We start from the raw sequence: 140,672 nt of genomic DNA, 5'->3' as shown, positions 1-140,672 counted from the left end.
TGGAGATTGCAGTGTCCCTGCCATGTGCCAGGCACAGTGTCAGATGCAAAGGATTCAACAGTAAGTCAAAACAGTCCCGACTCGCATGGGGTTTACAGTCAGTCAGGGAATCCCAACATTCACCTCCTAATCACACACAACAAGGTGAGGCTGAAGCTGAGACCAGCATTATGAACATCACACGAAATAGTATAATGGTGGTGGCGTGGGGGTGTGACCCAAGAAAGTTGGTCAGGAAAGGCCTTCCGAAGGAAGTGGCAGCTGGGTTGTGTTTTTCAGCCAGGAGCAGGCTAAGAAGGAGAGGGAAGTGAGCACAGCCTATGCAAAGGCCCTGTGGTGGGAGGGAACAAGTCGGATACAAGTGCCTGAAGAAAGATGGCCAAAGAGCAAGAACACAGAGAAGAGGAAAGTGGTTTGGGGAGGTGGCTGGAGGTGTGGGTCAAGGCCAGAGGACCTTGGGGTCCCGTAAGAGGTGAAAAGACTTCCCTAAGAGTTGTAGGATGTCACCGAAGGGCAAGACCGCAATACCCCTCTTGCTTCTAGAATGCACATTTCACCTTTAACATCCCTGAAATTGAGATGAATTTTGTAATCTATTGTTTGTCTTAGTTTAGCTGGCAAGACTTTTCCTTGAGGTACATAAAACCATGGTATGTCTTAAAATCAATTGAAGACGTCTTCCACCGGGGGAGATATGGTACATAGCATAGATAAGAATGACCTCACCCCAGTTGAAGAGATAAAAAGCCTGGGGTCCCGCCCCTGTCCCCTCACCCCTGCGGGAAAGCCTCTGCCATTCCCAAGACTCCAGAGAACACAATTAGGTTAGAAATTCAAGGTCATGGGCATGAAAGCTTTTTCTGGATACACGTGCTGAGGCTCCACCCCAGACCCGCTGAATCAGACTCTCCAGGGTGACTCCGGAATCTATTTCTCAGAGCCAGCTTGACTGCTGTTGGTCTGTTTACTCTCCACAGCCTTGGCCTTGACCATCCAGGACTCTGTTTCTAGAACATGAGCTTTAACGTGGTTAAAATGCTGTACGCTTTAAGGAGTACCCTGGCCCTACACACAGTAGGCTGGTTGCCAGGACAGTAGACAAGGCACAAAAATGGCCTGAGGTCATTTCGCCACATCCCGTGGGAACAAAGGTCCCAGGGGTTTCCCACAGCTGCCCTCTTCTGACTGCTTTTTGCCTGCCGGGTGATCTTTTCCCTGCAAACTTTTCTGGGGGCGAAGGAGAGGTCACCTGTCGTCCTACGTGGGCCCCCACCCCTCTGCGTTTATCTTCGCGGCTTTACACCTCCCCCCCACCTGTCCCCTACCACACATACTCCTTGTTTTGAGGGCAGTGGCTGTTGCCTGGGTTGTGGCTAATGTGGGTCACAAAAGCCACCCAAGTGACAAGGATCAATAGTGGATCCAATTTTCCTGTCGGTGCCCCAGAGACCATGCCTGGGAGCCCCCTTCTCCAACTGGCCTTCGAGACCTGCCAGGGCTACAGAGGGGGCCTGTCCCAGGTGTCCACACTGCCGGAGGAAGAATGGCGAGGCTGGCCGGGGCAAGGGGATGTGGGAGGAACAGTATGGAGGCCGCTTCTCAGTCTCACCCCAAACCAGGGCTGTGGTCACTGTGGGCAATGCAATTCTGGAACGTGCTTGCTAAATGCGGGCAGAGGAGCCCATCTGTTTATTTTTAGCCCCTGGAGGCTTGGTGAGTGCCTGGCAAGCTAACAGTTGTGTGCCCAGAGGAGGCAGGGTGATGGGTACGGGTGGGCCCTCAGGAGGCAGGCACAGGGACATATTTAGAAGGCTGTTCATTTGAGCAATGGCAAAGGGCTGGCACTGACTGAAAGGTCCATCAAAGGGGGGATGGTGGGTAGGTTATGGTATGTCCAGGCAATGGAGTAAGATTCAGCGGTGGAACAGAATCAGGGAACATCAAGATGCATTCAGACCGCTAAATGGAAAAGCGGGTGGATGAGGGTAGACCTTCTATACAGTTCTGTCTCGATAATCTTAGGAAAAGAATACGAAAGACACACACCGTGTTGGGAGCTTTTACTTCTTAACTTAGGCAGCTAAGAAAAGAATAAAGCTATTGCATACGGATAATTTAGCCTTTCTGTTTTGTTTTGTGTTCAGTACAAAATCTGCATTGGTTAATAATTATGACGGATCTGTATATACAAATATGGAAAGACATTCACACTACTTTAAAAAGAGGGCAATTTAGAGAAAACTAGCTGTAGTAGGGTCCTATTTACGTAAAGTAAACCTTGCACGTGAAGACCGAAAAGTATCTATGTAGTTTTTTTAATGTTTATTTATTTTTGAGAGAGAGCGTGTGTGTGTGTGTGTGTGTGTGCGTGCACGTGCAGGGGAGGGGCAGAGAGAGAGGGAGACAGAGGATCTGAAGTGGACTTCGGGCTGAGAGCACAGAGCCCCATGTGGGGCTCAAACTTGCGAACTGCAAGATCGTGACCTAATCCGAAGGCGGATGCTTAACCGACTGACTCACCCAGGCGCCCCTCTATGTAGATTTTTTTTTTAAATGCCCAGAAAAGAATCTGTAGAGTAGATATCGAGCAGGTAACAGGGCTCACCTCTGAGGAAGAGCAAGAAATTATAGGGAGAGGGTGAAGGGAGCAGTCACGGAGACCTCAAGAAGGGTGACGAGTGGCAAATAGGCAGCAAGGAGGAGCGTGGGTGCCCATGGGCTTCAGTGACAGTCACGGTAATTGGGGGAGGGATGCTTGGGTCTGCCTGTTCATATTTGAACTTCATACCTGGGGTCCTTCTGCTGCCCCTTCTGCTGCCTCCACCACCTAGGGGCCAGTAAATGAGGAATGAAAGGAAACCATGTGGATGTGGGAGGATTGGGGGACAATGCGAAAGCTCCTGTCCCTGTGGTTGCTGCATAACCAGGGGACCCCCAACAGGCCTACCTGCTCCCAGTTCTTTTTCTCCTCCCAGCCGTCTCTGGCAAGCGGGGGCTGGTGCCAGGGTTAGTTAGGCTTGGCCTTGGACACTGGCTCCTGCCCCAGCACTGACCACAGCAGCCACATGCAGCAGCCTGAGGCCTCCATGATGCTGACCCTTCCAGAGCTGTGATAAGGCATTAGTGTCCACACAGAGGCTGGGCCTGGCCCTCGGCCGATCTGGTCACTCCTGAGTCCCTAGGGCCTCCTGATTGCCCCTAAACCCACTGAATAAATGAATAATAGAAATGAGATGAGTAATGGATCTGCTGGTGGCCTGGGGAGTTGGAAGCAAAGAGAATCCCGAGGGGAGCGTTGGGCTGACGGCCCAGCTCTGAATGGCGGGGTGGGTGCCGGGGATGGGAGGGTCAAGAGGGGACCCGAATAGCCCTACTCTAGGCCTGAGGAGTCCTGGTCTGAGCAGGGCAAGGGGAGTGAGGAGGGGCTCGCGGGGCTGAGTGGAGCGATGGCAGAACACGCTCCTGCCACGTGCCCGGTCTAGTGCGGCCACTTTGCTGCTCAGGACAGTGTCTCCCTGGGGTACGATGGGCTGTGTCCAGGGAAACGTCAGAGATGGTCCAGCAGGGAGTGTGGGAGTGTGGAGGGTATGGGGGGGGGCAATGTCTTATAGAAAGTGGGTTCTGATCCTGGCCCCTCCACTTTCTAGCTGGGTGACATTGGGTTAGTCTCTTAACCTTTCTGAGCCTCAATCTCCATTGTCTCCAAAATGGGGATAATCACAGTACCTCTCTCATAGGCTTGTTTGGGATTAAAATGCGATGATGCTTTAGTGCAGCACCTGACAATTATTAGGGGTTGAATAGATAGCAACTGTCCCCCCCATCCCCTTATTCACATTGGTATTATGGGTTCAGGAGCTCAGAAATGCATGGCCACACAGGGGGCTAGGCTGGGATGACAGAGTTTTTCACGCTGGGAGGAGAATAGATGAGGACTTTGAAAATGTCCTCAAAAGAGCCCGTGCCCAGTACACATTGCCTCCCCCAGGAAGCCCGCGCTACCGGGGGTTTGGGTCTGGGCACCGCCGGCCTCACCCTGGACGCGGTATGGGGGTGTGCACAGGAGCGGGTGTGCAGGAAGCAGCTGGATGAGAGGGTGAGGCCATCCTTGCTCTGGACCGAGGCTGCGACGTTCACAGCCCCTGCTCCAGCCCGGGCAGAGGGGCTCGGCAGCCCCTTCCCCAAAGAATCTTCAGGGGGTGGAGAGTTCACTGAGATGCCACTGCCCTGAACGATGACCAACCCGGGCAAAGGTTTCTATAAATACCCCCTGGCACCATGGCAGGGGCTGGGCAGAGCAGAGCAGATCCGGGCTAGTGGTGGAGGCCGACATTCTCCAGGGAAGGTCCAGGGTTAGGCTTGAAAAACAGGAAGTGAAAAAAATTAGTCCCCACGCTGACTTCCAGGTGAACAAAGGACCTGTGGGGGAGGGCGTGGGGCAAGGTCTTTGCTCACCTTGGGGCTGGGAAGAAACTAGTTTTTTCTTGAACCTGGACTTGGGCTCCTTCAAGAAGCCTCTAGGATGGACTGGTTACTTCCTTGAGCCTCAGCGTCCCCATTTGTGAAACGAGCTGCATGGTGAAACTGACCTCCCCGAAGACAAAGCTCTTAGGCACAAGGAAGCCTCAGGGTCCCCATTGGCAAGGTGTGGTGAGACCAGTCTGGACCCTGGGCAGCAGCTCTAGGGTGCCTGGGAACCTGGCTCACTGTGGTCTGGGCCAGCCGGACTCCCGTGGCTGGTGGTTGAGACCCCAACGCCACAATCAGCTGGGCCTATTGATTGAGGGCCTGGCCGCGGCCCCCTGGTGGGCAGGGCTCTGAGATGGGGCCGGAGGGGTTGGGCCGGCCCTTCTAGGAAAGTAGTTAGTCTCTGCTCAGCCCTGCAGGTCACGGTCACCGGGGTAGGGGGTGGGGCCTTCGGAAGCAGCTCCAACGATCGCAAAGGCCAATATTCTCTAGGCCTACGCTCTGCTCCGGGCATCTTCCTCAGGTTCGCTTATTGGATCGTCACAACTCTTGGAGTCCGCAATCCCACTGTCCCTACTTTACAGGAGAGGAAACTGAGGCATGGGCTGTGTACCCTACCCAAGGTCACACAGGCAACGGCAGAGCCAGCGTTTGAACTCAGGCTGGTGGACTCCAGAGCCCGGAGTACTTTGTACTTCGATACCTGCTTTGAGGGGAAATGAGGACCAGCTAGAGGCCTATCCTGGGGTGGACAGAGGCTGCCGCGGGACCGAGGCTGACATGGGTGAGCGTCCACCGGAGGGCCTGTCTCTGCAGGTGGAGGCCTGAACTCAGCCCCGGAAGGCGGGGGGACCCCTCTGGGGGCAGTTCGTGTGCTAATTAAACAGCTGGACTTTGGGGCCAAATGGTATGAGGCCAGACTGTGGTTCTCCCCTCTGCTGTGGGACCTGGGACATGCTCACTACCCTTAGTTGGCTTAGGGACACGATGAGCATAACACGAGCGGCTTGCACTGATGGAGAATGTACTATGCACACCAGACACTGTTTGAGTTAGGCATGGCAGTAAGCAGAACAGCCTAAAATCCCTGCCCTCAAGAGGACACCCAGGCACCAGGCACAGCAAGGAGGGAAGGGCTTGCTAAGGGGCACGATGGCCTGGTGGGAGAAATCCAGGGGTCCTGATCGCTTTTCTGTTCTGGAAAGGTGGGGGCAGGAGATGCTTTCCCCAGAGGTCTGGGGGCTGGAACTCCAGTAGACCTGTCCGGGGGTCTAGCAGCCTGAGGTCTGCCTCCGCAGGACCCTCCAGGCTGACAGAGGCCACCTCCCACCCCAGGCCTGCTAGACTTGACTCTTCCTTCCTTCATTTACCCCTTCCTCCCTCGCTGTCTCCCTCCTTCTCTCCCTCCCCTGTTCCCTTCTTTCTTTCCGTCTTTACTTCTTTCCACAGTTGTAAACCACAATGAAGACACAGAACGTTCCATCACCCCCCAAAATGTGCCTCACATTCTTTGTGGTCAGGCAGACCCTTCCTCCCACTCCCTGGCCATTGGCAATCATTGGTCTGCTTTCCGTCACCGTAACTTGGGTTTTTCCTAGAATCTCATATATGTTCAATTATACACTACGTGCTCTTTTGTGTCTGGCCTTTTCACTTAATATAGTGCTTGTTTAGGTCTCTGATTCATTTTGAGTTTACATTTATATATGGTGTGAGGGAAGGCTGGCAGTTTTGTAGTTGTGTTGTTTTGTATATGGAGTGCAGACCTCAAACCATAGACACCTTTTCCCAGGCCTTGAAACATAGCGGGGTTTGCCCTGTTGGATTTTGAAATTGCTTTGGACTGGTGACTGCTTTTTCTTCTTTCATTTTCTCCCCTTTTTGAGTGGGAATGTCTCTAACCTGAACCCCATGCCTGTCTCACCTTTGTACTTGGGAAGCAGAGAACCTGTCTTCTAGTTTCAGAGGCCCAAGGTTGGAGAGGGATGGCACACGTAGAGATGGAGAAAGATGTTCAAGGTCAAGGAACACAGGTGGCCACTAGACTCCAAAAAAGGCGAGGAAATGGATTCTCCTTCAGAACCTCCAGGAAGGAACACAGCTTTGCTGCCATCTTGACTTTGGCCCAGTGAAACCGATTCCAGACTTCTGACCTCCAAAACCATAGGAGAAGAAATTTGTGTTGTTTACAGACACTACATTTATGGTAGCTTGTTACATCAGCAATAGGAAACTAATACACCAGCCCAATTTTGAAGAATAAAGAATTTGCCTTTTCAGATACCATGATTTATTATAAAGCGATAGTAATTAAGGGAGAGTAGTTACATGGTGAAAGAGAGAGCCCATAAATATATCCACTTATAAATGGGACATAGCATACGGCAGAAATCAGCATTTATAGAGCGACCTAGTGATTAAAGACATGGTGCTAGGTCAACTGGTTACCCAGATAGAAGAGGTCAAATGAGATCCCTACCTCACACCGAACATCAACATAAATTTCAGATGATTTAAAGCTGTACATGAGAAAGAACAAAATTTTTATTTTTTTATTTTCATTTTTTAAAATTTATTTATTTATTTTTGAGAGACAGAGAGAGTTCAAGTGAGCAGGGAAGAGGTGCAAAGAGAGAGGGAGAGAGAGAATCTTAAACAAGCTCCGTGCTCAGCAGGATGCGAGGTTTAATTCCATGACCCTGGCATCACGACCTCAGCTAAAATCAAGAGTGGAACACCCAACCAACAGAGCCACCCAGGTGCCCAGAATTTGAACTTTTTAGAAGAGAATACTTGTTCATTACGTTGGGGTAAAGGCATTCAGGACAATATGCAAAAGCTCAAATCATAAAATAAAGGATTAGTAGCTAAGACTTAACACACATGTGTTGAACCTATACTATGCATCAAACACTATCCCCTCCACATTGCCACCAGGGCCACCCCATCCGACCACATCGTGCTCCTGACTCAAGCCTCTGCTGGCCTTCCAGTGCCTCCTGAGCCCCATGGCCCCCAGGTCACCCCCTGTCATGCATCGCCCAACACTTCAGCAAAGGTTCCCACCACTCCCCTGAATGCATCACATTGCATGTGGCCCCATTGCCTTTCGACATTGGGTAGACATGACATCCACTCACGTGTCTCTGAACCTTTATACATGCTCTTCCTTCTGCCTGGAGGGCATTCTCCTTTCACCACCTGGACAACTATGCATCCGTCAACACACAGGTCAAGTCTCATGTCCCCATCGAAGCGTTCTTAGCTTGCTGAGAGACCGTTCGTTGCCCATATGACAACACTGTCACCAGCACTTATCTCCTTCCACACTCAGTCCTGGCTTCTGCTTCCACTCTCAGGGAGGTCCCTGAGAGGGGCTACATAACATCATAGTCGGGGGTGTTGGCTCTGGAGACAGACAGTCCTGGAAAGGAATCCTGGATCTGCCATTTACTTGCTGTGTGACCCCCCGTCTTCAACATTCTGAATCTTGGTTCTGTGGAATGGGGCAGTGAGACCTACCTCTCAGGGTCGTTGCAAAGACTGAATGAAATGAGGTATATGAGGTACTCGTGCCTTGGGCTGGGCTGATCCAAAGGCAGACTCTAGGGGCTCCTGGGTGGCTCAGTCGGTTGGGCGTCTGACCTCGGCTCAGGTCATGATCTCACGGTTCATGGGTTCGAGCCCCGCGTCAGGCTCTGTGTTGACAGCTCGGAGCCTGGACCCCAGTTCAGATTCTGTGTGTGTGTGTGTGTGTCTCTCTCTGTCCCTCCCTCATTTGCACTCTCTCTCTCTCTCTCAAAAAAAAAAAAAATTAAAAAGGCAGACTCTAACACTGGGATGTGAGTTGCGGGCCACCCATTTGAGCCAGGACCCCAGGGAGCTCCTGCAGGGGGATTGGGGAAGTGAGAGGGCGGGAAGTGCCAGGAGTGTGACCTCGAGTAAGTTACTGCTGTGGGAAGGGGACAGGCAGAGCCCTCGGGTCCATCCAGCTGACCCTCCAGATCATTCCAGATCATTCCAGATTTATTCCCCAGCTCCTGCCAGTCCTTGGCTGAGCACCCCTTCCTGGCAAGTGCCAACTCCTAGGCACTCTGGCTTGGTCCACACCTGTGGCCAGGGAGAGCTGTCAGGTGGGGGTTGCAGGTGCCACGGCTGGAACGTGCCCAGCTGGCCTGTGTGGAGACGGGCGAGTGTGAGTGGGTGGGCGGGGCACAGACGGCATCGGCCACAGCCACGCACACACACTGTGTGCTCAGGAGCCATGAGTTGCCCACCGGTTTTCTCCTGTGACTCCCACAGCAGTCCTGGGAAGGGCATTCTGCCCACTTTACAGGTGAGGAGACTGAGGTCTAGAGGAGTTACCCAGGAAGGCATTTGTTGAATAAACAAATCAGCGAACAAACAGGCCTCTCTTGAGTCTTGAACTGAGTCAGTCAATAAGGACCAGAACCAACAGCCCCTGATTCCCACTTGAGGTTTTGTTTTCCCTTTTACGGCCAGTCACCTCCCCACAGGGCCTTGGCCCCCTCGAAACTCTCCCCCCCACCCCCCCAAGCAGTGGCTGAGCAGGTGGGGGCCTATCTCTAGGCTCAAACCAGGAGACTATGGGTCAGGAGTGTTGTGCTCTGCGGGAGCCTGGGTGGCTCAGCTGGTTGAGTGTCTGACTTTGGCTCAGGTCGTGATCTCGCATTTGTGAGTTCGAGCCCCACATCAGGCTCCTGGCTGACAGCTCAGAGCCTGGAGCCTGCTTTGGATTCTGTGTTTCTCTCTGCCCCTCCCCCGCTTGCACTCTGCTTCTCAAAAAATAAAATAAGAACATTAAAAAAGATATTTTTTAAAAAAGGAGTGTCGTGCTCTGGTTCTTGCTGTGGCCTCATCTTTAGTATGACATTGGGCAATCCTGACCCCCTCTGGGCTCAGTTTCTACATCTGTTGAATGGGAGTAGGTGGGTGCTAGATCAACTCAGTCCCCCAGGCTGTTGGAAACATGGGGAGTGTTGGGCTGGGTTGCCCCGATTTTTTAAGGCTGACATGGGGGACGGAGGGAACGAACTGGTTTGTCCCCTCTGTCCAGCACTCTGCTTGGCCCTGTGGGGAGGTGGCTGGGCATAAAAAGGAAAACAAGAGCCTCAAGTAGGAATCAGGGCCTCTTGGATCCTGGTCTTTATCGTCTGACTTAGTTTGAGACTCTAGAGAGGCTTGTTTGTTTGCTGATTAGTTTATTAGGCCTAGATAATTTCTCTAGACCTCAGTCTCCTCATCTGTAAAGTGGGCAGAATGCCCTTTCCGGGACTGCTGTGGGAGTCACAGGAGAAAACCTGCAGGCAACTCATGGTTCCTGAGCACACAGCGTGTGTGCGGCTGTGGCCTGTGCTGTCCGGGCCCTGCCCGCCCCCTCACACGTGGCTGATGCTCAGTGGCTAGGACACCTGATGATTTGTCCTGGCCTGGCTCTGAGGTCACAGTTGGGCCCGATGCAGCTTAGCTGGCAGTCTTTATTGCAAAGACATACACCCCCAACTCTGGCCATGACTGAGGTCTGACCTTGGCCTGGCCCATCTGGCCTTTGACCCTAATGACAGGCAGCGTCCTGATTTGAATACAGGCTGGTTGCTCTTCCTGGTCGCAGACCAGACTGACCCCTGAACCAAATCATACACAGGCTCTTGACTTGGCCGCAGACTGACTTTTGATCCCAGCCACAGATTGACCCCAGATCCAGCCACAAACCTTAGACTAAGGCTGACCTCTGACCCCAACCACAGACTGACCTCTGGTTCCTGGGCAGTGGCTGGTCAGGCTAAGATTAGTCACCGATGTTCCTCCACCAGCCTGCCTGGCAGTGGGTTGAGGTACAAGTCCCTCTAAGGAGGAGAACCCCTTTACTCTAATGGGGGCTCTCATAGGCTTTCTGGGCCTCAGTTTCTCCATCTGCCCCGTCTCTTCCCTACCAGACACGGAAAGGGCTTAACCTGGAGGATCATTGAAATGGGGACAATGGTAGTTCTAACTCAAGGCTGACTGTTATTTGGCTCATGATCTATCTCCTTTGTCCAGAATACAAGTTTCAGGAAGGCAGGAAACTCCGTTTTGTTCACTGTTGTGGCCCCCACACCTAAAACATAGGAGCAAAGGAGACGTTTGATGAATATTTGCTAAGTGGGCGAGCAACTAAAGGACCCTATGGGAAGTACTTAAACCACCGCACGCAGCACCGAAGACCGACTAGATGGTATTTGCTGCGTGGGGACTGTCATCATCATCAGTGGGTGATGTCACCGTAAGGAGCTGGCTTGGCCTTTGACATAGTGCAGCCCCCTTCCCCACAGCCTTCCAGGACCAAGCTGACCACACTCGCTCAGAGCTGCAGCAGTGATCACACAGGGCAGTTGAGCAAGCCCAGACCCGGAATCTGCTAGATTGGGGTTCAATTCCCAGCTCCTTCATTTCCTAACTATGTGACTTTGAGCAAAATTATGACTCATTTCTGAGCCTCAGTTTCCTAACAGCCAATGGGGAAAGTCTGAGTAGCTGCCCCACAGAATGACGTGAGCCTGAGAGATATGGGGCGTCCACAGTGCTGAACAAGGTACAGATGGACAGGGCGGCCACCGGCTGTGGTCCTTGGGGCCCAGGCACACCAGCTCTCTGTCCCGTTCCAGGGGCCATCCTGCCTCATCCATTGGACTGCATGTCCTGGGAGGGACTGGAACCTGATCCTCTTGGTCCTTTGTCTTTCCAACAGCCAGAGGCCAAACTGGGACTAGTAAGGAAGCAATGCATCCCATTGGCTGATACATTGGCAAAATCTTGACTGTGGTTCCGGGTACCTGCCGGTTATAGCCGCCAGGGGGCAACCTGGCTATGTGCACAGAGGGTAACTTGTAACACCTGCCATTTCAGGGCCCACCTTGTCCTGGCAGACAAGGGGCGGTCTGGTCCATATTCTAACCTTTCAGCTATTTGTACCACTCTGGTGAGGAAAGAGCCCAGGAGACCTGGATGCCATGCCTGGCCCTGCTACTCACTTGTGTGACCTTGGGCAAGAACCTCCCCACCTCTGGATCTCCAACCCTTTAGTTGTCAGATTAAGAACACCAGTCATGCTACCCTATCATGGTGGGAGCCCGGGCTTATTTCAAGTTGTTTTTAATCGATAACTGTTCATGCCTGCCACAAAGTATTTCCTCCTTTTTCTCCTAATTCCTTCTTCCTGGCTGCTAGAGGAGGTCTCACCTTATTATACATGCTGCCCCCTGTTGGCTGGAAGAAGAACTATGACTTCAGTTGGATTGTCCTCAAGTGTGGCTCAGGCCAGTGTCATCAGCTGATTCATTTACTCAGCCAACATTTATTGAGCTCCTTCTGTGTACCAGGCCCGGTGCTAGGCCCTGAGAACACAGCAGTGGGAATGGTACAGCCCACGCCTTCCAAGAGCTCACAATCATTTGCAGGGGTTGTGCCTCTGGGGTTCCCCTGGGGCTCCTCCAAACTCCTCCAATCCGACTGCATAGTGCAATGGGTTCCAATCTTTGCCTACCCATTTACTAGGCTACGGGTTCTAATCTTGACCCAGCCGCTTACTAAGTGTGTGACCTTGGACAAGTTATTTGACTTCTGTGCTTTTGTTTCCCCAACTATCAGATGGGGAGAATAACATGGCCTGTCTCGAGGTGCTGCAAGGGCTAAATTAGTTCATTGTCTCCAAAGCACTTAGAACCGTGTTCCATCGGTGCTGGAGAGGTGTCAGCTAAAATAATAACAAATGCACATTTGTACAAAGATGAAAGGGACAACGCATATGTTTTCCCAATCTCCGTTGGGTGAGGGCTTACACGTCTTACGGATCTTTAAGGGGATCTTCTACGAGGGTCAGGTCAGTTGAGCTCACTTTCAGTTCAGAAGACCCTACCCACCTTAGAAGCAGAGGCTGGTTTTCATCCCACCCTTGGGCCAGCCCCACAGGGTTCCAGATGAGACCTGAGCTGGGCCTCCCAGCTTCTACTTTGGTGGTGACAGACTGGTCCGGCCTGTAAGTAAGGCAGATCCCATGATACTGGCGGTGCTGGTGGTGGTCATGGTCATGGTAAGAGCTCTGGGGATTGGTGCAGGGATCTAACCTAACCTTCCACTTCCCTGGGTAAAGCCCAATCTCCCCCAGCCCCAGACACCCTCAAAGTCCTCGGACAGGGGGGATGGGATAGAGACTTCCTTTCAGCTTCTCAGGGCCTATTTTTAAGCCAAAAAAAAAAAAAAAAAGGAGGTCATAATTGGAGCACCAGCTACCCCACTTCGTCCTGCCTGTAAGGGCTGGGAGTCACTTCATCGCTCTGTGCCTCAGTTTCTTCATTTGCAAAATGGGAACATGGGGGAAGCACACTGATCCTGAACTTGTAAGTTTTGCTTTGAAAATGTAATGAGATCTGGACACCTCCCTCAGGAAGGGTAGACGCTCACACACACAGTCACACATACGCACAACCGCACAGGCACACAACTACACACATCACACATAACCACAAGCCGGTATGTGGTCTGGGGGTTTCCAGCTCTCCTTCAGACCCGCGGACCCCAGCTCTGCCCCCTGGATGGGCTAATCTCCAACTCCTCTGCCAGCGCCACCAGCCGGGGACTCCCTGCCCTGAGGCCCCCTCTCCTGAAGCCCAAGGCCTGGGCGGCCTGGGCCAGGTGACATCGGGGAGGTCTGGTGTGGAGGGGGCTGGTCCTGCCTCTTCACTCCTCTAACCCGCACCACCAAGGCTGTTTGGGCTCCAGTGTCCTGGGAGGGCCCTGGGAGCCTGCAGGAAAGGTGGCATCAGTGGGTAAATTCAGCTATGGGCTGGGTGGCGGTGATGATAAGCATCTCTGGCTACTGATGTGGGTAAGGTGACTTCTTCGCATCCAGCCCCTCCAGCAGCACAGCCTCCAGTGACTCAGTGGAATCAAGGAAAAGAGAGTTTTCACCTCTCACCCAAGAGGCTGGAGAAAAGCAGGAGAAGCCCTACCTCCCTCCCTGTACGTGGAGTCTCGGCTACGGGGGGCAGCAAAGAGCAGGCCCCATGAGGTCTGTATTCCAGTCCGGCTCCACGGTCAAGCACATGACTGTTTGCAAGGCACCCCCACATGCATCATTTTAGGTGAGCCCCACAAGAACCCTGGGAGATAAGGCTTGGTCTCCTGTGGCCGAAGAAGGCTCAGAAAGGCTGCTTGACTCGACCAAGATCCCGCTGCAGACAAGACTCCCAATCCAGTGCTCTCCCCCGAATCTCAAATGCCGCTGCTACATGAGATCCCTTGTGATTGCTCATGTGAGCGATCTCCTTCCCTCTCGGGCCGCGGTCTCCTCATCCATAAGAAGACATCGGACCAGAGGAGCCCTTGGGTACTTTCCAGCTCTGACCTTTCAGGACTCAATTTTCATGATCTCTCTGAGGTAGCAGGTGGGAGATTATCACCCCGCATGGCAGATGGGGAACAGGTCCAGACAGGGAAGGAACTTGGCAAGGGCCTCAGTCCAAGGAAGTGGCAGAGCTGGGATAAGAACCCAGGTCTGCAGACCCCCAGCCACAAAGCCGGGGGCCCCAGCCAGAGCTGGGTTTCTAAGAATAAAGCATTGCTCCCAGAGCAGACCAGAGAAAGGGACTTTCGGGCCCAGCTGTTTCCCAGTGTGAGCTCAGGCGGGGCCCGGCTTAGCGTGGGGGGCGGGAAGGGGCCGACCACTTCCTGCTCGGGCTGGCGCGGTCCCCGTGAGGTGGTCATCAGAAGTCGACCACTTCCCGGTCTGGGCCGCCTTCCCCTTTCTGAGCCTGGGAGGTGGCTGAGTGAAGCGCCCCTTGCGTGCTGTGGCCTGGACAGCGTCTGGCCTCTTTTCATTGCCCCCATTCACCGTGTCCCTCTCCACAGCCACCAACTGTCGGAAGCCGCTCGGGGCTGGCTGCCTGCTCGGTCCCCTGACCGCAGCTGAGCGCCTCCTGGCCAGCGGGCCTGCTCATCCCAGAGGCTCCCGGGAGCTTCTCCTTCCTGGCCCTACTGTGTGCCGGGCACTTGCGGATGTCTGTCCACGGAGGGCCTGTAATGAGAAGTTATCATTCCCACTGAGGCTCAGAGAGGTCGCCGTTGGCCCAGGGTCACACAGCCAGTAAGCGGCAGAACCAAAATTGGAACTCGGATCTATCTGACCCCCAAATCTGCATCCTTTGTACGTTCGCTGTCCCCCGTGTCCCCCCCCCCACCCCCCCACCCCAGGGGGAGTCTGAGCCAGAGGAGGCTTGGATGTGAGAGACACTGGAAGGATCCCACCAGACGCCGAGCTCAACGAAGGCGGCAATCGCATCTGTCTCTCCTCCCTGTTATATCCCAGCACCCAGGCCAGTGTCGGCTCCGAGCAGGTACTCGGGACACTTACAAAAAGATTCGAGGCAACCTAACCACTCCCATCGTAAGCCCTGGGCTTGGGGACACAGACCTGGGGGAATCACGGCCGTACCCCAAGAGCAGCAATCATCATCCATGGATGTGCACAGTGCGTGAATTTTTTTAATGAGCAGAGAAGCCAGGGGCTCACGGGGTCTCAGAGTGTTAAAGGGGCAGCAGAACATAAGGAATAAAGAACGTGGAGTCGGACGACAGGACTGGGTTCAGATCCTAGCTCTGCCAAGCCTAGGGTGGTCCTGGGGAAATGACTTCATGTACCTTGGTTTCCTTATTTGTAAAATGGGGACAAAACACCGCAGACTGCCTGAACTGGCCTCCAGCCAACGGATTCTCTAGATTTAGAAACGTTCTCCATTCCTTTGAAGGGCCGATTCGTGGATGCCACGGCGTTCTGAACGTTCCAGGCTGGGCACCATCACGGTGCTCGTGCGGGCTCGGGGAGGTCTTTCCCCAAAACCTGAAGCTGCCAGCTGGGATTGCTAAACCGTCGAGCAGGCCTTGAATGAGAGCCGGACAGAGAATTCTTGTCTCTGGAAACTAAGAAAAAAGCCTTGGAAAGATCCAATAAAGGGGAGTTGTCCAAAAAAGAAAAAAAAAAACAAAAAACAAAAAAAAAACGTGCTGCTGAATTAAGTGTGGGCAAGACAAACTTCAAAAGACTGGGAATACAATTGTTAAAATCCACCAAAACCTTTGGTTGAATTAGGTGGAAATTAAAACTGGGGAGAAGTTATTAAAAATCCAGAAATCTTCTGCTTCCAGGTCACTTCACAAGCATCTCTAAGGTCTCCCCTGGCTTTAAAGAAACCCAGATGGGAACCATGGCTGCTGCTGTACAGGTTTGTTTTATGCAAGAAAAACAAGGTAGGACTTTGGCCAGAGGCCTCGGTCTCAAAGAGGTTTGGCCCTGCATCAAAAGATCGTCTAATAAATGTACATGCACACGTGTTACGTTCAATAAATGCTTATTTTATGTATCATAAGATATCCTGCTTTAAATATTTTTTCTATTAGCCAACCACTGGCTTTGCTCTCATTGGGTGCGAGACTTCTTCTATTAATAGTATTTACCTCACAGGGCGGATGTAAGGACTGAACAAGGTAACGTATGCAAAGCATTTGGCCCAGTGCCTGGTACACAGCAAATATTCAGCCAAGTATTGGCTATTAGAATTCTATTCCAATCCAGGGCCCCACTTGGCAGATGAGAAAACTAAGGCTTAGCAGATGAGTAATGGGCACAGGACCACGGAGTAAGTGGGTTGCAGATCAAGGCCTAGAAATGGAATCTTCGGATCTCAATCCGATTCCTGCATTCTGGAAGGCCTTTCTTTCCCTGGTCCCGAATTTTAGAGGGCTAACACTTCCCGGAAGGGCACTGGAATGCAGGCGGGGTGGGAAGATGGCTCGCAGTGCGTGGGGCCTTCGGTACCCCTGAAGAGCTCAGCCCCCACCCTGGCCTCCCACCCCCTAGGGGCTGCTACATGAGCTCTCCCTCCAGTGAAATTTGCGTAAAACACTAAGTTTATCATCTCAGTGGCCCCTCTGTGTTCACAGATCCCGTGTATTTTTATCTCAAAGAGTTTCATTCATGTCTTTAATGATTTGTTTCCATGTCTGTCTCCTCCAGCAGACTGGGACCCCCCCCACCCCCACCCCCGCCGGGGAGCGGGCACTGGGTCTGATTCATCTCCTACCCCAGGGCCCAGCCCCGCGCCTGGCACCGAGTGGGCGCTTCACAAATGTTTGTTGGACAACTGAGCCACGGAGCAAGTGCGAATACTGGGGAGCCCTGGATTTCTCGCTATCTCCACACTCGACTTCCTGGCTGGGGCTGTAGCGGAGAGAGGTCTGGAACACTCGGCCTGGCCTGGTGCCCAGCCCCCTCCTGCTCCTTTTCCTCCTTCTTTATCCCTCCATTCCTCCACCCTCCAGCCCCTTCTTCCGAGGGAGGCCGAGAGACGTAGGTGGGGCAGGGCAGGGCAGGGCAGGCTCTGGGAAACCCGGCCCTGGGGTGAAGCTCCCCTCTCCAGGGATAGATGGGGTGTGGTTTGGGGCCTTGTCTCCCCTGAGTCACCTGCGTGGTGCGGTGGGGCTGACTCAGAAGGAGAGCAAGGAGGAGAACTTTGTTGGTCCTCAGATCCCAAACCCAGCCTGGGCAGGGCTCGGGGAGGCAGGGGGGTGGGGAGGGGAGATAGCCATCACAAGGAAGGTGTTTGGACCGCACATAAGGAGCAGTGACGCAGAGCTCGGATCTCCCGGAGTAGCCGAGCCCCACACTTTCCGTGTAGCTGCACTGAGCCTTGGGAGAGGCAGCTGGGTGTGGTGGAGGGTGGAGGTCCCACCTTCTCCCCTCCCCGAGCCTCAGATTCTGCATCTTAAGCAAAGGGTTTAGACCCAATTCCCCTCCAGCCAGTTCCCAACCTGAGTGCCAGGGCTTGGCCCAAAGGCCCCTGGGGCCCAGAAGCAGAGACCAAGGAGTAAGAGTCGCCGTTGTGTGACGCCTCCCTCCTACGTGTCAGGGACTGCGTGAGCTCATGTAGTCCTCCTGACAGCCCTCTCGAGCCCTGTTTTGCCGATGAGGAAACTGAGGCTCAAAGGGCCGACGACTTGTTCCAGGTTGTCCTCCGAGTTAAAGGGGGAGCAGGCCCCCTCAGGTCTGCCTGACCTCACAGTCCTCACCCTTGACCACAAGCCCCCGAAGCTACTCGGTCTACCCCACCTACCTGTGCCCCAAGATGCTCAAAGTGGTGTCTTCTGGCCCCGAGAGAGAACGTTGGAGGCCTCCAGGGCCACTGGTCCTTGCCCTCTCTTGTGTCCGGAGCCCAATGACCACTCCCCTCGCTGGGAGACCTGTCCTGCCAACCACAGCCATGTTGAGCCACCCATCCCCGAAACCCCCTGAGCTCCGGCTTGGGTGGAGGGCTCTGGGGTGAGCATCTGATTTCCCTTTTATTGTTTTTTCCCCTCCTTCCTTCCTTCCCTCTTTCTTTCTTTCTTTCTTTCTTTCTTCCCTCCCTCCTTCCTTTCTTCCTTCCTTCCTTTCTTTCTTTCTTCCTTCCTTCCTTTCTTCCCTTTCTTTCTTTCTTTCTTTCTTCCCTCCTTTCTTTCTTTCTTTCTTTCTTTCTTCCCTCCCTTCTTTCTTTCTTCCCTTCTTTCTTTCTTTCTTTTTTCCCTCCCTTCCTCCTTTCTCTCTCTCTTTCTTTCTTTCTTCCGTCCCTCCCTCCTTCCTTTCTTCCTTTCTTTCTTTCTTTCTTTCTTCCCTCCCTCCTTTCTTTCTTCCTTCCTTTCTTTCTTTCTTCCCTCCCTCCCTCCTTTCTTTCTTCCTTCCTTCCTTCCTTCCTTCCTTCCTTCCTTTCTTTCTTTCTTCCTTCCTTCCTTTCTTCCCTTCTTTCTTTCTTCCCTTCTTTCTTTCTTTCTTTCTTTCTTCCCTCCCTCCCTCCTTTCTTTCTTCCTTCCTTTCTTTCTTTCTTCCCTCCCTCCCTCCCTCCTTCCTTTCTTCCTTCCTTCCTTTCTTTCTTTCTTCCTTCCTTCCTTTCTTTCTTTCTTCCTTCCTTCCTTTCTTCCCTTCTTTCTTTTTTTCTTTCTTTCTTCCCTCCTTTCTTTCTTTCTTCCTTTCTTTCTTTCTTTCTTTCTTTCTTCCCTCCCTTCTTTCTTTCTTCCCTTCTTTCTTTCTTTCTTTCTTTCTTCCCTCCCTCCCTCCTTTCTTTCTTCCTTCCTTTCTTTCTTCCTTCCTTTCTTTCTTCCCTCCCTCCTTCCTTTCTTCCTTCCTTCCTTTCTTCCCTTCTTTCTTTCTTTCTTTCTTTCTTCCCTCCCTCCTTTCTTTCTTTCTTTCTTTTTTTCTTTCTTTCTTCCCTCCCTCCTTCCTTTCTTCCTTTCTTTCTTTCTTTCTTTTTTCCCTCCCTTCCTCCTTTCTCTTTCTTTCTTTCTTTCTTCCCTCCCTCCCTCCTTTCTTTCTTCCTTCCTTTCTTTCTTTCTTCCCTCCCTCCCTCCTTTCTTCCTTCCTTCCTTCCTTCCTTCCTTCCTTTCTTTCTTCCTTCCTTCCTTTCTTACCTTCTTTCTTTCTTCCCTTTTTCTTTCTTTCTTTCTTTCTTTCTTCCCTCCCTCCCTCCTTTCTTTCTTCCTTCCTTTCTTTCTTTCTTCCCTCCCTCCCTCCTTTCTTTCTTCCTTCCTTTCTTTCTTCCCTCCCTCCTTCCTTTCTTCCTTCCTTCCTTTCTTCCTTTCTTTCTTTCTTTCTTTCTTTCTTTCTTTCTTCCCTCCCTCCCTCCTTTCTTTCTTCCTTCCTTTCTTTCTTTCTTCCCTCCCTCCCTCCTTTCTTCCTTCCTTCCTTCCTTCCTTCCTTCCTTCCTTTCTTTCTTTCTTCCTTCCTTCCTTTCTTCCCTTCTTTCTTTCTTTCTTTCTTTCTTCCCTCCCTCCTTTCTTTCTTTCTTTCTTTTTTTCTTTCTTTCTTCCCTCCCTCCTTCCTTTCTTCCTTTCTTTCTTTCTTTCTTTTTTCCCTCCCTTCCTCCTTTCTCTTTCTTTCTTTCTTTCTTTCTTCCCTCCCTCCCTCCTTTCTTTCTTTCTTCCCTCCCTCCTTTCTTTCTTCCTTCCTTCCTTTCTTTCTTTCTTCCCTCCCTCCCTCCTTTCTTCCTTCCTTCCTTCCTTCCTTCCTTTCTTTCTTTCTTCCTTCCTTCCTTTCTTCCCTTCTTTCTTTCTTCCCTTCTTTCTTTCTTTCTTCCCTCCCTCCCTCCTTTCTTTCTTCCTTCCTTTCTTTCTTCCTTCCTTTCTTTCTTCCCTCCCTCCTTCCTTTCTTCCTTCCTTCCTTTCTTTCTTTCTTTCTTTCTTCCTTCCTTCCTTTCTTCCCTTCTTTCTTTCTTTCTTCCCTCCCTCCTTTCTTTCTTTCTTTTTTTCTTTCTTTCTTCCCTCCTTCCTTCCTTTCTTCCTTTCTTTTTTTTTTCCCTCCCTTCCTCCTTTCTCTTTCTTTCTTTCTTTCTTTCGATCTTTCTTTCTTTCTTTTAAAGTACCCATTTTGTGCACATTTAGCCACAGTTTTGTTTTTATGAAAATAGGATCATCTGTCAACAGAGAATTTCCTGAGCAGGGGCCGAGCGTGGTCCTCCTGGCCCACAGGCTCCTCTCCCTGGCTTATCACCAGGTGCTGCCAGGCCATGCAGTGCTCCTGGGCCACTGCAGGTGTGGAATCAGGTGGGCACCAGGAACACAGGACTTTGTGGCCTAGCAACTCAGAAATTGAGCTTTGGAGGGGGCAGATCTGAGTTACTGGCTGTGTGGCCATAGTGTGTCCCTTGACAGCTCTGAGCCTTGGCTCTCCCGTCTGTTAAGTGAGAATCACACCTGTCACGGGACAGGTTTGAGAACTAAATGGGCAAATGCACGGAAAGTGTTTGGCACAGCCAGCGTCCCACACACGTTCTGCTGTGCTCTCTGTAAGTGGCGGGGGCCTCCGTGCCGAGGGCGTTTCTCCTCCTGGTGTCCCCAAGTTGTGAAGCCGGATCCAGGTCACAGGAGACACCTGATGACCGTTCAGTGATTAAAATCTTGCCAGTTTGGCTTGAGGTTAGGGCCTGGAAAACCTTTCACCACCCTGTGGTGTTTCCAGAAAACACAGAATCTGGCCCCAGTCACCTTCCTTCCCACAGGTTGCAAGTGTGGGTGTGATTCTCAACCGAAAAACCAAAGCCGACTTCACAGCTGAAGACCACCAGCCAGTCTCCCTCTTGGTGACAACCGCGACCCTCTGAGTTCCACCCCGGCTCCCCCACCCCCCCCGGCCTGATGGAGGAGGAACAGGAGAGTCGAGGAGAGGGGGGCAGAGCAGGGACATCGACGGGGCAGGCTCAGCTGGGTGACATGCCAGGATTCAGGTGGGCTCATGGGTGCCAGCAGTCAGTAGGTGCTCAATAAATGCTTGCTGCCTGAACAAATGAACGAACAAGCAAACAAGCCGGCTGAGGGAGCGGGTACAGGGAAGAATCTCGGTGGGGGGCCGGGGGTGGGGAAAAAAACCTTAATTTTCTCTGTCTAAATTTCAAACCCCAGTACTCAACATAGAGCCGAGGGGTACCTCAAGGACTCAGCAGATAGGTGAGGATGCAAACCCTCCCAGCCAGTGGGTCCTCTGCAACCCTGCCTTGAACTCTCGCTGCCCCATTCCCCACACCTGCTTACGTTTCCAGTGCACTCCTGGATGTACTTGACCCCAAAGGATGGCTGGCGGCTCCATGGGCTGAGAGCCGCTGTGCGGTCTGGGGCAAGTGGCCTGTCCTCCAGCCAGCCTCCCCAGCCCCCTGCCCCATGAGGGGGCACAGCCCTGTGGGCTGGAGGGCAGAGAGGGCGGCGCGAGTCTCCCAGATCGGGGGCAGGCGGGCACTCCAGAGAGAAGCTGTAGACGGTCACTTGATCTCAGGAAGCAGGGTCACAGCATTAATCAGGAAAAGCAGAGCGAGATGAACAGAAATAATAAGATGATAGTCACTTCCACTGCTGAGCACAGTGAGTGAGGCACGTGGCTCAAATGCTGTCCATTCATCTTCACAATGACCCCCCTTGCGTAGCAGGCGCTAAAGACCCTGGAATTTGGAGTCAGACGGTCGGGGTTCAGATCCCGGTCCGCCAAGATTTGCTCCCTCGTCTCCTACAAGGGGTAGTAAGATCCCCTACCCCGCTGGCGGCTGGGGTTGTCTGTGAGGGACGGCTTGGAAAAGTGGCAGAGAGATAGGGCCTAAATCACGTGATTATCAGTGTCACGGGTGCAGAGATGGGGGCTCAGAGAGGCCAAGTCACTTGCCCAAGGCCACACAGCAAGTACCTGGCAGAGCCAGAATTTGATCTTAGATCTCTGTGGCCCAAAGCCCCACGCCTTCCCAACACCTACTGCCTCCGTCTCCCTTGTGTCTCTTCTATTTGCTGAGAGAGTCAAGTATTCAGAGCCACAGATGCCCTGACAGGAAGAGCCATGAGGCAACATTCGTTTTAGATGAACAGAGAGGAGAGGAACTGCTGGAAGTCACACAGTGAATCTGTAGCCCGGCCAGGATTAGACCCTCATGCCAATGCCTGTGTCCAGACTCTCATGCCAGTGCCCCCCCCAACTCATGTCCCTGTGAGCCTGATGGTGGGGTCACCCCTTTTCCAGTCCCCTGCCTGACCCTCACCTCCCCTTGGGTCCAGGAAGTGATGACCATGGTCTATTCCAAACCGCGAGGGAAATTTTTTGACTGGGCCGGACTAGAATCCGGCCAGGGCTCCAGGCCAGACGTTCCCAGTCTTATGCAAAAGGGCAGAGGGTGTGTAAGTGGGGTGGGGAGGGGGCCTTTCATTCCCACAACTGTCTGCCTTTGGGATTTCCCTGGGGCTGGGGGTGCTCTGAACCTGATGGGCTTCCGAGCTGTGGATGGAGACTCCCAGCCTCGCCTGCATGGACCACCCTGGGGTCATGCACCAGCCGGGCCTTGGGTCAGCCCAGCTGTCTGATCAGAGCCAGGTTCTGGGTCGGGGACAGCAGATAGATCTCCCCTACCAGCCCTGCCCAAACTCACTATGTGACCTTGGATGGGTGTCTCACCCCGACTGGCCCCCAGCTCCCCAGTGCCTCAGAGTCCTTTGCAAACTCCCCTTCTGGGATCCACAGGGCACTTTCTCTGGAGCATTTCTGCCCTTAAATAACGCAGCCCCCTGAACCCAGTGCCCAAGAGGAGAGGAGCTGAGGCCAGTCATGGTGTTTTAGCCAAGCAGGTGCCTCTGGCTTCTTGTCTGTCCAGGGGCTGCTGTGAGGCTGTAAGCTCAGGGAGGATAAGTTCGGGCTCTGCAAACGTAAAGGGACAACTGTGGACGCGTCCTCCTTAGGCTGATCTCAGAAGGCAGCTGCTGGCCTCGCTAAGGCCTGGCGGAGCTTTGGCGCTCAGCTCCGGCCTGGCCTCTCCAGGGCTTTCCAGGAAGCTGTTCAGGTAACAGAAGAGCGGGGCAGCCCCCTGGGACCCTAGGGCTGGCAAGGCTGAACCCTAAGGCAAGGGTGGGGTTGCAGCGAAGGAGTCCGACCTGGCTGGGCACATATCTGAGCAGGCCCCAGATGGACTAGAGCTAATTTCTGGAGCCCTTGATAAATCTTTAGTTTTAGAGGTAGTGGTGATGGTGGTCGGGGGCGGGGAACCAGGCCAGAGAATCACAAGTTAAGATACCTCGATTCTAGTCCCTGCTCAGACATGGTCTCCTGGGGGGAGCGGGGGGCGGGGGCTCAGACAAGTCCTTTGCCCTTGCTGGCCTCAGCCTTCCCTTCTGCGCAGTGGAGAGACACCTTCGATTTTGAGGCCGGCACAGGGAGTCGGAAATGGACAGGGCAGGGACCTGGGTTTTCGGTGAATCTGTGGCTTTCTACATGAGGTAGGCAGCTGCGGCCCCGGGAGAAGACTGCTCTTCCTGTGTCTGAGAGTTTCAGCAAGAAGGGACGCCGGGGTGGGGGTGAGGGGCTCAGCTGCACAGCCTTCTGTCCATCCCCAAGTGCCTGAGCCCCCAGGACTCGTCTCTACCCCCTGTCAAGTGAAGTTCCCCTCCCCCACCCTCCCGAGTCGCCGTGTGACCTTGGCCACGTAGCTCCACATCTCCGGCCTCCACGTGGGGTAATGGAGCTGCAAAGGTCTCATCCCTCCTATTCTCGAGCCACCAGCTGGGAGAGTGCTCGGGACGGTGAGGCCAAGCGTCTGTCTAGTGTTACAGACAGAAACCGAGGCCCTGAGAGACGAGGGGCCCGCTCAGGCCAGCTATCTCCACTCCCCGTGCCCTGTTTCTCTTTGCAGCTACTCACTGCATTGCGCCCTTCCTCCCCCTTCTTCCAAGAGCATCCGAGGGATGGGGAAGATCTCACCCAAGTGACAAGCCTGTGGCTGGGGCTTCAGGTTCCGGGATCTTCAGCTTTCCAGTCTGCCGGCTTCCCAAGGCCCTGAGCTCTCATCTGAGTTCGGGGCAAGGGGAGGACCAGACGGAGGAGGCGGTGACGCCAATGCCCAAGCCGGCCCTGCGCTCCCCACCCCCCCTCCCCCTCCCCCACCCTGTCCAGTAGCCCGGGCTTGTCCCCTGCCACCCCCAGCTCCCCGGCCGCGGTTTCCCCTCGTGCCCACGATCCTCCTGCCTCCGTGGGCCCGCATTGCCTCTTGCAAGGCCTGCAAGGCAGCCAGAGCCCCAGGAAGGAGGGAACGGCGGTGGCCAAAGCCCCAGCATCCGCACGCAACATAGAGCATTTGGTGTCAAAGGGGGAACATTTGCTTCTGTGGTCAGTTGGGCTACTCTTGCTGGTGTGGCCGCTCTGGGCCTCTGCACGGTCCCTACCTGGCGGGTTGCTGGTGCAGTGACACCCACTGGTGGCTGCTGTGGCTACGGCCCCTTCCGTGGACAGAAAGGCGGCCCCTTGGCTGACACAGCTGCTCCCGTGGTCAGATGGGCTGCGCCCCCCCACCGCCGGCCCCCCACTGGTTTGGGTTCTACGCAGCCTCTGCTCCCCCGGTCCACGTCTGAGTCCCCAACTTTCTGCGTTCATGGCAGTTCTCCACGCACTCACCAGAGATCAGCAGACAGTAGCGGCTGCTCCTTCAGCCGGGGCAGCCCAGCCTCCCTCTTGGCTCCATCACTCAGGGCGCCCGGCTCCCCTCACACCCTGGAGACCCAAGACCCTGTGCTCGCCTCTTCCCTGGAACGTCTCTCGGACCCCAACCCCACCTCTGATGTGCACCATTTGCCCCGACCCTGGTGACCTCTGGACCTCCAGGAGGGAGTGGTGGGGGCACAAGAGGGGGTGTCCCTCCCTCTTACCTCCACGATGCTCCAGGGCCATAAGCAAATGGCCTGGGAGGCCCAGATCCACGGAGGGGTGGCCACCGGCTGTCCTGAGAAACTGGGTCTCCTGCAAAACCCCCCTGGGACCCTCCTGTCTCCCCCCAAACCTTATGGAGTGGCAGGTCTAAGGGACTGCTTTCCCCAGAGGTTACCAAAGGGGTTTCTGTATTACGAGAGAAAAGACAAGTCCCTGGAAAACTTTCCCGGTGAATGCCCCTCTATGCCCCGCCCAGCCACTGGACACCTTGGTGGCACTCATTCAGTCCGCAACCTTGAGAACCCATCACGTGCTAGGAACTGTGCTCGCCCTGGGGAGGTAGCCATGGGAGTCCAGACTCACCCCTACACTAGGGCTGCTCGCAGTCTGGGGAGGGACCCGGGCAGAAAATTGCACTGATCTTGATTCGATGGCAGTTACGATAAGCAGGCAGGGAGGTGTCGTGTGCCACGAGGGCACCTAACAGGCAATCCTGGAAGGTTCCAGGAGGAAGTGACCTTCCAGCTGAGGTCTCGAGCTGGAGGAGAATACGGTCAGGCAAGTAGAATGGGTTCAGCCTCCAAGCAGAGGGAACAGCACGGACAAGGCTCTGGGCAGAAGGGCACTTCGTGGTTCTTAGAATCTAGACCTTTATCAGCTACCACGTGCCACGCTCCTGGGGGAAGCTGGCACGGGGTTAATGGCTCGTGCTCTGGGGTCTCATCACCTGGGTTTGCATCTCACTTTGCCCTTACCGGGTATGAGATAATGCGTAAGTGACTTGACTCCCTGGGCCTCAGTTCGCTCATCTGTTAAATGGGAGTGATACCAGTAAGCACTTCCCAGAAGTAAATGGGATCATTCATACAAAGGGCTTGGCGCAAAGTAAGCGCCCAGGAAATGCTGGCAACTCTCACTGGTGATCCGCCACACCCACTGAGCACCTACTGTGTGTCAGATACCGTGCTACGCGTTCTGCAGTTAACCTTCGTGCAGGTCTGTGAGTTTGGCCTCACCGCCCCACTTCACAGATGAGAAGACTGAGGGCAGAGGACTGAGTCGCTCAGGTGGAGATTGGCTGAGGTTTGGGAGGAACCAGGGGCACCTTCTCGGAGGAAGCGGTGGCTGCGATGAGTTTCGAAGACAGGCGCCCTCCCAGCCAGGCAGGCCCTGACCCCGGCCCGACGTGTCAGCCCCTGGCCTCCCTGGGTCCGCTGATGGGACCGAAGGGCCGCTCCGGGCACTTCCAAGTTCTTCCAGAAGTCCCAGTGAGGGAAGGCCCCATCAGGCCAGGTTCTCAGACCACAGAGCCTCGAGCGAGCGTCAAGCAACAAAAAGGCTTTTCTCACTCTGGATGAGTCACCAGACCGAGAGAGAGAAGACGCCCTGTCCCTGTGCCGAAGAAGACGAAACCACACATCTGAAGAAGTTTCCCACGGCCACCAGTTGCTTTAAATAGCTGCAGAGAGGTGGGGGGAGGGAGGGGGGCTGCTGGGGGGAGACAGGGCTCTCCCCACCAGGCCCTGGCTGGGGTCTGCACCCCACCGCATGCAGGACTCTCACCTGAAGGCCCCGGGAGGCCCCTGTTGAAGGGAACTCAGGCCTCACAGGCACCAGGGGGGCCCAGCAGAGGTCCTGAGCCTATGGGGGGCTGGAGGACAGAGGACAGACAGACAGACAGCTGAAGAGACATCCAGGCGGGTGTAGGGGTACAAGCCAAGGAAGGGGGAAGTTGACCTCACTCTACACCCCGCTGCAGCCTCCAGGCCCCCAGCCAAGCTTCCTTGCAGGTCACCTGACTCCCCTCAATGCTCCGGCTGCCCCCCCCCCCCCCCCCCCCGCCGCCTGCCTGGGTTCGTGACTGAGCCCTGGGCGGCGTTTCCGGAGGCAGGCCGGGGCCCAGGGCTGCTGACGCACTTGCTGCCCCCCAGGAGGGCCAGGTGAGAAAAGCAAGCCCCCATCCCCCTTTCCCGTAAATGAGCTCACCCACCCGGTCCTCTCAGGGATTCTAAGAAGCGGAGGACTGAGCACCTGCTCCTTGCCCACCATCTCGGCCTCCCCGTGGGGATGGGGGAGGGGGCGGGGAGGGGGCGGGGGGGGGCCCTCGCTTCTCTCAAGCTCAGCCCCCCCCCGGGGCCCAGGCTGGTGTTCAGGGACCGGCCAAGGTTACTCCCCTCAGGTGTGGAATAACACCCTCTGTGTCCAGGTCGTGCCCAGTATAGCTCAGGGGGACTCGATGGCCTAGGCCCATTTTTCATCGGGTAACCTGGGGAAACCCCAGAGATGCCTGGGAAAGCAGTCCCATCCCAGGCTGGGACTAAGATCACTTCCCAGTGTTTAAGCAGCCTTTGGTAGCCAGGAGGGGCTCCCCGTCAGCCCTTAGAAACTATCAGAGCGAAGGCCCAGAGCGGGCGGCAGCTTGCCCCCAAGGTCACGCAGCAGGCCGGTGGCAAAACAGCTGCACGACCTTGGCCAGCCCACTGGTGTCACTCTCAGACATTTCTCCAGCACCACTAGATCATTTGGGGGTTGACCCCGGATTAAATAAGACTAAACATTTTGATTAATAAGTCAGAAACATAACGACTAGCAGTCATCAGGGCCCTGGGCCAGGGGTTCTTGGTGCTGGCTCTCTAGGTTCTCTAGATCTCTGGGCTTTGGGGAAAAAGTGCGGATTGTAAGACTCCAGCCCTGAGACTACGATTTAGTAGATTGGGATGGGGCCTAGGGAGGTGAGCTTTTTAAGATTCCTCCAGTTGATCGGGTGACTAAGAAACTCTGGGACAGGTTGTGAGTGGCTAGAGGGCAGGTATTGCCCCCACAAGAGGGTGATGGCCAAGAGGCCCCCAGAAATGACGCATCACTTACAAGGGGCCTGGGTGAATGATGCCCCCGTACCTCCCGGCTGCAGGGAAAAAGGGATCAGGACTTGCGGGGCCAAATGTTTGTCCCCTCGTGCCCTGGCGCTCAAGGAGCGTGGCTCTCTCAGCCTGGCAGCGCTTGGTGGTGACTCTTCAGGTGACATGGGAAGCAACGCGGAGCCCACAGGCTGGGCCGGCTGGATTTTAGGGGCGGAGCCTGGAGCCCTTGGAGCTGGCTGGCCCCTGCTGAGGTCCACCACTCAGCCCAGCACCATGTGCAGCTGGAACCAGGGTCACAGAGGTTTCCTGGACTGATTGATTGAGGGGTCTGGGGGCGGGGCGGGAGCCGGAAATGCTCCCCTCTCTCTCTGACCCTCCGGCTGAGGGAGCCCTTGGTCCTGCACGCAGTGCCCAGCTCTGCCCCCTCATAAGGCCACCTGTCCTCTCGGGGACTCCACGTCCTCTACTGCATGACGGGCAGAAGGACTTCTCCCAGTGGATGAGGACTTAGCGGAAGGACAGTGGCTAGGCCAGCGTCACAGGTGAGGTATGGTCACATCTCCGGGTGGGGTATGTCCCCAGGACTGCGTGGAGGTCGCTGCGGGTGGCAGAGAGCCCGGTCCCAAGTCCTCCGAGGGAGAGGCTGCTGCTTGTCAGCTCTGGGACCACCCCTCTAGGCCCTCCCCCCCCCCCCCCCAGTTTCCTCATCTGTCAGGCAGATACCCCCAACTCCACAAGGTCATTGTGAGGATTAAAGGAATCAAATCACATGACCACGCGAAGAAGAAGAATTTCAACAAGCATTATTGATTTTTTTGTCTCACTAGAATGTAAATTCCAGGGGTGGGGACCGTGTCTGTTCTGTATCCTGGCTCTTGGGAGGTGCCGTTTGTGTTTGTGGAGAGAATAAGGGGTGGGGGGGGGGGGCGGGAGAGGCTCTCCTCTCCGAGCTGTGCCGTACGAGGCCTCCGTGGCTCTCGTTTTGCACGAGGGTGCGAGCACGCACGCACATGCGCGTGCACATGTGTGCGTTTCCATGCGCGCACAGCCCTGGACGTGGCTTGGACCCAGTGTGGAATGTGCTTCTGTGCCTCGGCCTGTCTGGGTCTGTATTTTGCATATGAGTCTAGTGTGTGTCCATTTGCATGTTTGTCTCAGTCTGTGTGCCTGGGCGCAGGGACCTGTGTGTATGAGTGTGCTCACCCAACAGGTGTCCAGGCCTTCTGTAGACATACGCCTGGGGGCAGGTGGTTAACTCTTTGTGTGTGGGGGGGTGGGAGGGTGCCCCCTGCTCTCCTGACCTCGCCCTTCCCCAGGGGCTCCAAGCTATGGGCACACCTGGGGGTGCTAGACTATGCAAAGCAGAGGCCGGGCCTGGGGAAGCCCCTGGAGCTCGGTCCCTGGGGATTGGCCAGGACTCCTCCCCGCTCCCCGAGGCCCCTCCCCACCCCCGTACCCCTCCCCCCTCCACTCCCCGAAGTAGAGCCGCCTGCCCCTTTCAAAGGGCTGTGACCCTCCACCCCTCTCCACAACCCTGTGCCTAGACTTCCCTGCCTCCCCCTCCCCGCCCCTCCCGCTCCCTAGCTTCTGTCCTGGGACTGTGCCCGGCATCTCCCTCCTTTCCTCTCCGAGACCCCCTCACTTCTGCACCTTCCTGAGCTGCTTCTGTGAGCTGCCCCGCGCAGCAGGCGTGCTCCGGCGACCCCGTGCCGGCCTCAGTTAGCCTAGATCATTCTCCCCACAGCCCCGAAGAGAGAGGCCTGGCAAAAGCTCCATTTTACTGAAGCTCCGAGAAGTTAAGGAGCTTGTCCAGAGTCACACGGCAAGTGAGCGAGAGGCAGACACAAACCAGGCTCCCAGTCCAGACGTCTTACCCACCAGACCACATTGCTGCCATGCTTCAAGTCTCCTGAACGGCCAAGCCCTGCTGGGCTGACCTTGTGAACCCACCCACGCCTTGTGCTCAGGGGTCTGGGCACCATCCCATATGCCCATGGCAGAGACCCCAGGCTCAGGAAAGGGGCTTTTGCCTGCCCTCCCAATGAAGGAACTGTGGCCCATCCTCTGTCCCTGGTCTGAGCCACATTTGGGCCTGGAAACTTCTAAGCCCACTCCAGTCCGGCCAACTCAAAGCCCCCCAAGTCTTCCCATTGCCTGGTGATCCCCACAGAGAGATCAGAGTCCCCTTCAACAGGGTCGCTATTGTTTCCCCAGAACACGCTTCCATTTGGCAAGGGTGTGTGTGTTGGGGAAACCATGTGGCTTTGATTTAAATTTCACCCTGGAAAAACAATGGTTTGGATTAAGGGAAGAAACAGTTGGTGAAAAGTCATGAAAAGAAAGGAGGGGAGGGGGGGGCCCTTGTAGCAAAAACGGGCCCCAAACTTTCAAACCCACATTCCAGAGGTTTCTCGAGGCCTGCCATCCAGCCGTAACCTCCCACCCCAGCACGCTCCTGTCCTCTTCAGTAGCTGAGCTGGGGAAGCTCTGGGAGCCCAAGGGGGACGTCCCACCGGCCCACACCCTTCTCTCACCGAGGAGGAAACTGAGGCTCAGAGAGAGGCGGCGGCCTGCCCAGGGTTGTGATGGTTTCCATGGAGTGCAGCAAAGAGGCTTTGGGGGTGGACCATGGGATCATGCTGATCCCACTCTGTCAGCGAGGAGCTTGACCTCTCTAGGCCTCAGCTTCCCCACTGGGAAAGGGAAGAAAAAGGTGTTACAGGATCTTAAGTCACCATTGGACCCGAGTAAAGCCCAGAAACCCCATGCAAGGATGGAACGTTTGGCTCTGACTCTCACTGACTCTTTGCTCATGCCAGGCTCTGTGCCGGCTTCTCATCACCTGCACGAGATTTCCCAGCATTCAAAATCCCCATTTCACAGATGAGCAGACTGAGGCTCTGAGAGGCTAAGAAACTTGCTGAGGTCCCCCTAGGTCTCGAGGCCAGGTCTGTGTGGCCCCAGGGGCTGTTTCTAAGCACTGTGCTGTGAGCCTGAGGCCAGGAGAGCAGAGTGGAGGGGATTCAGACAGGAAAATAAGAGCCAGGAAAAGTCTGGAAACACGCCCACAAGAGCATTTCATGTTTCCTGCCTTCCCGAATCACCAACTGTCAGAACGGGGAAGGTCCTCAAAGGTCATCCATTCATCCCTCAGAGGGCAAAAGGGAAACTGAGGCCAAGAAGCGTGGGACGTGTCCAGGGTCACAAGGGGGTGGTGCAGGACCCGTGTGTCCCGAGGGTCAGCCGAGGGCTTTACGAAGTTGTGTGTCCAGGTTGTCCTGGAGCCGTGTGGATGGCCTCCACGTCCGGGAGTGACACTGCTGGCCCGGCAGTTCAGCCCCAGGGAGTGAGTGGCCTGGGTCCTTCCAGGACCCACAAATACATCTCCGACATGGCTGCTTAGGGCCTGGATGCTGGGGCTGTGGTTATGGGTCCATGTGAGACCAGGGTCGGGGCTCCGTGTGGCCCAGGCTATGTGCCCAGATGCATCAGGGCTTGGTCTGTGGCTGGTGTCAAGGCCAAGGCCTCCGAGGCAATGAACTGGTTCCAGATGACCAAATGGACTTCAAGCTCCGAGACCAGGGCTGCAGTGGTGTGGCTGCAGGAGCTGGGACAGGCTAGGACAGAGATGGGGCTGTGAGCCTCTGGACCGGGGCCCTGGAGCCTCTGGAGGCAGGAGATGGGGCTCTCCACCCCACGTAGTCCTCCTTCACACCCCACTGCCTGGCTCCAGGTGTGCCCAGACAGGGGCAGCGTCTGGCTACCCTCCCCCTCCCCCGGGATGGCCCCACCAAGGGGTGGGTGCTTATCCCACGGAGGTGGCTTATCCTCTGTGGATAAGCAGCTGGCGGCCAGGCCCCTCTTCTCTCCTGACTTGCCTCCTATGGGACCAGAAGAGCCAACTGCCCCCCAGTTCCGGGTCCACCTGTGCTCAGAGCCCAATCTGGCCTCACATGGGCAGGAGAGGAACCAAAAGGAGGCCGGGGGAAGGGTCGTTCTGCAGGGTGGGGGATGGGGATGCCGATCAATGGACGGTCCTGAGCATCGTTCTAATCCAGGGCACTTTTCGAAACGCTAAACCCACCCTGCCCTGCCCAAAACTATTCCTTTTACTGAGTACTTACCCCAACGCCAGGCCATATGAGGCTGAGGCAAATACCCCCACTTTCTGAACGAGAAGGGGAGGCCCAGACCGGTGCCTTCACTTCCTCTAGGTCACCAGCTGGCTGGGATCGGGCCAGGCTCACCCCAGACTCGCCGGCTCTGAGACTGGGGCTGTACCCACCCCCACACACCCCACTGGGGCCCGCTCCTCTCCTCTGCCCGTCCTGGCCCCAGGGGAGCACACACGGGCTGACTGGGACAGGGTGGGCGATTAAACCCAGCCGGGGATGCGCCAGTCCAGCCTTCCCAGAATCGCAGGAAAAAACGCTTTCCCCGACAGTAGGGAGTGAACCTTGGCTGCCATCATGTGACCTGCTGACCTACTTGCCCCCCCCCCACCCTGGGCGTGTGTGCCCACCCCAAAACAATGATAATAATGACTGCGAGCAGTTCTGAGGGCTTTATATGCACCAGGTTCTATTCAAAGCAATTTCCATGCATTCGCTCATTTTATCCTTCCAATGACCCTAGGAGGTGAGAACTATCATTATTCCCATTAAAAAAAAAAAAAAGCTTTGGGGCGCCTGGGTGGCTCGGTTGGTTAAGCGTCCGACCCTTTGTTTTGGCTCAGGTCACAATCTCATGGTTTGTGGGTTCAAGCCCCACACCGGGCTCTGCACTGCTTGGGATTCTCTCTCTCCCTCTCTCTCTCTGCCCCCGCCTCCTCTCACTCTCTCTCTGTCTCAAAAATAAATAAATAAGCTTCAAAAACTTAAAAAAAAAAAAAAAGCTTTAGCTTTTAGAAGTTTCAGATTTAGAGAAAAAATTGAGAAGATAATACAGAGTTCCCATAACCCCCACACACATACCCAGTCCTCTCACTATCAATATCTGACATTAATACGGAGCATTTGTTACAACTAATGAATTGATGTTAACTAACATCCACACGTTATTCAGATTTCCATAGTTTTCACCTGATGTCCTTTTCCCGGTCCGGGACCCCACCCAGGACACCACATTGCATTTAGTTGTCATGTTTCCTTAGGCACCTCTTGGCCCTGGCAGATTCTTAGGCCTTCCTTTTCTTAAATGACTTTGACAGTCAAGTATTTTGTAGAATGTCCTTCTGTTGGAATTTCTCTGATGTTTTTCTCATGATTAGCCTGGAGTTACAGGATTTGAGGAGGAAGACCACAAGGTAAAATGCCATTTTCATCACATCATATAAAAAGCACACACTATCCACATGACCACATGGTGATGTTGACCTTGATGGCAAGCTGAGGTGGTGTTTATCAGGCTTCTCCGCTGTCAAGTTACTCTCCCCACCCTCAGACCCCTCCCTCTCTACGCTGTTCTCCTTGGAAGGAAGTCAGTAAGCCATTTTACAGGTGTAAAAACTGAGGCACAGAGAGGTTAAGTAACTTGCCCCAGGCCACACAGCAAAGGTTAGAGCCAGGATTTGAACCCTGGCAGTTTGGCTTCTGGGGCCACGCTTCTAACCAACTGCCGTAAACTCCCAAGAGCATAGTGAGGCATTTATAAAAGGTAGGATTAGCACTATTTTCGCAAAGTAAGGCAGTGTGGGACGAAGTGCAGAAACCCAGGGCCACACAGGCCTCCGTGTCAGGCTTGTTCTTGCCACTGAGACTCTGAACAAGTCACATCACATCACAGGGCTGACACGTAGCAGGTGGTTAACAGACGGGAGCTTCAGAAGGTCTGGACAAATGGTAGGTTTTAGAACTAGGCTCCGGATCGGGAAAACACTGCACAGTTGAGGCAGGAGAAGCCAGCCTCGGTGTCCTAGTTGTGTCCCCAGGGAATGTGCCCCTCCAGCCCGTCCTGCATGGAGGATAGTCAGCAGTGCCTGCCTTGACTGTGCTGAAAGAATCAGGGTCAGATTCCAGGTGTTGCTCTTGACCTTGTCTGCTCTAAACTTGTGACTACACCGCACTCTGAAAGCAGTAAAAAAAATCGACCCTGAACAGCTGGGCAGGAAGGGACCCCAGAAATCATCTTCTTCCCATTTTACAGAAGAGACAGTTGAGGCTTCCGGGGAAGAAGGGACTTAGCCAGGGTCATACAGTGAGGTTCCAGCTCACACTCGGCCCTGACACAGATGCCTTGTGATGACAGCAGGTGCTTAGACTTGCCTGCAGGGAGACCCCGACGTGGCTCATCTCATCTAATCCTGCCAGGGCCACACAACCACTGGCAGCAGCTTGTTGAGGGGTGTCCACTCGCGGGGGCGGTTTCGGGCTACATTCACTCGACCAGCAAATGGAAGGGGTGAGATGACCCCGGTTGCTGGACACTATCCCAGGTGTCTCGCTTGCTGCAGTCCTGGCCAGGGGGTGCCCCAGAGGGGCCCCCCCCTCCTGCCCAGCCCCCTTGCCCTAGCATCTATGAAGAGATACAGGCCCTCTCCATTCCACAAAGAACACTGCTCTGTTTACCCTCCAGCCCATCTCGCGAGAGGTAAGGGGAAGACAAGCCCGCAGATATAGGCAAAAGGACCCCATACCTGCCAGTTTCCCTGGTGGATTTTCCCTCTGCTTCTGAATGCAGAGGACCCAGCCAATCCGGAGGAGAAATCAGGCTGGGGGCTGGGCAGCTGCAGCCAGGGATGGGTGTGGGCAGCACATTGACCAATGAAATGCGATCAGTTTATTTAGCATCAACTTTGAAAAGTGTCAGAGTCCTGCCGGGTTGAGGGACCCCAAGACCCAGTTCTCGTGCCATGGATTTGCTGTGCGACCTTGGACAGGTGACTTGGCCTCTCTGGGCCTTTGTTGCCTCACCTAAAAAATGACGGGGCTTGGATCCATTAGTGATTCTCGATCCTGGCTTCCCTGGGGATCCTTTAAAACATATACTTAATTAAGTTTGGGGTAGGCGCCCCTTAAACCCACCCCCGGGGATTCGGCTGAGTGGCCAGTTGAAGTTCCCTGAACAGATCCTGGGTCTGGGGCCTGCTGGCTCTGACATCTCACCCGAGCGTAGGGATCAGTGTCCAGCTCTGTCACTTACTGCCATGGGTGCTTGGGCATGCCATTTCACTGCTCTGTGCCTCAGTTTCTCCATCAGTGGACAGCGCTAGCTTTCCCCACATGAGTGTGGGGAGCATTACCTAACCCGGTTGTGTGAAGATCCGCTCCGTGCAGAGGAAGGACTGGACAAGCTGGTGTGGAAAGAGTGGGGTTGACAGTCCCGGGAAGGGGGCCTCAGCTGGTCAATTGTCCCTGGGCACGAAGGGAGGGTGCGGTGGGCTTTGCCCCAGGCCTTTCTCGGAACCGATGCTTTTCCACCCAACTGTCGGAGCCCCTGTGGTTGTGTTCTCGTGCGCTCCCGCCAGCTGGGTGCAGCCCCAGGCGCAGTGGGTGCCTCAGGAGACAGCAAGCTCTGTGCTGGCAGGGGTGCGAGCAGAGGCTGGATGACTGCTTGGCAGACCAGGGGGCAGGCTGGTTCGGGCGTATTCGAAGACGGTTGGACAGAAATGGGGGCCCAACCATCTCAAGAAGGTCTGCTTCTCTCACTCCAAGATCTGGGGAGTCTAGAATTCCTTTGGCCAGTCCTTGGCCTCTCCCTCTTGGCAACGGCAGCCTCTGGCTCCCCTTCCCATCCCCACTGTCCCCAGCGGCCCTGTGGGTCAGGGGCGTCATAGAAGTGGCAAGGGGTACCTGGTGTGACGGGAGGAGGGGGACCGGAGCAGGGGCTGCGGGCCCATCCTGGGGCCAGAGAAGGCTGCTGGCTTCTGTGGGGCTGGGCGTGGCCACCTCAGAGCCATCAGAGCTCCGGAAATGCCAGAGATATGACTTTGGACAAGTGACTGCCTTCAGGAAGCCTCAGTTTCCTCACTGGTAAGTTCTACCTCTGAGGCTATAGTGGAGAGAAAAGGAGGTCACGCTGGCATCTCGTAGATCACAAGGTGTGTGTAGGGCCGAGCACCGGCACCTATCACATCAGTTCGTCTGCTCAATACCCCCAGGCTGGTGCTCACCGCACGCCCTTCACGGATGAGAAAGTGAGACCCGTTTCACTCACGACGCACCTGCTCTGAGCTCCCCGCAAGGCTGAATGGCAAAGCCTCTCGTCCACAGCGCAGCGGTGGGAAGCGCCCAAGTACAGATTTGAACTCAGGACCGTCAGGTTCCCAAGCTCTCAACCACGACAGCCCTAGTCCACTGGGCAGAAAGGCCCTCGCGGGGCTCCGGGCTTGCAGCGGTCGCCACAAGGGTGACAGCCATTGTGCTCTTGTGAATGTCTGCCAGAACTCAGAAAGCCTGGGCTCGGGCCCTGGGCTGCCAGTAAAGGGAAGGAGGTGGGAGGTCATTGCCGGCTTGGGACAGCGGCTCGCTGCAGGTGGGGGGAGCGAGAAGTGTGCATCCTGGTGCCCGGAGAACAGCTCACGCCTGGAGCAGGTGGCAGTGACACCAGCACCATACCCACCACTGTGCCAAACTGTGCTGCAGTCACTGTCCTTCCCCTGACTCACAACCATCCAAAAGTGGAACCGCCCTGCCGTCATCCATTTCACAGATGAAGAAGCCGGGGCACGGAGGGGTTTGGTAAGCTGTCCAAGGTCACGGAGCTAGGAAGGGGCAGTCAAGGCTTAAGTCCAGACTCCAGCCTTGAACGACCGTGCTCTAAGATGGGAAGTGTCTGACACTTGCATAAAAGGAGGAAGTCTCTAGAAAAGCTCCTAGACTCTCCAGCCTGTTCCCTGCATTCCAGTCCCCGGGTCCCACCACGTTGGGCCACTTACTCAAGCTCTTTGCAAATTTCAGTTTCTCCATCGATGAAACGGGGATGAAAATCAGGCACCCACCATCTGGGCTTTTGTGACGCTCCATATGTAAAGTAGCCTGAGAGTGAGCCCCATGTCAGCGTTAGCTGTTATCATTGTTATGGTTATTTTACACGTGTGGACGCTGTTACAGTGGTTATTTCTGGGAGTGCGACCCGGCAGGAGGCCTTCCACATTTTCTCACCACACTTCAGTAGCATTTTACGTTTGTTTTTTTTTGTTTTTTTTTTCAATGAGCATTTACGTCTTGTTCTATACAAGTTTTTTTCAAATAAAGAAAACCCTCTGGCTGAGCTGAGGCGTGAGTAGGCGTCAGGAGGTCTCTTGTGGCTAGTAAGCTGCTGTCTTTAGAGAAAAAAAAAAAGAGGGAGCATTTGATTGTTCTTCATATAACCTGAGTCACGGCTTGTGGGTATGCGAAAGGCCAAGGCACTTCCATCCAGCTCAACAAGCAACGAGTTCGCCCCCACGGCGCACGGGGCTGCAGAGGGAGCCTGGGACCCCAAACCCAGCAACTTAGGTGTTAACCTCCCATTCCGCCACCACTCGCCACGAAACCTTTACGTATTTGCTCAGCAAACCCTGCCGGATGCCTCTTCGCTGCCAGGCCCTGCGCCCCATGGGCTCTGAATGTCCACTGCTCACCAAGCCCACTGTGAGCCCTGGCGGGGCGGGGGGTGGAGGGCAAAATCTAGGACAAGGCAGAGGAGGTTCCCATCCTTCTGTGACCTGCAGTCCAACGGGGAAGGCCAGCATTATCAAGTCATTCCACAGGGAAATATTAAATTGCCACCTAATGAGTGCAGGGGGAGGAGCAGGGTACAGGGGCTCCGAGAGCCTCCATGAGAGCGGGAAATGGTCAAGGCAGGGAGGATGAAGCCTGCGTCACAGGGAGAGAGGACAGCATGACAAAAGGCCAGGGGGTGCAAGGGATCATGGTGAGCTTAAGGGGGTGAAAATGTGGGGGAGGTTGGCATGAGACAAAGGGGTGAGGTGTGCAGGGACGGGCCACACAGAGAGGGGCATAGTAGGGATTTGGCCTTCGTCCCCAAAGCCACAGGGCCAGAATGGGAACCAGTGAGATCTTGCCTAGTGAGAGCCCTCCAAATCCTAGAGAAGAGAGTAGGCAGAGGGTCAGAGTAGACCGCTGCCAATAAATGGCTCTTCCCCCCATATCCGTTCTCCATCAACTCACAGATGCAAAATTTAGATAGCATTCTTTTTTTTTTTTTTTTTTTTTTTTGGCTTAATTTAATAACTTATTTTTCTGGTTACAAAATAGGTACTCTATAGTGAAAAGCCCTTGGGGCTGGAATGTAAGCCTGGGAGAAAGCTTCCACAGAAAGCTAACTGGCCTTGTAGAAGCCTCTCCTTCTCTCTGCATCCAGTAATAGAGCTCTGAGTGGTGAGTTGATGCCATGGGAGTTAGGGATTCAGCTCACTTCCTGAGGTTCTCCTCCAGTGAAGAATCAGAGCCTGGGGATGTAGCTAGAAGGATAAGGAAGAGCTCCTAAGCCTGTTCTCAGAGCCGTCCTAAGATTCCTGGGGTCCTTAATAGGTAGTGAGCTCCCCATTCCCAGAGGTGTGTAAGCTGTCAAAGTATATATAGATATATATTTTTTAAAACTTTATTTTCCTTAATGTTTATTTATTTTGAGAGAGAGAGAGAGAGAGAGAGAGCATGAACGGGGGAGGGGCAGAGAGAGAGGGAGACACAGACTCCGAAGCAGACTCCAGGCTCTGAGCTGTCGGCATAGAGCCCGATGCGGGGGTCGAACCCATAAACCGTGAGATCCTGACCTGAGCCAAAGACAGGACACTTAACGGACTGAACCACCCAGGTGCCCCTAAGGGGGAAGGGGAAGAGAGAGAGAGAGGGAGACACAGAATCTGAAGCAGGCTCCAGGCTCTGAGCTGTCGGCACAGAGCCCGACGTGGGGCTCGAACCCACAAGCTGTGAGATCATGACCTGAGCCGAAGTCAGACGCTTAACTGTCTGAGCCACCCTGGCGCCCCTAGATATATATGTTTTTAAAGTGTGACTCCCACTCAAATGTAGATTGAACAAATGTTAAAAATGTGTTTAATTCAGCTACGAGAGCAGCCGTAAGATGGTAATGCTGTTTCGAAGGAGGACTGGGGGAATAGTTCCTGGATACTAGAGAAAGTATGTTAGAATAAAATGGCTCAGTTAGATACAAGACTAGTTAATGTCCTAAAGGGCCAACAATCCACAACTTTTTGGGGTTTTCTATTAGACAGAGATCTGTAAGTTAACATACAACTTCCAAAGTCAAGACTTTTAAAAAAATTTTTTTAATGTTTTTATTTATTTATTTATTTATTTTTGAGAGACAGAGTGTGAGCTGGGGAGGGGCAGAGAGAGGGAGACACAGAATGTGAAGCAGGCTCCAGGCTCCGAGCTGTCAGCACAGAGCCCGACGCGGGGCTCGAACTCACAAACAATTGTGACCTGAGCCAAAGTCAGACGCTTAACTGACCGAGCCACCCAGGCGCCACTAAAGTTAGGTCTTTTAACAGCATACGCTAAGTCAAAGGTGCACCCCCTCTAGATGATTAAGTCCGCGTGGCAAGCCTGGTAAATGGTGCCCCACTGTGACACTGAAAAGACATGTTGCCTTCTCTTTGCCTATTTCCAAGAGTTAGACGATTTTCTTAACAAAGCTGGGCAAATGGCTGTAGCGAGAAGTGGCAGGAAGTTCTGCAGGCAGAGGGCTTGGCTGGTATATTATCTTTTGCTTTGTAAAAGATTACCCCAAAACTTAGTGGCTTAAAGCAATAAACATTTATTATGTTGCAATTTCTGCGGGTCAGGAACTGGGGAGCATTTCACTGCCCACTTACTTCTGGCTCAGGGTCTTTCGTGACGTTGCAGTCATGCACCCTCCCTGGGGCTCAGCCGGTGGAGCCGGCTCAGGGAGTTTCCACCAGGGGCTTAGTCCCTGCCTTGGCCGGGCTTGAGGGACAGACAGACCATCTCCTCCCTCCTCGCCTGCTGGACCAGTCCTCACTGAAAGAGGAGGTGAGAAATCAGGAGGGAGGGCGGTGACCTCCGGAGACCCCTTGCCCAGCTGATGCCCAGGATCTGATCTGGGAGGACGACGTCAGGGGGAAGCAAGGGGCAAATCCAGCTGGGAGGGAGTCTGCCAGTTTGGGGGGTAATTATTTTGCAAAACTTTATGAAGTTTTGGAAAATCTTCTTTCTCCCTCCTCTGAAACCATTGTTTTTCAAGGGAAATTGAATTAGAAGGTGGTGGCTGGAGGACCCAGAGAGGGAAGGGTAAGCCACATGTTTTTCTCACTAACTGGGCATCTGTCCTGTGCCAAGTCTAGGAGCTCCTTGCACTCCGTGTCTAGGACCACCAGGGCCACGGCCGGGGCTGGGAGAGAGCCCTGGAAGGGACAGTGGCAAGGCTGGAGGTACCCCCTAAATCGGCCTCCTTTGTCTGGGCTTGGGGGGGGGGGGGCGGGATTGGTGGGATTTAGCCGAGAGGTGGGGTCAAGCCCTTGGTTCCCGGATGTGAGCCTTTTTGCAAAAAGGCCTTGTTGAGCCTCTCCGTCTCTCTGCAGCCGGAAATAGTGACCCCAGTGGTGAGTTGACCAGAGACGAGACAAAGGCTCTTCTGTGAGGCGTCTTCACTGCGATCAGCATCACCGGCATCACCTTTTTGAGAAATGGCCAGTCAGCACCACCCTTCAGGCCAATTCCGTGTGATGGTAGAGACTGGCCCGTGTCCGGTGGAGCCTAAACCGAGCTCAGGGGAAGAAAGTGCAGGGATCGACTAGTGATGCCTGCTATGGATACGGTTTGGGAATCAGTGATATGTATGCCAGGTATTTGCTATCTGTAACCTCGTCCAATTCCCTCAACCTACTGATAAAGAAGCTAAACCCTGGAGGGGCATCTGGGTGCCTCGGTCATTGAGCATCTGACTTCCGCTCAGGTCATGATCTCGCGGTTCGTGGGTTCGAGCCCTGCGTCAGGCTCTGTGCTAACAAACAGCTCAGAGCCTGGAGCCTGCTTCGGATTCTGTGTCTTCCTCTCCCTCTGCCCCTCCCCTACTCTCACTCTGTCTCCCTCTCTCTCTCAAAAATAAATAAACGTTAACAAGATAAAATTTTTTTTAAAAAAAGAAGCTAAGCCCTGGAGAGGTAAGAGGGCATTACACTTTCAAGAGGTGACTCTTCCTGCTTTACATGCTTGGTGACATGTCTTGCCTCAAAAACCTTCAAGAGCTCCTGCTGCCTAAAGTCCCAAATCTTTCCCCGGTCATTCAAGAACCACTCTGGCCTGGTTCCAAGCACACTTTCCAGATGTTAACTCCCTCCCGAGGGCTGTCCCAGCTGAGCAGGGCCACACCCGTCCTGCACTCCCCGCCTCCAGGCTTCCGTCCATGCTGTGCCACGCCGGGATGCCCTTCCACACCTCCCCTGATCAGCTTCCTCTCCCACCGCTTCTATCCCAACCCCCACAACCCGCCCTCTCCATTTTCCCTCCTGGTCCTGGTCAGACTCTACACCGTAACAGTACTCCCATCTGTTGTTCTCTCCCCTGCTGGTCAGTGAGCTCCTGGAACTACCCACGTTGGCTCCGTCTCCCCCCTTGCCTTTCCCTTGCCCAGAGCCAGGCAAATGGATCCTCAGCGAATATTCCCTGAGTAGATTCAACGAATGTCTGCGCTCGCAGAGAGGCACAGCGGCCTCCCCACACTAGACCCTGGGCCTCTGACTCCCCGTGCACGCTCCTCCCAGAGCCTCAGATGTCCCCCGGAAAGGCTGACTTTTTCACCTCGGCTTTCTCCTGGCTTTCCCGTGGCCAGCTAAGATTCCTTTCATCCTCCCACCCCTGAGAGGCATCACCAGGACCCCACTTAAGGCTCACCTGATCTAGACTACCGCCCAGTGGTATGGCCAAGAACGGAGAGAGCCATGTCTAAAACCCCACCATTACCTCCCCAGCCCTTTGGCTCAGGACACTGATCTCCCCACACATGTATCTCTCCTGCCAATGGGGTGGAAATGAGGACCGAGGACATTCTAAAGCACTGATGATCCTTTATCGCTAAGCATGAATGAGCCCAGTGCAGAGGAGAGAGCCCTGCATTAGGGGTCTGGCTTGTGGTCTGACTGCACAACCTTGGACAAGTCTGATACCCTTCCTGGGGCTCGCCTGCACAGGAAGTAGAAGGACCCCTCCGTCCTCCGGCTCTAGAAGACAATGCTCATCTGTGCCTCCCGGGAGAGCGGGAGGCCTAGGACTGTCTCAGGAGGGGTGGAGAAGGGGCCCCACCGTGCTGTGCCCTGAGGGCCTGGCCTCTTGGCCGGCGCTCGAGCCCCTCCTCCTGGGCCACGTGTCTCAGGCCGCCAGGGAGACTGTTTCTCATAAACCCAGCTGTCACAAAGCCCTTCCTGGGCCAAAATGACCCGTGGGCTGGGAACCAGAAGATGGTTCCAGCTTCTCTATACGTTTGGCACACCGAAATACCTTTGAGGGGGGCCAGCTTTGATTAAAGACATTTACCTTGTGAAGAAAAAAATGTGCACACACACATACACACACACACTCACGTGTATGTATTTAGACATTTACAGTGTAAAAAAAAAAAGACATTCCTGCAAGGAAAAGGAGGCTCTGGTCGAAAGAGCCAGAAACGTCGCAACTGCATGCAGACATCCTGAGCGGGCATTCATACCCTGCCCCGTCTCCCACTCCTGTTCGCCTCCCCTCCCCCAGGCTCCAGCAAGCAGGTTCCAGCCTCCAAGCCTTTGCTGCTGCAGTTTCCCCACCTGGAGTGTCCTCTCTGCCGCCTCAGTCTTCCTGTGCACCCGGGAAGCAGGACAGGTGCTGGATTCGGGCTCGGGGCTCAGAAAGGTGTGGGTGCCAGCCTCTCCTCTGCCTCCTTCCTGTAAGTCACTTCACCTCTCTGAGCCTCTGTGTCCTATCTGAAAATAGAGATGGTAGGAATATCATCCGTTGGCCTTAAATAGATTTCAATGCTCTAACATGTTTAGAACGGTTGTCTGGTGGGAGCACCTGGGTGGCTCAGTTGGTTGAGCATCCGACTTCGGCTCAGGTCATGATCTCGCGGTCCGTGAGTTCGAGCCCCGCGTCGGGCTCTGTGCTGACAGCTCGGAGCCTGGAGCCTGCTTCAGCTTCTGTGTCTCCCTCTCTCTGCCCCTCTCCCACTCATGCTCTGTCTCTCTCTCTCTGTGTCAAAAATAAATAAAAACATTTTTAAAAAATTAAAAAAACCAAATTACCTTGAAGTGCAACAGCTCAAAACAGCCATTTGATGTTGTTCATGATGTTGTGGTCAGGAATTCAGGAAGTGCCTGGAAAGGTGTTTCTTGTTTGGGGCCTCGTAGGCAAGGCTAGGGCTGCATTCATCTGAAGGCTCGACTGGGCTGGACGTCCGAGCTGGCTCACTCCCATGGCTGGTGGCTGATGTTGGCTGGCAGCTGGGAGCACAGCTGCGCTGGTGACCAGAGCACCGACTCGTGGGTCTCCGGCATGGTGGCCCCAAGATAGTCAGAGGTCTTCTATGAAAGCTGGCTTCTCAAGCATGAGTGTCCCCAAAGAACCAAGGAGAAGCTGCATGTTCTTTGATGACCTAACACAAAAGTCACATCCTGTCACTTGTGTCTTACTCTGTTGGTGGAAGCAGACACAGCCACCCCCACCCAGCCCCTGGATTCAGGGAGAGGGGACATAATATACCTCTTCGTGGTATAAATGTCAAAGAATTTTAATTTGCCACACTGATTTCAAAAATTGAATGAACGGAGGGCGGGGGAGAGGGGAAAGTGGGTGATGGGCATTGAGGAGGACACCTGTTGGGATGAGCACTGGGTGTTGTATGGAAACCAGTTTGACAATTAGTTATATTTAATAACAAAATAATAATGATATATAAACGGGAAAAAATTAAAAAATAAAAACAAAAATCAAATGAATTTAAATGTTTTGGAAACATTATATGTCCACACTAAATAGAAAACCAATAATATATGGGGCACCTGGGTGGCTCAGTCGGTGAAGCATCCGACTTCGGCTCAGGTCACGGTCTCACGCTCTGTGAGTTCGAGCCCCGCGTCGGGCCCTGTGCCGACAGCTCGGAGCCCGGAGCCTGTGTCGGAGTCTGTGTCTCCCTCTCTCTCTGCCCCTCCCCCACTCACGCTCTGTCTCTCTCTCTCTCAAAAATAAATAAACATGAAAAAAAAATTAAAAAAAAAGAAAACCAATAATATCAAGTACCTGCCCAAATACGTGTAAGGGAAGCAAAAACCTGATATCACTTTCCTATTGCTGTGTAACAGATTTATCAGCTTCAAGCAACACAAATGTATTCTCTCTCAGTTCCCACAGGCCAGGAGTCAGGCAGGGGTGAGTGGGTTCCTCCGCTCAGGGTCTCACCAGGCTGAAAGCCAGGTGTTGGCAGAGCTGAAACCTCACTGGGGCTGAGGCTCCTCTTCCAGACTCGCGGGTGGTGGCAGAATTCAGTCCGCGGTGGCTGTGTGGCTTCATCTGTTTTCTCGCTAGCTGTCAGCCAAGGACCACCCTCACCTCCCAGCGTTCCGAACTGCCCACAGTTCCTTCCTATGTGGCCGCCCACAGGCAGTTCACAAGAGGGCTGTCCGGTGTCTTCCAGCCCAGCAGGAGCCCACCCCTCGACACTTCGCTTTCTTGTAAGGTTTCCTCTGATTAGTCACGGCCCACCCAGGACACACGCCCTTTGATGAACTAAGTCACATTCTCCGGGTCCTGTCCCCACGCAAGAGGAACGATTCATGTTGGGAGTCCCGGGGCCATTGGAAAATGCTGTCGGCCCCAAATGTCATAAAGCTCCAGCTAGAGACTCTTGGGCCGAAGCCTCTAGCTCTCCGGGGGGGGGGGGGGGGGGGGGGAGGCCACCAAGTAGAAGAGGGGTCTTAAACACCAGCACCCAACTGAGGCTTCCACCCTGAGGGTGACTGAAGCGTGAGCAAGGACGGGAAGCACACTCCTTTGCAAGCGAGTCGATGCCCCTTGGACGGCCCCTCAGACCACTTCAGAGACCAGCCTAGGGGACACCGGAGACAGACAGCGTGCGGGCTTGCCAGCAGCTGCATGCTGGGACTTGGACCGTCAGTCTCAGCATCGTCCTCTTTGACCATGTGAGCTTAGGCTGGTCGTGGTGAGCTCCACAAACTGTAAAGTGCCGTGCTAATACGTGGGGTTATCATCGCTAGGCCTGCCTCCTGAGCCGAGCCAGGCAAGACTTCAGAACTCCTCTGGCCTCACGTAGCAGCTGGGTCGGACGGCCTTCGGCTCCCACGCAGCTCCTGTGACATCAGGTAGCTTTCAGGGCTCCTGATGTTGGGGGTGGCTCAGAAGGCACCAGGCTGTGTCATCTCAGGGGTCTGAGAAGAAATGGGCCCGGGGGCTCATCCACTGCTCCCAAGCGACCGCCTTATAGACGGTATGCTGACCGACGTGTACCTGTCTTGTGGTTTCTGTAGTGAGTCAAATCTATGATTCCACAGATAAGATTTGTAAGGACGAGACTAAGTTTCTTTAAGCAGAAAGGATTCGGGGGCATAAAAATGTACATTAAATGAGGAATCTTATGTGTGATATGAATTTACAGTAAGAAAAGTCATAAGGTTGTTACCGGAAAGACTGAAATTTGGGGAAAAAAAAAAAAAGAGCATCTTTGGGAGGACGGCTCACCACAGAGTGGCCTTCCCGCCCAAGATTGTGGGGTGCGGCTCTGTTTCTTCCTGAGTCATCGAGCCCAAAGTCAAGGAGTTTAAGCCGGGTCTCTGCCCCCACAACCACCAAGTTCAGGATGCTCTTGTCTAACAATGGGCAGAGGTAGAGAAGCAGAAAGCGTCTCTCTGTAGGCCCAGTTGCCTGGCTGGACCCCGGCGGGACAGTGGCTCGGCTGTGTTCCGTGGGGCTGACCAGTGTGTTGTCTGCGGCCACCCCAACCGGGGCCAAAGGGCGAGCTGGCCCGAGCCCGCTGCCCGCGGGGACCAACTTCCTGCTTAGAAAGACCCGAGGGGCCCCAGAGGCTCCTGGGTCTGACTTCCGGTGGCCAGGGAGGGGACGTGGAGGGAGAGCTTGCGGCAAGGGTGGAGGGGGCCCGGGTGGGGTGGCTGGAAGACAAGTCAGTCCAGCACCAGGCAGGGAACACCCAGGCAGGAAACATGGGCAACCGGCGGGCCTCCACCTCAGGGACAGACAAACCAGCATCGGCAAAGAGTAAATAAATCCGCCCTTCCCAGCCTGTGCCCGTGCAGAGAGGCTCGCCTTGTTCCTGGTGGGCAGGCGCGCAGTGGCCATAGTGGGGTGTGCGGCAGGGGCCGCCTGGGGGAACCAGAGCAGATGCTGTGGGGGTTCTGGTGTGGCCTCTCCAAGGTGCCGGGGGGCAGGCCCACAGCTTCCTGTCCTGGTCCAGGGGACCACGGGTGCTCAGAGCCGGCTCTCCACCGGGATGTGGCTGCAGGAGCCTCAGTGTTATCTGCCGTCTGTTGTTGTGGGGTCCTGGCATAACGGGGCTGGAGGCGGGATGAGAGGCAGGACGGAAAGGGAAAGCAGAGAGGAGTTCAGGGCCACTAAGCCTCTCCTCCGAGTTGTGATAATCGGAGCAGAGCCTAATGATCCACTGAGCACTGACCGTGCGGAAGGCCCTTTACGGTATTATCTCATCGGACCCTCCCAGCTCCCCTGGAAGGGAGGCAGGAGTATCATCCCTAGTTTACAGATATGGAAACTGAGGCCCAGAGAGGTTAAAAAAAAACTTGCCCAAGGCTACACAGCAGGGAAGCACCAGGCCAGGGCTGTCACCTCTGCCCTTGAGGGTCGAAGTGCATTTTTATGCCGAGAAAACCCATCCTTCGTCTGGATGTAATTTACCAAGATGCGCTCACACCCACAGACCTATTTGTGATCAGCCTTTTGCTCTGTGTACCGCGAACTTCTTGCCACCTTACTGACTCCGATCCTGACATTTATCAAGGCTGCAAAAACCCAGGTCCGGGTGGAGCCTCTGCTGGGTGCCCTGTCCCATGACATGCCTGATGGGAGCAGGGGAGGGGCCGGCGGAGAAGACGGTGTCTCCAGCACCTGTAGAGTGCAGCACCCGGCGCCCGGCGAGGGCTCAGGAAATGTATCCAGCGGATGCTTGCTCTTGTCTGTGCCAGGCCCTGGGCTGGGCATCAGGGCACCTATACCTGACGGGTCTCCTGCACTTGGGGCGCCCCCAGTCAGGCTGGGGCACGGGCAGGAGGTCAGACAACACCGGGACAAAGAGCTGAACTACCTGGGAAGAAAGAAGCAAGACCCTTAACCCCCAGCATACCTGATGGCTAACAGGGACAGGGGATGGGACAAACAAGGGGATGGCAGGAAGCCCCAGGAGGGAGAGGTGGCTGCAGATGGGCCGGCCAGTCCAAGATAGCTTCCTGGTGGAGCTCCATCCGGGAGTTTTGGGAGGAGGGCCAGGTGTAAAGGAGGGAAAATTCGAAGCAAGGACCTCAGGAAGGGGGAGTCTGAGAAGCACCGTGCAGTGAATGTGATGTGCACTTGGTCTGGAGTGCTGAGCCCTCCACATGCAGAATCTCACAGGAACGTCCTGGCGGCCTGGTGAGGGAAGATGATGAAGGGCCCCTTTTCCAGCGAAGGAGGCCCTGCTTTCCTAGGACTGTCTCCGTTTTAGCGCAGGAAGTCCTATGTCCCAGGAACCCCCTCGGTTCTGGGAACACTGGGACACTTGGTCATCACAGACCAGACACGCTCAACCTCAGCGCTACTGACACTTGGGACCCGCTCATCTTGGTGGTAAGGAGCTGTCCTGTGCTCGGTGGCTTGTTTGTAAGCACCTCTGACCTCTACCCCCTGACGCCTGACTTGTGACAACCAACAGTGTCTCTAGATGTTTCCCAACGTTCCCCTGAGGGGCGAGACTGTCCAGTGTCAGAACCGCCACCCTGAAGGAAACTGAGGCTGCGTGGCACTCTTCCAAGCCCACGGAGGTGTAAACAGCGAGCCTAGGACTATTTGAATCACAAATACATGGACTTTTCCCTGAGCCGTGTGGCCGCTCCCGGCGTGGGGATCAGGACCTCTGCGTGCAGCCCGGCCTCCGATGTGCTGTGTGTCCCAGGCAAGGCACTCTTCAACTCTGGGCCCCATTGCCTCGTCTCTAAAGGACAGGCATTGATCTGACTGTCCATGAGGACCCTTGGGTTTAGATGCTCTGCCTTTCCGGGGACCAGGCCAGGGGCAGCTCAGCCGGGGTGAGGGGGAAGGTGGGCTGTGGCACAAGGTCAGAGGCAGGGAAGCTGTGGGTGGGGAGCAGGTAGTGGTGAGTGCCAGGCCCTACGGTCTGGGCTTGGCCAAGGGGGTGGCTCTGCACACGGGGCATATGTCGTCTGGGAACAGGAGGGCTTCGAGCTGTTCACACAGCAGGTGCCTTCAGAGGAGAGCAGAGGGGTCTAAGCAGTGGGAGCAAGAAAACAGGGGCCTGGCTGGGCCACACAGGTCTTCGGGAAGCCTCAGTCTGTCTCTATAGCCATGAGTATCACTCCTTCCTGTGACTCCTGCCTGCCAACTCTTTGCACTCGATGAGCGCTCAGGAAATAGTGTTATGAATGAATGAATAGATGAATGAATGAGTGAATGAATGAGTGAGTGAATGAATGAATGAATGAATCAATGAATGAGTGTCCAGCCCAGCTCCCACCACAACTACGTAGAAACCAAAGTCCCCGGGACCCCTGAGCTCTCCCAGGCCTGTTGTCTAACCATTGCCCCCTCTCTGCTCCTGCCTCCCACTGTCCTTCCTGGTCTCACCCTCCCCTTCCAGGCCTGGCACAGGGGGGCCACTGCAGGGTTAGCTCCCCACCATGGGGTCACTCGTTCTTACCCTGGCAGAGAGCACCTGGCATCTAAGCTGGGGGATGCCTGACAAGGAGGGGCTCAGAGCCCTCATGTTTCCCACCTCTCCCGCCCCCCACATTGTGGTTTGCTTGCAGAGGAAGCAGCAGCTGGGCCCAAACACGAGGCTCAGAGATGTGCTTACTGGGGCCGTGTGGAAAGTTACAGCCACCACCGCTGAGGTCTTTCAAGACCCAACTGTTTGTGTTCCCCACAGCTATTTGTGGCCAAGGCGCCCACCACCCCCCACACGCCCTGGCTTAGAGCTGGAGACTGAGCAGAGCTCAGAGCACTGTGGCTATCCCCCAGCCAGCCCGGAACCCAGGCCAAACCAAGCCAGCCCAGGACGCAGCCCACCGAGCCAGCTTGTCCCAAGCCCGACAAGCCAACCAACCCAACCTATTTAAGCTAGCCCAGTTCTAGAAACCCAAGTGACCGATCCCATCCCACTAGCTCTACCCAACTAACCCTGCCCACGCCAACCCAAACCGAGCACCCGACCAACTCACCCAACCCAAGTAATGAGCTCGACCCATCTAACCAAACCTCACTCAACCAACCAGACCATCTCAAGTGGCCCTGCCTCGCCCCCCTAACCCAGCTCACTTGACTGGTTAGCCAAACTCAGCTAATCCATCCCAAGTCAGCCAACCCAACTTGCTACGGACTGAATGTTTGTGTCTCCTCTAAATCCACATGTTGAAGCCTAAACCATCACTGTGGTGGTATTTAGAGGTGGGGTCTTTGGGACATAATTAGGTCATGAGGGTGGGGCCCTTATGATGGCATTAGTGCCCTTATAACGGGATGAAGACAACAGAGCTTTCTCTCTCCACCTTGTGAGGATCTAACAAGAAGATGGCCATCTGCACACCAGGAAGAGGGTCTTCACCAAGCACCTCAACGTGCTGGCACCCTGATCTTGGACTTCCAGTGTCCCCCACTATAAGAATTACGTGTTTGTTGTTTAAGCCCCTCCGTCTACGGTATTCTGTGGTTTTCTGTTCTGCAGCCTAAGACCCAACTCAACGGTTTAACCCAACTAACCTAATCGAATCCAATTAACCAGGCAATTCCATCTAAACCAGCCCAAACCAATCCTACTCACTCAACCCAGCTGAACTCACCTAAATAAAGCCAGCCCAATATCCTGGTTCAACTATCACAATCCAACTCAGTTTACCCAGCTCAAACCAATCCAGCTCTCCCAATCCAAGTAATCCAATTTGACTCAACTCAACAAGCTCTTTCCCCTGGCCAGCCCAATCTAACTCAGCCAACTTTACTAACTAGCCCAATCCAGTGCACTCAGGTGAACTAATCCAACTGAGCCCAGATAAGCCAGCCTAACCCAACCTGGGTGGCCAGGCCCATCTAACTCAAATCCACCTGGTTTAGGATAAATCCTTCCAAGCCAGCTTGATCCCGTTCATCCCAGCCCCATTCTAGACAGACTACCCATGCTCTCAATCGAAGGGCAACTCAGCTCCGTGAAGCAGGTGATTCCTTCCATATAAACAAGGCCCTGAGGGGTATCATGAAGAAGACCAAGGCCCTGTTCTCAGGGACCTCACAGTGTCCTGGAATTCAGGAGGAGTCGATGGCCTCCATGCTGTTGAATCCTCCCAGGCCTGTAGCACGGGGGAGGCTGCAGCCAGGGCTGGGGGAGCTCTGAACATGAGGGACTATGGCTGACACACCCCTATGTGTGGGTCGTGAAGAAGGAGCAGGGTTTGACAGAAGGGAAAACGAGGGAAGGGCCAGAGCAAAGGCCAAGAGGTAGGGAGGCCGTGTACCCTGCTTGATTAGTGGGAGCAGCCTGCTGTGGCTGGGGAGCTGGAGGCACACGGGGAGGGTGGGGACAGAAATGGAAGTGTGGGCTGGGAGCAGAGCACAGAAGGTCACAGAAGGTCGTGAAGGTCTGGGGGACTGGATCTCTAGGTCTTGGGCAACGGGGAGCCAGGGAGGTTGCTGGGCAGATTAGGGTCTGGTCAGGCAGGTGCTTTTGAAAGTTCTTCTTAAAGGGTAGAGGGGAAGACAGTGGGGGGAAGGGCTAGTCTGGGTCAGGAGGCCATGAGGGTGCCACAGGTGGAGCGGAGGAGGAGATCCCAAGAGGGGAGTAGCAGAGAAGGGAGAGAGGAGGAGAGGAGGGCAGGAAGTCAAGGAAATGTAGAGAGGACCGAGAGTGATAGTGATGTGAGGACTTCAGTCTAGAAGGGCCCTTCAAGCTGTCCCAGCTCAGCATACTCCTTTTGCAGAGGGGGACACTGAGGGCCAGAAACTGGGGTGGGTCCAGGGCTTGGGACCCAGTGTAGACCATCAACCCAGTGTTGGCTGCCCAACAAATACTGGAGCCCAGCTGCGGAGAGCATCGTAAGGATCCTATCTGAAGGCCCAGCTCCTGAGATCCCCTTTCTGGGCACCAGCCTCGTCACCACAGAAATAGCCAATGACCCAGAGCCCAGTCCCCAACCCCATGGGGAGCTACAGCCTTCTTGGGAGACAGCGGTAGGCCCCAAGGATGGGGGTTGGATATCATGAGGCTTTTTGAAGGGAAGTCGCCAAGAGGGGGTAGGAACGTGTGACTAGGGGACAGGAATCGACACTCTGGGATGGCAGGATCCAGAGTGTGAGACAGACCAGTTATGCCCCCACAAGGGCCATGTCCATTTCCGTGAGCCCTCCCTGGGGAGTACAGCGCGCCCAGACAGGAGGGAACAGTGCCGCCACCATCACTGAGGACAAAGCTGGACTATCGTGACTGATCGTTGTTCTGACCTCCTCTTTTGGCAGCTGGGGAAACTGAGGCCCGGAGAGGGACAGAGACTTGCCCAAGGCCACACAGCAGGTCAGTGTCAGAGGGAGGCTAGAACCAGATTGATGACCCCAGCCCAGTACCATCAGACCTGCATCACCAACCCACCAGAGGGAGACAGCAGTGAGTTGAAGCACAAAGTTGCCAAAGCGCGGGGGTCGGACCCAAGCCCAGAAGGTGCCCCCTAGCCCTGGCCCCTTCCTCCCCACAGGCCAGGGCTTCCCAGCATGCTCTGCGGTCCTGCCGCACCAGCTGACCCTCCCAGTGTTTCTGAAACTCAAGGGGTACTATTCCTGGCTCCAAATCCTCCGCCCATATCTGCTGGGTCGAGCCCCATCGATTTTAGATTTGGAAGAAAACAGCTGCTCTCCCCGTGCTGACAGCTCCAATCAATAGAAACAGCCCTGCCCCTCGCCAGGCCAGACAGGCTCGTGTGGCTGGGGGCAGTGGATCCGTCCCAACCCAGGACCTTGGCATCTCACCTGGCCCAGCTGTCTGCCCCCGCCCCCGTTAAGGAAGGGAGACCAGGAGATATACAGCCTACTGGTTCTAAGACTGAGTCCCCAGAGGAGCAGCCAGACTTTGGGGATGAGATGAATGGACAGCCTGGGACAGGGGTAGAGTGTGGAGGGGTGCTAAGAGCCCAGCTGTCGCCAGAAGGTGGGAAGAACGTAAAGCATCTTTTTTTTTTTTGTTAATGTTTATTTATTTTTGAGACAGAGAGAGACAGAGCATGAACGGGGGAGGGGCAGAGAGAGAGGGAGACACAGAATCGGAAGCAGGCTCCAGGCTCTGAGCCATCAGCCCAGAGCCCGACGCGGGGCTCGAACTCACGGACCGTGAGATCGTGACCTGAGCTGAAGTCAGTCGCTCAACCGACTGAGCCACCCAGGCGCCCCGTGAAGCATCTTTGAGAACGTATCTCATTAATAGAGGAAAACAGTCTCAGAGAGGAGCCGAGACCTGCCCAGGGCCACGCGTCAGTGAGGTCAGAGCTGGGACACCCAGATCTGGGACACAGCCTGTTCTTCCTCCTTGAAACTAGAGCCTACCGGGAAACCATAGAGAGGGGGTGGGAGCTACCACGGGAGCTCCATGAGGACAGAGATGCTGGGCGTCCGGCTCTGTAGAGATGGGACAGCCAGCAGTTTGGGGGCCTCAACGAGGAACCGGACACGGGTTCAAATCGCAGCTCAACCACTTACTCTGAACTTGGGGAGTCTCCACTCACAGGTACCCGTGACATGGGAACGTTAGCATTTCTCTCAGATGCCAAGTGTTTAGGGCTCAACGAGGGCTCAGTAAACGTTCGAGGGTATTATCGCTCCTCGGCACTTGACACGGAGGTAACTGTTGAGTCAGTAAATGAGAGGACCTCCCCAAGATCACAGAGGGAGTCAGTGGTGGGACCCGGACCAAAATCAGGCCCCCTGACTCCTGTTTCCACCTGTAAAAGGCACAGAAAGAGGCCGAGAAGGGTCGACGAATTCACGCACAAACTGGCATGGGATGGTGACAAGCCCCTAACAGAGGGCGGACATCACACTTGCTGGGACCCCTCTGCCCGGATGGGGTTCTCCTTGGCCCGGCTTGGGTCACGTGCCCAGCCGCAAACCCATCAGAGGGGCCCTGGGTGGCTGGGTCTGGGTCAGACCTGGTCTAGGCCCTGGTGGCTGCGGGGGCAGGGGGGCCCGAGGGGACGGCCAGGTCGGTCCACCTGAGCCCCTGGGACCGGTCCACGCAGGTCATGTGATGCAGCACAGGGAGGCAGTAGCCTCCTGTCCGTGGCTCGTGGAATCCAAGCCGCCGGGAAAAGAAGAACAATAATCCTTCCACGGTGTCCGAGCACTGCTCAAGGGGGGCGCCCACTCCCATCCTGTCAGGTGGGGACTGTTACCACCCCAAGTCACAGCTGAGGACCCGGGGGCAGCACGGAGAGGTTAAGAGCCTCTTACTGATGATGTCTGGGAGGAAAATGCATGGAGATTGTCCCGATCAGGAGGCTCCTTGAATTTAACCGAGAAACGTCACCATGTTCTGTCCAGTGGCCCTTAGAGATGTGTAAATCGATCCTAACAGCAGACACTAATTAAGCACTTACTATATACCACGCATTGTGTCAAGCACTTTTTACCTATGAACTCATTTGACCCACGCAACACTCCTACACGGTAGGTCCTATTATAAGCTCCACGTTACGGATTGGGAAACTGAGGCACGAATGGGTTAAGTAACGTGTTTAAGGCCCGACAGCCAGTTATTGGAAGTTTTAAGAGAATTCAACTGACCATGGTCTTGCCAGCTAACAGGGTAGACTCCGGCTCGTATTTATACAGAACACCTCCTTTCCGCCTCGTCCCCGCTGGACAGATAACTACCATCGCCCTGGCCCCACCGGCTTGCCAGGCATGCTGCTGGGTGTGTTACGTACATCGAGGCTCACCAGCCTGGCCCCGACATCAGGCTCATCACCCCATTTCACAGATGAAGACACTGAGGCTTGGGGAGGCAGTGACTCACCCTGGGCCACACCCGCAGCGGGAAGAGGTGGGGGGGGCCCTCCTGCCCCGTGGTGAGGGCCTGGATGAATCGGGGCACAACTGCGGCGTGTGGTGGAATGTTCTGTGCCCGTCCCGGCTCCCCGCCAGCCCACGTCCAGAAAACCTGGCCCCCAGGGAGGGCGGCAGTGGCCTGGGCACCCCGTGGGCTGCCCTGTCTGAGGCTTGATTCCAGCTGACCTTGGCATCGGTCCCTCCGGGTCCAACAGCCTGACCCTTGTTTTGCTCAGAAACCCCCCCACATCATTTCACACAGGAAGTTCAACCTGGCCTTCTCACGTCCTGTTCTCAAGAAGAGGGGAAAAAAAAAACCTGTAAAGTCAGTCGCGGTGTTGTTTTTTAAACAGACTTTGAAATGTTTCCTGAGAGGGAGGGAGAGCTCGAGAGAAGGAGAGATAGAGAGCCCCGCAGAGCAAAGTGGGAGGGAAATTCGTCAGAAGGACAAAGAGTGAGAAAGACAGGCGGAGGGTGGGGTTCTGGGAGGGAGGCTGGAGTGGGGACACCTCCCTCCAGAGCCACCTGCAGAGTGGGATGAGGGGAGCCAGCGAGAAGGAGAGAAGTGGGGTGGGGGAACCTGAGGCTGGTGGGGTCGCCTCCCCCCGCCAGCTGCCTTCCACCGGCCCGTCCCCCCCACCCCCCCTGCTGCCTCTGCCTTGGCCCAGTCTGGGCGGTGGGAGGAGACCCGGCTGGGTGGTTACACAGACCTTTCCGGGTGGCGGCCGGCCGGGGCCACCCTGGGCTGCGGCTCCCTTGCCAGAGGCAACCGTGACATATTTGGGAATTTCGCAGGCCCGCGGTTGGTAGCTGGGAATTGGCCTTGGTGGGAGTATTTACACCACGGAAACTGGCCCACACTACAGATCAGGGCTCCTTTCCTTTCGTGTCCTTCTTTCTTCTCTTAAGAGCCGGGTTACCACCCACACACCCCTGGGGTTAATCCCAGCCATGTCTCCTGATAGCGGAGTGACCTTGGTCTTATGGCACTCTGCGATCCTCAGTTTCCCCACCTGTGCACTTAGGAGACGAAGAGCCATCCCACAGGCGGCCGGGGAAATAAACTCGGAGTCTGCATGAAGCATCGGTACCTGGGCACCAACGCATATGCCCTTGTTCCCTTAGAGAACTCCGAAGCCGGCCCCCCTCTACCCTCTTTACCTCCCCTCCACGGCTGAGGTCTCCCTGCCGGAACAAAATGGGTGTAAGCCTCACCCGCATTCAGCAGAAGAGCACTGGTCTTCCTGGAAGGGGAGGACACTCGGAGGTTTCTAAGGCCTTTCGTCATTTTAATTCAGCGTGTAGTTATTAAATTCTTTGTAAACGCAGTACGTCAGCGAGGGCATGGAAAAGGGACGGGGAGGCAAGAGGAAAAGAGAGAGATGATTAAGACGTATTTCATGGAGTCACAAGAAAGGGAGTTGAGGTGGCACATCCAGAAATGACTGGTGCTAAGAAACACATGACACGTGATTTTGAAACATGGAAATCAGGGGAGGCTCCCGAGAAAGGTCACATTTGAACTGGGTGGTCCTCCCTCCCTCCCTCCCTCCCTCCTTCCTTCCTTCCTCCCCTTCTTCCCTCCCTCCTTCCTTCCTTCCTCCCCTCCTTCCTCCCCTGCTTCCCTCCTTCCTTCCTTCCTTCCTTCCTTCCTTCCTTCCTTCCTTCCCTGCTTCCCTGCTTCCTTCTTTCCTCCCCACCCTCCCTCCTTCCTTCCTTCCTCCCCTCCTTCCTCCCCTCCCTGCCTCCTTCCTTCCTTCCTGCCTCCCTCCTTCCTCCCCTCCCTCCTTCCTTCCTTCCTTCCCTCGCTCCCTTATTCAGCCAACGTTTACTGCCCACCTGCCCAGGCAAGGTGATGAGGACACAGAAAAACAACACGTTCTCCTGCCCTCCAGGAGCTCTCAAGCAAGTGGGGAAGACAAACCCACCAGCAGCCAATTGTAGTGCAGCGTGGTCCCCCTTACAGGCTGGTGGCATGGCAACCCATGGGGATGGCGAGGAGGGCATTCCGGGCAGAGGAGGCAGCGCGGGCAAAGGCTGGGAAGTTGGACTGGACAGAGCACGTTCAGGAGCAGTGAGGAGGCTGCAGGGGGGCACAGGGAAGCTGGAAAGACAGTCAGGCCCTTGAGTGCCTGAGACGGGACCCTTCTACGCCATCCGGCAGGAGCACGCCCACAGCCTGGCAGGATAAAGAGAGAAAGTGGGGGGCGGAGGGTCACTGGAGGCCAGGCTCCCGCATATCACGCCTGCGGGCTGGGCAGCCCCGGGTCCTACGTGCCAGCCTTCCTCTGCAGTGGGTGCCTGGGGTTCGAGTGCCCTCAGCATCTGTCCTTCCTTCCTTTGAAAACAGTATCTGGGTTGTCTTGTGAGGGGCTGCCCCTCCTCCGTGCCCCCTGGGTGCAGCTCTGTGTCACCCCCTCATGAGTCAGACCAGGTCACCCCTCTGCTCAGATGTTTCCCGTCAGGGAAGACTTCCTGACCCCCATGTAACTTTCAGTCCTCTTATCCTGCAGGGTTTTTTTTTTTTCTCTCTCTCTCTCTTTTATTGATTTTTATTTTTTTTTATTTTTTTCTCTTTTATTGATTTTTAAATTTTATTTAAGTCCGAGTTACTTAACATCTAGTGTCATAATGATTTCAGGAGTAGAATTTAGTGGTTCATCGCTTACATCTAACACCCAGTGCCCATCCCAACCGGTGCCCTCCTTAAGGCCCATCACCCATTTAGCCCATCCCCCCACCCACCTCGCCTCCGTCAACCCTCAGTTTGTTCTCGGTATTTACGAGTCTCTGACGGTTTGTCTCCCTCTCTGTTTTTATCTTATTTTCCCTTTCTTTCCCCTATGTTCATCTGTCTTACCTCTTTTTTTTTTATTTAAAAAAAAAAATTTTTTTAACGTTTATTTATTTTTGAGACAGAGAGAGACAGAGCATGAACAGGGGAGGGGCAGAGACAGAGGGAGACACAGAATCTGAAACAGGCTGCAGGCTCTGAGCTGTCAGCACAGAGCCCGACGAGGGGCTCGAACTCACGGACCGTGAGATCATGACCTGAGCCGAAGTCGGACGCTTCACCGACCGAGCCACCCAGGCGGCCCTCATCTGTCTGATCTCTTAAATTCCACAGATGAGTGAAATCATACACTTATGTTTCTCTGACGGACTTACTTCGCTTAGCAGAATACCATCCAGGTCCATCCACGTAGTGGCAAATGGCAAGATTCTGTTCCTTACACGTGGGGTCTCCCCCATGCTTTGGCTCTCGTCGATAGCGCTGCTCGAGACATGGGGGTGCACGTGCCCCTTCGAATCGGCAGTTTTGTATCCTTTTGGATCAATGCCTAGTAGTGCAATTGCTGGGTCGTAGGGTGGTTCTATTTTTAATGTTTTGAGGAACCTCCGCTCTGTCCTCTTACCCTACACGTTGCTTCCTTTCCAGTGCTCTTTGTGTCCCATGTTTCTTTTTGCTTTGTGCCTTACGATTTCTCTCTGATGCCTCCACCAGAGTGTTGGCTGGGAGGTCAGGAGCCTTCGTCCATTCTGCATGTCTGTATCTCTAGTGCCTGACACAGTCATCAGACGAGGGTGAGCCGGGAGCGGGTCACTGCTGGGCGAGGCGGCCCTGGCCGGCTGTGAAGAACCCAGAATGAAACCCCAGCTCAGCCACTTACTAGTGTCTGACTTCGATATGTCACCGTATGTCTCTGCACCTCGGTTTCCTCCGCAGTTAAATACGATCTAACAGCGTCCACCCTGCGGGGTTGCCGTGAAGACGAGATAAAATGCCGGGAGACGTGCAAAACCCTTAGTAGGATGCTTAATGCATAATGAGTGCTCAGTATGTGTTTCCATGATTCCTCCTGGCAGCTGCGTGGGATGGGGCTCCAGCCTTGCCCTCCTGCGCGGGTTTGGATCTCAGCTCCGCACACCCTGGATGTGTGGCCTTGGGCGAGTCACGTGACCCCTCCGAGCCCCTTCCTCACCCGCCAGAGAAGCAAGCAGCACCTGCCTCCCAGGGCTCTGGTCGGGAGCTAGCTGTGGTGTCTCGGCCGGCTGGAGGCCTGGCCGGTCTCATGCATTCATTCGACAAATGTTCGTTGAGCATCCACACGGGCCGGGCACTGTTCTGGGTGTGGGGACACAACAGAGGACAAGACAAACCAAGACCCCGGCCTCTGCAGAACTTCCACTTGCACGTTACAAGACACGTGGAAATGCTGACTCGGACCCAAAGTACAGCAGGAAGAGGCGGGTCTGAGCTGCGATGCGCGGGGCAGCGCCCCAGCCTCGGAGATTCATCGACTGGGCAACATGGCTGCTGACACTGACACTGACACTGGGATTCTTAGCTGCATTACTAAAGGTAGGGCACCCAGATGAAGGAGATGAGAATCACCTTCTCCCCTATCCCCAGCCCCCGGCAATCGGGGAGGTCTGGCTCACGAGTGGACCTCTGGGTCCCACTTGCTTCTTCTTAAACGCCACCTTTAGGGGCGCCTAGGTGGCTCAGTTGGTTGTGCGGCCGACTTCGGCTCAGGTCACGATCTCGCAGTCCGTGAGTTCGAGCCCCGCATCGGGCTCTGTGCTGACAGCTCGGACCCTGGAGCCTGTTTCGGATTCTGTGTCTCCCTCTCTCTGACCCTCCCCCATTCATGATGTCTCTGTCTGTCTCAAAAATAAATAAACATTAAAAAAAATTTTTTTAAACGCCACCTTTATTCTCTTTTGAGGAACTTGCCAACACCCGCTCCCCCAACAAATACACACATACTTTCAGTCCATGTGATTTGGATGGAAATGACACCATTCCCCAGCTCCAGAGATGAGCCTGCGACCCAAGCCTGACCAGTCGGAGCACTAGCTCCCACATGCAGCCATTGGCTTAAGGAAGAGCACATTACCCACGCCAAGCCAATGAGAATCAGTCCTGGGACTTTGCTCTTTTCCCTGGGCTTGCTAAGCTGATAAAATATAAAACTTTGGTTGCTGAAGGTCACGAAGGGAAAGGGCAGCCTGAAATTGAGGCTAAGACAGAGAATGGCATTATGGGGAACCGCAGAAGGAGAGTAAGAGAGCCTGAGTCCTGATAATATTGTTTGAGCTTCTGGATCCAGCCATGCCTGAAGCCATACCCCCTGAAATTTTTCAGTTATACGGGCCAATAATTAAGCCGCTTTGAGAGAGAGTTCCATAATATGGAGTCTTTACCCATACAATTCAGTCCCAGACAACCCACCTGGAGAACTTTTGATCTACTGGATCACGACCAGAAAAAGGCAAGGGTATCTCTCAGGGGGTTCTTCTCGAAACCATGTCATTTGAGGCACGGTCGAAGGTGGGGGAATACGACGGCAAAGAACATGGGCTTTGGGGGTCAGAGCAGGCCTCCTGCTCAGTTCATATTCATCAGGTAACCTTAGGCAAGCCCCCTCACGCCTCTGAGGCTCAGTGTCCTCCTCAGTAAAACGGGAACAATACCGGCATCCACCTCAAAGAGGCAGATGTAAGATAATACGAATAATGTGCTTGGCTCAGCATCTGGAGAACAGCTGAATAGAAGAGCTGACTTAGAGGCCTGGAGAGCCTTGGCGTGGATGAGGGATTAGCATCGTGCTGGCCTGGAACGGGAAGGGGTGGGGGTGGCTACAGGGTGGAATGGGAACTGATGAGTGAAAGTAGGGAGGCAGATTTCAGCTCGGCACGATGAAGAACTTTCTCCTAGTCAGAGCTTGACAAATTTAGCACGCACTGCCCCGATAGGTAATGAGCTCCCCGTCACTAGAGGTATGCAACCACTTGGAAAGGCCACAGAAGGGGTTCAAGCATCGGGCAGAGGACTTCTGAGCTCCGTGAGGGGTGAGGGGGAGCCATGAGCCAGACTTCAGTTGTGGCCAAACTGCTTCCCAAGAGAATGTTTAAAGTTCGGTGGTGCCCCCAACCCCCTTCGATGAATCCTTAGGCTCCGTCGCGCTAGCTTGCTTTTTCTCCAGATCTGCAACTCCAGGCAGGGTGCGAACAAATATGTGGGAACCCAGGTCAGGCCCCAGAAAGGAGGGACCGCGGGCCCCCTGGCCCAGACAGAGTCTCAGCTCTTGGCTCAGGGATAATCACACCACGTGAGCCAAGCCAGCGAGTGTCAACCCCAGGACTTTTGCTGGAATTATTAAAAACGCAGCCCTCCCTTTCTGTGGTTTGCTAAGCTTAGACGATGTCGGAACCGCTGGCATCTTTCTTTGCGCCTCCTGAGGAGAGCCTGCTCGTGAATGAAGCCAACACAGACGAAAGCGGAACAGAGAGAGAGAGAGAGAGAGCACACGGGAGAGGTTTTAAACAACTGGCTCGTTCTATCGTGAAGGCTGGCAAGTCCCAAATCTGCGGGGTGGGCCAGCAGGCTGGAGACCCAGGGAAGAGTTGATGTTGTAGCTCCAAGTCCAGAGGCAGACTGCTGGCAGGATTCTCCCTTCCTTGGGGCAGTCCATCTTTCTCTCTTTAGGCCTTCAACTGATTGGATGAGGCCCACCCACATGATGGAAGGCGATCTGCTCTACCCAAAGGCTACTGATTTAAATGTCAGTGTCATCTGAAAACGACCTCCCCAGCAACATCTAGGCAGGCATTTGACCAAATGTCTGGGTCCTATGTCCTAGCCAAGTTGCCACCTAGTATTAGCCGCCACAGTTGGGGTTCTTTCACTTGAAATGACCAAGGGTCCTGACCGGAGGCAGGGGGATGGACCAGGTGAGCTTTCTGTTCCTCTGTAGCTCGGGCACTCCACCTGGAAGAGAAGCAGTGAATGGAGTGTCTTGGAAAGAGCACTGGATTAAAGAGCCAGGCCTGAACATAGATTTCTTTTGTTATAAGAAAAAAAAAATAATAATAAAGAAGAAAGAGCAGGTTGAAAGCAAAGTCAGTAGGGAACCAACAGCAAACCTCTCTCCTCTCTGCTCCCTCCAAGACCCCTTTGGATAGAAGAGCCATGGAGTGATCCCACTGGAAGGACAAGGCGCGGAGTAGAAACACCCAGATTCTGAACTCAGGAGGGGCTCAGAGTAATCCCAACTCTGATACTTGCTGGCTGTGTGACCATGGATCATTCCCTTCGCCTCTCTGAGCCTCTGTTTCCTGACATGGAAAATGGACCCGGTGACACCGATGCCACCACCTTCTCACGCAAATATTAAAGAAGACTGGGTATGTGAAATTTAAGGCCTGTATGTAATAGGCGCTTAATATTTGCGAGCCAAATCCGAACAAGGTAGAAAAGCCTCTGAATGCACTCATTGACGCCCACGCTACCTACCACGCTGTGCTGGGGCTCAAGGGGAGACACAGACGTGGAGGCTGACTTCTCGGCTGCTAAGAGCACAGCAGAATAAAAGAATCAGGTTGGCAGCTGGGGGACTTCCTGGAGGAGGGGCGTCGAAGCGGAGCCACGAAGGATGAACGGGATTCAGACAATGCAGAAGCAAGGAAGAAACCTACAGGAGGAAAAATCCCTGCGAACCCTGAGCTCCAGAGTGAAAAGTGCAGAGTATTCCGTCCTCCCAGTGCAACATGGGTGATGAGACATAGCAAGGGGGTTACCGGGAAGGCCTCCACTTCCAGGCTGAAGAGCGTGGGGGTGATGCTACTGGTCCTAGGGAGCCACGGGAGACTGTGGACCAAGAGACGGCCGGGCAGTTTGCATCCTCTGGGCCTGCAACGGGGCCCAGGAGTCCACTCCGGCCCTGGCTCCAAGAGCGAGTGGCCTCGGCCCACACCGTCCCCGGGCTTCCCGGAGGCCCAGCTGAGCCGTGAGAACCACGGAGGGAAGCAGACAGCAGCCAGCCCGTCTGACACCTCGACCACATACAAGACAAGAAGCTTATCTGATGTGCCTCCATGTGCAGAGCTGATGGGGCAGGCGAGGGGAGTGTCTCGATTTCTCTCTCGCTGCTCTCAAGGCTGTTCTGCCTTGGAAATACTCCTGTCGCCCCACTGGCCGGGATGGAGAGGGGGCTGTCATTAGGTGACCCAAAGTGGCCAGCCCCGGGATTACAGGAGGCCCAGTCCCCTAACACCGTTAGAGTGGCTGGTTCTGAGACGCTGGGAAGACCGGCCTCTCGCCTCTGCAACCCCTGCCCGAAATCCCACCATCTCGGCTGCCTCCCCTCGGCTTGCTTTGTCCACTCACCAGAATGCGGGGTAGGGTGCCATGGGTGGGGGCTGAGGCCGGGAAGGTAGTTCTGTGGTCAAACCTCAGAGGAAGTCATTTCTACCGCCTACTGGGTGCAGATTCTGCTGGGGAGAGGGCGAGAGAGCAGAGGGATTTGGGAGGATGGGGGAGGCGGGGTCAGGAAGAATCTGGCAGGGTAAGGGGCAGACTGGGGCTCTGGGACTCGTGAAGCCAGTCTCTGCCTTCTTTGGGGCAGACTTCCCCTGCTGGTCACCGGAACTTCCTGGGCCTGCAACCCCTCTCTCCCCGCCACACCAAACCTTGCCACAGCGTCCTGGGTCTCCCAGGCCACGGTTCACCAGCTCTCTGAAGAGTCAAGAGCTTCAGGAAATTTCTTTTCCCACCTACCCTGAATCTGGGTATCCCCAAAGGACACCGCCTCCCTGCAGCCCTCCAGGAGAGCCTGCCCCTCCGTCCACTCCCCGCTATCCAGGCTGCTTCCAGATGCCGCCCCAGACAACTCCCACCTGGTTTCCCATTGAACCCTCTGTTCCTCTAGGCCATCCCCCTCCTGGTCCCCCTTCCCCCCATCCCCTGGTCACACCCCTCCGGCCCTCTGGCCCTTGGCTCCCGGAGGGCTATTTTCCTCTGTGCGCCAAGCCCGAAAGGATGAATGAGTCCATGAATGAATGAGTGAGTGCATCTGGTCTGGCTTCTGCTGCCTCTCCTGCCCTTCCTGCACCCCACTCCCCTGAAATTGTAGCTGATGAGTCCCCAGCATCCCCGGCCCCACAACCCAACGGTCCTATCTCAGGTTCTCCCTGCAGCATTTGCCGGCATTGATGGGACCTCCCCTCCAGACCCTGCCCTGGACCCCCTCCGCATTCCCAGTCACTTTCTCATCTCCCCTCCCCACCCCTCCCCGTCCCTCAGGCCGGTGCACCCAGCTTCCTGCCCTCGGTCTGGATCTCTTCACACCCGGCATTTCCATGGCCATGTGCGGGCAGCTGATGACCACACGCCTCCTCGGTCTTCTGTGGGCTCCAGAGCTGTATGCCCACCTGCCTGCTGGACACTTCCTCTGCTCAGACATGGCGGGACCAGCCTGGACCGTCACAAATCTGGACTCGATGAGCTCCGCCGCATGATCCTACTGCCATCCCACCCCCTCCCCCAGGCTCCAGGCCACAAGCCCCCTCCCCCAGGCTCCAGGCCACAATCTCCCAGCTTCCTAAATGCCTCTTTTTTTTTTTTTAATTTTTTTTTTTTTCAACGTTTATTTTTATTTTTGGGACAGAGAGAGACAGAGCATGAATGGGAGAGGGGCAGAGAGAGAGGGAGACACAGAATCGGAAACAGGCTCCAGGCTCTGAGCCATCAGCCCAGAGCCTGACGCGGGGCTCGAACTCACGGACCACGAGATCGTGACCTGGCTGAAGTCGGACGCTCAACCGACTGCGCCACCCAGGCGCCCCATTGCCTCTTGACTTCATCTCTAGCCCCCACTTTCTCACAGCATTGTCCTGTTTCCGGCCTCGGCACCCCCTCTGGGACATCTCCCTGCCTCCAAGTGTCCCCTTACCTCTCCCACCCAAACCCTCCTCCCACCCAAGTAACTCTCTGCTCAAGTGCAAATCGGAGCCTCTGGGGCCCCCTGCTCAATACCCTGCATGGCTCCCCATTGCCCACCCAAAGACTAAGTGCAAATGCTTGTGCAGGGGACATCAGCTGTGTCTTTAGAACTGCCCCTTTCTGCTGCAAGGACCACCTGTCCCCGGTCCAGGCCCAGAAAAGATTGCCAAATAAAATACAGGATGCCCATTTGAATTTCAGATAAGCAAGGAATCATTTTTTTAGTATGTCCCATGCAACATCTTGCATCTTGTACTTTTATTTTCATTTATATTCTAATTTACTTATTTAATTTTAATTTCTTTCTTTTTTTTTTTTTTTTTGAGAGAGAGAGAGAGAGAGAGCATGAGTGGTGGAGGGAGAAAGAGAGAATCTCAAGCAGCCTCCTGGTCCAGGTGGAGCCCGAGGCCGGGCTCCAGCCCCCAACCCTGAGATCGTGACCTGAGCCAACATCAAGAGTCAGATGCTTAACCGACTGAGCCACTAGGCATCCCACATCCTGTCATTTTACTTGTCAAATCTGGCAACACGTGGGTCCAGAGCCAGCCCAAGCTGTGCCCCCTGCCTACAAATGGCCTCGACCGAGGGTTGCCTAGATTGTTCCTTGGGCACGCCAGAGCCAGCCTACTGCGTCGGGAAGGCAGGGAGACGGGAGCCTCCTTACTGTTCCTCTGCACGGCCTTGTCCCTGCTGCTGCCTCAGCCCGAGCACATTTCCCTGTGCCCACGTGCATTTGGCACCCCTTCATCATCTCCACCACTCCCCACTCTCCGCCCCTGTCTCTGCGTGTCCCCTGCCGCGTGATCTCCCTGAACACCTACCTAAGCTAGCCCGCCCCTTATTCTCAGCGCCTTTTCCTGCAATAGCTTCCCGGAAGCAGGACTCCACCGGGCCCAGCACACGTTTACATTAGCTCTTTTAAAAAAACAAAAACAAAAACAAAACGTTTATTTATTACTGAGAGGGAGACACAGAATCCGAAGCAGGCTCCAGGCTCCGAGCTGTCAGCACAGAGCCCGACGTGGGGCTCGAACTCACGAACCACGAGATCCTGACCTGAGCCGAAGTCGGACGCTCAACCGACTGAGCCACCCAGGTGCCCCTTCCCTTGTTAATGTAAAAATGACCATAATTTTGGGGGTGCCTGGGTGGCTCGGTTGGCTAACCATCTGTCTCCCCGATGAGAACCCAGCTCCCGGAGGACAGACCTTGTTTTGTTCACTGTGGCTCTTAGAACGGAGATTTGCGCCTGGTACATCGTAGGTCTAGACAAATCTCTGTGAGGAAGCAAGCGGTCCATCCTGCCCTCCGGCTCACTGCCCCCCCACCCTAGGAGCCACATGGCAGGGGGCAGGATGTGCCTCCTGGGCTCCTCAAAGCTAAAGGGCGCCTCAGAGAGCGGTGGGCACTTTCCAAACATTCCCAGGCACAGGAGGCTGCAGCTGGAGGGCCCTTTGGAGGCTTCTCACACCAGGGCGGGTAGAAGCCGGGCTGGGAATTTGGGAATCTGTTTTCACAAACGCCAGACACACGTGGGTCACAGACCTCTGCCCCCAAAACACCCGAGTAATCGAGGCCCTTATTGCAGAGGCGCCTCTAGCACAAATGAGACCAGATTTCTGGGGTGGTCATCCCCCAATGTGGGCTCAAATGGTTAGCCTTTCACAGGACAGCTCCTGTCTGTGAGCTGAGCCTTCTTCCTCTTAATCTTTCCTTGGGACCCAGGCTCCTTGGGGAATTTTATGGAAGCGAGGGACCCTTCTACACATTTCCCATGATTTCGTGTGTGGATCTCAGGGCTCCCCAGACCCCCCTGAAGCCTGTGCAACCGGGGAAAGAATGCCAGCTGAACAGCAGTATCTACCCATACGGGAGAAGATTCATGAACATTTAGACATGATGACGACATTTGGGGAAAGGAAGGAGAGAACAAGACAGACATTGACTCGAGAGGAAGCTGTGTCCCCAAATACTGACAGGGCTTATTGTGGGTAATAGGACTGGGGCAATTCCACATCTTCTTTCGTCTGTCCACCTGCGCGGCATTGAACTTAGCTGACGTTTGTAGTCAGGGAGGGGAGGGGAGCATAACTAGAGGGAGAAAAGCAGAGGAGGAGTGACTTAGTCCTGGGCCAGGGCAGGGAGTCAGCTCCGCCGTGGCCCTGGCCCTCAGGGTCACGGACTTGCCTGGCCCGAGCCTCTGTTTTTCCACCCATTAAATGGGCATAGATTGTACCATCTTGGCCCGCAGGTGAGGGTGAAGAGGAGGGCTGATAACACGTGTGCACACACGTGCACAGAGAAGAGAGCTCAACACCCCGCCGTCAGCTCTCCCGTCCTGCCCCAGGCCTCTCGGGAGGTAACTTCAGGTGCTTTGATCCGTTTCCTCGAAAGGGGGAAACCAAACATCCTTGTGTGAGGGGCAGAGGTGGGGAGGGGGCGGGGAATCAAGGGGGGGGGCAACTTCCCCGCAGCCCCTCAAGAAACCTGGAGGGTACCTTCCAGCCCAGGGGCAGGACCATTTTCTGAGGGTCTTTGATGCATGGGCCCTGAAAGGACGGACGCCAAGGGATCGGCCCCCCGGGGAGGGCTGATGGGCAAGTCTGAGCCTGTGGGCCCGATCCCTGGGGCATACGGGATCTGCGGAAACTGCCTGCCAACTAGTTGCCCCGGTGCAATTCCCTGACGCCTTCCTGCCCCTCAGCTGAGAATAGAAGTTCAGAGAGGTTAAGGTACCGGCCCTAGGTGCACAGCTAGCCCGTGGCGCAGGTAAAACCCTGTGCTGTCAGATGCCATGGGTGATCGGAGCCTGGCAGCAGGTGTGGCCTCCTCAGGGCCCAGGTTCTTTTCATCCTCTGCCTCACTGGATCCACGCTGCCTGTGAGACGGGGGCTGTTACCTCTGTTTTACAGATGTAGGGGTGTGTCCCAGGGTGCAGCTTGAACCCAGGTTGACAAGGCCATGCCTGTCTACTCGCAAATTCACCTAAGTTCGCGTCAATGAGTGTATTGAGCTGCGGCGTGAGCTCTGTGCTGGGCATTCTGGAAAGGACGTCCATGCTGTTGGGTCCTCGGCCGAACACCGGGTAGCCAGTCCAGGATCGCAGCCATCAAGGGGGTCTCGGCTACATGTCAGCTTTCTGGGGCCGCCGAAATGATCACAAACTAGGGAGCGGTGGGGGGGGGGGGGGGGGGACAACAGAAGTGTTTTCCGTCCCAGTGCTGGAGGCCAGAAGTCCAAGACTGAGGCAGGCAGGCCCGTCCCCCTCCAGAGGCTCTGGAAGAGAGTTCTTCTGTGCCCCATCCAGCTTCTGGTGGCCAACAGCATTCCTTGAGTTGGGGCCACATCCCTCCAATCCCTGCCTCTTCTCTTCCGTGTTGCCTGCCCTTGCCTTGTTCTTACGAGGACACACACGACAGCAGTTAGGGCCACCTGGAGGATCCCAGACAATGGCCTTAATTTAAATCACATCTGTTCCCACATAAGGTAATAGCCACCCTTTTGCCACATGAGGTAATATCACAGGTTCCGGAGATTAGAATATGGACATATCTTCTTGGGGACCACCATTCAACCCACTCTAGCAAGGCTGGCCCGGGTGGGGAGTTGGGAAAGTGCCCCTTTCTCCGAGGACATGGGGCCTTCAGGGAAGCCCTCGGGAGGGGTGGCTGGGAAGGGGGGCGGATTCAGAGGGGATGGGCTCGTCTCCAGGGTGGCTGGGACGGGAACCCCAGGGCTAACGTTAGCAGGAAGCCACCAGCAGAAGCTGGTGAAGGGAGTGGAGGTGGGGGGTCCCCGGGCGGCCTGTGCTTAGCGACAGGGGCCGCAGCTTTGCACGACCCCAGCCCGCCATCCCCCCAGAGGAGATTCTGCAAGTGTGCCCCTGCCATGTCACACCCTCGCCCAAAGGCTTGTCACCACTCTTCTCACCTGTGGTCACTTTCACACACCTCGCCCCCCAGCTGACCCCTGCCTGCCTGTCCCGACTCCTCTCTCCCCCCGGGCTGCACCTCCCACCACTTCCTGAACCAGACCAGCCTCTTGCCCTCTTCTGTCCTTGGCCCATGAAGTTCATCCGCCAGGCCCACTCTGCCCAGACCTTGCCCCCCACACTTGGGTCCACACCACCCCTGAAGTATGACCGTCACGGCCCCCGTGAAGCCCTCATAACTAAAATAAAATAACTCTGGGTGAAATCACTTGGCGACTGTCTGTTTCCTCCCTCAGACTCTAGGTCCCACGAGAGGCGAGATCATACCCGTTGTGTTAAGTGTATCCTCAGCGCCGAGCTTAGGGTATGACACATAGTAGGTGCACAGGACGTAGCTGTTGGGTAAATGAGAGGAACGTCCAGCCCAGCTACCCGAGCTCCCTTTTCTTCAGTGTTTCAGAAAAGCGGGACATTCATCGGATCCCTTACTGGGTCAGTCAATCGTGTCTTCACTCAACAAACATTCGTGGGTGCCTGTGTTGGGAGTTGGGGACCTGCTCCCTGTCTTCTCCAGCTCGGACTGGTGAAAGGGGCTGGACACAGGAACAGGAGAGGGCAAGGAGTCTGGAGGAGGCCCTCCACAGGAAGCCGGGGCAGGGAGGAGGCAGGCCTCCCAAGGGAGGTTACGCAGGGGCAAAGTCACGGAGATGTGAAGCGGCTTGGAGCGCTGGAAACACCGTGCGTGGTCTGGGCGGCTGGAGCTGGGAGGAATGGGTGGAGGGAAAGACCAGGGCTTCCTGTCAGAAATGAGAAGCTGTGAAAAGCTGGGCCGGGGTACCCACCGACTTTCCACATCTCTGGCTGACAGGTGGAGGAAGTGTCGCTCCAACCACCAGACAGGAGGCGGTAGGAGGGTTATTTCGAGGGTAAGGCCACCAGGAAATCCAGGATCCAGTGGGGGGACAGGGTGGATGGCAGTGTCATTCACAGAAGGAGGGGGGGGGGGTGGGAGGCGTCTGATGGAGTCGCTTTGGGAGCTGGGATATTTGCCTTGTCTGTGGGAACTCACTAGAGTATCTGGTAGATGGTTGGCTATTTCCACTTGCGTTGGTCATTCTCCGCACACACACACCCCCCCCCTCCCAGATCTGCTCCCCACCTCTCTCTACCTGCTCTGTGCACCTGGAGACTGACGCCGATGGCCTGCCTTGTCTGGACTCTGTGCCCTCTGGCTTCCCGGCTGGGCTCAGTCAGTGGGAGCCACTGGCAGGAGGTGCTGCTTGGTCTGGGCAGCCACGGTTTGGGAAGGGTCTGCCTTCCTTCTCTGAGTCATCCCCGCTACTAGAGAGTTCCTGCACCATCTCCCCTCCCCTGTCCCTTCAGGCTGAAAGATGGCTTCCCATCGGCGCCGGGACCTTGGTGGACCCCTAGCTGGCTCCCTTAACCCTGCCCACACCTCTGTGAAAAACTGCTTCCTTAAGGCCCCATCTATTTTCTGCGGGATCCTGACCGATGCACCCTTACAGCGGCATCAGGTTCTGGGTTCTTTATTTGGACTCCTTGGCTGGTTGTGCAGTCTCGTGCTGGTGCCTCTCTGACTTCAGGGTTGTAATATCCTAGATGCTCGTGTTTGGCAGAGTGATCCTGTCCTTGTTCCCCTTTCACAGACTCCTCTCAGCTTTTCTTGGCCATTTATTCTTCTACAGGAGCTTTAGGAACAGTCTTTCAGGTTCTGTAAAGAATCCTGTTGGCGTTTTGATTGGATTTGCTAATATAATATATAAGTTAATCTGGGGAGTATTTGCATCTTTTAAAAACGGAGTCCTCACAAACACAAACAAGATGTATCCAGAATCTTTATTCCAAACCAAATCGTCCCCCATGATCTAAAAAACAGAGAGGAGTGGATTAAAGGCTTACCTCTACCGTCACGTCCTACGTATAGAGTGTTGTTAGTTAGCTGGGTGATGGTGGTGCGTTTTTCAGTTTGGGAGGATTTTTAGGCCTGAGTCTACAAGGTCAAGGAGAACAAGAAGAAAGATAACAGTAACAGAGCGTAGGAACCTGGAAAGCATCTGTGTGAGAAGTCACTGTCTTGGCAGACCTGGGAGACTGCATCTCCACAGATAGAGCAGTGGGGAAAGCCAGAAAGCAGCCCGACCTCTTACCCGGCGAAACAGCGACTGGGCACAAGCCATGTGTCTGGAAATGGAGGTGAGGAAGGAACTGAGAACAGGAGGCATATTTGAAAATCTGCAGGAAGTAGTTAGTCCCCCAGATCTTCTCCCTCACCCCAGTGGATTATTTGAGGCTTGTTTTTAGGAGAGAGAAAAAAAGCAGAGGGTCTCTGGACAGGAGGTGACCACCAGCCACGTAAAAGGCAGAGGCCACCACACTGAAAATGAAGGATCAAGGGAACATTACATATGTGAATTTAGAACCCTCTTTTCCCCAAAACATTAGCAGCCACTCCAATAACCTCCAAGCACAGTAGAAGCATCTACCCTAGGGAATGTCAGCAGACTAAGGGGAAAGATCTAAAGATACTAAATGAGAAAATGATGAAGCCAGCCTCCCTCTATATGAAATCCAGAGTCGGGCAGTCCCACACAATTATACAGAGCCTCCCATCAGAGTTTAGTACCCCACGATTAAATAGAGCATATGGAGAAGGATCATCAGCCATATGAAGAAAGTCTCTACTGGGAAAGACAAGGCAAAATAAATAAAAGATAAAATGAAATAAAATAAAATAAAATAAAATAAGTAACTTAAAGGAAGCCCACTAGGCAGAGAGTTTAAATCTTTTAAAAAATTCTATCACTAATATCCTCAGAAAGATAAGAGAAGGTACCACATCTATGCGATAAGAATAGGCAGTTGTGAAATGCAATAATTAGAACCCAGAAAGTACAAATTCAAATTACTATAACAGAAACGAGAAACTCAATAGGAACACTGAAAGAAAAAGATAAAGATATATTCCCCCCAAAAACTAAAACACACAACCTAAAGAAATAGAAAATAAGAAAGAATGAGAATTTTAAAAGGTATTAAACTCTTAAATAATTTAGAATGTTAGAAAGCTCAACAAAAAGGGGGAACAGCCAAAAAGAAAGGGAGAAAATGATCAAAGAAATACAAACTACCTGGGAATGATCACTGTGAATGTCCAGATCGTAGGGCTGATTCAATGTCCAGAACAATGGATGAAAATAGAACCACACAAAGGCATCTCACTGTGGAATTTCAGAATGCGTGGGACAAAGAGAATGTCTTCAAAGCCTTCAGGGAGAGAGAGAAAATAGGTTATTTTCAGAGATTAGAATGTCATCAGACTTATGAATAGCAGCACACAAAGCAAAAAGAGAATGGAAAAATACCTTTGAAAAGGAAATTTTATTTCAAACTATCCATAAAGTATGACTGAAGTTATCATCAAATGTAACAAGCTCACAAATAAAATCTACCTCCCATGCACCCTTTCTCAGGAAGCTACTGGAAGATGTTCTCCACCAAAAGGAGTAAACCAAGAAAGAGAAAGAATCCAGAAAACAAGGGCTTCAGTGTAAGAGGGGCAAAGAGAATTCCAGTAAACGAAGATCCCAGGTTGACAACTGAGCAGCAGGCTGGAAAGCAACCAGTCCAGACTGGAGTAGGTAGGGGGTTCCAGGAAAGAGGACTCCAAAAACTCAAATAAACAAAATACCTGTTGTTAGTGAATTTCCTAATAGGAGATTGGACTACTCATGGAGAGTTTGGGGATGAATCAGTGGTAAGTACACAGAAAATTATGCAAATGAAAAGTTAAACAAACTACAACTCCAGGGAAAACAAAAAGCTGTACAAGCAAGGAAATGTAATCAAAGCATACATATAACTCAGCTGTGAAAAAAAAAAAATCCAGTTGTAAAAAGGCAAATAGTAATAATTAATCTAAAATAAAATAGTAATAGAGTAAATAGTAGTCATTAATCGAAAATAAAAATATACAATTAATAAAATAATTAATCTAAAACTAAAATAACTACCCTGGGTGGATGGAAAGGGTACATGGTATGAAAAGGGCCAGACAGAAGGGAGCCAAACCCTCTTCCATGGTGGAAGGTCAACAGGTAATGCCTAGGACTAAAAAATCACAATGAACTTCGTAAGCATGTTTTTTTGAGAAATGGAATAAATACTAAAAGAAACAGTGAAAGGAGTTGGAAGTGGTTTCTGTAAGGAGTGGGAAGGAAAGTCTTTTAGAAACATTTGGCTGTTTAAACATGAGCATTTATAACTTTAAAGAAAAAAATAAAAGCCAAAATAAAAATAAAAAGACAGACAAAGCAGACTTCTCTGGTAGAAACAGTGGACACAACAGAGTCCCCTCTCCCCCGTTCAGCCTAATCCTTGGCACATCCCTCCTCAGGGGCACCCCAAGCTATTGCCTACCAGGGGTTCTGCCAGATACTATTTAAAAACCAGTGGCTAACAGCCGAAGCACGGATAGGGGAATCTCAGGCCCTGGGACAAGTGGTGAGGGAGTGATTTTGAACCCCACCAACTGTCCCAACACATCATTTCCCTGATGTCATGGCAGTTTCGGAGAGATAAGAGAGGATACTGGTGAAGGTGCACATGAAACCATGAATCCTTGCCTATGAGAGCCAAGAGATGCCTTAGAAATCACCCACTGGTCTGAATAGATGGCTCCCCTCCAGGACAGGTTGGCCCGAGGATGTTTTCCGGCCTTGAGTGAGCTTTGCCCGCGGGGGAGAAGCAAGAATTGCTAGAGATTCATCATCCCTAGAACGACCCTCAACGCTTGAGAGATGCGCGCTGGTGGATTCATACCCCAGCTCCCTCGCCCCTGGGGTAGCAGTTCTGCATGGTATTCCAGCCAGTTCCTTAGAGGATTCCCGGTGGGGCAGAGCTCTAGGTGCCCAGAGCGGCTGCTTGCCCTTGCACCTTGTACGGATGGGCTGTCTTCCCTTCCCTGTGTCACTCTCCCCTCCCTCATCCCTGCTTCCTCGGATCACTTCCTGGACACACCGCTTATACATATTCCTGAGACTCAGGGTCTGCCTTTGGGGGAGCTGAAACTAAGACCATAATCCCATTCCCTCCTCCCACAGATGAGGAGAAATGACCCAGGGAAGGAAGAAAACTCCTCTGGTTCCACACAGCAAGTTGCTTGTAGAGCCTGGCATCACAGAAAGTGACTCAAGCTGTGAGTCACTTGATGCAGTAGATCTTAACCTTAGCTGTGTAGCCCAGGGCAAGTTCCCTCCCTTCTCTGAGCCTGGTCCCCCCAAGTGTCAGCCTCGGCCGATAGCCTCACTGGCTGGAGAGGCTTTCTCCTTACCTCAGAAAGCCCCTCTGCCTGGGACGCTGCCCCTTATGTACAGATGCTCCAAGTGCCCTAGTTTAAAGTCAAGAAAATGCACACACACAGCGACAAGGAAGCCACAGCCCGGGATGGTAGCTAATTCTCTAATTTCCTTGAGGGTTTCTGAAATTCCTGGGATGCTAGATCGGTGGCATACGAAATGCCCCACCATTTCCCAACCACATAATGACACCCCCCCTTCCTTTTGCCTGGGTCAGCAAATTTGCTGGCCGGCACACCCCGGCAAACGGGGTCATTATGATTGCAAGAGAGAGAGAGCAAGAGAGAGAGAGAGAGAGAGAGAAAGGGAACGAGATAAAGGGGGGGGGGGATAACACTAAGACCAAATCAGTTTTTAAAATTTACAACCGATCCTGGCTTCCCCAGGGGCCCAACCCCCTTAAGGAAAGCAGCAGGGGCTGGGGGCAGGGCAGAAGGGGGGGGCAGGGTAGATGGGGGAGTCTGCTGAAAAAGCTTCAGGAATCCCAATTCCACCACTTCCCAGCTCTGTAGCACAGAGCAGTCTCTTTTCCTCTGGGTCTCAGTTTCCTTCTTAGTACGATGGGAATACCCCGCCCATACACACCCCATCTGTTAGAGGATTAACCAAGGTCCAGGGTGCCACGCTCTAGCAGCCCAGAGGCAGGGGTCTGGGGTCAGAGATCCCAGTCGTGAATCCTGACCTCACCATTTCTTTTTTTAAAAAATGTTTTGATGTTTATTTATTTTTTTTTTCAACGTTTATTTATTTTTGGGACAGAGAGAGACAGAGCATGAACGGGGGAGGGGCAGAGAGAGAGGGAGACACAGAATCAGAAACAGGCTCCAGGCTCTGAGCCATCAGCCCAGAGCCCGACGCGGGGCTCGAACTCACGGACCGCGAGATCGTGACCTGGCTGAAGTCAGACGTTTAACCGACTGCGCCACCCAGGCGCCCCTGATGTTTATTTTTGACAGAGAGAATGATCAGGGGGAGAGGCAGACAGAGAGGGAGACACAGAAGCCGAAGGAGGCTCCAGGCTCTGAGCTGTCAGCACAGATCCGGCAGGGCTTCAACTCACAAGCTAGGAGATCATGACCTGAGCTGAAGTTGGACGCTTAACCGACTGAGCCACCCGGGAGCCCCCTGACCTCACCATTTCTCATCCAGGTTATTTGGAGCAAGTCCATCCTTTTCTCTGAGCCTCTTTTCCTCAGCTGTAAAGTGAGACTAAATAATGGTGAAATGGACTGTCTGGGTTCAAGTCCTGGTTCCACCCCTCTGGGCTGAACTTGAACAAGTCCATGAACCTCTGTGAGTCTCAGGATGCTTATCTGTGAAATGATCAGATTACCATGAGAATTAAGTGAATTAATTTACATAAGGTTCTTGGAAGAATGCCTGGCACATGGTGAGCCATAGTTTATGATTATTGTCATGGTTGTTATTATTAGGTTTGTGGGGAGAATGTGCAAGAAGGAGGGGGGAGAGGGCGCGGGGGGCACAGGCCCGCCCCAGAGAAGCTCACTGAATGGGAAGGGAGGAAGCCCGGCTGGCGGCCCTCCGAGGCCCCCCTCTGCCAGCCCTCGGGTGGGAGCACCCTTCCTGCCACCCTCCTGCCCGCCCCAGCCGGTGAGGAGTGCCCGCCTCCCGCCCCTTTGTGGTCACACAAAGCTGGTCCCTCAGCAGGTCTAGGCCCCTGGCAGAGCTCTTTGATGTTAAAAATAGGTTATTCCACCGAAAGACCCAGAGAAAGATGGTTTTATGAGCCAAAAGGGGCTGCAGTTTGGGGTTTCCTTTCTTCCTTTGAGGGGCCCGGGACGCTGAGGGAGGGCAGCGTCTTATGGGCAAGATTTTCCAGGTCTCAGAGGAACACAAGAGGCCTCTGGGCCGACCAGCATCTCCGGGAGGATGTGTTGTGGCCAGAGGGACCTCTCCAGTGCCCTGTCCTGCAGCCTGGGACCCAGGTTCAGGACCCTGGGGCCCCTCTCTGCTGGGGGCAGCCACAGGCGCCCTCCCACCGCCAGCTCCCCCCTCCTCCTCTCCACACAGGCCCCCCTCCCACCCCTCTGGCTGCCCAGGGCTCTCCGTGTTAGCAGCTTACCTGCCCAGTGCCTGCTGCGAACCCTTCCCGGGGATCCCCTCTATCTACACACCTTGGGAAAGAGGGGCTTTTGATTTTCCCCATTTTACAGGTGAGGGCGGTGAGGTGCTCACAGGATCAACGGACACCACGGGACTGGGAAGTTGCCAAAGCTGGGATCAAACCTGCCTCTTCTGACTGACTCCAAGTCCCCAGCACCTGGACGTCCCCAAACGGGACATGAGGGAGAGAGGGGAGGTCAAGGGGGACCCTGGGGCTGGGGGACATGGCAGCGGCACCCCTGCTGTTGAATCCCCTTCTCGCCAAGCGGCCGATGTGTGAGACCTTTCCTTCCGCGAGCCTCAGTGTTCCTGGCTGTGAAATGGGGAGAACCATCCCTGCTGTGTCTGCCTGGTTGGCTTTGTGTGTAGGTGGTAGTGGGGTGGGGGAGCAGCAGCGATGGCATGGTTTGGGCACGGGGGACGCTCTCACCAGAGAGAAGGGTGCCTACCCCAGCCCCATTTGGGGTGGAATTCAGCCTGCGATCCAACCCCCCCCCCCCCGCCAGGCGGCTAACCCCTCTTGGGCCCCCCTTTGCTCCCCGACCCGGTCGCGTCCGCCTTTGTAACAGAGGACTCACGACTGCGACGTATCCCGACCCAAAGGTGCACTAGGGTAGAGTTTCAGGCAGGAGGAAACGCTAAGAGAAGAGTGGCGGGGGTCCTTGGTGAGGCAGGTGCTGGGGATAAAGACAGCTGAACATACGGCCTAGGCTATACCCTGCAGCAGCTACACGGACGTGGCAGTGAGCGGTTCAGCACAGGGGGGCCCTGGAGAAGGGGGCTGATGCAGGAAGGGGGAGGAGGGGACGGGAGGGGTTGGGTTCTGAGGGGGCACCATGAGCAGTTTTATGAAACAAACAACAGGAAAGAGAGAGGCTGGGGGTGGGGAGGGGAGAAGGAGCCCAGAGAGCAGGTGGAGGGCAGGCTGGTTTGACTCCTGCCTCCACCCGCAGAGTGGATGACCCCGGGTGGGTCTCTTCACCTAGCTTTCAGCATGCGCCTGCCGAGTGGTAGGTCCTTAGCTACTGATCTTTTGACTTGGCCTGGGTATCCTGACCCCTGGGTGGCCTCGTCCTCCAGCCTGAATGTGGGTCTATGCTACGGCAGGGGGTGGACCCCGCAGAGATGGGGGAGAACCGGGAGGGAGGGGAACATTTTCTTGATGTCTCCGTGCGGGGGCCTGAAGGTGGAGCCCACCCCCCTCCACTCCCCCTGCCCTCCCGGGCAGCCTGCACAGATGTCTCTCCAGCGCCTTCCGTGAGCCCAGCACTGTGATTCACTGGTGGAAAGCCGGAATTGGAACTCTAAGACCAGTGCGGGCCTCCATTCCGCTGCCCGTTTCGTCCAAGCTGGCTGTGTTGACTTCGAAAGGCTAGAACTTGGGGGTCAATGCCTGGGATTACTCTTTTCCTCATCAGAAAAGTGAAGGGAGCTGCCCCTATCCTCCGGGTTGTTGGGAAGGCCCAATGGGTACAGGGAGGGTGCCACCTTTGCAAAGTTCCTAGACGGGCCCTGCGGCCAGTGCCCGTGACTGATGGCATAATCGACCGTCACAGCAGCCCAAGGTTACTGTGGAAGTACCAGCTGTTCACACGGGTTGAGAAAACAGATTTCATCACCACTCACAGTAGGTGCTTTCTTCACTATTCTCCATGTCACCAGCTCCTGGGGTTTCCTAGCGTCTCTGGGGTTACATGCCCATCGATCCCCTTGGCTAGCAGATCCCCGGTTGGAATCCACACCTTTTGCTCCCACCAACCCACTGAGCCATCAACTTGCCAAACAGCAGTCGGGTTTGTTCTCAAACCCTTTCTTGCCAGTTGGGTTTTCATGGTTACAAAATCTCATTGGCTATTAGGCCGGTCCGGGGGCCATTTTGCCCTCAGATCCTTTCTACCCTCTTTCCCCATTTGGCTGCATGATGCAAGGCTCTGGTTCCACCAAGTCAGCTGGTTCCAGCTCCGCTCCACCAATGGGAGGCACTGGGAGGACACTGAAGGATGGGAGGAAGAGAGAGCCCCCGTCTTATTTGTCTCGGGGGCATTGCCATGGCGGCTGAGTCTCCTCTGTGGCTCCAGCAAATGCCATTCCGTTCTGCTTCTGCAGGTGGGGGAGGGCGTGCTGGCAACACCTTTCCTTGCGCGTCTCTCCCGCCAAAGGGTGGCAGCGGCTTCCTGCTGTGGCTGATCTTGGGGCTCCTCACCGTCAGTGTTTGGCTCCTCAGCTCTTCCGTCACCTGTGTCGCCAGCGACCCCCGAATTAACTTTCCTCTGTTTCCAGTACTCAAAGTGGCTTCTGTTTTTCTGATGGGACCCTCACTGGCAGCGATGCGAAGTCATCGACGATACGACGCAAAGCAGGAGCGTCTCTTTCTAGGAAACTAGGCTGAATACCTCGGAAAGACTTGGTGAAGGCAAGGTGCTAAGAATACATCCAATTCGGGGGCGCCTGGGTGGCTCAGTCGGCTAAGCGTCCGACCTCAGGTCAGGATCTCACGGTTTGTGAGTTCGAGCCCCGCGTCGGGCTCTGTGCTGACGGCTCGGAGCCTGGAGCCTGCTTCGGATTCTGTGTCTCCTTCTCTCTCTGCCCCTCCCCAACTTGGGCTTTGTCTCTCTATGCCTCTCAAAAAAATAAGCAGGCATAAAAAATAAAAATAGAAAAAAATTTTTTTAAAGAATACATTGAATTTGGTATGGGTGGGACATTGTGAAAGATTGGGGGGGGGGGGGGAAATAGCAAAATCTAGATGCTCCTGGGTGCTGATGGCTTCGTATGCATCTCTACATCCCCATTCTTTAAAGAAGAAATTGTAGGAGATGCCTTCTGGGCTGGCGTCAGCCAGAACAGGAGGAAGACCGTCGAACGCGCAGAGGGAGCGGAGGAAACCCAACTGTCCGCTGCACGCCAAAGGAGTGCGCAGTCTGAGCTAAAAGGAGGGAACTCCAGAAACTGAGAAACTGTGTGCCAGGCACACTCACAGTATTTTCTCATTTAATCTTCTCTGCAATTGCAAGTAGTTACTGCAGTTGGCCCCGTGTCACAGGCCAGAAGCAGGCTCGGAAAAATAAAGCCTCTCGCCCACAATCTCGCGGCGTCAGGAATATTCCAAAGTCAGGTTCCAGGAATGTTCTTTCTGCTTCCCCAGCGGCCTCCAGAGCTTCGTTCAGTCTGGCACACGCTTCTGAGGGCCACGCGGAGATTCTAAGCCTCTCGAGGGCAGGACACCCCCCCCTGTGCGGAGGTGCCCCTGGGCCCGACACAGCCCCCTGGGCCTCCTCCCATTCCTGGGCCCGGGCTCAGCTTTCCGGGGAAGGGGAAGTCCCTCGGGGTGACCAAGTTACAGGTATTATAGGGGGACTCACTTTTACACGTGGAAAAAACAGCAAAGCGCGGAGGGTGGGATGACAGAAACTGGAGGTGGTGCTGGTATGTCAGAAACAGCTCCCGGGCTGGGAAGCAGGGGGCCAGGGTTCCACTGACTCACTGGGTGAGCTTGGCTGAGTCTCTGCCCCTCCGGGACCTCAGTTTCCACTTCGGTTAAAGAGGGTCTTTCCTGCCGTGTCTGTCTCTGATCTATTTCACAACGCGGCAGACTCCAAAACGCTCCAAATGTAACCAGGCGGCCGGGGCCCCGCGTGTGCCCCTGACTCAAGTAGCCCTGCCCAGGCCAGGCCAGCTGGTGGGTTTCCAGTGGGGGCAGTCTGCCCTCCGATGTGACTGAGGCCTCTTTACCTGGGCCTACTCATAACAGACCCAAAATTACGTCACGGAGACTCTGGCAAGGAAATATTTACGGTGTCCTCACCCGGTCGCCTGTCCCTCCGAGAAATGTGTTATCCCCATTTGATAGGGAAGGAAACCGAGGCCCAGAGCGGGGAGATGACTTGCCCCAGGCCTTGCAGCTGGGATTCAGCAGAGCTGAGGGTGGAACTCGAATCTGACTCGAGAGCCCTGTGGCTTTCACCATAAACCTGCTTCCTCCCTGGAGGGATGACAGCCCATCACCGACTCTAGCACTGCCAACTCGCCACTGAGGAACAAAAGACTGAGCCTTCACAGGGTTCCAAATGAGGCACAGGCAGCGAGTCTCTGAGGGCGGCCTGCTCCCTAGTGACCGGCCTGGCTGTGGGCGGAAACAGGTCTCCGTGGGACCTTGGACAAGCCTCTCCTCTCTCTAGACGCCCGCCCTGGTCTGCGTCGGCCTAGACACCACCGTGAGTCCAAGGATGGTTGCTGGGGCCCAGCTCCACGCTCAGGCCCCCTGAGAGGGACCAGGGGCCAGTGCCCGGGCTTCTGAGTCTCACGCCGGAGCTTAGAGGGCGCTGCAGGCTGCTGTGTGCTACTATGGCTGAGGCCCAGGCTCATAAACCGGACGCTGGGTTCTAATCCCACTACAATACTCTGTGGCCTTGCACGAGCTGACTTCAACATCCTACGCCTCAGTGTCTGACCTATGCAATGGGCGAGTACAGCATGCAAGGGAAATGGCGAAAGCCACCACCCTCTCCCCGGCCACACACACACACACACACACACACCCCTGGGGACACAGAAGTGTAGAAGTGAATCATTTCCCATGTCTTTTCTACTTCAGAATCCCTTGAACCTCCTGGGCCACAAAGGATTCAAAAAGTGCCCTGATTAAGGGCCACGGGGCGGGGCGGGGCGGGGCGGGGCGCGCCCCGGAGGCCGGAAAGCCCAGGCACATTAGGCTGCAACAGAGAACCCCAAGGACGTGACAACGGGCAAAATGAGCAAAGGGCTTTGAATGCCAAGCTCAGGAGCTCAGAACCCGAGCCCTGCTGAGGGCTCCTTGGCCCGGACGGGCCCCCCGCCGCCAGCTTTCACAAGGGAGGCCTCAGCGTTCAGGCTGCGCTGGGGTGTGAGCCCTGGTGAGGCCACTCCACGAATTTCCCTGTGTATTAATCCCACGTCCCATAAAATCCCCCTCCAGTGCCACACATGTGGACGCTTCTCCCCGGCAACGGTGGCGGTGGACTGTGGCAGGGTGTCAGCCGCAGCCCAGGGGCTGGGTGGCGCGGAGGAGAGCCCTGCCACCCGCCGGTGGGTCTGGGGAGGGCCCTCGGGCCTCCGGGCCCGCCCAGGCCAACACTGGCCTTAATTAAAAATGAGTCTCCTGCAGGATCCAAACCACCGCCCGGCCACCCCCTCCAACTGCTTTCGGTTCTGCTCCTGGGCCGCGTGCTGAGGCCAGCCCCACAAATAAAAGCCATCACTTTTTTTTTTTTTTTTTTCCTCTCTCTCTCTCTTTCTCTTTCTCTCCCTCTTTTTTTTTTTTTTCTTTTCTTTTTTCCAAAAAGAGAGAGAGGCAACCACAAGATCTTCTAAGAGGCCGTGACATCACAGCCCAGGTGACCACAGCCCAGCCAATGGGCCAAGGCCGCGAGCTGGCTTCTTGTATCCTGTGAGCTGAGGTTGGGTTGACACTGTGAAGGCCTGGTCCCTCAACCACAGAACCACAAGGCCAGGCCCTCAGCCGCCTTCAGGGCCCTGCGCGGGAGCTGGTTGGCTCCCGGTCCTCCCCACCCCCGGGCCGCCCTCGCACCCACTGGAGCCTGGGCTCCGTCGGGGGTGAGCCTCATTCATTCATTCCCCGTGGCGCTGATGCTGGGCCTGGCTCTGCTCTCCCTGCCCTACAGCTTCTCCGCCCTGGCTGCCGAAGGCCCCTTCCCGCCATCTAATGATACACTCTGCATACGCTTCTGTTGAAAATTTGTGGCTAGACATTCCTGTGGGACTGGGAATCCAAATTCTTGGGTACAAACAGAAACTTACTTTCTTTGGGGATTTTCTCTCTCTCTCTCTCTCTCTCTCTCTCTCGCTCACACACACACTCTCGCGTTCTTTCCTTTTTTCTTTTTCGTAGCAATAGGGGGGGAAAAAAGAGACAAAACAAAACAAAACAAAACAAAACAAAAAACAAACAAAAAGCGACACCACCCCCCCCTCCTTTTATTTTCAAAAATAGCCAGGAAAAAATAAAACAACAACCAACCAAGTCAATCCCAACCCGACCCCCTGAAGGTCTGATTTCTCGCCTTCCTCAGAGAGGGGCATGGCTTCGAACAGCATCTTCGATTCCTTCCCGACCTACTCGCCAACCTTCATCCGCGGTGAGTAACGATTGCCCAGGGCCCTGGGCTGAGCCTTTCGGGTGGGGAGCTGTGGCCAGGCCCCGGACCGCGTCCCTCCACCGAACACCCTGGCTGCCTTCAAGGGCACGGCCTGCCTACCTAAATCCGCTGACTCTTGAAAGCCTGAGGTGGGAAGAGGGGTTGGTGGCCTCCGTGGCCTCCTGGAGTGGACTTTTGTGGGACTTTTATCCTCAGCTGGTGGGGACAGTAGGGGAAATGGATACCACAAGACCTCAAAGGCCGACCTCGAAGGGTCCTGGGGCGGAGAGGACATGGAGGGAGTCCCTGTGACCTGAGGCTTCTTGCCTCACTGACGGGGCCCCTGGCCCACCTGGAGAGCTTGGACCCTCCCCCTGAGCTCAGGCAGACGTGGGCTCTGGGGCACACTCAGTCCTCCCAGAGCCAGACCAGCTTCTGTCAAGAGCCATGGATCTAAAGATCTTTCTGAGCACTTCTCCAGTGCTTCCCAAGTCGTCCCGGACTCAGGGAAGCAGAGGGAAGAGATGGCTACAGGCTTTTGTCGAGAGCTTGCATAGCTCTGGGGCGCACTGAAACTGGCTAAGTGTCGGGGGACGGGGGGAGCAGGACTGGGGAAGGTTTATAACCTTGGTCACAGAGGAGAAGAAAGTGTTTCTGGCTGGATTTGCCTCTATTCGTGGCCTAGAGTGAGTGACCCAGAGGTTTGGGCTGTGTCCTTCAAAAAAGATAGGGTTCCAGGATCCCCCACTTGGGACCGCTGATGGAGGCTAGGGTTCAGGGGGAGACTTTTCTTGCCTCTGTCCGGCTCGTAGGGCTGATGCACCATGGTCTCAGGCAACCCCCTGCTGCCTTCCCCCACCCCCCCCCCGCCAACCCCCAGCAGGAGTCCAGATGGGGCTGTGGCACCTGAGACTGGGGGTCCAGTGGCCCTGAGCCTGCGTCCCAGGTCAGTGGCTACCTTGCCCAGTGGCCTTAGGCAAGTAACTTAACCTCTCTGTTGTGACCCCTCCGGTTGGGACATTCCGATCGTCTGAGGCTGTGGATGGGCCGTGCAGGAGGGCAGTGCCTCTGGGTGACTCACGGAGACGGGTTCTCCTCCAGAATAGAGAGAGGAGCTGCGTGGGGTCTGCAACTCCAAGGTTCAGGGAGCTGGGGTTGCCTTTTCTCAGCTGAGGTGGTCAACTGAGATACCGAAGTTGGTCTGACTGTCTGTCTGCCTTTCTGCCCATCGGCCTGTCCCACTGCTGGCTAACGGAGTGACTCAGAGACCGTCCCTGGGCGGCCAGCTCCGGGCAGGGACCGAGGCACATTTGGGTGCTTATTGTTTAAAGGTTTCTGCGAGGGCTTGTCTGAGGTGGGACCCCTTCCTCCTCCCTAGAGAGAGGCTGAGGCCGGCTGCGTGGCTGCAGATGGGGACGGAGTCGTGGCGGGGGGAGGAGGGGCCGCCACCTCTGAGGCGGATACACTCCCGCCAAACCTGGTTGTGGCTGGTGACAAGCAGCAGCCTCAGGTCTGGGAGCTGACAGCCTTCCTTCAAGCTGCTCCTATTATAACGCAATTCCCCTTTGTAGTCCTCGGAGCTAATTAAAGGCAGTCTGTGGCAAGAAAATAAGGGTTTATAAAAACCATTTGCTGGGTCTTTGTAATCAGTGTTTCTCCCTCCATGAGCAAGATGGAGGGCTGCAGAGTTTAAAACAAAGGCATCTGGGGAGACCAGATGAAGGGACCTGCCACCGAAGATGGGCTCCTGACGCCGTGGAGCCCGAGAGAGAGAGAGCGAGGGCAGCCAGCAGCAAGGGGCGGGAGGGAGAGGAGAGCTGGCGGCGTTGGGCCCCACGTGCGCCCGCAGACAGGATTCCTGACGGACAGGGACACAGATGTGCTTTGTAAGACAGGGTCCGCGGGGAGGGCTCAAGGTCTGGGGCCCGAGGCGTCCGTCCACACTCTCTGACCGACCCCTTCTCTCCTGCCCAGCCCCATTTCCCACGTTCCGTTTACGGCACGCTTACTTTGGGGGATCCGTCTCCCCCAGTCTGCCACTTCTGTCCCCAGAGACATCCAACCTCTGGGCCGTAAAGCCCCGGGCCCCATACTGCCCCACGTGGGGCCCTTAACCTATCCTGAGTCACAGATCTTTCTGGGGTCCCAGGAAGCCTATAGACTCCTTCTCAGAATCACATTTTTTAAGTGCAGGAAACCAAACCTGTGGAAATACGGTTATCGAACGACAAAAAAGCAAGGGGTGAGGTCTCTGTCGTGACACGCTGAGTGAAAAGACCTCAGGAGGCCCAGGAGCGGCCACAACCCAGTGGATGAGCGGAAACATTATTTCTGGATAATCTGGGACGGGCCCCGAGGAGACAGAAGCACACCTAGGATTTCCACTGGCGACAAAATCACGGTGGAAACAGAGGCTGAATTTTAGTTAGAGATTCATGAAAGGAAGGATGTCACGTGTTTCCCACCCCAGTCCACAGATGTCCTGAATTCCGTGCAAAAGCAGAACTCCAGGCCTCGGGCCCCGGTCCCTCAGGGGCTCTCAGGACGTCTCTGCCCCTGGGGAGCCTTGAAACACGTGGATTCCCAATTCCAAAACTCACCTCAGGTCACTCTGGAGAAGAGGCTGGGGAAGAGGGTGGAGAGACGTTCGGTTCCCACCCTGAAGTAGCGGGGGAGGAGGAAAGCAGAGGGCAATGCTCAACTCACAAGGCTGGCAGGCTGCTGGCAGAATTCCAGGCACCAGGACGGAAGGCGTGAGAGGCCTCCTGGGGTGGCCCCTGCACCCTCCACAGGTCCCCGTCCTTCTCCCTCCTCGTCTGCCGGGACTAGACCCGGACACAGGGTATTTATTCTTCTCTTTGGCAAACGGAGATCCTGAGACCTAACTCTGACTCAGACGTACCGTGCATCTATGGGCAAGTCCCTTCCCCTCTTCGGGCCTCGGTTTCCCCATCTGACAAACGCAGGCGATGGCTCTGAGGATGCCCGAGGGCCCATCTGCAGCTCCACTGAAGGCCAGGGCCCTTGAGCTGAACGGCGCATGAGGCCCTTCTCTGGGGCACCCCCCTGGCAGCACACCCCTAAACGGCACCCACGCAGGCAAAAGCGCTCCCCTCAGGACACTGAAGGAGGGGAGCCTTCTGGGGAGGAAACTGGAGGAAATGAGCCTGAATTGCCACATGCGGGATTTAGGAGACCCTGGGGAGGTAGGGGTTCTCGTTTATCCGGTAATTCTGCAAAAGCCTATCAGGGAGTAGAGGGCCCAGCCCAGATTCAAGCTCAGGCTGTGGACCCTGACTCTGCCCTTCCTTCGCTAACTCCGCAGCTGGGGACAAGTCACCTCACCTCTCTGTACCTGTCTCCCTGTCAGTAAAATGGGGGTGATGATTATACCAACCTCACGGGGCTCTGGAGAGTATTAGACGAATAGGGCGCCTCGCCCGGGCGACACGCCCCACAAACATCTTCGTTCTTAGAATTTCCACGAGCCTGGCCTTGCGCTGGGATCTTGGACACAAGGGTGACTGGGTCAGATTCTCTGTCCTTGAAGAGCTCAAGGTCCGGTGTGGAAAGAGATGAGTAAGCTGAAAATTGCACTGGGGTGTGGGTGATCAATGTTATAAGGGGGAAAGAACGGAAGTCTAGAAGTTTAAAGAGGGGTACTGACCCAGCTGGGGGAAGAGAGAGCAATTCCTCTGGAGAACTTCAGACATTCAGGCTGGGTCTGGCTGGGTCTTGCGGGGTGAAGAGGTGACAAGGGGGGAAAAGGCATCCCCCAGAGAGAGAACAGCCTGGGGCAAAGGTGTGGAGACAGGACTGAGACGACTCTGGGCGCCCCCACCCCGGGGATGGCTGGAGCCGGCGGAAGCATTGACGTGGATGGACGGCAGGTCTGTGGGGCCTCCAGTCTGGCCAAGGTTCCCGAAGCCGCGGTTGGGTGGGCAGTTGACTCGCAGCTCCTCCCCCCAAAGACACCCGGGAGAAATGGAAAACGGCCTCTTGGGCATGAAGCAGGGCTGCGTGGAGGCGGAGGGTGGGCAAGATGGCACTGGGCAGATCTAGCCCGGATGGTCTGACTCAGAGGTCACCGGACAGGGAGGAAGCTGCCCAGACCAGAGAGGTCAGTCACTGTCCTTTCCTAAGCTCTGGGCAGTGGCCAACAACAGGGGACTCTCCTGGGTTTTGCCCTGAAAGTCCCAAATCCCAGGCACCTCAAGACAGTTGGTCACCCTCAGCGGTGTGCCCGTGGCAGCCTCCCCCTCCCTCCCCAGCCCTGGGAGATGAACGGACTGACCAGACCGACCACCAGCCATCCTGCGTCCACTATGGTGCTTAGCTGGCGCCACGTCTGCTGGGCCCCTTTGACGGTGGCTCCCGGGGCTGCCCTGCACACACCCGTCTCCCCAGACCACCCTGTCTGTCCCAAGTGCCCCCCGGGGAGACATTCCTGGGAGCCCCCCACCAGCCACAGGGTCTGGGCGGGCATGAGCCAGCCCCACACAGTGGGACTGTGTGTCCAGGCCTCACCCACGCCCGCTACGGCAGCTGGCGGCCCCCGGCGGCCCCCAGCGGCCCCACTGGTCACATAGAGGGCCCATTGACGCCTCGGCCTTGAGGTGGCCGCATCAAAGCCGAGGCTTGCTTGGTTACCTGAGCAAGTAGGGGAGTTTACGGAGGGGAGCGGAGCTGGGAGAAGGATGTCCCTGAGCAACAGGGCCTGAAAACCTGACCCTCCAGAAGGTTCTGAGAGGCAGGGGAGAGCAGCCTCCACGGATCCCAGCCTTGCCTCTGAGCCAGTCCGGACTGCTCGATAGGTGGGGAAACTGAGGCCCGGGCTCAGGGTTTGGCCGGGCGGGAGGAACGGGCAGCACATACGCCCGTCCTTACTCCCGTCCCCTGAGATGCCTCATCGGCAGACCCTTTCTCAAATCCACCACCCAGCGCGTGCCCCCCCCGCCCCGGGAGCTGGGGAGTCTCACCCAATCTTCAACACTGAGCTCCAACACCCCCTCTGCCAGGAGTCTTCCCCGGGACCACCTGCAATGACCCAGGAGCCCTGGCCTCCCAGGGCCAGCCCTGGTGCCCAGCTTGGTGCTGAGTATCCCGCCTACCTGGTAGAAATAAGAAGAAGGGAGGAGGGAGGTGGAAGGAAGCGCTTTAGCCCCTCCATGGAGCCCAGGCCCTCTGTCATTGGCCTTGAAAGAGCACCTCCCAAACGCAGCCCCACCCCCCAGCCCCAAGCAAGGAGGGGCTCTGGGAATTGTGGGACTAGCATGGGAGTAAGACCCCGTCATACCTTGGGAAGTCGCGAGAACCCAAAACAGTGAGCCCGTGCAGGATACATCGGAGCTGGCAGACGGAGAGTGCCACCTCCTGATTATACAGAAGGGGAAACTGAGGTCCAAAGAGGGGTCTGGCCCGGGTAAGGTCCAATTCAGCAACAAGAAACCAAGTTTTCTTGCCCACCCAGCGACAAACCTTCCGCCCTGCACATAGTTTAGGAGTCAGGCTGACCGGGTTTAAGCGGTTTTGTAGCCAACATGTTGATTCACCTCTTTGAGTCTCAGTTGCCTCCTCTGTGAGATGGGTCTGGGAGCACTGCCCTCCAAGGGTGCTTTCCAAGAGCGAATGGGGCCTGTCCTGCAGCCCTGTGCTGGCCTGCGTGCAGCAAGGGCTCACTCAGCGGTCTGTCTCCTGCTGGGCAGGGGCCACTCGGCTGGGCCTCCAATTCCATCATTTGCCACAGCAGATATCCCCGCGTCTGGTTTTCTCAGTGCCAGAGAGGGGTAAGCACGGAAGAGGCTGTAGGGGGACCATGAGACCCCTTGCCAACGGCCCTCTGGGAGGGTGGCAGAGAAGAAGGCGTTCTACGGGGACAAGGCAACATAAACTGTGGTTACAAGCCCAGGCTGCAGCCTCTCGAGGCTTGCCTTAGACAAAGCGTTGCTCCTCTCTGAGCCCAGTTTCCCCATCTTTAGAATGGGGAGAACCAACAGTAGCCAATTCAGAGCTTGTTGGATGGGTTCAACGAGGATATATATCACGTGCTTAACGCAGGGTCAAGTGCAGAGGGCTAGTGCAGAGTCAAGCCCTCCGTAAATGCTGGAAATTATGGCTATTTAATGTTTCCCTCCTCCCGGGGGAAGTTCCTGTCTGATTCTGAGCGGGATAGGCAAAGTGAGAAAGTTGTCTCTCTCTCCTCTGGCCTCCCCTTGGGGTGCCTTCCCGGGCCTTCCCCTGTCCCCTCCAGGCCTTGGGAGTGTCCTGCCCCACCCTTACCCACCCCACCCCCCACTTGTCGAGAAGGACCACCCAGCGTTTCTTGCTAAATAGGTGGAGAGAAGGGCGAACGGATGGACCAGGGATTGAATGAACCAAGACTGACCAGCCTGGGAGGTTTCCAGTGGCCCCCTCACTTCCCCCTTTACCGTCTGGCTCATTCTTTGAAACGCTTGTTGGTGGGAGCCTGGGCACTCCCGTCCGATCGGCACCGCGGCGTGATGGTTTAGGTTCCTCTTTGGGGTTTTCTTTCGCGTCTGGGAAAAGTGTTTTTGGCAAAAGGTTCAGACTTACATGTGGGCGGAAAGGGCGGATGCCCATAACTTATGATTTGCAGAGGTGACCAAAGTCCCCCCCCCCCCTTAAAACGTCCTGCACTGCGTGACATGGTGACTGAAATCCCACTCAGCCCCTCTGGGGTGCCCATCCAGGACCCCGTAGCCATGACCCTTTAGCATCAGTGAATCCAACTGGTCTGCTCATCTCTGTTCAGAGGAAAAGGTGGCTGGGTGCAGAGCCAGCAGAAGGTATTAAAGGAAGAGGAAACTTGGGGGCGTTCCAATGGAAAAGAGAGCAAAAGGGAAGGGGGTGAGGAGGAGAGGAAAGGTCCATTTTCTCCATGCCCTCACCTGAGTGCTCCATGGCTAAGCACCAACACCCCCATAGCCCTGGGAAGTGCCCCCCGCTCGGAGCCTTCCCCTGAGTCATCCCTCAGCAGACCTGAGTCCTGCCCCTGCCCACGGAGGAAGCAGGGGCAGGAGGTTAGACCCACTGAAGCCCCTCACACGGCTCTGGACACTCTCGTGTCTCAGGAAGATGTGTCAGAGCCACGATGGTGGGAATGAGGAGCCCCTTGTTAGCGGTGGTGGGGGACCCAAAGGAGAGCCTGTTTCCCCCCTAAAAAGCCGCCGTATACCTTCCCAAAGGGGAAGGGAAGCCACCCCTGAGAATAAGACTTTAGAAAAAAGACTGGAAGGAAAACACTACAATGTCATAGTCAATGCTACACGGTGCACTTATGGCGGGGAGCCTTTGTTACTAACCCTTTGGGTGACTGAGCGTTTTCTAAACCTTTAAACACTGAGCTGGGCCTCCTGCCAGCCTACACACCACAGTGTGGGGCCAGCCTGCTCCTGCCTAGCCTGGGCCCCGCTGGCCACCCCTCCTCTCTCTTCTTCTTGCCAAATCACCGCGTCTGTCATCCTCCTCCAGGACCCAGCCCTGTCAGGCTGTGAAGGAAGGGTCTGCCCTGGGCCGGGCAGAGCCACGCATACAGCAGGTGCTGGCCTGTGTTGTGGCCCTCATGGGGAGACCGTTTTCCCGGAACGCCCAGGACTTGGGACGTAATGGGGACCAGTTGGTGCTGTTAACCTTCTGGTGGACATTTATTAAACATCAACTGCATGCACGCCACACACTGTACTGGGAAATGGGGATACAGGAGCAGACAAAAGGCAAAGATACCCACCCTCCCAGAGCCGATGTTTTAGTGACGAGTGGAAAGAGTTCACCTCTGGAAAATGCCCCGGGGAGATAGGCCGGCACCCCTCGGCCTGTGCCCTTCTTATCTATGTGGAGCCTCAGCCTTCCAGGACTTCCATAAATGCTCCCATGACCCCATTAGATATTCATCACAGGATCTTCACCTCCGTGGCGGAAATGAATAAACAAACAGACTCGGTGACGGTGTGACCCGCGGAAAGTAATATTTAGGAGGAGGAAGGCAGGAACCACACTTCTTGATGACTTATGGTGTGCCAGGCTCTGTGCGCGGTTCCTTTCCAAGAATACCTCATTTCACTTCATCTCTACCACAATCCATGTAGCAGGGGGTTCTTGTTATTTTCCCCACTTTACAGATGGGGAAACTGGGGGCTCAGCAAAGGGACGGGACTCACCCAAGGTCACGCAGCTAGTAGCTGGTGAAGCCCAGATACGTGTCATCATCTGTCTGACATCAAAGCCAGCCTAACAAAGCTCTTCCTTCTACCTGGCAGACGTCTCTTCTTCTTTAAGGCCTGGCCTCACCACCTCCATGGAGCCCTCCCTGACACCTCCAGGCAAAGTGATTCATATTCTCCTCTACGCAACCAGTGCAATTCCTTCTCAAATACTTCCAGAAGGTTTCACAGAAAGGGTAGAGTCTGAGGTGGGTAGGTCTGGAAAGGAAGGAACATCAGTAGTGCTGGCTAAGGGACGGAGAAAGACTACATACAAAGGGCTTCTTAGAGATGGGAGAGCTTGGGGGTCTTGAGGAGAGGCTGAGGGAGAAAACGCTGGAGGGGACGCGGGCCTAGAGGTTGGGCATGGCCTTCAAGGCGGGGAGTCCAGGCAGGATCCAAGTTGGGCAGTGATGTGGGACAAGGCATCCCATGATGCACCAGGCCGCCTCTGAAATAGGCCAGTGCAAACGTGCGCCTTGAGCGCGTGTACGCGTGTGAACAGAGACCACAGGGGCCCTCCCGCACCCACTTGCAAACCCTATTTTTATCACTCCCTAGACATACATCCGAGCCACCGAAGCATTCTTGTTCTCAGGCACGTAGAGCGCTCCATGGATGTGCACATCTCTGGTCTGATGAGGACAAGGGCGATGGCGCAGAGCAGTCAAAACGCCACCCATCCCAGGGAGAATCCCGGCACCCAAGGCAGCGACACAGTTTGCAGGGCTCAGTGCAAAAGGCATACGGGGCCCCTTGTACAAAAAATCACTAGGAGTTTCAGGATGGCAACCGCGGGACATTACACCAAGTGTGGGGTTCTTCTAAGCAAAGCACCCTGAGCGGCTGCACGGATGGCATGTGGTAATGCCAGCTCTGCCTAGAACAGCCCTGGGCCGGAGGGGCCCAGGGCCCGAGAAGAAACCTCTGTCTCCTTCCCTTGACTTGTGCAGGCTTCCATTCTTCATAGAGTCCATAATTTATTTTTATTATTATTTTTTTAACGTTTATTTTTGAGAAAGAGAGAGACAGAGCACGAGTAGGGGAGGGGCAGAGAGCGAGGGAGACACAGAATCCGAAGCAGGCTCCAGGCTCCGAGCTGTCAGCACAGAGCCCGACGCGAGGCTTGAACCCACGAACCGCAAGATCACGACCTGAGCCCAAGTGAGACATTAACCCACTGAGCCACTCAGGCGCCCGCATGAGTGCATAATTTAAAAAATAATAATGATAAATTAAGCCTAGGGTAAGATCAGAGCTTAAAGATTTTAGAAGCACCGAGAACATTAGGGAAACTAGAAATCCATCAGAAACCCTGTATTTTATATTGTAGATCTCCTAAAGGATCTAGGAAATTTAAAAAGAAACTATAATCTCAACACCCAGAGAAAACCACTATCATTCGATCTATTTCCTTTCAGACTATTTTCCCCCATTTTTAGTATTTGCCTCTGGAGTCTCTCTTCCCTTTATGGGTGAGGCCATACAGAGACATAAACGTATCCGGGAACCTCATCAAGAATGTTAAGACTCATTATGCATATACATCGGGATTCTAGGAAGAGGCTAGAGTGGCTCCGTCCAACAGAACTTTCTGTGATGACGGAAATGTTCTATGTCTGTGCTGCTCAAGGCTGTAGCCCCTCGCTGCATGGGAATATGTGGAAAGTGTTTAAAAAGTCTTACACACAGCAAGCACGGGTTGCTTTTGTAATCAGGAAAAAAAAAAAAAACCGCTAAAGATTTTAAGTTTGTGATACGTTCAGTGTATAAGGGGAAAAAACACTTTAGATTTTTAAAAGCATGTCACTGGGGAAGATTGATCCTAGCAGAATGAGCTCTATTTTTGTTTTTCCTATCAATGCTCATAAAAAGAATGTGGGGTTTAGAATCAGAACCTGTGGGTCTGTCTCCCGGATCTGCCACTTACTGTCTGTGTGGCCACTTAACCTCCCTGAACCTCAATTTCCTCATCTGTAAGATGGGGATATTGACGATACTAACCTCCCCAAGCTGCTGTGGGGACTGAATCAGACAGGGAAGGTGAGTGCACAGGGGACCAGCGAAGCGAGGGAAGAGCTTCGGTGCAGACGATTTCTGCAGGGGTCGGGTAACCACGCATCTCTGTGAGGGGCATTACTCATCCGTCTCGCTCCGCTCTGTCTGCCATTTCCTAGAAACCAGGAAACGAGGGGGGTATCTCCCACCGTGTGTTCGGCAGATGTTGTCAGGTGTCGAGCAGAAATAAAGGGGCTCTGTGACCAAACCAGACTGGGGAAGGCTGTATCAAACAAGGTCCAGCCGAGTGTTTTGCTGAAGGACTTTTCAGAGCCTTTAATATGCTAATGAACCTAGGCTCCTCCTGGGGCTGGTGTGCTGAGGAACCCACTTTGGGAAAAGCTGCTTTAGCAAGAGCCTTTAAACCTACCGTGGCTATAGGCGCTGTGGCGGGGGAGGGGAGGGGGGTCAGGGAATTCTTTTTTTCAAGGAGAGAGAAAATTGTCGGAGACTTCAAAGAGCAATTAGCTGGGTGCTCAATACAAAAAGGAAAAGTACAAAATTGGCATCGATAAAGGCGTAATTGTCTAGGAAACCTAATTATAACAACTCAACTCTTAAGTAGTTATACTTTAGCAGCAAACTCTTACATACAGCTCTCACTAATGCCTCTGTGAATCCTCACAACCTTATTAGACAAATGCTATTAAGTCAGTTTTATAGATGAGGAAACTGAAGACCAGAGAGGTTAAACCACCTGCCCAAGGCCACCCAGCTGGGGTTCCACCCCAGGCAGCCTGCGTCTGGAGAGCCTGTGCACCTTACCACGGCACAGCAGCTCTGAGTTAATCGAGGTCTTCTCGGGCTGAGGAACATTCCTTCGCTTGCACTGGTCCCCTTCCTGGGAAGAGCTGCCAGCACCAGACCTGGCCGATGCGAGCCAGCTCCGTCCCTTTTTTGCTGGGTGAGTCATCGCCTTCCCTGGGCTTCAGCTCTCTCATCTGAGAGATGGACCAGTTGACATTTGAGGACCAAAGAGGGGAGGTTGGTAAGGCACCGTGCACGGTCCACTCAGAAGGCACTTGATGCACGGTGGCCCTCTCTCTCACCAGGGCACAGATGGGGAAACTGAGGCCCAGGGAGGTCAAGGAAGGACACGGCCAAAGAGGAGCTTGCAAACACTCCAGAAAGCCAGGCCAAAATCCCATGGCTGGCCCAGGTCCACATGTGGTACAAACAAAGGGCTTCTTTCTTCTCTGGCCGGGGCCCGTGCTATCCTTCTCGTAACGGCACCGTGAGCACTTTGGTGAGCGCGCCTCCCTCTGGGTTCCTCTCCTAAGCGGTCTCTCCCACCGAGTGCGGATTCTGTTTGGCCCAGCGTCATGCCCAAGCCTACTGGCCTGGGCATCTGGCAGAAGTCCCCTGGAATTCCCCTCTCGGGTGCCCCATGTGGGGTGCGGGATACACAGACATGCCTCTACCCCTGGTTAGGGACCCCCGGGTTTGCCTGGTGATACATCTCTCTGCCCTGAGTCACCTCTGAAATTGACTGTGCCAGTGCTGGGCTCCACACGTTATATACATCACTGCTAATGTTCACAACCTTGCGAGGTGAACATTTTCATCTGCGTTTTGCAGGGGAGGAAACTGAGGCCTAGAGAAATGAAGTCACTGGCTCAAGTTCACATAGTTGATAAGCGGTAGAGCTGGGGTTCAAACCCAGCCTCTGCCCGCCCCTCCCGCAGGCACAGCCCAGTGCATGAGAGGCGGTTCCTGAATACATTTGCTCACCTACACACCCCACACCTTCCCTGCACCCCTGCATGTCAGGGGCTCTGTTGCTGGGGTGGGAGTTGGGTGGTTGACCCTCACATCTGAGCTGGGTCCCTCCCTCAGGCAGGGCCAGCTTCTTAGACTGTGACCTATGGGGTGGCACAAAGCTCCCAGTTCAGTAGGGGACCCCACGCTTGGGTTACTGCCCTGCAGCCGCCATCTTGAAATTCTTAATTTTATCTTTGCCTTTATGCTTTGTAAGTGAAGTCGGAAGAGACAGAGGAGAATGCGGGGACAGAGGTGGGCTCAGTCCTGCCCCCCGCCCCCGCCACAGGCGGGGCTGGGCATGAGTGCGGGCATGGGGAGGACAGGTGCACATGACCCATACACCAAGGTTTGGGGTGGGGGCCCGGATGTCTATGAGGGTCTGCACGCACCCCACGGTGGCCCCGTGTCCAAGGGGTACAACGTTAAATACCAAATACCAACGCCACGACAAGTTAAGAGAGATCACGAAAGAAAGCTAAAAGCTTTGTTTTCCTGCTTTTTTTAAACAGGGGCTCTCTGTATCTTTGTTTTGCACTGAGTGTACAAATCGGGTACTGTGGCAATCAGTCAAGCGCAAGAGGGGACCTGGGCTTCTACGCCCTCCCTTGCCAGACCAGGCCCCACGCCAACACCCAGCACCTTGCCCCAGGGAAGCTTGGCCCAGAATAGTGGGCCGGAAGTGGTGGGTGGGCTCCTGATGGCCTCCCTGTCTACGTGAACGATGAGTTGATCAGACAGGCACCTGACCTGGGCTTTTAAATATATCATGGCTGATGAAAAGCTCATAGAAGCCCCTGTTGCCTGGGGGAGGCAGGACTATGGCTCAGCCAGCGACAACCAGAGCTTGCAATCAAGCTGTGGTCAAGATTGGAGCTCAGTCTGTGACCATTTAGGGGGTTCAGATTACGGCCTTATCTGTCTTGTTCACAGCTGAGTTAGGTGTAGTTCATAGGATGTGCTCAGGAAATACAGCTGGAAGGATGAATGGGGAAACACAGTCTGCTCAGAGAGCCGAGCCCTGGACCCTGAGAAGATCTGCACTTTTCAAATTAGCCAGCCGGGTCATGATCTCGCAGCTCGTGAGTTCGAGCCCCGCGTCAAGCTCTGTGCTGACCGCTCAGAGCTTGGAGCCTGTGTCGAATTCTGTGCCTCTCTCTTTCTCTGCCCCGCCCCCGCTCATGCTCTGTCTGTCCCCTCTCTCTCTCTCTCAAAAATAAATAAACATTAAAAAAAATTTTCTTTTTAGTTAGCCAGGCCTGGAATCTTAGCTCTGCCCTCACTCCCTAAAGCTAGTTACCCTCCCTTCCGCTCAGTTTCTTCATCCGCACAATGGGGAGAAATGACAGTTCAGAGAACTTACTAAGACAGTATTTGAAGTGCTCAGCTCCACCAGCAGCCCATGTGAAACGCTCAGCTGGGAGAATTAATATGATTATATCAAGAAGCCTGCAGACATCTACCTCCTCAAAGATGCCCGGAGGATTCACTCTGGCTCTAAGATTTCAGGCTTCAACATTTTTTGAATGGTTTTCTCTATTTTCCAATTTGTTCCAGTGTCCTTGGAGGATGGTTGACACTGCCCCGGCGAGGGGTTCTGGGTAGGATCTGCCGGGGTGGTGCGGCCTCTGCCACAGCTCGGCAAGGCCCCGCCTCCGCCTTAGGCCCCCACGCCTGTGTGCCGGCGACCCCCACACTCGCCCCACCCCCACCGTGCGCATATGAACACGCACATGCTCACACGGGCAAACACACATCAGAGGCTACACCCATTGCAACAGACACCGAACTTTTCAGGAACCCCTGCCTGCGGGGACCGAGGGACACCTGGTGATGTGGTCGGACGGAGGCCGCAGGGGGAAGCTGCCTTACCCCCCTCCCCAGGCTGGTCCTGCTTCTCTGACCTGGAAATCCCTCCTCTTCCTGGGGGATCCCCAGCACCTGCCACTGGCCCCTGTCCACTGGGCTGGAGCTTGAGGGAGGAGGCCTCCCAGGAACCCAGGACTGATGGGACAGAGTACAGGCCCCAGCCCAGAACAAATTTTCTCAGCTGGGAGAGGCCTCAGAGATACCTACAGGGCACCCATCATCTGACAGGGCGGGGAAACTGAGGCCAGGAGAAGGAGGGGCTGCCCAGGGTCCCCGGAAAGGTGGCAGTGGAGGAGACGGCCTGGCCCAGTGGAAGCCCACAGCAGGGATGGCAGTGAGGAAGACAGGCTCTGGGTTTCGGCTTCCCTCCCTCCCCCCACATGTCACCGGGGCCACGTGGGGACCCTCCAGCTCCAGCAGTCTGATCTTCTGGGAGCTCTGGAAGGCTTCAGGGAGCTCCTGGTGAAGTCCACACAGCTCCCTGGGTGGTGGGGGAAGAGGATGCAAATAGGAAGGGGCCCTAGGGACCTGGGTTAACCCCCTGAACTCATTTCTGGCCTCTTCTTCCTGTGGGGTCAGTTAAAAAATAGCCTCCCATCTGCCGGGGCTGGGGGAGGGGGGGGGTGCAGCCAGGCTCCATCTGGGGCTGTCAGGTCCCCCTAGCCCAGCCTGGTACTCAGACCTGCCCACTCCAACACCGCCCGCCGCTTGTCCCCGCCCAAGACCAGGCTCGGCTGTCTGTGGCAAAGTGACCCATCTGACAGAGTTTTTCTCCCTCTGACTCAGCAGCGAGTATCACTACCACTCTGCTGAAGCAGCCTAAAGCCCAGGGGGCTGTCATCTGAGTCTCTGCCTACCCATTTTACAGATGGAGAGGCTGAGGCACAGAGGAGTCAGGACATAGGGCAGGATCTGGCCACCAGCTTTTAGGCCAAAGCCCTGTCCATGCTTCCCGGGGATACCGGACTGTGCCCCCCCCCCCCTTATAGAGCAGGCAGCTGGTATGGTGGGACAGGATATTTGCACCCCCAGACTACAAAGCCCACAATTCCCTAGAGCAGGATTGGTGGTCTACATGGGTGTGGCCCCTGGAGGGTGGGACAGCCAGCCTCACGTGAGGTCAGGCTGACCTGAGGTGGCTCCCAGGGGCCCTGTTTCCCTGCTCTGGGACCTCAGCCAAGCCAGTTAGTTCTCAGACCCTCAGTCTGAGAATCGTAAGATGGGAGCATCCCTGCCCCGGACAGTGATTGTGAGGACACACGGAGATGCACAAGGCCTGGGACAGGGTGATGGTGAGCTCAGGTAGCAAATTATTCACAAGTAAGATGTCTGCCCGGGCCTGAGGTCACGAGCACCCTCAGCCTCTTGTCATCTGTGAGGCTATTCTGGTTGGAACCGAGGATCTGGGGTGGAAACCATAAGCCTTCAACCATCATGTGGACAGATGGCTGGATAAATGGGTATTTTTCAGCCCAGTGCGACTGGCTGGCTCAGAACTGGTCCTAAGGGAGGAATCTGGGACGGACTGAGACTCGTATACCAGGGTGTTCCCGGCAGTGTCTTCATGACAAATGCAGAAACACCCTAAAGGGCCGGCCCCAAGGGAGCACTATGGTGGTCCGTCTGGGGAAGGTGGGGGGGGGGGCGGTAATCTTCACACTCCTACCCCGTGTCCCCATGCCCGACAGCACAGACGCGTCCCCTGCCATCGGGGATAGGACTTCACGAGGGGCGCGGGAAACTCGCATAGTATGTTGGTGCATTTCAAAAGCAGGTTGAAAACAGCACGCACTCTACGTTCCCAGTGTTAAAAAGGAAGAGAAGGAGGAGGGGAAGAGAGAAGAAATTAAATCTATACATACAGTAGGAGTACCAGAAGGCTAAAAACCAAAATGCTAACAATTGTCCTGGGTGGCAGGAATATGGGTGGTTTTAATTTTCTTCCTCATAATTTTATTATTTTCCAATTTTTCTTTAATGAATGTGTATTATTCTTATAATCAAAAAGAAATGTGTTTTAAGAGACGGGGTGGGGGATTAAAGATTGTTGTCGTCCTTTCATAGACTCTAAAACTGAGGCCCAGTGTGAAAAAGATACTTATTCACTTACTCATTCATTCATTCATTCATGCTCAATGCTTCTAGACGTCTCCCTAGAGCCAGGCTCTAAGCTCCACAGCCAAAGAGCGGAAAGCTCTGACCTCAGGGAGGTCACAGTCTGGGGGAGTAAAGGACACGATGGCAAGTCCTTACGATGCATTCAGACAAGGGGCCACAGAGTAATGAAGAGAGAGAGGTTGAGTCATCCTGGGAGCATCAGAGATGGTCTCATAACAAAGGGAAATTACTACAGGGCTTTGGTGCATAAGCAAGTGTCCTGAGGTCCCAGATCGGGGGACGGTACCCCTTGAAAAGGCATCATGGGCTATTAGAGAGGACCTACTGTGCGCAGGGAGGTGTGTCCGGAGACGAAGCTAGAATGTTCTGCAAGCCAGGTTCTTCCAGGGCTTTGAATTGCCTGACTGTGCCACTCAGCGGTCATGTGACTCTGAGAAAGTTGCCAAACCTTCTGGACCTCAGTCTCCTCACCTGGAAAATGAGCTAATGACCTCACAGGAGTTACTATAAGAAGCAACGGAGGAAACAACTACAATGCGCTCCGAACAGCACCCGCTGTGTAAGCAGGGCTATAACACGGTTTGCTTTGATTATTTGCTATTATTCACACTTTATCCAGGAGGCGTTCTGGAAACCAAAAGGAGTTTTAGGCTGGAAATTAATGTTCATTCACTCATGTACGTACTTCATTCATTCGATAGATGTTTATGGAGACGCTCGTATGTATCCAAACACTTTTTTAGGCAGTGGGCATAGAGTTGCCAGACCAAATACAGGACACCCAGATTATTTGAGTTTTCAGACAAATAAGTAATCGCAATATCGGGGACCACTTTATACTAAAAAACAAAAAAGTGTGTGTCGTTGATCTGAAATTCAACTTAACTGAAAGTTCTGTATTTTTATTTGCTTAAACTTGGCAACTCTAACCGGGAATGCAACACCAAGTTAAAAAACAAAAACCTTACCCTTCTGGACTTGACATTCTACAGGGGAAAAGAGACCATTCATGAGGAGAGGTATAATTTATCAGGTGATGATAAATGTGCTGAAGAAATATAAATCAAGAAATAGGGATGTATTGGTTTCCTAGTGAGGCTATGACAAATTACTACAAATTTCGGAGCTTAAAACGACATGCATATATTATCTTATGGTTGGGGGGGGGCGGGGGTCAGAAGTCCTATGTGAGTCTCACCGGGTTGGAATCAAGGTATCGGCAGGGCCGTGTTTCTTTCTGGAAGCTATGGGAGACTCTATCTCCTCGCCGTGTTCACCTTCTCCAGGCCACTCACTTTCCTTGGATGGTAGCCCCTGTCAATTGTCCATATCACATCATCCTCTGACTGGCCTCTCCTGCTTCCTTCTTTTACTTCCACAATATAGATATATCGATACATCGAGCTCACCCAGGGAATCCAGAACCGGCTCCCCATCTCAAAGCCCTTAACCTTCATCACGTCCGCAAAGTCCCTTTTGCCACATAAGGGAGCATATTCATAGATGATAGGCGTTGGGATGTGGCCATCTTTGGGGGTCATTATTCTGCCATTGTTGAAACACAGGGGCTCAGAGAAGGCTGTTCACAGAGTGGGGCAGGGACCCGAATGAGGCGGCGAGTGGAGCCATGCAGACAGAATGTTCAGGGCTCTTCTGGGAGAGGGAAACATATGTGCAAAGGCTCTACAGTGGGGGTATGACTGGTATTTAAGGAGCATCAAGGAAGCTAGTGTGGCTGAATACGGGGAGGGAGAGAGCGAAAGGAGATGAAGACAGAGAGATGGAAGGGGGCGCGGGGGCTGGTCATGCAGAACTCGTAGAGCTAATTGGTGACGCCCCTCCCCTCTCCTGGCCCTCAACTCCCCAAACCCTGTCTGTAATGCCATCCTGTTCTGCTGAGCTGACGGTCACTCCAAGAGTACTCCCATCAAAGGCCAAACTCCTCCCAGAGCTATTGCAAGATGAGAAGGAAGAAAGTTTCCCTGCAACATGAGGGATTCAGGTTAGATGTTTAAAAGAGCTTCCCGTGTGCTAGCGGGAAATCATCAGTTTCTACCAGAAAGGTTGGTAACACGTGAGAGACTAGGTCTTGACTGAGGGTCGGGGGGGTCAGTGCCCCAGAGACCCCACATTCAGGGGCCAGCCAAGCCCCCAAGATGACCTAGAGGAGATGGCCACTGGCCATCCTGTGACCTCAGGAAGCCACGTCCCCTCCCCAGACCTGTTTCTCCAATGCAGGGCAGTTGGACTTAAGCATCTTCAAGGCTCTCCCAGTGTGGACCCACTGCGATTCCCACACCCTAGGAGTCTCCGATTCTAGGGATCGTATATTCTGCGACAGAAACCTTGTAACTGTGTGACCGCAGACAGGTTACCTAACCCTGCTGAGCCCCAGTCTCCGCGCCGGAAGTGGGGAAGGTCACCGGGCCCACCTCCTAGGGTGGGGTGATGGGGACTGTGCTAAGCACACAGGGATCGCCCAATAAACGTGAGCTCCAGTGACAAGGATTCTAACATTGTCGGTCTCAGAGCCTCAAGTCTGCGACCCCGTCTCCAGGAGCCTGATATTTGCTGGCTGTGGGATTGCAAGTCTCCAGACCAACCCCCCCCCCAAAAACTGCCAGCGTGCCCCCGACGCCCTGGCCTCCCCCACGTGCTGGGTGGCATGCCTACCCCACAACCACATGAAAAGCCATTCCCCCAGGGTGTCCCCACACCTGGGAAAACCGGCAGCCTGCCCGGCGCTGGCCCCGCCTGGTGGCCAGAACACCGGGCAAGATCAATGAAGCCGGGCTCCCAGTGCAGACACCTTGTTCCAATCAGGGCTGGGCGCCTTCCGCTCCGGACCCCCGCCCAGCCCCAAGCTGCCACCCCTCCCGGGCCCTGTCCAGCAGCCCACGTTTCTAGCCCCGTGACCCCTGAGACACGGTGCCCACGGCCTGACTCCCCTCCGGCTGCGGCCCGCCCAGACCTGGACGTTGACGAGCAAGCTGGGCAGTGGGGCAGACGGAGGGGCACCGGCCAGGGGTGGAATCAATCCATACAAACCCCTCCCATCTCCAGCCTCAGTTGCCTCAACTGCACACAGGGCTACTTAAATTCACCCCATCTGGGTTCTCGGGGCCATTGTGGGAAAAGCAACAGAGACAGAAGGCAGAAAATGTCTTAGAAACCGTGGACATGCCCGGTAGAGAGGAGGGGTGAGAAAGCAGGGGGTGGGGGGGGGGGCGGGGGAAACAGTTCTCCCTTCCTCCGTCTGGGTCCTTCTCTCTGCCTCCAGGTCTTGGCTCAGAGGTCACCTCCTCCGAGACACCTGTGCTAACCACCCTGTCTAAATATCGGTGACCACCTCCTTGCCCTACCACCACCCCCCCCCCCACCCAGTCACTCTCTGTTCCTTTGTCCTCATCTGTTTTCTCCAACATCGCAAGGCACTATCAAATATGGCACGTCTGTTTATTTACCTCCTTGTTTATCTTCTGCCCTCCCAGCTGGAATCAAAGCTGCATGGAGCCCCCATGCCTGTCTCGTCCGTAGCAGTGTCCCTGGCACCTAAACGAACCACTGGCGCATGGACTATAGATGCTCAACGAGTGTTTGCTGACCAAACGAATCTAGTGCCTTCTCCCCATCTGTTTCTTATTTCTCTGCTTCTTTTCCATCCCAGCCACCCCCCATCGAGTGCAGGGCTCCCCGAGGATAGGACTGGCAACATTTTCGCCTGTGTTCCTAGGGATGGGGCCAGCCCTCTGTGACCTAAAGGAACTTCACATCATCGAGCCCATCCCTGATTGAACTGAGCCTCAAAGATGGGGCAGTAAGAGGGCCCAGCCCCCACCTTAGGTCTGAGCACCTTCTATGATCCCCTTCCAGAAGCCCCCTCAGGTATGGCCAGAGACACACAGGTGATGAACATCACACTCTTGCCAGTGACAAATGCATGCCAACAGCAAATGACAAAGAGTGCCCAGTGTCTGAGCCTGTGGCCTAGACATGCCAGGCAGGGATTTATGAGCCTGCTCAGGCCTCTGTTTGGCTCTGCCCACATCCTCAACACCTCCGCAAGGGCAGATCTCCCTGGCCGCACCCCCAACCCCAGCCATCCAGCCCTGCTGGCCTTTGGCCTCTGGGGGTCATCTGTGGACCCTGGGCCACAGCTCTGTCTTGCTTTCATGGCGTCTGTGGTCTCCACGCAGCCCCACGGGCAGCAAAGCTGCCTGGGTGCAACGTTCAGCTCTCCCCTTTACCCACATGGTGAACTGGAGCGAGTCCCCAAATTTCCTGTGCCTCAGTTTTTCTAGCGTTATAACGAGGATGATGACAGGGGCCTCACACATAAGGTGGTCATGAGAATCAAATGAAATGATACATGACAAGTGTAGACAGCATTATTATTATAATTGAGGGGACCGGGCCCTGGGGTGAAGCTCCTGGGGTGAGCAAAGTGCAGTTTCAGCATCAAGAGATCTTGGTTCGAATCCCAGCTCTGCCCCTCCCTGACTGGATCCAGGAGAGTCACTCGGTGAAATTCAGTTGCCCACCCATAAAGAAGGCCCAACGACACATATCTGAAGGACTACTGATAAGATTTAAGGAGCTCAGTAGGGAGCATGCTCAGCAGGGTCTGGGTACCCAGAAATGCCCCACATGGGGGTGTTGCCATAATGAGGATGCCTTTAAGGGCCACCAGATCATTCGGCTGAGACTGAGCCGGTAGACAGGACGATCTGCTTGAAACAGTGATCTTGCCAATAATAAATACTCCCCAGCTTTGATGTACTGTGGGCAGTTTTGCAACGGTATACAAATTTAAGCATTTCTGTCCGTTTTCATTTTAGAGCTCTGGGCAGGGGGAGGGAGGACCTTTTTCTATTTTTCTATCTCTTGCTTTTCTTTTAAAATATTTTATTGTAAAATATAGTAACAGAAGAGTATATAAAATATAAATATTGTTTAAAGAATAATAATGAAACAGGCATCCAGGTACCCTTAGCTGTGGCTTCCGGACCTGGGCACTTAAGGCGCCTGAGAGGTTGAGAAGGACGAGACAAAGGCTGGGCCCTCCAAAGGCTGGTGCAGGGGAGGGCTGGGCCAGCAGGCAGGGGCTTCAGATCAGCTCCAGCTGCCAGTGAGCATCCTATGTGACCTTGAGCAAGTCTCTGACCTCTCCTGGACCGCGGTATCCCCAGAACTGTCATAGATTAATAAGGAATTCTAGAACATTGAAGATGGACAGTCTTCCTGAGGATCAAGTGCGGTCCAGTGCCCTTATCTCCCGGATGCCCAGAGGGGGAAGGGACATGTCTGGGGTCACCCACCAAGAAATAAGGGGATGGCTCCCCTGGAGCCAGCAGCCAGGTCCATGAGTCTTGGGCTTAGCCCAAGTTATAGGTCACGACCGCCTTTAGGCCTCCTGCAGCCCCAGCTTTCTAGGATTCGTTGAAGACGGGGACGCCTTTGAGTTTATCAAGATACAAGGTGCAACTCCTTCCCCAGCCAGTGAGGGTGGCAGAGGAAAACCGGAACATGAAAGAGTGGAGAAAGTTAGAAGGAGAACTTCTAACCGGTGAGGGGTAGTGGGAGTCCGGGACTCCTGCTACACATCCCAGGCCAGACTCGAGGCAGCGACCCACAGAGAGCGCTAATAAATTCACAAGGGGAACAAACACTATAAAACTGGGGCACACCTCCCCCTCCCCAGCCCAGTGGACCCAGGCCCCTGTCACTGTCGCACAGCGTCGTACTGGGTGCTCCGTTAGCCACCCTGTGTGCCGTGAGTACCTTCGCTTCTCTGGCCTCCGTTACCCCTTCTGCTATTTGGAAACAAAAAAAGCTTGACTGCGTGTGTCACCCTCCCCCACGGAGCGTGGTAAAGATAAAATATTGTGGAACGCAGGGCGGTGAAGACACTTGCTTTGGCACGAGAGGAACCAGATTCCAAACCCGGGCTTCCTTTGCCGTGGGGCAGCCTCTCTGAGCCTCAGTTTCCACATCTGCCAGGTTCACAAGATTGGTTGGAAGTTCGTCTCAGATAATGTCAGCAAAGGAGGTGTTAAAAAACAACTGCTCCCCGGGCCCAGGCCCAGGCCCGTGATAGAGGAGATGTTGTCATTGGCCGGCGGGGTGACTCGTGGGCAGGACCGGTTACATAATTTGGGGGGGGGGGGGGGGGGGGGGTTGGCGGTCAGTGCAAAATGAAAATGCAGGCCCTTTGTTCAAAAAGTATCGAGAATGTAGGGGTGGTGACGGCAGAGCATGAGAGCAAGCATAGGACCCTTCTGCAAGCAGGCCGCTGTCCAACCCCACGGGGCGCAGGCCCAGGAAGCCAGCCCTGCCTGTGGGACGTCTAGGGCAGCTCAAACCCAGTTCAGGTGGAGGGGCTGAGGCCCTTCCACCGCGGCTGCCATCGCTGTGCCGAGGGCCACCGCCTCTCCCCAGGGCTGCAGCTGGGATCATGGCCGCTGGGCCCTGCCGCTCTCGGTGGCCACTAGAAGCAGCATAAAAGGCCAACTGTTCTCCACCGTTTTTATCTCATGCCATGCATACAGCACATAGTTGATTTCTTTCCGCAAAGGGCTGCGCTTTTTTTCTTTTCCAAGGGCGACGCTGGAAAGCCATGTGGCTTTTATTGCTGGCAGGAATGTCTGAGGCGTTCCTTCTCTACCACATGAAATGGAGCCGTAATCTTCATCTGCGTAAGGCCAAAGCCCCCGGTCTCCTCAGAGCCATCAGCCTCTGAGATTAATTAAGGCTTCACAAGGACTGACAGTCATTAGGACCTTTTTGGGGAGGTGGAAAATCCCTAATGGGACCGACTGGGCCAGGGAGCCGCTGGGTGGGCAGTGGGGCGAGGAGGGCCCGCCGTGGAGAGGGAGGCCCCCTGGACCAGAGTACCTGGGGGGTGGGGGACTGGGAGGGGGTTCCAGACTCTGCCCCTGGCCTAGGCTGTGACTTTGAGCGAGACCCTCTCCCTCCCCGGGCCTCGGTTCTGCCACTGGATAAACGGGAGACTTGGACAGGGTAGCTCAGAGCCCTGTTGAGGCTGACATTATAAAATTCTGACTCTAATTCTCTTCCATGACTGTAACTTCAGGCATCTGATTCTGGTCCGTGAGAACAGAGCGTGGGGCCAGGCTGCCTGGTTGGGATCCAGCTGCGTGACCTTGGGCGAGTTTACGTCTTCAGTTCCCTCACCTGTAAAATGGGGGTGACTGTACCTCCCCAGTAAGAGCACTGTGAGGCACAAATGAGCATAAAGTGTGGGCTCACGCCTGGCACGCCAGAAGACCTGAACTGTTGTCAGTAATGGTTAACAGGGCTCAAGATTCTAATCCCGTGGTTCCGATTCAATTCCAAAACTTGGTTTCTGACTGGCTCCTCTCCTTGCCATCTGATTAAGGTCTGGAGGCGTTTTAAACCTGAAAAACCTCCACTCTGGGGAGTGCAAGAGGTGACCGCCACTGAGAGGAGCCCTTTCTCTCCCTGACTGCCAGAGCCGAAGCCCCATCCTGGGCCGGGGAAAGAGTACGCCCTTCCCGGAACCCTCTTGGGCTCCCAGCTACCCAGGTCCCTCTCACCACTCTCTGTTCCCCCTCCCGATGAAGAATTCTCCGATTTGATGACTCTGCCAGCAGCTAGCTCTGCACCTACCCGCTGATGTGGATGGAGGGTCTAAGGCACTCTGACCAGCCAGCAGAGCAGAGACAGAACCCAGATCAAGGAATCACGTTGCAAGAAGGGCCCTCACATTCTGAGGCCCAAATGAGGGCAATTATTAGTCATAGACCAAGAGGCTCTACCAGAACTATTTCCTCATTTCATAGATGACCAAAGTGAGGAGCAGGGAAGGCAGCAGGAAGACCAGACCCCTTGATGGGAGCCGGAATGAGAGCCCCCTACCCCTACCGCTGATGGGGCCTGGGTCCTCTCCCCCGGCCAGGCTCACACTGAGACCACCGCTCTCTTCCATCCTTCCCTCTTGTCTCTGCAATTCCCCAGGCTGAGTGCCCTCTCAGGAGGACCTACGAGGAGGGGGTGGGGAAGAGGGGACCAGTGCCACCAGAGGAGGACCAGTGCTGAGGAGGCGGAGGTAGGGAAAGGAGCCCCGTGCGCTTGGCCTCGAAGTCACAGTGAAACTTCCCTGGAGGCCCGAGGGGAGCCAGCCTGGCACCTACAGGGACCATGATAGGGCACTCTCCTTGTTCAGATGGGGACACCGAGGACCTGAGAAGACTCACAGACTCTGGCAGCTCCCCTGAAGCCACGGGTGCCCAAGGTCTCATCAGGCTGTGAGGTGGCACCAGGAGACCATCGTGCGGGTCCTGGCCTGGCTCACCTACTTGGCCGAGGCAGAGTGGGCAGAGGTCAGGGGTGGCTGTCAGCCTGCCCTGCTTTCGGTCGCACCACGCTGCCCCTGGCCTTGCCAGAGCTGCGTCCCAAGTCTTGCCTCTTCCTCGGTGAAACAGGTCCGGTCTCTCCCACTTTCTGGGCCTCAGTGTGCCTGTCTGTACATTGGGGACTACAGCCGAGTCTGTCTCCTCACCGGCAGGTTCGGAGGCCGGAGGAGGGCACAAGGTGGGGAAGCCTCAGCAGATGACCCGTGCAGCCCCTTGCTGCCTCCCGGCCTGGGTTCAAGGGTCTGCTGATTTCCACGCCTGTGGCTGTTGACCCACGCCTTTGCGCCTCCGGCTCCACCACCATCGTGGGAGCTGACGCGTATTGTGCACTTTCGCTCTCTGTACCCCGGCTCTTCCCAGTATTTTGTTCAACCGGTGCAGGGGGGGCATAATCAGGGAGTGCCTCTGAGCCCCAAGTTTTGAGTCTGATCAGGATTTTAACCCCACTCTGGTTCTCCCTAGCCCAGAAAACCTGGGGCACCATTACTCCTGGTTTAAATGGGCATGACAGCTCCCGCACACAATTGCTGGAATGGAATGAAATGATGTACTTATTTTTTTTTTTTTTTAATGTTTATTTTTGAGAGAGACAGAGAGAGCACGTGGGGGACGGGCGGAGAGAGAGGGAGACAGAGGACCCAAGTGGGCTCCGGGCCTCAAACTCACCAACTGTGAGATCATGACCTGAGCCGAAGTCAGATGCGCAACTGACTGAGCCCCCCAGGCGCCCCTGAAATGATGTGCTTAAAGCACAAACGCAGTGCCTGGGCACAGGGACACCTGGGCGATCTCGTCGCTCGTGCTGTTCTTTCCATTTTACCCGCCAGGGGACCAAGGCTCCGTGAGGTGCAAAAGTCACACAGCCAGTCAGTGGCAGAGCCAGGAGTGGTGTCCTAACCACAGTGCTCTCTCCAGCTCCCCCCTCCCTTCCCTCAGAGGCTGGCCCTTTCCAAAAAAAAAAAAAAAGGCACCCTGTAATTTGAGAATCACACTGGTCCTTCTTCTGCACATTCAGGAGCCTTCCAGAGAGGCTGCCCAGAAGGAAACTGTCTGGGGATAAGGGCTCCCAACCCCATCAGCGACAATCTCTTGACCGTATTATTGTTGTTTTTCATGACCCTTTGTCACTAACTCACATATGTGTGTGTGTAATAATATATATGCATAAACACACATATTTGAAATTGGGATGCGGGCAAGTCTTGGTTTAATTAGCAGGATTTTCTTCCTTTTTCTTTCACATGGAACAATTGATGACATTTTAGATGTGGTGAAACGCAACGCCCCCCCCCCCCCCGCCTTTCTAGAGGGAGTGTTTAAATCCTCTGGATTATGAAATGGAGCGATTAGAACCACTCCATTCACAGAAAAGGAAACTGAGGCTCAGTGAAGGACAGAAATGTCCCACCTTAAGCTCCAGGCCACCAAGCAGGAGGGTTTCACCATAGGTGCCTCCAGAGTGAGGGTGTGGAAGCCAGACTGTGAGAAATGATTAACTTCTAGAAGACAGTCCTCTGCTAGTAACTGGACTGGCTCCCCTGGGACTCGGGATAAAGGGAGCACAAGTGTCCTTGGGGAGGGGGAGGAGGCTAACAGCATCAGCTAAGCCCAGGTCCTAGCGGAGAGAGTTCTGTCTGCCTGTAGGGGGGTGGGAGGTGGGGACCAATGGGTTTCCAGAGTGAGGGTCTGAGAGCCTCGGGGAAAGAAGGTGAGTCTTGTCAAGATCCAGGCTCAGGCCGCCCTGTGATGGTTGCTGGAAAACCCTCCCACAAGTGGCCTCTGCCTGGAGGCAGGTCACAGATGGTCCTCACCTGCCCCAGGCAGCCTCTAGGCAAACCGAGGGGGACAGGGCAATGGACTAGGCTCTGAGACCTGGCAAGCTTTGAACATGAAAGTTGGATGTTTCACAAATGGGAAGTGTGAGGCCCACAAAGAGGAAGAGACTTGCCAAAGGCCCCAGACAAGGGGTGACCGGGCCTTATTTCTCACAACAGCGATAGCTCGCATGGATGGAGCACCCCCTATGTGCCAGGCCTGTGTTAAGCACCTTTCACACGTCTCTGTGAGGAGACCAGTTCACAGAAGAAATAGACAAGAGTCAGACAGGTTTTAAGCAATTCTCCCTGGGTCACGGTCGATGGCGGGAGAAGACAAACTGAGGCAGTTGGACAAACCGCCAGGCTCCGTCCACAACCAGTGAGCTGCTCAGAAGACTCTCCATGTCCCATATGTCCAGTGTCTGGCATGCTTGGGGGGATCTTCACCCCTCCCCGGGCACTGGACTCTCAGGGAATCAGACCTGCCCTTGTGAGCTCTCTGGCCTGTGGGGAGACACAAGCAAGCACCTCACTACCACCATCCCACCTAGAGCGCACTCCTAGATACCCTCGGGCTGCCCGAGGAGGGCGCCCTGACACAGGGTTATTTTGACCCCATGGCTCCCGCTCCCAGGGCAAAGGATGCTGGCGGGAGGAGTGGCCCCCAGATCCTGAGTTCTGCGGACCTCAGGTTAGGTCCAGCTATTCACCCAGCTCTGGGCCAAGGTAGGCCCAGACCTCCCAGCTTCTTAGCCCTGCTGCGGACAATTTAGGGTGCTCTTAGGTGAGAGCCATTTAAGAAAAAGCAGATTTGTACAGCGGCCCGTCGGAAGAGGCAAAGGAGATGTCTGTCCATACAAGATGGGGAAGGGAGAGGGTATCCACGTTTCCCACATAAGGGAGTGGGAGCTGTCCAACTGCCTCTCGAAACATCAAAAGGAGAGAAAGAGAGAGAGAGAAGTGACCCTGAGGCTGTCAGTCAGGGATGGAAAGGATGTAGGCTGGCCATTGGCAGAAATTGTGAAGAAGCTGTCCTCCTCACCCATTGGCCCCCCGGAATGGGACCGGAAGCAACTGTGCATTTCTGGCAGGGAGAATGTTCTGTGGGTCGGAGGGCACAGGGACCCTGGGGTGCCAGGGGTGCCCATCAGGGGCAGGTAGGGGAGCCTTCCGTCTGACACAAAGCCATTGGTTTGTCCTGGTCGCACAGATGGTGAGGAATCGTACCGCACGTCTGTCCAGAAAGGGCAGTACATAGGAGGCGAGCCTCTAGACACGGGACTGCAGCTGGCGCACATCTGTGGGCAGGGCCGGCCGGGCAACTCCGCGGCGGGCAGAGTGCAGGCGCCAACTAGCGGTGGCTCCCGAAACTGCTCCCGGCCCGGCGGCCCCCCGCCGACCTCAGGCTGGAGACCCAACCTTCCCCTGGTTTCCGCGCCCATCCCCATCCGCAGTGAGCACCCTCCCGAGGGCTGGAAGCACGCCGGATCCTGTGTCCGGTGCCGATACCCACAGGAACCGCATTTTCCGGATATCCGTTTGTAAACCCGCCGCCGTAGGATGAGGGAGAAATCAGGCGGAGGGACAAGCAAGGGCACGGGTGCAAACCGAAACCATTAGACGAATCAAATTTACAAACCCGAGACGCAGCGGGTCCTGGCCCCCTCAGCCACTCCAGGGCCACACGCGTCGCCCGCCCTCGCTGGCCCTGGGCCGTACCTGGCCACGACGTGGTGGGCCTTCAGGCGGGAAGCTCCCAGAGGTCGGACGTGCCACGGCCCCGGTCCCTCGCTTGCTTCTGGTTCCGCAGCTACTGCCAGCGCTCCCGAGACTGCAAGGGCCTTGGCCCTCGCGATCTGTAACTCCGAGATGTAGGCTCCATAAAAGGATCCCGCAAGGGTCCTTCGGTGGCGTTCCCACCTTCGAAATGGCCCGAGGGGCTGATGTGAGGCTATGACGGGGGCAGGGACCGGCTCTCCAGGTGGTCGAGGTTGGGCCACGGCCTGTCCCCCCTGGGGCACACGAGGGCCTTGAATTCGTTTGGAGAGAACGAAATGGCACGTACTGGGCCGGGTTCAGATCTGGGGCGCGATCCTGCGGCCACCTTCGGATCCTATGCTTCTTGGTTTCCGAAGCTTGGAATTCGTCGTTTTGCACCTGTCAAGCCCGGGAACAACGAATATTCAGCCCAATCTCCAAGACGGCGGGGAGATTCCGCACGCGTTCGTTCGCTCCCTAGACTCCAGGGAGCGCATCTGGGGCGATAATCCAGAATGAATGGGGGCTCGATCTTTCCAGTTCCTCCCCCCCCCCCCCCCCCGCTGTAGCTTCTCCCTAGGCCCGCTCGTTTGGCCTAGGAGGCGGGAGAGGAGGACAGGATTGACTGCTGTGATGCCCTGGGAGTCGCTGGGCCGCGCGGCCGGGACTGAAGCGACAGTGCTTCGGCAGAGCGGTCTGCGTCCCTGCGGCGCGGCCCCAGCACACAGCCGGGGAAGATGCGGCCATGGGCCCGCGGGGGCCAGTTTGCATCCACAGAGAGGAAGAAAATTGCCTCCTCTGGAAGCCGGCGCCCTTAGCTTGGCAGCCATTCCCGCGTTCTCCGCAGTTTTCTTCTGTCCGTGACTCGGTCCTCTTGCACCATGCAGAACAGTGGCTATATGCGCCGGGCAAAAATCAGGGGGAAACACTCGCGTTTTTCAGCCCCCATCGTATTTTTCAAAGAATGTGGCGAAGGCCGAAGGCCGCCACAACGAAGAACGACGAGGCAAGGGGCCTGCACGGTGCTGAAAGTTGCACTGAGGGCAGAGAGGAAGGGAACGGGGTTAGTCACCCCCAAGCCAGATACGGGCCCGCAGGGGGACACCCTTCCGTCTGTCTCCGGTTGGCAACGGGGCCAAAGAGGCCGGGCCCAAAGCCGCACTAGGCTGGGAGCTGCAGAGGCCGCTGGTGGTCGCGGAATCTCGTGTGCGGTGCAAGCTCATGGGTCAAAATAATTTGCGGGAAGGGGTCAGGGAAGGGTGAAAAACCTCTTCGGGGCAGCTCCCCGCTCGATGTCACCGGCCTTGGGAGCCCCCCGCGTCCCCCAGCTGAGAGTGCAGGCATCACAGGCCGAAAGCAGCTGGAGCTGGGAACGTGCCGCCACTGGCGGCGGGGAAAGGGCGCGAGAAGGGGACCTGCGACCCGCGCATCAGGGAGCCGCGGCCCTGCAGACAACGGCAAAGGAGCCCCCTGCAGAGTCCCGGGCGTTTTAACCAAATTTTTAGCATTGGCCCCGGCGCCCCAGAACTCTCGAGGAGCCCTGGGCTCACGCGCCAGGCCCCCGACCCGGGCGTCCTCCCTGGGGCGGGGCCTTCCGCCCCTCCCCGCTGGGCGGCCTTCGGCGGTCCCCGTTCCTCCCCCCCCCCCCCCCCCCCCGCCCAAGCGCGGCCGAGGTGCCGGCGATGGGGGCTCCGATTGGCTGAGCGACGCGTCGCTCGGGCCGGCCCCGCCCCCGCGGGCCCCGGGATAGTAACCCCGCGCGGGCCCGCGCGGCGCCGCCACTTGATTCTCGAGGATTTGTCCTGGGGCTGCGGCCGCGCGGTCGGTGGGGCGGCCGCGAGCGGGCTGCGGGGGCGGGCGGCGGCGGCGACAGCCCGCGCGGGCCCCGCCGGGGCCGAGGCAGACGTCCCGCCGCGAGGGGCGGCCGCACGCGGGCCGGGAGCCCAGGATGCGGGGCTAGCGGGCAGGCTGCGCGCGGCCGTCGGGGCAGCGAGGCCTCGCTGCGGGCGGGCCCCGGCGGGGCGTCCCCGGGCGCCGCCCCCTGCGCCCTGAGGCCGCGGCCCGGCTGCTTCTGCTTTCCCGCTTCTCGCGGCAGCGGCGGCCGAGGAGGCGCCCGCGCCGGCCGCCCCCGGGGGAGCCGCGCCGCCGCCGCCCGCCCGGCGCCCTGACGGCCGCTGTTATGCGTATTCCTGTAGACCCGAGCACCAGCCGCCGCTTCACACCTCCCTCCACGGCCTTCCCCTGCGGCGGCGGCGGCGGCGGCGGCGGCAAGATGGGCGAGAACAGCGGCGCGCTGAGCGCGCAGGCGCCCGTGGGGCCCGGCGGGCGCGCCCGGCCGGAGGTGCGCTCGATGGTGGACGTGCTGGCGGACCACGCGGGCGAGCTCGTGCGCACCGACAGCCCCAACTTCCTCTGCTCCGTGCTGCCCTCGCACTGGCGCTGCAACAAGACGCTGCCCGTCGCGTTCAAGGTGAGTGCCGGGCCCGGGGCGGGCGGCCCCTGGTCCTGGGGATCCGGGCGTCTCGGCTGCAGGAGCCAGGGCCCCGGGAAGGCAAGGGAAGGGAGGGGACGTGCCCGCCACCCCGCGGCGAGAGCCCAGCAGCCGGGCCCAGGGCGCTTTCGGTCTCGCCGCGGGCTCCGCCTGGGGACCTTGGCGTTGCCTCTCAGAGGCACCCGGCACGGATGACTCTTGGGAGGGTTGCCCCTTCCACCTTCGGGGAGCCCTGCTGAAAGACGTTGATGCGGAAACGGGCGGAAGGGGCCTCGCTCCTCTCCGGTCCGGACCCCCGCGGACACAGCCTTGCGGGCAAAGGGGACGAAGAGCCCCAGAACCGGGGCGAGGACACCGGAGGTGGGGTGCAGAGGGTGGATAGGGCCTACCCTTCACCGCCAGCACCCCTCCTCCTGCATCGCTTCAGAAACACTTCCTGCTCACACCCTCAACCTCTGGCTTCTGAAATTTTACACCGGGCGACTCTAGGGCTGAGAAGGGGGCACCGAACCCTAAACCGTTGCGGGCGGGAATCCCGAATGTCAGGCCGAAATGGGGAGGGGGGCGCTCCCACCCCTGGCAGACCCCAGCCATTCAGAAGATCTTTTTTTTTCCCTTTGCTAGGGAGTAGGCGACTGTTTCATTTTCATTTTTTTAAGGGGGCAGCGAGATGAAACGAAAACGCCTTGGTTTTCCCCTAAACCTCTCACAGCTGCCGTGAGAAAGGGCAGGGCAGGAAGGGCCAGCGCTGGGGGTGGTGGGTGCCCGAGGTGGCTGGAAACCGCGGCTTCTGGCAGCTGAGGCCGTCCTTGCTCCCATTAAGACGATTCCAAATTGAAAAAAAAAAAAAAAAAAAAAAAGGATGAGTGGCTCTTGGAGGTCTCCCGGGTGACATCTTAAAATGCCAGTGGGGAAAATCTCCCGGGGAGGAGGGGGAGGGGGAGGCCCGTGTGACTTTAATCCCCAGATCGGAGGTTTTACTGTCACTTGGAGCTTAAAAGGAATCTTTGAAATTAAAAGAAGACAGGATGTTGACAGGAAATCTGGCCTTTTTAATCAGACCCCAAACATTTTCTCCTTGAAATTTTTACCATCTGGATCCCTTAGTCCCTGCACGCGGTGGCCACGTTTAAATGGCTGTGACTGTATTTGCAGTCTGATTCCTTTTCAAAAGGCATCTGCCTCTCCCCGCTGCTTGGGGTGAGGGCTGGGGGAGACGAATCAGGAAGGCATCTCCAGCCCCATCTTGCAGTTCCCAGCAGGTGCATCCTCCTGCTATCAGAAACCCCTCTCTCATTTTAAAGGGGTTTTCTGTACAACCCCCCTCTAAACACCGGTTTGTTTTACATTGTGCATTTTCCCTGCATAACGAATTCAGGCTCTGCAGAGGCCGATAACCTGGGCCTGGCCCACATTTCAGGACCAAATTTCATACCCCAAACGGCTCTTGCATTAATTGAGCTTGGGGAGGAGCCCCGTCATTACCGTTGTTGATATTATTTTTATTTAGGGACTTTGTTGCTAGGAGTGTGTCGATTCCTCTTTTGCTCAAGCCGAAGGCAAGAGGGAACTGCTGGAGCTCATTCTCAGCTCTCGCTCGGATTTAATTGAAAGAATAATTTCTCAGGACACGGCTTAACCAGTCGATCTAGGATTTGGGTGTGGAAGGCAGAGCTTTGGGCTTCTTGCTTTTGTTATCTGGGGGGGAAGGTGTCCATTGTGTTTAAGCCTCTTGTCCGCTCTGCCTTTGAGAAATCCTGCAGTGCGCCTGGGACCTAGGGGAGCTGCCCGGCCCCTCCCCACCTCTCCCTTGCGTCCCCGTCCCCGTACCTCTCTAAGCTGCTCCTCTGCCCCTGTGCCCTCAGGTGGTGGCGCTGGGGGATGTGCCTGATGGGACGGTGGTGACTGTGATGGCAGGCAATGACGAGAATTACTCTGCTGAACTGCGCAATGCCTCGGCAGTCATGAAGAACCAGGTGGCCAGATTCAACGACCTTCGCTTCGTGGGCCGCAGTGGGCGAGGTGAGCCGAAGGGAGACTGCGCACCCTGACATTGGCAATGGCAGAGGTGGGGGGGAAGGCAGCTGAGAGCAATCCCTTGGGGTCCCGATGGGAGCCCCAGGAACAAGTCTCCAGGCCCGACTTGGTCTAGAACAGTGGGTTGGAACCCCATGGGGGTGTTACAGACCCCTTTGAGGATGTGAAGAAAGTTAGGGTCCTTTGCCAGAGAAAGACACAATTCTCTCCCAGTTTCTGGGATTTACTGACTCTCAAAGCCATCCACATCACCCCTTTTTCTCGAGTGTTCTGGTCTCGTAAAAGATGCTGGGAGCAGATCGTGGATTAACAGCCTCGTAGGTCTTTTGTGGCAGGCGGGTTTAGCAGCTGGCTTAGACAAATGGCTGGTCTGTGGGGCGGGGGGGGGGGGGGGCGAACACCCCAGCCACCCTCCCCGCGGGGGTGGGATCTCCCAGAGCTTCGAGCTTTGAGGCTGCCTCTCCCCAGCTGTGGTCTCCCCAAGCCACAGTTTCCCCAGCCCCGTGAGCCTTAGGGTGGTTTAGACAGAGGTGAATGCAGTGCAGGGTGCCGAATGCTGGAAAGCGCGGCTGGAAAGCTGCCATCCCCCACCCCAGAATCAAGGCTGGTCCGCCACCCTGCCTATGTGATCTACCTCTGGCAGCAGGAGGAAGGCAGGACCAGCCGCGGCCACTGTGGCTGCCGCCCGGGGCTGTTGAGTGGGAGGCTTCTGGGACCCGAAACCCATCATCACTTGTGGGTGGAGAAGTCCTAGAAACCCTGCCCCAGCGAAATGGTGGATTGAGGGCTCGCTGGCCCTTTAAGACCAGCCTGCTGAAAAGTGGGGAGTGCCCTTCCCAAGACCCAGCCTGCCCCTCCAGCTTCGCTAAGAAAGTAAGCTAGGTTTCCTCTGCCGCCAGTCTCAACAGAGGCTGAGGCAGAATTGTACTTTTCATCACCAATAAACAAGACCTTCTCAAGGTTTTAGTTCCCTCTGAGCCGCCAGCCCTGCTCAGAAACGGGCATCTGGGCACCATTTTTTCCTCTCCAAGCGTTCAATGTATACATACAAATGTCAAACATATTTTGACTTTTCAGCATTAATTAAAACCAGGGCATTATTTGCATGTAATAACTGTTTACTTGTTACTTTTTATGAAACTGAAATAGTTTACATTCTTTCAAACATTTCCTGTTCCTGTTGGCTCCCTTCCCCATGCACAGATTTCTTTCAAACGTTGCCCTTAACTGGTTGCAGGTTGATGGATGGAAAATGTTTGCTTTTATGAATTAAGCTTTCATTGCTGCTCCTAATTAGTCTCCGAGCCCCTTTTGTCATCCCCAATCTCTCAGGCTTTTTGCAACTTAATCCTGGCCGCAGCCCTGAGTGGAGAGTCACTCGCCACGCCACCCGTCGGTGGTGGCCCGCCGGGATGCAGCTTGACTTGGGGGCGGTGGCCAGGTGTGCAGGCCCAGGTGGGGCGAGGATGTGTAGGGGAGGCCGAGGGAGGCCCACCGAAGCTGTGGCCCCTGGTGAGGCCGGCAGAAGGAGAGGTCGGTCCCGGGAGCCAGCAAGGCGTCAGGAATGTGCCACCTTGCTCCCTGTCCTGGGAGGAAGAGGGGACCCTGTGATTCCCAGAGTTACCGAGGGCATGGCCGGCCAGCTGGCCACTCGGCCACGGAAGACGATTTCTCTATGCCGTTTGTGCGCACAGACCTGCGCTTACCCTGCAGGGCCTGGGGGAGAGAGGCGGGTTCCCCAAACGTCGTTTAGTGTTCAGGCGCCTGCTCTTGGAGGCTGAAGTTGTGCGTCTGGGAGACGCAGGGGGCTGAGTTTGTAAGCCATTCTCACTGCCCTTCTCCCGTCAGTCTCGTGGGACTCGGGGGACAGGCAGGGGGCCTGAATGGGAGATCCAGTACTTGGGGAACCTGACGAGACTTTCAGACCTCAGAGGCCCATGGTGTTGAACAGCCTGGGCTCAACAACCAGCCCCCTGGATTTCAGTCCCAGCTCTGCTGGATGACATGGGGCGCGTGGCTCCACCTCTCTGTGCCTCGGTTTCCCCATCTGGGTAACGGGGACAGCGATGATCCCTCCCTGTTGAGACTTTGTGAGGATTAAGGAAATTGGCACAAGCGTATCAACTTGGCACACATCGAGAGTGGGATACATGTTACAGATTTTGTTACTTCAGATGCCTGCCACTGGAGATCTTTGAAGTCGCTTTGAGCGGTATAGTCACTGATTCTGTGATTGTGGTGCGGTTTGGCCGGGGGTGGGGGAAACCCAGAAGGTGTGAATCGTCGAGTGGGAGAAGTGGAGGCGGCTGGCAGAGGGGAAGGAGGGCGCCGGGGTCCGGTGGCACGGAGCGGCGTATCTGCTGTGCCCATGTTGCCCAATGGGAAATTCCCACTGAGAGGACACATCAGCGATTGACACAGACAGTGGGTCACTCTGGGAGCTGGGACAGGTTGGAGTTCGGGACCCCGAGCCTTTCCCTGGCCCTCTGACTTCTGCCAAGACCGAGAAGCCAGATGGAAACTTCTGCCTGTTTCCTTGATTCTGTCTTAATTCTAGGAAAATAGCTTCCCATGAAGGACACATACCCACCACCACCGCCACAGAGCCCTCGCGATAAGCCTGAACGTGGGGCCCAAGAAAAGGGAGGGAAAGAAACCAAGCCATTGGTGTCTCCTGCAGCCAGTAGGGCTGAGGTTCCCACCCCACCAGACACAGTGCCCTTCTTACAACCCCCTTCACCAGCCCCCTTCCACCCCCTTCACCAGCCTACAGTGAAACGCGTAGACAATGTAACTTACCTACTTACGCGCAGTTTCAAAACCTATACAATGCCATAACTATAACGGGGAAGAAAGGGGAAAGTGATTTATGATAAGATATCCATTTGAACACGTAAATGTTGGGCAAGACTACACTGTGGGTTGAGTGGGCGCTTGCGTGCCTGGCACAACATCCCGTGCCCGCCAGGGCACGCCGCCAGCCCAGGCGCACGGGACTCGAGGTCTGAACGCGGCATCGCTGTCGATGACATAGTTTTCTGAAGTTGTGAGCAATTCTTGGCAGGGTTAAAAAAAAAAAAAAAAAAAAAAAAAAAAAAAAACCCCGTCTCCCATCCTGGACAATTCAGTAGATATTAAAAGCGTGGAAAAAAACCTTCGCTTTATGTCAAATGGAGTTAGGCTCGTGGCTCAGAGACTCCTTGTAACAAGTTCTCCACGCACAGGAAGAATGACTGCCTCCGTGCCCTGGGCAGTGCTGGACATCTGCGTCCTCCGCCCCCCACATCCCCCCTCTGGAGGACCAGACGCCACAAATTCCCTAAATGTCCTCTAGGAGGCAGCCACCGGCCTAGGTGAAAATGAAGAAAGCATGAGCTCCTAAACTATCACCGGCAGGTTAAAAAGCAGCCAGAGCTTGTGGAGAGAGGTTTGGGTTGAGAGATGAGGGTGTGGCTTACCGGCTGCCGCTGGGAGAGGAGACAGAGGGCCTGTTGGCCAACACTGAGAAAACCCCGAGGTCCCCTGAGACTTGTCCCCTCCTGCTGTCCATGAATCCCCCTGTGGTAGGGGTTATGACCTAAGAACCCATCTAAGAGGGATAGGGACTTGCCTAAAGCCACACTCCGGGACCTGGCTGTTTGTGCTGATTGGTCCAGGGCCCCCCTCCACCCCCCCCCCGGTCCTATGGGAATGTCTGGGGTCACTCAGGGCCCCACGGGGCAGCTACTCCTCCCTCCCTCTTCTCTTTGGGTACCCGGGACGATGGTGCCAAGCCTGGAAAGTGGGGGGAAACTGTTGAGGAGGGCCGATGACCTCAGGGATGGCTTACCGTTTAGTGTCTGGTGAGAGTGGGGGCTTCTCACTCCCCAGGAGCAGGTCCTTAGTATGCGGTGGGGACACAGGCCCCAGCACATTCTAACCTTTTGGGCCCTGCCCAAATACTGTGTGACGTGGATGACTCGTTGCCCCTCCGTCAGCCTCAGTTTTCTCATCTGCAAAATGGGAACGGTCGTCTCTCCCTTAATATATTTAACCAACATCTACTGAGCATCTCCTATTGTGCCAGATGCTGTCCTTGGGGCTGGGGACGCAGCAGTGAACAAGGGACAAGCAGCTCCCTCCCAAGGTAGGGTGGGAGCGAGAGGGTCTCTGATGCTTCAGATTGAGGTCTTTATAACCTTTTTTTTTTTCCTTTTTTTTTTTTACCCTATGGCCCGCCTGACAGTTTCAGAATAATGTGTTTTACCGAATCAAATAAAACACAAAGGATTACAATGGAAACCAATGACAATAAAACATAGTTAGCAAAATGTCTTTTAAAATTGGGATAAATGTGCTGCTTTATTAGCGTATTAAATGGTAAGATGTGGCAATGGGTCTGATGACGACCATGATTCTGAGGTTGTGACGAACACAAAAGATATTTAGAGAAATTTGCAACGCCAGTAATGTGATATGTAAATACCTGTGACGTCTGTTGGTGACAAGGTCACAGGAACTTCTGTAATACCTCTGTGGTTTGCTGCCGACGGTCATACTTGAGGGAGATGCTAAATTGCAGCCAGAGGTTAGGGACAATACAATTGTCATTTTTGTTTTCCTGTCCCTGCTCACGGGCCCACTTAAGTCTGAGAAGGAGCCTCGGAGGCCAGGTTTAAGATGCCTGCTTTTGATAAAGTGACCAGAGAGGGCCTCACGGAGGAGGTGACTTTTCAGTGGAGTCCAGAGAGAGTTGCAGGAGCACTTCAATAATTGGGGTCCATCCAGCCTGGCACCCGGCAGTTCAAGGAGGCATTGGAAGTGGCAGAGGCCTGGGGACCCCCCCCCCCCACAGAAAGTGCCCAGCTGGTTGGGGAGGGGGAGGAGTCCAGGAGAAAAGTGACCAAAGAGTGAGGGAAGGCAGGTCCCAGGAGGGGGTAGGCAGGGAGCCTGCGGCCTGGCATTTCCCTAGACCTTCCGCACTTCCAGTCTCCAGAAACCGTGGAAAGTGCCCCTGTGGTCTGAGCATGAGGGGTTAGGTTTCTGCGGACCCTGGAGTCCAGGAGCAAGCGCTGTTTGCATTTCCGTCCCTGCCTCCAGCGGACTGGCTCAGGAAAATTCTTCCAGAGAGGCCCCACTCTTCCCCAGTTTGAGCCGCACCTCAATGTAACCCAGCCCCTGGTGTCTCAGAAGCCCGAGGGTTCCGTGCCGGGGCCCTGGAAGCCTGATTTCCTTCCGCTCTGGATCTCCTGTTTCGGGGGCTAGAGTTTTCGTGGATCACTGGACCCAACCGTGCAAAGAGAACCGCTAAGCAGCGTTCCCTGCCCTGAGAGCTCCTCTCCCACCTGTGAAGCGGGGACATCAAGACTGGCTGCCTGCCTGCCTGCCTGCCTTGGAGAGTTGCCGGGAGTACAGGGGCTGCAGAGGGGTCCACTCAGGCTGCCTCCCTCGGTGCCCGCCCGTGGCCCACAAGCCCCTGCCCTTAGGGAGCCCCTGGGTCTGCAACTGGGGTGCAGAGATAGGGATGCTCAGGGGCAGAGAAGGAGGAGGCCGGCATTAGGGGATCAGCAAGGCTCCCCTCGCACCCTCCCCAGTCTCAGACCGTGTGGGGGCTTTGATGCTACTAGAGAAGAGGGCAGGAGAGGAGAGGCCTACTTCAGCGAAGGTGAGAGGAGAATTGGGTTGCCCTTTGAGGAGAATCTTGACCTCATACCCCACCCACCACTTATACCCCCAGAAGAGCCAAAGAATTAGAGGAAGAAGGCTGTTTATCGAGGGGAAGCCTCGATTCGCTTGTCACACGGGGAAACCCGCCTCAACATAAGACAGTAGGAGAAAGCACCAGCGAGAGGAAGCACTGGAAATGCAAACCAGCTCGGGGTCAGAAGGCAAAAAGCAAATCGCAAGACAGGCCACTGAGCTGAGAAACTGATGGCCACACAAAGGGCGGGGAAAGCGCTCAGAGGCTACTGCAGAGCGATCTCCCAAAGGCGCCGAAATGCCAATAGGAAAGCATAAAGGAACATCGAGGTGATAGTTGGCGTTGGGTTAGGACAGAGGATGAACGTGTCAAAACTTTCAGTCTCACTGGGCATGGCCAAAAGGCGAACGGAGTCAGGGGCAGTAAGATCTTCCTTCCACCTTGACAGGCGGCCATGCTGCCGATGGCACCGCGCTGACAGCTGTCACGGTCACGGTGACTCTCTGGAGCACCATCTCGCCAGAGAGATCAATGCCCCTGAATACGTCCCAACCCTCTGACTGCGATGAAATCACTCACCACTTCTTGGAATCTTTTCTGAGGAAATAAGCAGAGATGGAGACAAAGATTTTTATAAACGAAAGGTCGTTTTCATTTTATTCTAACTGGTTAAAAAAAAAATTATCATTTTAAAAGTTTTTCCTCTCTTAGGAATTTTGAATGGAGACTTTGGAGCCAAATGTCTGTCTAAAAATAGAACAGAGTTCTGGAAATAACAGTTGCGTGTACAAATGAAATGTCGGCAGCTCCCAAATCAGCCCCTTTTCAGCCCCAGCTGCACACACCAGTGAGAAGTCAGCAGGGGCGTTAGAGAGTAAGACAGATAAATAAAAGACGAGGCCTCTGTGAGTTGAAATATTTTGCAGCCATTAAAAATGAAGTTTATGAAGCATTTTTAACGACATGAGAAAGTGCTTATGATGTGAGGTTAGATGAAAGAAAACAAAACCAGGGTATGAAAATATGTATTTTGGTATCATTGCAACTCTGCAAATACACATAACCCACACAAAAAAGGATTAGAGGAGAAAACACCCAAATGTTAATAGTGTTTATTCCTGGCTAGTTGAACCGTGGGTGATTTTTCTGTGTTCCCCAAATTTTCTATAAAGATCACTCATTACCTTTAGGAAAAAATATATGCGTTTGTTTTTTTTTTAATTTTTTTTTTTCAACGTTTATTTATTTTTGGGACAGAGAGAGACAGAGCATGAACGGGGGAGGGGCAGAGAGAGAGGGAGACACAGAATCGGAAACTGGCTCCAGGCTCTGAGCCATCAGCCCAGAGCCTGACGCGAGGCTCGAACTCACGGACCGCGAGATCGTGACCTGGCTGAAGTCGGACGCTTAACCGACTGCGCCACCCAGGCGCCCCAAAAATATATGCGTTTTTATACATATTTTTGTAGTTATACGTGGGGTGCTCCCCACCCCCAAATCGCAAGGGTTGCTGGACAGAAGGAACAGCACAAAAGCCAGGAAGCAGAGAGAAAATTAGCAGGGTGGCCAGAGCATGGGCAGGGGAAGATGATAAAGTTGGTGCCAGACCTCCTGGGGCCCCGAATGCCAAGGCCAGCAGCTGGAACTTCACCCAGAGCCCCATCTTCTGCCCAGGTTCGAAGGAGAGAGATCTGCCCCTTCTGGGAGGGAGACGGGGTGTTGTTAACAGCTCCAGGTGCCAACCTCCTGCCTTTATTCTCCACTCCCCCCCAGGGAAGAGTTTCACACTGACCATCACCGTGTTCACCAACCCCACCCAAGTGGCCACCTACCACCGAGCCATCAAGGTGACCGTGGATGGACCCCGGGAACCCAGACGTAAGTGCCCGAGCCACTGAGCCCGCTGGGCAGTGGGGAGGAGGGTCCAGCAGGGGGAAGGGCAGCAGCCGAGGTCAGACAGATGGCAGTGGTCCCCTGAAACGCTCTCATCAGGGGGCTGCACTCCTGGGCTCTACATCCCTGCGCACTCCGGGTGCCTGCCAATAAACCCAAACCCTCTGTGCTTATCCTTGGACTGCTGGAGGCCAGCAAGGACCATAGGAAGGGGTAATGGCAGAATCAGCTTGACACCCCCCCCCCCACCAGGACTGCCCACTGAGAGCCAGCTGAGAGAGTATGGATTTGTGATTGGCATCTGTTAGGGAAAGGAACTAGATGGAAAAGTCTTCCAATAGGGTATTTGTGAGTGTTGGGGGTGGGGGGAGGTCGGGCCAGGTTTGCTCTACTCCGTCCCAGCTTCCTCTGCCAGTGGCTGAGGGAGGGAGCCATCAAAAACAGGAGTTGGTCTGGCTGTGAGGCCACATCCCCTCCTTGGAAACTTTCTTTGGATCTCAGTATGTGACTTAAGTCACACGCAGCCTGGGCACTCTGACCCCAAAACCCACACTCAAGAATGCGAACTTGATTCTGCAGATATTTACTGAGCACCTACTATGCGCAGGGAGTACTGATGTGTGCCTTTTAGCATCAAAGAGAGTTTGTGTTTAATTGCTTCTGCCTGCTGAAGGATAATGCTGTTTGCAGGTTTACATTATGGGCACTTGAGGGGCAGCTGCCACAGAATGGGCCAGAGGTCTGTGTTCACTAAATGAGTGAATGAATGAATGAATCAATGAATGAATGAAAGAAAGAAACAGAGAACCAGCTGGCCAGCTGGCCATTTCTGGACTGGCTGCTTTCTGGGCCCTGACCAGAGTGCTCATTCTGGACCACCCCACCCCCCAACTTGCAACATGCTCAGTGTGGGGTATCGGGAGCTGCCCTGCCTTTCCCTTCCTACTCGTGGCCCTTTAGAGTTTAGAAAACCCTCTCACATTTATTGTCCCATGGGATCCTTACGACAGCAGAGCCAAAGGGTCACCCGAGTTCCAGTGGGGAGAGAGTCCAGGCCAGGGGACGTTGAGAACCTGCCAGGGCCTCCCATGGCCTTTGGTGCTGGGAGGGGCCCTGTCTTCCCAGAGACAGTCGTCGTCGATTTCCATTCCAAGCTGGGTGGACTTGGGGCAGGAAGACAGAATGGGGACCGGAGCCCAGGAGGCTCAGAACAGATGGGGCTCTGCCAGGGTGTCGTCAGTGAGGGCCACCCAGGGCTGGCCCCTCTTCCTGGGGAATCAGACTGACCTAGCTCCCCATCTGTCCAATTCCGGGGCCCACTCCGGTGTCTGGCCACTTGGGGAAGGCTTAAAGCTGGGCTTGGTGTCCCCGGATGACTCTCCCTGAAGGCCCTCAGGGCCCCCTCCTCCGGCCTCCCTTAGCTCCCTCATATGGTCTTCAGACCCAAAGGCAGGCATCTGCTCCGGCCAGATTCTTGCCGGGACTGGATGTGGATGGGTCCATGCCGCTGGCCTTGGGATTCATGGCCCTGGACAAGTCGTGTTGTCTTTTGGGCCTCAGTCTTGTCACCTGTGAACTGAGTCAGTGACCCCAAGAGTCTCGAGGTGGTGATGTCTGGGAAACCCTTGTGAGCCATAAGCCACCAGGATGCGGAAGACAGCCTGCCTGGTTGGGGATGTTGGGGAAACTGCTGGCCTCTTTCAGCCTCAGCCCCCCCGCCTCCAGGAAGTGGGGTGCTACCACCCACACCACAGGCCTAGAGACCAGTGATGGCATGTGGATAGCATCTGGCTGTGGCAGGGGGAGGGTCCTGGTGAGTCACTGGAGCCATGGTGTTCGGTTATCCCCAGCACCTGGCCACCACCGTGCATTTCCACCACAAGCACCATCGGTGGGTGGTGACTCTTGATCAGCAGCAGGGGGGCAGCCCAAGCCATGGCCCTAAAGGTATCAAACAGGTGGCACACCACTCTGTCTCCAGGGGCAGAATCAGGACAGACGGGAGCCACAGTCGGCTTCACTGCGATGATGCAGCACTTAGGAGCCACTCCACAAAGCAGTGAGCACCCAGTCCATAGAGGCATGTGGCAGGGGGTCTTGGAGCTTGCTAGGAAGGTTCCCAGGGGCCCAGCAATGCCTGGAATCCCTCAAAACCCCCCGTGTCCAGCCGTTCTCAGCCCAGAGCTGCCCACCCCCCCCCCCCGCCCCGCCTTGAGGGCCCTGGATAAGGGCAGGGGTGTGGCCCTGCCTTTGGGAGCCCCCAGTTCAAATCCCCTGCCGGCTCTTCTCTCCTGGGGTCCCCAGACCTGAGACAGCCCTCAGCCCTTCTGGGGGTGAGCTGATAGGGGAAGGCGGTGGGAGGCAGGGGGCGGCAGGGGACTGCACAGGACAAGGCACCCGAGGCCGGAGGGAGGGGAGACAGCAAGAGGAAGTAAAGAGAAGCCAGCCCGGGAGATGGGCCGGAGTCCGAGGCCAGGCTGGCTGTGTGACCCGAGGCAAATGGCACCCCTGTCTAGGCCTTTAAGTCTCATTAAAGAGACTTGTTCAAACAAAATCTTTGCAGAAGCTTATTTATAGAAAAGAGCAGCTGTGGGAGAAGGCAGTTCTCCAGGTCTCCCGTCCTGAGGGCCTGCTTGCCTGTGCCCCCGCCCACCCAGGCCTTCAGGTCAGGTCTCACCCGCACCCTGGCTGCCATCCACACCCTGGCCTTGTCTGTGACCTTGGACAAATCCTCCTCCTTTCCGGGCCTCCGTTTCCCCACCTGTAAGAGGTGAGAGACCCGATCAATGCTGCTGGTCACCAAGCACTCCTCGTGTGCCAGGTCCCCAGTAACAGGTCTGCAACCACCCGGGAGGAGACAGGCCAGGAGGCAGAGCCACTTGCCCAAGGGTGAGTTTCAGTGCACCCCATGGGCTCCAGTCTGGGGCTCAGGGAAGTGAGGGCCACTTGGAAGGGCCTTCCTGCCTCACTGTGCCTCATCTGTAAAATGGGGAGGATAGTAGCATCTGCTCTGGGGAGTTATCCTGAGCGTTAAAGGAGCTTGCAGCTGCACAGCCCGCAGGAAGTACCCAAACCCTCACGGATTATCACAGGATTTCCTTTCTGGGCTTTTCTCCTGCTTTGTGACTCCCAACCCCATGTGAGGGTTGAGCCTTGTGTGGGGTGGGGGTGGGAGTAGGGGCTGGTCCTGGGAGCCAAGGAGTAGGAGTCTGCAGATCCCTGAGGCCCAGCTGTGGGTTCTGTGGCTGGGTCGTTCCCCTCTGGTGCCCTGCAGAGCATGCCCGATATGCAGCCAGGTGGCTGGCTGGGTTTGAAGGCTAGCTTGGTGGCTTCCTGCCTGTGTGGCCTTGGTTTCTGAGGTTCTCAGTGCTGGTGTCCCTCATAGTCACCGGGGGCTGGTTAAAAAGCAGGTGGCTGAGCAGGGTCCAGGATTCAGGCAGGAGGCAGTCTGGTGCCTGGCGATTCTGGCATGGAACCACTCACCCCAACTTCCGGGTTTAGCAGGTGCTGGCACCTGAAAGGGTAGGACCCAAGTTTTTAATCCGGCCGGAGGCAAAGGGGGACAGTTCGAGCATCTTGCCTGTGGGCCCTTTCTTCCCAAAAATGTACATGGAATGATTTCAACAGATATTTTCCTGGGCACCTTTCATGTGTCTGGCACTGTTCTAGAAACTGGGAATGCCACAGTGAGCCCAATAGACAGGCTCCGTCCCACTTGGGTCTTCTACATTAGAGGTGGGGAAAGATGGTATAAATAGTTCTATTGTCCCTGTGGCCACAGCACCCCACGTGATCTGTGCTCGTTACCCCCTGACTTCCTCTCTGACATCCTCCTTGCTCACCCCACTCTGGCCACCCTGGCCTCCTGGCTGGTCTTCAAACTGGGCGGCCACATCCCTGCCTCAGGGCCTTTGCACTGCTGTTCTCTCTCTCTGAAACACAGACACCCCCAGATGCGTGGCTTGTACTTTCCCACCCTGAAGGAAGGCTTTACTCAAACTTCTCAGTGAGACCCCCACCACCGTCATGCTGTTTCAAATCACGCACACGCACCCACCCCTTACCAGCTTTGATTTTTACCTAGAACCCTGATCACCTTCCAAGATGCAATAGAGTTCACTCATTTATGTCATTTATTTCCCATCTCCACTCACTATTACATACGCTCCGTGGGGCAGAAGTTCTTTCCTCTGCTTTGCCACGTGCGGGCATAGACCCTGGAATACAGACATGAGCGCTTAGTAGGTGCTCAGTAAATATGTGTTGAATAAATGAAGTACCTAAATGATTAGTCGACTTAATCTCAGGTTGTGAGAAGTCTTATGGGGAAAAACAAAGCTGGGGGGAGGGGTAGAGCGCACAGGGATGGGATGTGGGCAGGGAGGGGATACCGGGGAAGCCTCTTGAGGAGGTGACATTTGACCAGAGAGGCCTGAAGGAACTAAGCAAACAGGCTCTGGACGGCACGGGCAGGAAGCGTGACCCTAAGCCCATAGCGGGGCCTTCCAGGGTCCTAGAGTTGCCACAATTTCGGTCTCCGCTCCAGGTGTGGGGAGGTAGAGGGAGGCCTGGGCTGAGGAGAGGCAACTCCTCTGAGGAGAGGCCCGTACTCCCAGGACCCCCTAGGTCCCCAGGGGAGTGCACCCAGCAGGAGGGAAGGGGTTAACCTCAGACCTCCCGGGCTCCCCTAATCAACCCCAGGCCGCTGGAAGCCCCAGTTGCGGCCCTGGGAGGGAGCCGCTTGCCTCCCTGCCCGCTGGCCCCCCGCCAGCCGGTTTCCCAGCCCAGCCACCGACCGGCTTTCATCTGCTCACAGGGGGCCGATTCAAGGCAGACCACCCGGGGCCCAGCACCCGCCTGCGATTCCCCGCGGTTGTTAAGAGTCGGGTGTAAATCTCCTGACAGGCCACAGAGCGGGCCTGGGGCCCGGGGGCCCCACCCCGCAGCTGGGCGGACAGTGGCTGCTGTGTCTGGGCTGTGACCGCACCAGAGCCGGGCCAGGCAGCCGAGGAGGCAGCTGAGTGGCTTCGGATGGGTGAAGGGCCCCGTAATTGGGGCCCACATTGTTCCCGGCAGCCGCCGCTCTTCCTGTGCCCGGCTCTGCCTCTCCCTGTCCCCTGTCCCCTGCCTCCCCGTCCCTCTCCCACCCAGCTGAGGCCGAGCACCGAGCTGGTCGCTTGCCAGTCAGACCTCACCGCCAGTCAGCCCAGCTCTCCTCTCTCGGAGCGCTTGGGAAGCCGAGACCTCAGCCGCCAAGCTTCGTGCAACGTGCTGACCGGTCCAGGTTTGACCTTGACCTCGCACCTCCACTTTCCCACCTGTAAAATGGGGGTGATGGTAGCAGCCCCTCAGAGGGTTATGGCCCTTGTAAACGATATGCATGGCTCACCTAGCACGGTGCTTGGCCCCTCGTAGGTGCCTGCAAAAGTGGTTGCCACTCTCATCACGGGGACTTGTGTTGGGCCAGCACGAAGGCAGGGGGATGGCCCTGACGGTCCCCAAAAAGCACCAGGTACTTGGCAGGTGCAGGGACGCCGTGCCGGCCCAGCTGGTGGTGATGAAGGATGCCTAGGGACTGGTGGGAAGGGAGCCCCCAGCCCAGAATCCAGCCCTTGTTCTCTTCCTCCAGCACCGTGTGACCCTGGGTGAATCACTCAGCGTGGCTAGGCCGCAGTATTCCTTTCCCCCGCTTCTGACCCTTCTCCTACACCTGCGAGGCTGGGCATGCCTACCGTATAGACATGTTAAGGAAGAACTATGGCGCCCAGAACGCCTTCCTTGAGGGCCTAGGCCGGACCACCTGTTTAATTCCTGCAGCCTGTCCACACCCTTCGGAGTTCCAATGTGATCTCCATTTTACAGATGAGACAGCTGAGGCCCAGAGGGAGAAGGTGACCTGCTCAAGGTCCCCAGTGGGTGAGAACTGCCTCATACAGGCCTGGGCCACTGGGACCTTGGCCTCCTATAAATGAGGGTCACAGCACTAATCGAGGCATGCTGCAGGGACTGGCAGTGACTTGAGCTCAGCTACTGGAGGCTGACAGGTGTGGTGGGCCAAGGTGGGGCCTTACCCAGGTGGCCCCCATCCTCCCTGCAAAGTGTTTTACTTTTAAACACTTAGGGTCTGTCCTGCAGCTTATCCTCACCTTGGGGGTTAGGCAGTATGAAAACCACTTGACCGTTGCGGCGGTTAAGGCCCAGAGGAGGAGAGAGACTTGGTGGGTCAGAGCAAAACGTGGTTAGAGAGCTGGACGCTCAGCACTGAGCTGCAGAGCAGGGCGGGGCTCCTGGTGGAGTCCACTGAGACCCTCTCCTCTTCTTCCCAGGCCCATCCTCCTGGGCCCGCAGAGAGTTGCCCTGGGCCCTGGGCCTGGGCTCGGCCCTAACACCCGTTATCTGGAGCCCATGATTGTCAACGCCCAGGCTCCTTGCTTTCAGGATGGACTCCAGGGAGAGAAGGTGGCCTCAAGCCATCTGTGTGACCTCAGACATGTCACTGCCCCTCACCGAGCCTCAGTTTTCTCACCTGTAAAGTAGGAACAGTGAGAAGATGCAGGGTGAAACAAGGCAACGCATGTCAACACCTTAGACGCCGGAGTGGAGGGAGCGTTCAGCAAGCAGGGGCTGCTGTTTTTATTTCCGGCACTGCTAGCTGCTGCTCTCAGCCTACGGGGTGCTGCAGAGGCTCGGTGCTGGGACAAGGGGTCTTCCTGCCAGGGAGGGGCCCTTGGGGTGAGCCCCAAAGGACAGGAAAGCATTCCTGGCGGGGGCTGTGCCTGAGCTGTGGCTCTGAAGTGTGAGAGGCAGAGCATACTTGAGAAACTCTAAGAACAGCAGCAAGAGGAGAGAGGTGGGGTGGGGGCGTGGGGGGTGGGTGACCCATGGAGCAAGCAACCCTGCCTCCTTTTCTTCTGGAGGCCCGAGTATGGCCGGTGGCTCCCACCGGTAGTGGTCATCTTAAGCCAGGGACTCTCAAAGCTTAGAGGGGCCCCAGTGAGCAAGCTGTGCAGAGGGGAAACTGAGGCACGGTGTGAAAGGGCTGAGCCCCAGATGACCGAGTGAGCGAGGCCAAGCCCCCCCCCCACCACCACCACCACCACCACCGGCTCTCACTGTGGGTGGCCAAATGAAAGAGGTCTATTCTGTGGGCCCATCTTTCCTCGGGCACAGGAAGTTCCGTTCTGCTCCAAGTGTGAAGGCCGGGGCCCTGTGGCTCTGAGACTCTCCGGCGCCCGGGCCACGCGGAGCCACCTCAGCTTCCCCCTGCCCCTCCCTTGTTCCCGACCAACAAGGAAGCAATTCCCAAAGCCCTGTGAGAACTCCCACACTCTAGGGGGCGGGCCCTTTGTGACGGCAGCACAGCGCGTGGTGGTGTATATGCTTCGGGGCCAGATTACCTGACTTCTAGCCCAAACTGACCACATAGCAGAGATCTCCTCTGGAAGCCTCAGCAGCCCCATCTGTACAGTGGGAGCAAAAAGGAAAGCGTCAAGGGACTTGGTCTCAGGGGTCTGCACGCCAGTGCTGGCTCTGCTGTTCCCGTTTTCTGTCCCACACTTACCGTCGTGGCCTCGGTGTCCTGATCTCTGACGTGGGGGTGATAATCTCACCCTCCCTTGGCAGGAGCTGGGGTATAGAAGTAACCCATGTAGCTGGAGGGCATTTATAGACCTGTGGCCACAATGGGGACACTGCGGCTTGGGGTGGGGGAAAGGGCGTGTGACTTGAGTGAGGCCACCAAGCTGCACAAGTGGCTGGGCCCAACCTCGAACCCAGGCTGGCTGTGAACCCTGCCCTCCTTCCGCTGGGCCACAAATGCCGCGTACACAGCGTGACTCAGAAACGGGGCTTCGTTCCACAATGGCGATCATCAGGAGGCCGGACGTATCGCACGAGTTTTTGTGCAGCCCCCGTTGTCTCACTTCAAGCTTGTGGTCGACTAAGACACCCAGAATCTTCGCACCCAAGCTGCTGTCAGGTCAGTCTGCAGTCTCCACGTCTATCCGGCCGACTTCCTGCCTGTTGAGATCGTTCTGAATTCATTTGCCCTCCAGCTTGTCCACACCACCCTGCTGGTTCTTCGGTGGCCGCAGCAGCAACGGCAACGTTTCTTCCGAGGCTTATCAGGGCCGAGCCCTGTGGCACCCGCCTCGAGACCACCTCCTGAGGGGTAGCCATGAAGCAGTCCTCAGGGGCTAAGGTTACACAACCAACCGGACGCTGAAATCTCGAACTTGGAGGCTGCAAACTGGCAGCCCCTGAGCAGGACACATCCTACGAGTTGGCTTGGGATGTTTCTTTCCTTTTCTTTGTTGTGTTTTGTTTCTCGGTATTGGAGTGAATTGCCAGCATAGAAAGCATGGGAGATTTCACATAAAAGCAAGTTTATTGTTTTCCTACCAAACTGGTGGGTCTGGCAACACTGGGTCCACCCCCACGAGGGCACCCGTCGGCTGGACCGGGGGACAACTGCCCCTCCTGCAAAGGACTCCGTCTTCCAGTCCGCCTGACTCCCCACCCACCCCGAGTGCCTCATTCATGGCCTGCCGGCCCCCAGAGGCCTCAGAGCCCATAGCCCTGGCTCCAGCTAAACTTACCCAGCCTACATTTCCCCCCCTTGCCAAAGGTCCTGGGAGGCCGCGGCAGACAAATGTCCCTTGGGCTCCAGGCCTGGGGCCTCCTGGGAGGAGAAGGGGGGTTCCCGGCTCCTTGGTGACTTGCCGAGCCCACTGTGGCTCCCAGGACTCCCAAGTTCTTCCCCAAGAGCCCTCAGATGCCCGTGCGAGGCAGGGGTGTGCAGGGAGCCTGGGCGTCTGTGGTGCCAGAATCCGTTGCATCCCCATTTTGAAAATCAGAGGTCAAACCTGTTCTGAGGCCTCCAACTCTGTCCCCTCATTCCCAAGGGAGGTCAACAGTCATTTCATGCTTTTTCAGGCCCCCAGGATGCCATTTTCCAGGCCTCAGGAAGGATGGTGAGGAGTTCTGTTTTACTTCCTACCTACTTCCCTCTTCTTCTCTCCTTGTCAATCTAGAAAACTGGGCATGCCCCTGCAGACCTGAGGACTCAGGCAAGCCTTCCCTCTCCCTCAGCCCCTCCCCATGCTTCTTCTCCAAGGGGTCCCAGATCCAAAACATCGTTCCCTCTTCCTCACTGTGTGACTGCAGACAAGCCTCTTCGCCTCTCTGAGCTGCAATTCTCTTGGTAAAAAAGAGAACCTAGCCTCCCTGCCTGGCCTGGCCTCCTCCCTCAGGGTTGATTGGAGTGGAATAGGCCAGCCTCGGGTGTCAGGCTCACGGCTAGTGTCTGACTGATCAGCCCATGCCAGTGTCTGTGAGCTGGAGAGATCCCCAGACACAAAGAGGTGTGGATAGGGATGTTTCTGGGCCGTGACAGGGACATTGCATGTGAAGGAGAGTGGAGAAAATTTCAAAACGACCTAAGCATCCTAGAGGACTGGCTGAGCGAGTGGCAGCCACCAGGGGCTGTGACCAGCAGGAACAAGGGACATCTGCTGCCATAGTGATCAGCCCTCCTCGTACTTGCTGAGCCCCCACCGAGCCCCAAGGAGGCCCCCCGAGGTTCAGCAGGAGCTCTGTTGTTTCTGTGGGGCTGGGTTACTCCCCCCACTTTACAGGTCAGGAGACAGGTGGTCCACCTGGCTGGAAGAGCGAGTTACAGAATGATAAACCAGTCTGAGACCACTCCAGAGGTTCTCGGGAGAAACTTGCTCTGTGTTTTCCATGCATGTGAAACCAAAAAGAGGCTGGAAAGAAAGACCCTCAAACTGATCACATGGAGATTTCTGGGGAGGGGTTCAGGGTGGGTCGAAGGAGTCATTAGCCTTATCTGTAATTCTGCAGTGCGTTTGTTTTTGTAGAGATTCATGTGTTGCTTATGAAATGGAAAATGAATAGTTGAAAATGTGGTGTGGCAGGGGAGGGGTTGTCCCCACAAGCCCGATGTCATTCAAGAAGCCATGCCGGGAGCCCTCAGCCAGCTGCACAGAGGCAGGCGCATGGCCACCCCAGCCCTGCCCACCTCTGGGGCCTAGGAGAGGAGGCTGGGGCCCTTCCCCGGGTGGGCTGTGGCAGAGAAGTGGTGGCAGATGCTAGCAGTCTCTCCGCGTGTAATGCCCCAAGCCAGGTGCCCCGGTCCCCTGTCCCCAGCTCCCATTCAGAGGTGGGAGTTGGGGCCCTCCCCATGCCGCCTCTGCACGTCCCGGTGAATTTTCCCTTCTGTCTGGGGCCCGGCAAGGACAAGGGCTGTGCTGGGGGGTCTCGGGACGGCTGAGGGCTAGAGCCGTCAGCTGTCCCAGGCCAGGGCCAATTATTCTTGCGGGGGGGGGGGGGGGGGGTGGTGGGGAGGTAAAGGGTGGCAGCACCCCCCGCCCCCCGGGGCTCTCTCCCTCACGCCCACGGGAGCCCACCTGAGCCATTTCACACGGCTGCTGCTTCAGTTTACGCTTGTGCTGCACAGTGGGCTGAGGTTCAAGTAGAAGAACACGTATGCCTACTCCAGCAGGTAGGGGTGAGGCGGGCCAGGTAGAAGAGCACATACGCCTGCTCCAGCAGGTAGGGGTGAGGCGGGCCATCACGGCAGCCCCAGGCAGCCCATAATGACCGTTCTCTGTGCACGAGGTCTCTGGGGAACCTCAGAAAAGAGGTCGGTAGTAACCTGAGGATTGTCCCTGCAGAGGTGTAAGGGAGAACCGCACCCCCCCGCCAAGCAGAGTGAGGCATTTCCGTCCCCCTGAGATTCTCAGGAACCAGCTGCTGACGGGCTTCCCCTCCCCCCGCCCCCCAATTCTCTGCAGGGCACCGGCAGAAGCTGGAGGACCAGACCAAGGCGTTCCCCGACCGCTTCGGGGACCTGGAACGACTGCGCATGCGCGTGACGCCGAGCGCGCCCAGTCCCCGCGGTTCCATCAGCACCGCCAGCCACTTCAGCAGCCAGGCCCAGACCCCCATCCAAGGTGCGGCACGGGCGGGAAGGGCAGTGGGGAGGCGGACGGGGGGCCGGGGCGTGGTCCTGCGCCTCCGGACCGGAAGGTCATTCGCTGCACCGCCTTGTTTTTTGGAGGAGGTCGCTGGTGCCCATTTGCTCCTACAGGTGTTTCCTAGGGATGTACCCCGACCTGGGCTGGGCCCTTCGTTCATTCACTCAGCAGACGCTTACTGACACCCACCACGGGTCATGTGCCGTGCCTGGGGGGTCAGCATGAATAGACACGGTCCCTGCCCTCCAGGAACTCCCTGTCCCTTGAGGGAGATGGGCATTAATCCCACCGTGTGTGTACCCATTAAAATTGGGGCACGACTTGTCTAAGGAGCCTGTGACAGACCAGTCCCAGTGGCCCCCGCCGGAGCCTCTGCTGTGTCGTCTGAAAGAGGGGCAGTGGTGGCTGCCTCAGCCCCGGGGCGTCAGATGTTCAAATGCCAGGGCTGCACTCAGACAACCTTCGTAAACAGCAAAGTGATGTGGCAGCCCCCGAAACACACAGCCCCCCCTGGGGAAAGCCCTCCCTTCCCCCAACCCCCTCCCCGCCCCAGGGAGTTTCTCCAAACAGAAGAGGAGGGAGGCATCTAGGTGGAAGCCCCAGACTGTGTCTCTGTCCCCATTGCCTGGGTGGACGCAGCAGGCACGATGGGGCCTTGCAGAGCAGACAGGATGGCCGGCACATGGCAGGTGCCCACTAAGTGGCTGGGTGGTGAGTATTTACTCTGCCCTCGGGCCCTCTCAGCCAGCAGGTCGGGGCACCGAGGACCGTGCGAGGCTGGCCCCTGGCCAGGCGGAGGCCGAGAGCCCTGGTCGGCAGTGCTGGACAGAGGCGGGAGGGCCAGCTGCTGCTGCTTGATGTGGGTGACTGTTCTTTCTCAGCCCGCTTAGAACCCATCTGGCAGATGAGCGAGTTGAGGCTTAAGAAATTAAGGGCCACTCTTGGGTCGCAGAGCCCAAAACGATGGACCTTTGACCAGGTCCAAGGGCCCCACTGCACCTACCCCCAGGAGCTTCCTGCACTTCTGAGGGCACAGACAAGGGGGCCCCAAGCAGGAAGAGCCCGGGTAGGGGCACAAACTGACTGCCTTCTCCATGCTCCAGGCTGATATGAGGGCTTCCTGGGGCTCTCCACTAAGAGAGACCTTGCCGCCAGGCATGATGCAGTGGCAGGGGGACTTAGGATAGTCCCTCGGGGTGAAGAGATGGTCCCTTCTATTCTGGTGTGGGAAGCTTCCACTCTTGGCCCTAGTGAGCCCCCATGGTGGGGAAAGACCCATGGGCTGGTGAGTTTGAGACACCCAGTAGTTCTTGAGCCCAGGGGGCTGCCGCACAAGGGTCTGACCTCAAGAACCAGTGGGAGGTACTCTGCTCTCTTGGGCTCATGGCCCACCCCTGCCCAAAGCTGTGCATGCTTCCATTTCCCACAGGCCAGCACTTGTCAAGGTACAGTAGCCTAACACTCTAGGCCTTTCCCTGCTACAGGCAGAGCTGGGGCCCAGGGAGCCCCGGAATCTAGAAGGTGAGAGTAAACAGTGGCTTCCTGTCCAGCAGCTCCTATCGAAGGAAAGCCTCCCTCCGCGCTGCCACAGTTGTGTGGATGTGGCTACAGGAGCCTGAGGGCCAGGCCAGAACCCCTACCTGCACTCCGGGGGCAGGGCTGACCCGGTCCTTCCCCTTCTACTGCATCCTGAAGCAGGGCCCCCAGCCCCTCCCTAATCATCCACAGCAGCCTTTTGTGGCCATCTGCCCCAGCCAGCTCTCCCCATCCATGGGCTTGTCCTCTCTGGAGTGGAAGGAAGGGCCCTTGATGACCGGGACCAGGAAAGGAGGATGAACTTTGCAGTCAGGTGGACCTGGCTAGGAATCGGGCTGTGCCAGGCTTCGGTCGTGATCTTAGGCAAAGTCCTTCACCTCTCTGAACCTCGGTATCCTCATCTGTAATGTGGGAGGAAGAAAGTACCGGCCGCAGAGGGGTGTCAGCAGGGCTAGATTTGGGGCCCCTTCATTGGTGTTCCCCCTCTGGTGGGATGAGCCTCTGCCTTCAGAATCTATCCTGGGATCCTTTTCAGGAACCCCCCCCCAACCGCTTCTCTTGATGCCCCTTGTGCCATTTGACCCCCCCTGGCTTTGGTCACTAGCAAGCAGTGCCGAGGCCCCCAGCCCCCGGCCCCCTCAGCTGTAGGCCCACAGTGGGGGCTTCTCACAGCTCAAAGGGCTCATTCAGCCACCATGCAGCAGCTGGGGCAATTTGGAGAAGAAAATAAACATTTCCTTCCAGTGTTGGGATTGGCTGCTCCACAGCTGGCCAGCTCCGGTTTCCTGGGGCTACTGGGCTGGGGGGGGGGGGGCAGCAGCCACAGGGGTGCTGAGGGCAGACGCTTCCCCCACCGCTCCGGGAGGGAGGCAGGAGAGGACAGTGGCAGACCAGGCAACTCCAAGGGCCACGTGGTCTCCACAGGCCACACGCACCAGACCCGGGGCCACCTTGCACAGCCTTGTGTGTCCTGGGCTGCAGCCCTACTGTCACATCCTGGGGCCCCTGCTCGGGTTTCCTTTGTTTGGAGAATGCGGCTCCCATCAGGTGGGCACCACTCACTTCCTGGGCTCAGAGTCAAGTTGTCAACCCCACACTTGGCTTTGCTCAGGGTGCCAGGCACTGCCGACAGGGCCTTCTGCACTGGCATTCTGGGATGAGGGTGGGGACCCAGCCACCTCTGGCCCCTTACATTTCAAGGCAGCACTGACCAGCCAAGGGACCTGTTAGAATATTCCAAAAGGCTGCAGTCATCCGGATCCTTGTCCCCACATCCACCCACCTCGAGCCTGGGAACACTGTTCCCTTCTGATTCACAGCCAGGACCAGAACTAGAGCCCGCTGCTAAGGCAGCTCTCCCCAGTGGAGTCAGGAAGACCCCAAAGCCCTGAGAAGTCACGGGTCTCACCTGACATCACACAGCATGTCGGGCAGATCTGGGGAATCAAGAGGCGCGAGGGTACCCGCAGCTCTCCGTCCTCAGAGCAGGCAGTGCCCGCCTAGAGCTGGCCGGGTGACAGCGACTGGTCTCCTCCTGAGTCCTAGTTGGTGGGTGGCATAGAGGGGTGGGGACCAGACAGACTTGCCCTCAGGACCACTGCCAGGGGCTCACCCGCCTCTCTGCTGCTGTCCAGAGTTACCCCCTCGGCCAGGGTACAAGGAAGGACCAGGGGGAGGGCCTTATCTCTGCAGCCCCTGGAGTGGCCAGTTCTCCTGGGTACTCAGAGCCACAGAGGGTCACAGCTACTGCAGCAACCCTCCTCGGGCCTCTGCTCTGCGTCCGGTCTGTGCACTTTACGTGTATTGACTCCAGGAGCTATTATTGTCTCTATTTTTCATGTAGGAAGACAGGGAAGTTAAGTGTCCTGCCCAAGGACACACAGCTACTAAGTGTCAGACCAAGGACAGGTGCTGTGCTGCCTCAGAGATGGGACAGCTGCCTGCCTACCAGACACCTGTCAGGGCTCAGAACCCGAACTCTAGGATTCTGTGCCAGGTCTGATGTGCTATGTGACCCTTGGGCAAGTGCCTCACCCTCTCTGAGCCTGAGTTTTCCTACTGAAGGGATTAGACTCCGTCCTGAAGCCCCTTTGAATGCTGAGGTTTGGCGGGTCTGTGACTATGAGAGTAGGGGGCAGAGGCTGAGATGCCCTTGTCTCGGAGTCTAGCGGGGAGCCATCCTCGAGGGAGCTAGCGCAGTGCCTGGGCTGGACTCTGGGTCTCTCCAGGTTAAGGCAGGGTCCAGGCTGCTAAGCCCCTCTGGCTGCCATCTCGCTTTGCTGCTGAGGCAGGGAGGGTGGCATCTCATCATTGTCTGGCCTTCAGTCCGCTCCGGCCTACAGGACAGCCCTGCAGACACAGGCCCAGGGTGAGGGATGTGAGGGTGGGGGACAGACAGCTGCTGGGGACCCAGCCCCGCCCCCCCCCCCCCCCCCACACACACACACCGGTGGGAGCTCAGGTAAGCTAACCAGCCCCACCTGGGCAGGAGAGGTTCGCACACCCAGCAGCAGAGAACGGGAAGCAGCGGCCTCTCGATGAGTTCTAGTCCTTTCTGCGCCACGTCAGGAAAATCAATCTCTCTCTCTCTCTCTCTCTCTGCCTCAGTTTCCTTATCTGTAAAAGCAAGCCCCAGCTCCCAAGCTCAGAGCGTCATTGGAGACTGTCTGCACACCCACGGTCTTACCAGCTATTGACAGGGAGGGAGGAAGGCAGAAGCCGCTTCCCCAGGTGGGGGCCACCTTCACCCCCTCGGCAGGCCTCTGCAGCTGGGCTGTGAAGAGAACTCCGTGAGGAGAAAGAAAAGCCCTCCCCGCTCTCCGCCCACCCAGGGAGGCCCCCCGGGGCCGCCTGTGGCCCGGGCACCTGCTCGCGCCCGCCTCCCTGCTGGGGCCGGCCTCAGAGTCAGGCAGGCTCTGGCCCACGAGCAGCCCAGGGCAGTGAGAGCAGAGGCAGATCTAGAAGCAGGGGCTCCGCGAAGGGCCCGTGCGCCGGAAGCCTCTGGGGTGGTGTCAGGCTGCGACTGACTGTCCCCCTTGCTGTCCCCCAGGCACCTCGGACCTGAACCCTTTCTCCGACCCCCGCCAGTTCGACCGCTCCTTCCCGGCGCTGCAGACCTTCACCGAGAGCCGCTTTCCCGACCCCAGGATGCATTACCCGGGGGCCATGTCGGCCGCCTTCCCCTACAGCGCCACACCCTCGGGCAGCCTCAGCGTGGCCAGCGTGCCGGCCACCAGCCGCTTCCACCACACCTACCTCCCGCCGCCCTACCCAGGGGCCCCGCAGAACCAGAGCGGGCCTTTCCAGGCCAACCCGTCCCCCTACCACCTCTACTACGGCGCGTCCTCGGGCTCCTACCAGTTCTCCATGGTGGCCGGCAGCGGGGGCGACCGCTCCCCCACCCGCATGCTGGCCTCCTGCCCCAGCGGCGCCTCCGTCGCCGCCGGCAACCTCATGAACCCCAGCCTGGGCGGCCAGAGCGACAGCGTGGAGGCGGACGGCAGCCACAGCAACTCCCCCACCGCCCTGAGCACGCCGGGCCGCGTGGACGAGGCCGTGTGGCGGCCCTACTGACCGGCCCGGGGTCAGAGCCCACTGCTCCCATCGGAGGCAGGGGCCCCACGAACCTTCCCGACAAGTGGCCGGCGCAGCTCTGAGGCCCCGGATGGGAATGAGACTTAACGCTCCGGGCCGGTCACGGGCCCGGGGTCTGCGAATCCTGGGCTCCAGAGCCGGCAGGTGGCTCCGAGAGCATCTAGTCCAGCCACGTCGTTGTACAGACAGGCGGGGACCTCCCTCAGATCACTGCCCCCGGCCCAGATCCTCATCATCTCACCCCACTTGGGGAAAGTCTCCTGCCGCCTCCCCCGGAATGACCTAGCTGTCCCCAGCTATGCCCGGTGCTGTCACAGGGCCCAGGTCCCCTGGGGCGGAGACCATCTCTGTTCCAGACAGAGGTGACGTTTGCCCGCATGGCTTGGCCTCTTACCCACGGGGCCCTGGAAAGACCTCCCCGCCCCACCCCACCCTCCTCAGAGACCCCCACCCCTACCCCACGGGCCCAGCCCTCCCTCCACGTTCATACAAACTGAGTCAGAATTGGAAGGCCTCCCCACCCCTCAGAGGGTTTCTCCTCGTTGTATAGATGGGGAAGGGACCCACCGAGCGGCCCAGGAAATCGCTGGCAGAGATGAGATGATAAGACCCCCGAGCCAGCTCCCCACCCAGCTCTGCTTCCCTACAGTTCCCAGCAGCCCAAAGCCGCCCCCCGCCGCCCCAGCTGTCTGTGGGTCCCAGGCCCCAGAGTAGACTAGCCAATGGCAGCAGGTCCCTAAAACCAGGAAAGACACCTGCAGGCAGGTCCTCCATGCACTTTACCAGCCCAAGGCATTCACCCTCTGTTCTCTTGGTGGAGGGCCAGGGATCCCCCCTTCCCTCTAGGCTGGTCTCGAAATTGCCATTTTTGGAGAGAGCGCAGGGACCAGAAAGGTCCTAGCAGAAGACATTGGGTGAGAGGTCGTGGGGCCGGATTTCAGCGTCCTGTCCCACGTAGGTCCAGCCAAGCTGTGCGCCCCCAACCCCCAGCCTTGTGGGCAGGCCCGGCCAGAGCCTCTGACAGCTCTCCATCTTTAACTAGTCTGTGCTCCAAAAGCGGTCTAGAACAAAAACCAGTTTCGAAAGCTGATTTTAGAAAAAGAAGCCTCGAATGTTTTCAGACACACTGTCACAGGTAAAGCCCTATCGTAGCGAACAACATCCCCTCTGCCTTCTGAGAGTGTGGAACTGTTAAGCCCTCCACACCTCCCCCAGAGGCCATGCTCCTCCACCAAGCGTCCCACCGACTTCCACCAAAGGCCCACATTGGTGGGGACCAGAGGGAAACCCAGGTGATGCTGGAATTCACATCCGTGGCTCGTAGACATTTGTAGGGGTGGAGAGCCGTGGCCTCGTGATGGCGGAACAGAAGAGCCATAAAGGGCCCAGCAGCCTCAGCTCAGCACCCCCTGGGCTCAGAGGTGAAGTATCGCCCCTTTAGCTTGCAAATGGGGAAGCCTCGGGGTTCAGGCTGCATAGAGTCTCATGTCTGAGTTTAATTCTAAAAAGGCGTAAATGGAAAAGGACAAGAAAACCCTTAAGGGCTAGACAGCATGTGGTTTCTCGTCAGTTTCAGCCACATCCTCTGTGGATGTGACAATCTCCCCTCCTTAGCTGTCGTCTCTGTAATAGCTCTGGCCTGCCGTACCGCCCCCGACCTGTAACAGCAGCCTGATGATGCACACCGGATACACACTCCGGCAAGTTAGGAAGTCCTTCTGGTAACCTTACTCAGACCTCCCCTGCTGCAGTTTCTTTCGTCCTGTCCTCACTGGAAAAAGCAGTCAGTCTCCATCTCTTGACGATGGCTGCGGGGGGTGTCCTGCTGACTCCCTACACCCAGGGGGGCTCTCCACCCCTTCTCAGGAAGCAGCTACAGACCCATCACCCTTGGACCTTGCTCACTCCTGTCCTCTGTGGTTACAGACCGGCCCCCAGGCCCGCGGGGGGAGGCACCCTTGGGTTCCCGGCGCCCAGCACTTTGTAGCCCCACTCCGGATTCCTAGCCCTTCCTGATAGCCAAGCCCTGGTAGGGGCAGAGACAGGAAATAAATCGATCCCCCCCTTCCGCCCCCTGACTAAAAGTGATGATAGCCACGCCGAGTCTGATTCTAAGGCCCATAGTGGGTACAGAGAGCAGGGGCTGCTAAAAATGGGTCCTTATTTACGAGGCTGCTTTAAAGTTGTATTAGGCAAACACACTGATTGAGAAAGCACAAGGAAACCGAGGGGTTGTGATACCACGTTACTGTAAGCCTGTTGGTGGCGGGCACAGATCCTTTGTGACATATTGTCACGTCGAGGTGTTAATACCTGCCACACACCTATCTTCAGTAAATCCGTCCCAGAGCCGGGAAGAGGGTGGGGAGGGGTGGAAACTGCTTTGCACTATAATTTGCTTGATGTGTTTGTTTTCAATGCACAACTTGCTTGTACAGTAAACTGTCTGTCTTCTGTACTATTTAACTGTAAAATGGAATTTTGACTGATTTGTTACCATAATATAACTCGGAGATGTGTTGAAGGATCCCAATGCCAGACTTCTAGGGCTGCGTATACGGGGGTGGGGGGACCTCCCACCATGGCCAAGGAGGAACAGGGCGGGGCCTGGGGACGGGAATAGGGCTAAACCCCCTGCCTTGGAGACCCTACCCCTGCACCCAGCGCCTTGGCCTCCCTGCATCCAGCTCCATCAGTAATGACCACAGAGACCACCCTGGGCAAGTGCGGCTGGTGAGGCCCCTTCCCGGCGTGGCTGGCACCCCAGAGGGACATCAGGCCTTTTAGATGCCACCACCTCTCCCCCCTTCACAAGGGGCCTGTGACTTTTCACAAGTAGAAGCAGTGTACCCCATGTGGCTCTTGCTCCCCAGAGTGGGGCCGGGGGGGTGGGGGGAGGAGGTAAAACAGCCTCAGTGAGAGCCCGCGCTGGGACCTGTGTTTGCTGGAACGGGCGCAGTTTAGCCGCAATCACAACTACAGAGCAGGCAGCTGCATCAGCTCCCCCGGTTTGCAGATGGCACAACTAAGGTGCAAAGAGGGGGTGTCACCGGCTCCACGTCTCCCCAGAGTTGTTTGTGGCTGGCGACGGGGGCTGTGGGCGTGACTGCACGCGGACCTGACTTGGTCCCTGCCGGCAAAAGGGCCTGGCCCACTGTGCCCGTCCAGGCGGGACTTGTGGAGGGGAATTTTCATGAAAGCGACCCGATTTTCTAATGGAAATACTTCAAAACTAATCCCAAGGCTTTGCCCCCATACCGTTAGGTCGGTCTGCCTGAAACCCAACACCCGACAGGAAGTTTCCATTT

The 140,672-nt window shown here is 55.8% G+C and overlaps 1 protein-coding gene across 1 annotated transcript; it reads left to right on the top strand.

The window, feature by feature from the left end:
* Nucleotides 1-80,922: 80,922 nt before the first annotated feature.
* Nucleotides 80,923-139,891, top strand: RUNX3 (RUNX family transcription factor 3). Its single transcript, XM_045482224.1, has 6 exons — nucleotides 80,923-81,143; nucleotides 111,332-111,606; nucleotides 113,493-113,649; nucleotides 121,118-121,222; nucleotides 132,052-132,210; nucleotides 136,820-139,891. The coding sequence occupies exons 1-6, from the start codon at nucleotides 81,086-81,088 to the stop codon at nucleotides 137,341-137,343; spliced, it is 1,278 nt and encodes a 425-aa protein (XP_045338180.1). The 5' UTR covers nucleotides 80,923-81,085; the 3' UTR covers nucleotides 137,344-139,891.
* Nucleotides 139,892-140,672: the final 781 nt, after the last annotated feature.

This window comes from Leopardus geoffroyi, chromosome C1 (genome assembly GCF_018350155.1).
Source record: "Leopardus geoffroyi isolate Oge1 chromosome C1, O.geoffroyi_Oge1_pat1.0, whole genome shotgun sequence".
Classification (NCBI taxonomy): domain Eukaryota; kingdom Metazoa; phylum Chordata; class Mammalia; order Carnivora; family Felidae; genus Leopardus; species Leopardus geoffroyi.
Note: the sequence above shows the minus strand (reverse complement) of the source record. Positions and strands in the feature narration are given on the sequence as shown.

Bases quoted from the DNA above. Each gene is read 5' to 3' on its own strand.
- RUNX3 (XM_045482224.1), top strand. From the start codon at position 81,086: ATGGCTTCGAACAGCATCTTCGATTCCTTCCCGACCTACTCGCCAACC. The intron at 111,607-113,492 runs GTGAGTGCCGGG...CTGTGCCCTCAG, and splicing joins CGCTGCCCGTCGCGTTCAAG to GTGGTGGCGCTGGGGGATGT. The intron at 113,650-121,117 runs GTGAGCCGAAGG...ACTCCCCCCCAG, and splicing joins CGTGGGCCGCAGTGGGCGAG to GGAAGAGTTTCACACTGACC.